At 43.5% G+C, this 144,179-nt stretch overlaps 1 protein-coding gene and 1 long non-coding RNA gene across 2 annotated transcripts; one reads left to right on the top strand and one right to left on the bottom strand.

Annotated features, from left to right (window-relative positions):
• Positions 1-27,954: 27,954 nt before the first annotated feature.
• Positions 27,955-132,454, bottom strand: HS3ST2 (heparan sulfate-glucosamine 3-sulfotransferase 2). Its single transcript, XM_002755991.5, has 2 exons — positions 131,527-132,454; positions 27,955-29,352 (listed from the first exon to the last, which is right to left on the bottom strand). Exons 1-2 carry the CDS (start codon positions 132,003-132,005, stop codon positions 28,734-28,736), a joined length of 1,098 nt encoding a protein of 365 aa, XP_002756037.4. The 5' UTR covers positions 132,006-132,454; the 3' UTR covers positions 27,955-28,733.
• On the top strand, positions 64,878-68,811 carry LOC144578599 (uncharacterized). The gene is made up of 2 exons (XR_013524717.1): positions 64,878-65,003; positions 67,779-68,811. It is a non-coding gene; the product is annotated as an uncharacterized LOC144578599 (long non-coding RNA).
• Positions 132,455-144,179: the final 11,725 nt, after the last annotated feature.

Raw genomic sequence — 144,179 nt, 5'->3', positions numbered from 1 at the left:
GTGAAAGCAACAGACAGAACTTGGAGCTGAAGACACCACACAGATGAATGGAACTCTCAGGAGTAATTGACACCATAGATCCCACACTCCATGTCTTGGCATTGGATAAGATTCCAGATCTTTGGCTGTGCAAATGCACTGATCTGAGGGTTACTCTAAGAAACTGAGGCAGAAGTTTCTGCTAGTGCTATAAGGTTCAGAATGGGAAATATTGCTGTGGTTTTTTTTTTAATAAGGAGATGTGATCATTCTTGCACCCTACACTTTGGAGACAGAGATGACCATCCACTCTATGTTTATTATTGGTGGGCTGAGAACTAAATGAGAGAGGAAGCAATAGATGGGACATAATAATGGAGTTTTCAGTTGACTAAGGGGGTGGTGGCCAGGTCTCTCAGACTTACTTTCCAGGGTGTCCTTGAGGAGTTCTCCAGGAGTTGCTTCCGCTGGGCTCTGTATTCATGGTTAAGGAAGTAATGCATGCCTAATGATGCCATAAGCACGATCACACCTTCTTTTGTGTAGATAATGTCTGATAAAGTGAGGTATGAGCCTGCTGTTGCGATGAACCCTTGGCTGTTAAATGGTTTCTTCTCCACTCTATTGACTTTCCCTATTTATAGCTATTCCAGCAGAGCTTTTCTGTTATATTCCTTTCCTACCAGCTGCTGGGCTCCTCAACTTAGTTCTGAAGGAAAACCCAGTTATCTCCCTAGAACTACGTGTTCCCTGTGGCACTGGCCTCTGCTTGGGTCAAGAGTCAATAGATAAAGTATGGGGTGAGGTCTTGCATTAGTTTCTTTTCTGTTGCTTATAACATGATACCTGAAACTGAGTGATTTATAAAGAAAAGAAATAAATATATTTCTTACAGTTATGGAGGCCGAGAAGTCCAAGATTGAGGGTGCTGCATCTGGTGAAGGCCTTCTTGCTGGTGGGGACTCTGTGGAGTTCCCAGGCAGCACAGGGCATCACATGGAGAGGGGGCTGAGTGTGCTAGCTCAGGTCCTTCTTCCTCTCTTTTTCTTTCTTTCTTTTCTTTTCTTCTCCTTTTTTTAAGACAGGATCTTTTTAAAAATGTCAGTACATTTTTGGGGAATCGGTGATGTTTGATTATGTGAATAAGTTCCTTAGTGATTTGTGAGATTTTGGTGCACCCTTCATCTGAGCCATGTACACGGTATCCAATGTGTTGTTTTTTTAATCCTTTACGCCCCTCCCACCCTTTCTCCCAAGTCTCCAAAGTCCGTTGTATCATTCTTATGCCTTTGTCTACACAAAGACAGAGTCTTGCTCTGTCATCCAGGCTGGAGTGCAGTGGCTCGATCATAGCTCATTGCAGCTTCCAACTCCTGGGCTCAGGCAATCCTCTTGCCTCTAACTCCTGAATAGGCGGGACTATGGGGACACATCACCACACCCCGCTAATTAATAAAATTTTTTTGAACTTCCATCTCTTCCACTTAAAGTCACCATTTCTCTTCTCATGATAATCCATTAATCCATTAACCCATTGATCTATCCAATAACCTCTTTTTTCTGGTTTCTATTTTTTTAATTGCATTTTAGGTTTTGGGGTACATGTGCAGAACATGCAAGATAGTTGCATAGGTACACGCGTGGCAGTGTGATTTGCTGCCTTCCTCCCCTTCACCCTCATCTGGCATTTCTCCCCGTGCTATCCCTCCCCAGCTCCCCCCGCCTGCTGTCCCTCCCTATTCCCCCCAATAGACCCCAGTGTGTAGTGCTCCCCTCCCTGTGTCCATATGTTCTCATTGTTCATCACCCGCCTATGAGTGAGAATATGCAGTATTTCATTTTCTGTTCTTGTGTCAGTTTGCTGAGAATGATGTTCTCCAGATTCATCCAGGTCCCTACAAAGGACATGAATTAATCGTTTTTGATTGCTGCATAATATTCCATGGTGCATATGTGCCACATTTTCCCAGTCCAGTCTATCATTGATGGGCATTTGGGTTGGTTCCAGGTCTTTGCTATTGTAAACAGTGCTACAATGAACATTCTTGTGCATGTGTCCTTATAGTAGAACGATTTATAGTCCTTTGGATATATACCCAGTAATGGGGTTGCTGGGTCAAATGGAATTTCTATTTCTAGGTCCTTGAGGAATCGCCAATCACCTCTTAAAAGCCCCACCCCTCAATACTGCCACATTGGGGATTAAATTTCAACATGAGTTTTGGAGGGGACAAACATTCAAACCATGTAGATCTCTTTTCCTTTCTGGACTTGGCCCAGAAGGTTGTTTGCCAAATGAATTAGTTACAGTCCCTTGACCTGATTAACCTGGTGAGAGGTGAGGGGCATCTACTGAGAGGGGAGAATTACAGAAACTGGGGTGAGAAGAGACCTTTTGTTTTGAAAATAGGACAAAAGGTATTGAAAGAACAACAATAAAAACACTCCAGTGAGTGGTAACACGCTAATATTAACATTAGTATTAATGCTATACTGTAATTAACCTTTACTGAGTTGCTTACTGTGTGCTGAGGACTGTACTAAGAATTTAAATGTAGTATCTATTTAACCTCGCTCCAGCCCCACAAGGTAGGTTTTGAGTAGGCAGTATAGATCAGAGGGGAGTCCACTTAGAGGAGGGGATAATGTACTGTGGCGGGTGAAAGTAAAATGAATTATGTAACCATGTTCGGGAGAAACCATAGAGGTCAATTAAGTCTTACATATAGAAAGACAAAATAAGGAACAAGGGTAGACCGAACCGTGGGATTTTTTTTGTTCTTTGACATCAAGAGTGGATTTTAAATTTGTTTTTCTTATTTTTAAAATTTGTAAAAATTTAGAAGTGTAGTTTCATTACATGGATATTTTGTGAAGTGGTGAAGTGTGGGATTTTAGTGTAACCATCACCCTAATAGTGTACGTCATACCCATTAAGTAATTTATCATCCCTCAACCTCTCCCACATACATTCCCACTCTTGAGTCTCCAGTGTCTATCATCCCTCGGCCCCTCCCACATCCCCACTCTTATGAGTCTTCAGTGTCTATCATCCCTCGTCCCCTCCCACATTCCCACGCTTGAGTCTCCAATGCCTATCATCCCTTGGCCCCTCCCACATTCCCACGCTTGAGTCTTCAGTGCCTATCATCCCTCGGCCCCTCCCACATTCCCATGCTTCTGAATCTCCAATGTCTATCATCCCTCGCCCCCTCCAACCTTACCACTCTTCTGGGTCTCCAATGTCTATCAATCATTCTGTGCTCTGTGTTCATGTGCACAAACTATTTAGCTGAGAACATGCAATATTTGACTTTCTGTTTCTGAGTCCTAGATTTTAACCCAGTAGAACCGTGGTCTCAGTAAAGACAAGACTGAATTCACACAGGCACCATTTCTGGTGGCCCCAGTAACAGGATCCTCACTTTAGGATAATAACATTATAAGGAGAAAATGAAAATGAAATAAACAGAAGTCAAGAAAGAACTGTGTGTGCCTAGTGAATGCCATCTTGGGAGAAGGGAGATGAGAGAGGAGGGCAGGAGGGAAAACATTTGAGTTATTTATAAAAGTTACCTTGAGAGAACTTGGCATGGCATGTGTCTTTGGCATCTCCCACAAACTTTAGGGAAAAAAATGGGTTGAAAATAAATCATGCAATTGCTTATCCCCATCGACTAGTCCTTTCCAACACGGCCATAGCCTCCTGGAGAAATGTGTTCCCAGGAAATGGTGAAAGATCAACTTCCTGGTGATGTGACCCTGTGCTTAGCTTTGAACACTGGGGTCATGGTTGACCTGGGATCTGAGATGCACAGGCTAGAGTCTCAGTCCTTGCCTCTCAGGGCATCACCAGGCAGTGATTTTGACAATTTACTGCTTAAAATTTTCTTCCTGCTCTTACTAACACCAGAGAGTTGGACATGCCCCAAGGGAGTAAAGGGGATAAGAGAGGAGGTCAGCAGTTCTTATGATTGACACTGCTTTATAGATAAGAAAATTGAGGTTAAGAAAGACTGAGTAATACAAGTGGTAAGGCTAGGGTTAGAATGCAAATGTTTCTGTCTCTAGTTCAAGCATATGATTTTTTTTTTTTTTATGAAGTTTTGCTCTTGTTGCCCAGGCTGGAGTGCAATGGTGTGATCTTGGCTCACTGCAACCTCTGCCTCCCAAGTTCAAGCAATTCTCCTGTCTCAGCCTCCCAAGTAGCTGGGATTACAGGTGCCTGCCACCACACTCTGCTAATTTTTGTATTTTTAGTAGAGATGGGATTTCACCACGTTGGCCAGGTTGGTCTTGAACTCCTGACCTCAGGTGATCTGCCTACCTCAGCCTCCTGAAGTGCTGGGATTACAGGTGTGAGCCACTGTGCCTGGTTCAAGCATATCATTCTTTCCAGTGTCTTATTCACCTTCTTAAAACCAAAGAAACTTAAGGAAGAGAAAGAAGAAATAGTAGATTGCTTGCCAAAATTCATCACAATGCTTTCCTTCTCTGAATCCTTTTCCTATGCCATGGGACTCTGAACTTATCTCATCAAGAAGTAGAGTTGGCTGGGTGTGATGGCTCATGCCTATAATCCCAGCACTTTGGGAGGCCAAGGAAGGTGGAACATCTGAGGTAAGGAGTTCAAAACCAGCCTGGCTGACATGATCAAAACTGGTCTCTACTAAAACTACAAAAAATTAAGCATGGTGGCAGGAACCTGTAATCCCAGCAACTTGGGAGTCTGAGGCAGTAAAATCACTTGAACCTGGGAGGCGGAGGTTGCAGTGAGCCAAGATTGTGCCATTGTACTCCAGCCTGGGCAATAAGAGCAAAACTCTGTCTTAAAAAAAAAATAGAGTTTTGCTGGGTACAGTGGGTCACACCTATAATCCCAGCACTTTGGAAGCCTGAGGTGGGGGGATTGCTTGAGGCCAGGAGTTTGAGACCAGTTTGGGAAACACAGCAAGACCCAATCTCTACAAAAATTAAAAAAAAAAATTAGTTGGACATGATGATGTGCACCTGTAGTCTCAGCTACTCAGGAGGCAGAGGCAGGAGGATCCCTTGAGCCCAGGAGTTCAAGGCTACAGTGAGCTAAGATGATGTCACTGCACTCCAGCCTGAGTGATAGAGCAAGGCCATCTCTCTAAAACAAATAAACAATCAAAAAAGAGGCAGAGTTTATGTCCTCACCCCCTTGAACCTGGGCTGTCTATGAAACTTGCTGGCTTGAAGCTGAGCTGGCCTTAAAACTTGCTATGGAGGTGAGGGTGTGCCAGTTCTGAGCCCAGGCCTCAGGGGCTCTTCTGGGCTTCCTTCACTCTGTGTGATCCCTGCTGTGGCCATGTGAACTAGTCCAAGCTAGCCTGCTGGAGGACAGGAAACCCTAGGGGGTAGAGCTGAGGACTCGTGCTGACTGCAGACGCAAGAGATCAGCCAATGGTGGCCCAGGTCAGCAACCCAGGGATTCATGAACAAGAAAAAATGTTGATTGTTGTATACCACTGGAGTTTTGTGATTGCTTGTTACACGGCACTACCATGGTAATAGATGACAAGTACAGAAGGCTGTGGAGACTTCATCTTGGGAAGATGTACAATGGAATATTAGACAGCAGGGTGAAAGAGTAGATTTGGCCACAAGGACTCTGGGAATCCAAAACCCTCTGAGGAGTCTGCACTCGGTGACAGATGGAAAAAAATAGATAATATCTAATACCATCCTCAGAGACATTGCCCTTGGAGAAAGAAAAAGGAAACCAACGTTCTGTGCCAGGTAGTCTAGAGTCATCGCTGTTTTTTCTCTTTCCAGCTTTCCCCATGAATACCATTTCACAGCTGAGGGAGGGAAGGGACAAAATCAAGGTTACATAGCTTAAAAGTTGCAGAGCAGGAATTCTCACTGAGGTCCCGTGGACTCCAAAGACCACCTTCTTAATCAATTCCGTGTTTTCCATGTAGTCATCGAGCAGGCATTTATTATGCCGGACCTGTGCTAGCTTTAGAATTTCCTAGTTGACTATAAGATAGTCTCCATCCTCAGAGAACTGGAAGTCTATGTGAAATAAGGTGTTTTGAGTGCGATGAGATAAGTCACTTACAGATTTCCAGAGTGTGGTTCCTTCTCTGTAGAGAAATGTTGGATCAGAGGGTTCTAGATTCAGGTAATGATCAACAGGCAATGGTTTTCTGTTACTCAATGACTTTGCCTCCTTGTTTTGTTCCACATCTTGAAATGGGCTTGGGATTTAGGGCCTGGTTATGGGCTTAGGCAATACTGAATTCAGAGCTACTGTTCCATTGGGTTCTGGGTCTGAGAGTGCTTCAATATGGGCTATGGAGACAGCTCTATGGTTATACTTGAATTAGACTTTGGTTTGTGTCTGCATTGCACTGGGAAATGTTAGGTCTTTACCTAGCTATGGTTTTGGTTAGGCTTGGGATTAAGTTTTGTGCTCCATTAATCTCTACACTTGGGTTTGAACACCAGAATTTTGGCTGGGCTGGAATCTAAGATGGATGAGGCAGGTGGGCTCAGGGCCACCACCAGATTGCAATGACATGGCTGAAATCAGGTCAAAGAGAGAAATCGCTTTGATTTCTCTCTCCTTCTCTTGCTCAATCAGCTCCTTACATCTCATCTCCTGGGAAGTGTTCCTCAACTTCATTGAATGAAGTCCATACTTTCTCCTTCATCCAGGTGTGAAAATATGGACACAAGATTTCCATGGTTCCTTAATCTATTTGCCACTTCCCAAAAATAACTCTACCACTTCCTTAACCCTTGCTATTAGTGAATCCTGGGTTAATCTTATGCTCTAGAATCTAGAAGAACTCTGAGAGATTCTGACTGCAAAATGCCAAGACTACTGTTTCTGAGGATTCACAATCACTGGATTGAAGGTGACCATAAGGTCACCTTCTGAAGGGGTTGGGGACCATCAGGCCATGTGCTGCGGGGTTCAGTGTGTGCAAAGCAAGCTGAGCAAATCAAGGGAGCTAGGATGCTTTTCTTGGAGACTTTTTTTTTTTTGGAGGTGGAGGAGTTCCTAGCAGAAAAGATGGTAGCTGCCATATTTCTATAGGTTCTAGGCCAGCAGGATGTTGTATACCCAAGCCCACTAAAAAAAACCCATAGGGCCAGAAACAGGTGTACAAAAGTAAATTTCAAGATTCAGAGCCAGGATTGACAGAGAATGGGGCCACAGCTGGAAGCCACAACTAGAGAAGATGTAGGAGCAAGGAGATGGGAAATTTAATAATCACATTAAAAAATTAAACACCAGGCCCCTGTGCTTGTCACTTTCCATCCGCTGAGATTCACAACACTTGACATCCAATTATAATTGTGGGTTCCTATAAAACAGCCCATTAACTGCAACTATAAATTATTATTGCTTATGTGGAGTAGGCTGCTGGCTTAGTAGCTGATACTGAGGATTAAGGAAATTATTAACAAGCAACAGTGTCTCTCTGAGTCCTCTAGCTCTAGGGAAGACATATGGACCCTGGAGGAATGAAGAGGGCCGCCTAGGAGTTTTTGACTACATATTTTGCCACAAATTGCAACTTCCTGCGTAATTGACAAAGGGATGGTTTCTTTCTCTGCCACTCTTCTAATTTTCCATCTATCCACTCCCCATTAGATAGGAACTTTTTCATGGCTATGCTTGAGGACCTGGTATACAAGTATACACATACACACACCTGCACACAGCTACTGATGCTATTAATAGGTGATATTTGCTGAGTGCCTTCTGCATACCTGGCAAAAGCTAGGTGATTTCTCTTTGTTTTCATTTCATCTTCACATCGCCTTATGGGATGGTGATACAGCTAGTCTCATTTTACAGATGAGGAGCTGAGGCACAGAGTGGTTGTGAGTCCTTTGCCTAAGGTCACAGAACTAGTAAAGGATGGAGTCTTGATTTAAACCTAGGCAATTTGACTCTGGTCTGGGCTCTTCACTACTTTCACACACTGCCTGCCAACAGATACCGTTTCACAAACAGCTGCTGACACTTCTGGATAGAACAGACATCCACAAATGTACTCCAAACACTTTCTAAATGCAGTCCTGCAAAGGCTACCTGCTTAGCCATTCATGTACCTATGCATAGACACTCCAATATGCACACATACATATACACACACATGCATCAGGCATGCACACACTATATACATGCACATACATGCACATACCACATACATGGACATGTGTCCACATACTACACACACAAAAATGGTTGCAAATTCCTGGCCCCCCCCCACACCAGCCCCCCAACACACACACACACACACACACACACACACACACACACACACACACACACCTTGCCAACCACTGCTGCTCCTGAAGGATAAATCAACATACACTATCGATCTAAAGAAATTCCTTTTTCTTTTTCTTTTTTCCCTTCCCTCCTTCCCTTCCTTCCTTCCTTCCTTCCTTCCTTCCTTCCTTCCTTCCTTCCTTCCTTCCTTCCTTCCTCCCTCCCTCCCTTCCTCCTCTCTTTCTTTCTTTCTTTTTTCTTGAGATGGAGTCTTGCTCTGTCACCTAGGCTGGAGGGCAGTGGCACAATCTCAGCTCACTGCAACCTCTGCCTCCTAGGCTCAAGTGATTCTCCTGCCTCAGCCTCCCAAGTAGCTGGGACTACAGGCTGTGCCACCACACCTGGCTAATTTTTGCATTTTTAGTAGAAATGGGGTTTCACCATATTGGTTAGGCTGGTCTTGAACACCTGACCTTGTGATACACCTGCCTCAGACTCTGAAAGTGCTGGGATTACAGACATGAGCCACTGTGCCTGGCCCAAAGAAACACTTTCTAAAAATTCTTTAAAGAGTTTATTCCATTCTTTATCAATTCCTGAGTCGGCAACTTTGGCTCTCTCCTTTCCTCCTCTGAAGACAGCGCTGCCTTCTGGGAGGGGAGAAATGCCGAGGAGCCTTGGGCGACTGCTGTCTTGCCATGGATTCTATTGAGGAGTGGGGAGCCCTCAGTCCAGATGGAGTTTTCTGTCAGTTTAACAGTGTCACTTCACGTCTTCCAGGAATTCCCCAGAGCTTCTTGTCTGCTGGTAGTACCGTTCTCTTCTTTCCCAGATTTTCTATGATCATTTCAGTGGCATTTGGGGAAGGAATCGAGGTAAACATGGAGGCTAGATTTATTTTTTAGAAAGCAAAAGTTATCTATTGCCTTTTAAAACTTGGCAGTTTTATTTTTATAGCAAAATAATATGTACCATTATTGACCTCTTTGCCATATAGGACTTGGTATACATTGTCACATTTCATATCCCCTAGCAGTCTGTGAGATAGGGGCTATCATCACCAGCTCTTTTAACAGCTGAAGAAACTGAAGCATAGGGAAGTTTACTTGATCAAACTCACAGCTAAAAAATGGCATAGTCAAAATTTGAACTCAGGATGTCTAACTCCTAAGCTGTCCTTTTCACCTAACCTATCTTTTGGCTGAAAGCAATATTTATTAATCATTCCCTTTTTACAAGTGTAGTCTTCTCAAATCTCAAGAAAATATGGACTAGGAATAATTATAAAAAGCTTTTCATTTTTCTTGGCTTACATCTAAGAAGAACCTTTTAGCCCAATCTCATTTTAAAATCCTGAATCTTCTCTTCCTTTTTTTTTTCATTTCCCCTATCATTTTTCTTTCCTTGGACACCTGTACAGAGAGGGATCTTTCCTGTGATTTTTAAAAAATGGTTCTTTGTTCCATCCTTTTGTCTCACACTAAAGGGAGATGGGAGAGCTTGTTTTTTGTATTTTTCTTTTGCTGGATTGGGATTTTGGTTGCCTCTGATAATGAGTAGGAAGTGAGTTTCTGGGGGAGTCAGCACTGCAGAAGAGAAGTTTCCTGCTAGGCACAGCAGTTTCCTTTCTGAGTTTATTTTGGCAGCAGAAGTTAGTAGGGCACTGCCCTCTCCTCTGAGTGCCCTCATTAAGAGCTCACTGCAGAAATGCCTCTGCTTGGCTTGCCACACTGTCCAGGGGAATTGCCAGGGTGGACAGTGCTATAGTCTAGCGCTAATGCTGCCCATCTCTCATGTCCTGTGTCCTGTCCTGGTCCCATCACCCTGTGCTGCAGGGATCTCTGTGAAAATCCCTCTTCCAGCCCCGACTTTTGGCTGGCTAGCTTCCCTACCTCCCAGTATTGATGAAGGTCTCCCCCTACTCCCCCTTTTTTTCTGTTTCTGTGACCATTACAATTGGACTTTATGAAGGAGAGGAATTAAAAGCAGGAGCCTCAAATATTCTAATGAAAATGCAAATTTAAAGTTTTAACAAGAAAAAGGACTGAAAGGATATATATTCAAAGGTATATCTGGGCAGCAGAATTATAGGTGATTTTTATTCTTTTCTTTACAATTTTTCATATCTCAGTTGGATAGCTGTTACTTTTAATTGATAGTATTTTGTCTCTGATTTTTAAATTTTCAAACATGTAGAAAATAATATAACAGACATCCACAATAACCACTATAAAAGTTTAACACATGTTAACATCACCCTGTTTCTTGCAAACATTTAAAAAGAAATTCTAAGAATATGTATTCCTTTTCTTTTTTTAAGGGAATTTTGCTCTTGTTGCCCAGGCTGGAGTGCAATGTCATGATCTCGGCTCACCGCAACCTCTGCCTCCTGGGTTCAAACGATTTTCCTGCCTCAGCTTCCTGAGTAGCTGGGGTTACAGGCATGCACAACCACACCTGGCTAATTTTGTATATTTTAGTAGAGACAGGATTTCTCCATGTTGGTCAGGCTGGTCTTGAACTCCCGACCTCAGGTGATCCGCCCCCCTCAGCCTCCCAAAGTGTTGGGATTACAGGCAAGAGCCAACACACCCGGTGTATTCTTTTTCTAATCAAAGACTTCAGTACTCAGAGAAAGCTAACTCAGGGACTCTCCAAGTCCTGGAAGTAGTTCATTGCTTGACAATGAAATAGGCAGTTAGCACTGCCAGAGAGGCCTGGTACTTGGCTATCAGGGGAACTAATTCAGGTTTTCGGGCAGTGCTGCTGTTAAACGGACTCAGGGACAGAAGCTGAAGATGAGTATACAGTTTTAATGCCTGGGAAATTTTTCCCCAATTTCAGAGTTTCATGACATCCACTGCAAGCCTTATGGACCTCTTAGAGCCTTGCTACTCAAGGTGAGGTTTCAGACCAGGATACCTAGGCAGCTTTTTAGAAATGCATTGTGTTTCTCACATGAAATTGTGCATAGGAGTCACAGGGGATCTTGTTAAAATGCAGATTCTGATCCAGCAGGTCAGAGAGGGGACCGGTATTCTACATTTGAACAAGCTCCCAGATGATACTGATGATGCTGGTCTGCAGAACACACTTTGGGTAGCAGAGTCTTAGAGGACTTTGTGTTACCCCAAGCTGAAGGCAGCCTCCCTTCCTGCAAATGGCTGGAATTTAGTCTCATTGGTCAGAGCTAATGTTGTACTGGTTTTTACATTTTGGAATACTACCTTGCTCTTGGAGAAATCGTTTGGCCATTAGATCACTTTAGGTTTTGCTTTCAGTTTTGCATGCCCCAATTATTACTAATTATTATAACTAACTCTTTGAATAGAGTCCATCAGGGCAAACTCAAAGTGTAATCTATTCTAGCTAGAAAAAAAGGATAAATTTCTCTAATTTCCCAAATCATTACTCATATTCAGTAGATCTCAACGTGGGATGAATGTCTCATTCTTGCTATGTTTAAGATGGTTAAAACAATTTCTTTTAGCATTCGTTGGGATTTGAGACAACCATAAGGCACAACCCTATTATTTTCTTCATCTAAAATCTGATTCAATTGAGAAAAAGACAAAGCATGAGTCAGATGGGAGATTACAATAACATTCTTATTGTGATAAAGACTCAACTGTGATCTGGTTTTATTAAAGTCAAGGGCCCTACTAATGCCCTCCCCACCTCGTCCCCCAGCTGGAACACTGGGCAGCCCACCTGAAGGTAAGTGTGATTCTTAGGAACAGACTCACTTGCCCGGATCACTGTTTGAGTCTAGTCAGGATGGAGAGGGAAGGAGAAAGAGACAAAGGCCAGTGTTTATGGTTGGGTGCGGTGGCTCAGGCCTGTAATCCCAGCACTTTGGGAGACTAGATGGGCAGATCGCCTGAGGTCAGGAGTTTGAAACCAGCCTGACCAACATGGTGAAACCCCCTCTCCATTAAAAATTGGAGTCCCAACTACTTGGGAGGCTAAGGCAGGAGAATCACTTGAACCTGGGAGGCAGAGGTTGTAGTGAGCCGAGACTGTGCCACTGCACTCCAGCTTGGGCAACGGAGTGAGACCCCATCTCAAAAAACAAAACAAACAACAAAAACGAGGATTTATGATAAATTACCTCCACCCAACCAGGAAATGACCAATGACTGAAACCACCAACCAGGTAAATTCTGTGAAGAGGAGAAGGAGTAAGCAAGAGTGTTAAGAGTGTTTTGTGACAATCCCTTCTCTTGGAAACCAGATGAATGTGAGAAGATATTCCTTTATAGCAATAGTTATGCTTTTGTATTTTATTTTATTCATTTATTTAGAGACAGGGTCTCTGTCATCCACGCTGGAGTGCAGTGGTGTGATTGCAGCTCACTGCAGCATCGACCTCCTGGGCTCAAGCAATCTTTCCACTTGAGCCTCCTGAGTAGCTGAGACCCGAAGTGCATGCCAACACACCCAGCTAACTGTGTGTGTGTGTGTGTGTGTGTGTGTGTGTGTGTTTCATTTGTTTGTTTGTAGAGACAAGGTCTCACTATGTTGTCCAGGCTGGTCTCGAACTCCCGGACTCAAGTGATCCACTGGCCTTGGCCTTTCAAAGTGCTGGGATTACAGGCCTGAGCCACCGCACCTGGCTGCTTTTGTATTTTAATGAATTAGGGTTAGTGAAACTGATCTTTCATTTATAGCAGTCCTGCCTCAGCCTCCGGAGTATCTAGGACTGTAGGTGCATGCCACCAAACCCAGCTAGTCTTGTGGGAGTTGTTTTGTTTTGTTATTTTGTAGAGACAGGGTCTTACTATGTTGCTTAGACTGGTCTCAAACTTCTTGGCTCAAGCAATCCACCCGCATTGGCCTCCCAAAGTGCTGGGATTACAGGGATGAGCCACTGCTTCTGGCTGCTTTTGTATTTTAATGAATTAGGGTCAGTGGAACTGATTTTCCATTTATTATAGGAACATAAGGTTTCCTTTTTAAATCAATTGAAGTAATTAAAAATGGAGATAACTTTAAAAAAATTAAGGTAATAATAGTCCACATAGTAGGTGGATAGGGCAAAATTGTAAAGATAATGCTCAAATGTCCAAAGTTTGTGAAACACTGACCCAGTGACTATTCCCTGACGTCTCAATGCCACATTTCATCTTCATAAACTGAAGATCAGGGTCACTTGTCCTAATGTTTTCCACAAGAGACAGAGGCTTTAGTTTAGTTCTTCAACCATTGATCATGGTTTGATTTGGTTTCACTCAATAGAGTGGTTAGAACAAATAAACTAAGACCCTTGACATATTATTGGCCTTGATTTCACATATATAAATCTTTTATGGGTTGAGTCATAGGATCTTAGTAGTATTGATCCAAGGCTTTTAATTCTCCCTGTCTGTCTCTCTCTCATTTTTAAAAATTCACTGAATCTAAGTAGATAGGATACCAAATTCTACATTTAAAAATGGCATGAAATGAGACTGTGTCCTTCAACAATTTGATGCAGCTTTCAGATGAACTAGAAACATGTCCTACTGCCATAGCAAACAGGGACACCAGCTTCCTTTCATCCATTACATGTCAAGGTTATAGTCACAGTATCCAGGAGGCAACGTGATATAGCCAAACCTGTTGACTAAATGGTGCAAGGCAGAATTAGCTAAATGTGAATGACGCCAGAAAGAAAACATGGATTTGGCAGGAAAATTTTGGCATCCACATGATGACATTAAATTGTTATTCCCCAAAGGTTCATTCACTCTCTTACCTGGGGGCCATTTTGCTGCCAAATTTTCCTGAAAGGTTGACTGCTATACATTTGAACTCAAAACCAAAAGCCCTCTGCAAGCATGCTTAAATAAGATATGACAGCTGCCCCGACTAACAAAAGCCCCTCAGAAAAGACGGAGCCATCCTCTACTTGAGTCCTTATAAAGTCTATATATTAAAAGGCATTCTCTACTTTCTTTTGAACCATGAAGTACTGTTGGTACAGTCTCATGTGAGCTGACTTAATGCTAATTTGGGTTGTCTATATAGGTCACTGGATGGACTTGGTAACAGAGAAGGCAAAGAAACTGAACACAGAATTAGTCCTTATTCTTGGGGATTTGAACTCACAGTACAAGTGTTGGATATAAGCAATGTCCTGGAAGGTCATCTGAACCAGCAAGATGTGAAGTGACTAAAAAAAAGACAACATATATCTGTTCTCTATTCCCAGGTCTAACAAGCTTTGCTGATGGAAAGTTCTTCTTCAAAGACAATTTAAAGTTTAGTGTTGCAGCATGAGTTTTTTTCCTCATAAAGATAAGAAATTAGAGTTAGAAGTTGTTGATTTGAATCCTGGCTGTGTAACCTCAGACAAGTCACTTAAAAAGAAAACTGCTGGAATCATGACCCACCTCTTCCTCACCAACCACCAGATAGGTCAACTGTCCTAACATCTTGGGAATGGGTATACGGGGCTGGGAGAAATTTTCCCTGGTGTCACCGTACATGGATTTGAAAACTGGGGCTTCCCAGACAGCTGTTAGACAATGCAAAACAAGATCCTGATATCAAAGATGAACGAGAATGTAAATAATATCATTTCATATGATTTGAGGGGGAAAGCAGTATTTTAAATTCATATATTAATGTAATTTGAAATACAATCCGTCAGAGTAACTAAAATAAATGAGACATTACAAGCAGATGGCTATCTCATCTAAATTTCTAAAAGTTTTTGTTATGTTGAGACTTATAAAATTGCTACTTTTGTAAGTTAAAACAGCGAAGTATTGGCAATTTCATGTGGTTCAACTTTACCAACTCAAATTGCCAGAATACTTAAAAAAGTATCATTGGGAAAATGGTGGATCACCTCAGTAGGGACAGGCATCTATGCTGCAAGGTGAAAGACGTACCTTGGAAGTTTCTAATCTCAGAAGCTTTAAGGCTAGGACCATGATGGCATTTTGGAGATTCAGCGGAGCCTTTGTGGAATTTTTTAATTAACTGAGAACATTTTGGGAGATAAACTCTTGGCTCTTGACTCTCGGTGATGTGAAAATATTGGATGTAAACAATCTGCTGTAGGATCACCTTAATAACCAGCAAGATGTGAAGCAATTTCACATTTCAGTTATAATTCTATAACTATAAATTATAATGCCTGTTGACTATTTGCCCAATTTCTTTGATAAATCTTCTTTATACAGTGTCATACAATCTTTGTCTTTCATACACTCACCAGTGACATTAGAAATTGTTTGCTTCCAGCTAACGCCAAAATCAAACGGTGGCCGTTCTAGGAAGAATAAGATGATCATTATTTATCTCTCACAATTCTACAGGCTTTCTCCCTTTATCAATCCATACCACCTATAATTTGCAGTTCTTGCACTATATCACCTTGATCCCCCATAGAATTACCCTAATAGGACCATTATTTCATACTCTTACTAATTCATGCTTATCATTAGTTTATATGGAAAATAGCCATAGGAGGATTATCTTAGGATTTCCTAAAAAATAATTATAGAGTATCTATTATGTTGACCAATATCTCTCATATAAAGAGGAAATGAGCCCTCTCTCCTTGGAGCTCACATCATTAGACCATACGATGTTGTAAGAGACACATCACCCATCAGTTTTCCTCTTTGCTTTTACTGTTAGGAAACTCACATCTATGTTTGAGCCCAATCATCACAGAGCTTTTCTCACTGTCGTATTTCTTGATATGATTCTTCCTTCCTCTGGATTCCACACGAAATTGCCAATACTTAGCTGTTTTGACTTAGCAATTTCATACGTCTTAGCATAATAGAAACGTTCAGAACTTTAGATGAGATAGCCATCTGCTTGTAATGTCTCATTTATTTTAGTTACTCTGATGGATTGGATTTAAAATTACTTAACTTTTTGGTGGGAATTTTGTGTTGACCCCTGTAGCAGCTCCACCCGCCAAATGTCAGATTAGTTTTGGAGAGCAGGCTTGGTCCCATTCTCATTCTATACCCCTGTCTGCTCGTTCTTGTTGCTACAAACAGAGAACCAGGATTTGTGTGTAATTTCTTAGTATGAGCTCCACTTCTCAGTTAACAATCTACTACACTTAATGAACACTGAGAAAAAGACAACATGTATCTGTTCTCTATTCCCAGGTCTAACGAATTTGCTGGTGGCAAGTTCTTCTTAAAAGACAATTTAAAATGTACTTTTGTAGCATGGGTCTTTTCCTCATAAAGATAAGAAATTAGAGTTAGAAGTTGTTGATTTGAGCTGGCCATGTAACCTTAGACAAGTCACTTTTTAAAAAACTGGGATTCAATTTCTTCCCTCTGCAGAATGGGAATAAAAGTCGTTGTTATTACAAAGCAATTATTTTATTTCTTTAAGCCAGTATACAAGTCATGTTACAATTTCTCAAAAGCAGGAGGAAAATTGAAGTCCTGTATAAAATACCTTTGTGCTCTAAGTACTTTGCCTCTGTTATCTTCGTTTCTCCATATTACCCAGAATCTCCTTGCTATGCCTCTGCCCAAGGGCTTGAATGGCTACAGCTTTTGGAAAAGGATCCAGGACTCTGTTGGTGGCATGAATTGCCCTTAAAGCCACTGTGAGGGTCCTGGAACTCTACCCTGTGAGGGCCAGGTTCATCTGGGTACAGTAAGCTGCAAAGCCCATGCTGGTCTCAGACACAGCAAAATGCCCAGCACGGAAGGGCAGCTAGGTCAGGGGCTGAGCTGTAGCTACAGTCAAGCTATAAATACATCCTTCCCTCTAGGCCTGGAGAGGAACAGAGTCCCTTCCTAGAAGCCTGAGGGCAGGATAGCAGGCCCATCAACAGATGGCAAGGTGCCAGCCCCGCTGCAAGGCTGAGCATATGTCAATTGACTGGAACTCCACAGACAAGCTGCAGACTGAGGTGTGCTGGGGTGGGCACTATCCATTAAGCATGTGTCAGTCAGCCATGATCCAATTAGTTGTGTGTAGTCAATCATATTCTGGTCAGAGGTGGATCAGCCAGACACATGTCAGTCCCATAGACTCATCTCCAGTTCTTCAAGGCATATGGGAGTAAAATAAACGTCAGTCACATACATGCCCACTGGGTGCATTTCTACCAAACACTCTGTTGCATGAGAAAGGGGCACAAACTGTGTGCCCCCAGCAGCATGCAGGCAAGAAGCTGATGTAAGAATTAAGAAGTTGCTAGAAGCCCTTCCATCCACCCTGGCTCCTCTTACCACCTTTCATTACTGTCTGGTCCCTTTTCCTGCAGTCTGAGTGTGCTATGTACCCAGCAGGTACAGATGCCACATGGTGGGGGCAAAGAAAGTGGAGCTGCATCTTACTCAGAGATTGGGTTCTGGAGTGAACCAGTCAGATGACAAAGGCACATTAGCAAAGTCTCCTTGAGAAATCCCCTCAGTCCAACACTGCCGGTTTTACCTTCTGTCTGTTTGGGCTGCTATACAAGATACCACAGACCTGACAATTTATAAATAATAGAAATGTCTTTCTCACAGTTTTGGAGACTGGGAAGTTCAAGATGAAAGTGTTGACAGATCTAGTGTCTGCTGAAAGCATGGACTTTGTCAAGATGGCACCCCGAACACTGTGTCCTCACAGGGTGGAAGGGATGGAAAGGCAAAAGGGGCCAAACCCACTTCCTCAAGCCCCTTTTGTTGATATTCACTTGGGGTGGCTGGAAAAATATTAAAGATATATTAGGAAGGTTATAGATTAGTCTCAAACCTTTTGCAAGGCCAAAAGGTTTTACTGGGACAGGCCGAAAGTGGAAGGTCCATTAAGAGGGAGAAAGTAGGAATGAGGCCTTCCCAGTTAAGTCTGTTTACCCCACATCCCTTTGTCTCTACTTTGTTTACTCATGTAAACTTCATGCTGGATGGTCCTCTCAGGGAGAGATCAAAGGGGAATTACCCGTTAATAGTGTTTACTCTGGGTCCAGAACCTAAAGTTTTATCATTCGTAAAACCACTCGTTTAACCATGTTATTTATCTAAGTGTGTTAACTTAGAACCTCTTGTAAAATCTTGATGGAATATATGCGTGGATGGACAAAGGATCTTGGTCAGTTGATTGCATTTCACTCTCAGGAAGCAGCCAACAGCCATCCCTAGCCCTCTTGATTCACTGTAATGGTGTGAGAGTGCATTCATTCATCCGTCATTGAGTCAGGGTCTGAAGGCCAGACTTCTGCAGGTCATGGTTTACGTCTCACTTTTTATAAGAGTGCTAATCCCATCCATGAGGGCTCCTCCCTCATGGCCTAAACCTCCCAAAAGTTCCACCTTTTAATACTGTTGTATTAGGAATTCAGTTTCAACATGAATTTTGGAGAGGACAAACATTCAAACCATACTGCTTTCCATCATTGCTACACATTTCTGTTTATTCAATGGGTCACAGGAAGTAGGTGGCTTGCATTTAGGGATCATGGAGCATAAAAAATAAGTAATAACTAACATAAGAATCACAATTAGTAAGGAAAAGCCCACACTGTGAAGGGTATGCCGAGATTGAAGGGACAAAAACTCTATGCCTCCCTTATCCCAGAATTGGAGTTTCTGCTAAGGAGGAAGGAGAGAATGAATATTTGGAAGGAATTTAACAATCTGTGTTACAATGAAACTTCAACTATTTGAAAAGCTGTCTCTTAGCTTACCAGCATTTTCCAACCAATCACTGTGTTCAGTGAAGAAATTACATTTTCTGGTCTCCTTTGCAGCTAGAGGTGGCCAAAAAGATGTACATGTAAGTTACTGGGCCAGGTACTGTGGCTCATGCCTGTAATTCCAGAACTTTGGGAGGCCGAGGTGGGTGGATCACCTGAGGTCAGGAGTTCGAGACTAGCCTGGCCAACATGGTGAAACCCCATCTTTACTAAAAATAATAAAAATTAGCCAGGTGTGGTGGCATTTGCTTGTAATCCCAGCTACTCAGGAGGCTGAGGCAGGAGAATTGCTTGAACCCAGGAGGTGGAGGTTGCAGTGAGCCAAGATTACATCATTGCACTCCAGCCTGGGCAACAAGAGCTAGATTCCATCAAAGAAAGAGAGAGAGAGAGAGAGAGAGAGAGGGAGGAAGGAAGGAAGGAAGGAAGGAAAGAAGGAAGGAAGGAAGGAAGGAAGGAAGGAAAGAGAAAGAACGAAAGAAAGAAAGAGAAAGAAAGAAAGAAAGAAAGAAAGAAAGAAAGAAAGAAAGAAAGAAAGAAAGAAAGAAAGAAAGAAAGAGAGAGGCCGGGTGCGGTGGCTCAAGCCTGTAATCCCAGAACTTTGGGAGGCCGAGGTGGGTGGATCATGAGGTCAACAGATCGAGACCACCCTGGTCAACATGGTGAAACCCTGCCTCTACTAAAAATACAAAAAATCAGCTGGGCATGGTGGCGCATGCCTGTAATCCCAGCTACTCAGGAGGCTGAGGCAGGAGAATTGCCTGAACCCAGGAGGCGGAGGTTGCGGTGAGCCGAGATCGCGCCATTGCACTCCAGCCTGGGTAACAAGAGCAAAACTCCGTCTCAAAAAAAAAAAAAAAAGAAAAGAAAAGAAAGAAAGAAAAGTTACTGGGTAGAATTTAGAATTTCTGGGCAATATCCTCAAAGGGGATGTTGACTTAGTTAGAAGGAGTAGTTTCCTTGGCTTTTTTCTTTTCCTTTTCTTTCTGGCTAGAACATAGATGTGGTGGTTGTTGCCCCAGCAGCCATTTTGGATCATGAGGATGGAAACCATGGAATAAGGATGATGTGGCAGAAAGACAAAAGGAGGTTGAGTCCCTGGTAGCATAATGGAGCTGCTGCACTAATTTTAACTGTCCAACTCCAGCCTTCTTTAAATTGAGAGAAGAAACCCCTGATTTATTTAAGCCACTGTTGTCAATAAAAGCCAGTTAGTAATACAGTTCCTAGAAGACACATTCATATTTTCATCTCACACTAGAAAAATGGAATAAAATGTGTAATAAGTTGTTTGGGGGTTTGGGGCTTGCTTCTCCCCACCCCCTGCCAGTGATAAAAGCAACATATTCTCATAATTTACCAGAAAACTAAAGGCAAATTTCATTGTTAATATGTGAGGCGCCCCATTGGGACAATTGTTTATTGGCCTAAATTGGTTTTTCAGATCTCTGATGCTGAACACTGGTAGGTGAGGTGAGAGGGTGAGGAGATTGCATATGTCTACCTATGAAGGGGACTAAACAGGAAGAAGGCCAGCAGCTCATCTTATCTGGGGAAATGTAGGTCTGTATTTCTGTCCCTCATACAGGTAGGCAGGTGTGAGATCCACCTGAATCTATGGGAAAACTGAGCATATTCCCAGGACTGGGATATGGTGTAAATGGATCCAGGGTCAAATTCTATAACCAGAATGTAGCCACGTGGCCTTAATTATTGGTCTCAATTGCCCCCACCTGAAACAATCATGCCTCCAGAGGCTTTTCAGACTGGCATGTAACACTATTCCAGAAGATGAAGATTCCTCTCATTCTCTCTTTTTTTTAAGACTGACTTTTGCTTTTGTTGCCCAAGCTGGAGTCAGTGGTGCAATCTCAGCTCACTGCAACCTCCACCTCCCTGGCTCAAATGATTCTCCTGCCTCAGCCTCCCAAGTAGCTGGGATTACAGGGTGCATGCCAGCATGCCTGGCTAATTTTTTGTATTTTTAGTAGAAATGAGTTTTACCATGTTAGCCAGGCTGATCTCGAACTCCTGACTTCAGGTGATCCACCTGCCTTGGGCTCCCAAAGTGCTGGGATTACAGGCATGAGCCACCATACCAGGCCAATTCCTCTCATTCTTTAAGACAGGCTTCCATTGTTACCTTCTCCTGTCCCAGTTTTCACCAGGAAAGTCTCCACTCTCTCCTCTGTGCCCTTTACCACATAGGTTTCACTTATTACATAATATAGTAATTATTTGTTTATACAACTCTAACTCTCATTAGGCTGGGGGCTGCATGGTGGGGGGCAGGAAGGAAGACCAATATAACTGTGCATCTCTGATCCTGGCCAGTATACCTAAGTGTTCAAGGCTAAATGAATGAAATCCCATCAAGTACTCATTTTTTAAAAATTCATCTAGAAGATTCTTCATCAAGTTTAAGGAAAAGGTATAACTTCATTGCCCCCTGGGGCAAGTGTTTCCAATGAACAATCTTGTTCAACTTTTATGCAACAAAGTCATGAGTTGTTTCTCAGCTGCCACAAACCCTCAGCTCATGTAACCTAAGCATGCTCGGATGAACCAAGCTTGCAACTTCTGGGGGAACAGAAGTGCTCAGACCAAGGAGTGGGGACTGAATTGAGAAGCAGATATCACACAGCAGGATCTAGAATCCAATCAGATTGGGCTCTGCTGTCACCCCATGGCAGGACCCAGTCAGATCAGGCCTCCTGACATCACCGCATTGCAAGATCCAATCAGATTGCACCTCATTACCCTATACCTATAAAACCTGACCCAGTCCCAGCTCGAGGAGGCACTGCTTTGGAAACTATCCCTGGTGTTCTTCTTACTTGGTGCGAGTAATAAAATTCCCTTTGTTAAATCCCTCTTGGTTCTGGTCATTGGGTTACCAAACTCATCCATCATGTGGGTAACAAGCTGAACTTCATCCAAGAGGTTGAGAGATTTATCATAAGTGGGAGAAGAGTGGGAAGGTGCTCCATGGCCTTCTTCATGAACTCTTGCTGATTCTGTGTTGTTCTCCTCTTTTATATGACCTTAAATTCTTGCATTGCTTCAGTGATTGCACTGTGCTCACTGTCTAATGTGTCTCCTGTGTGACTTGCTCCAGGATAGTGCTCCTACTATCCTGTGTGAGAACTTTAGACATTTTCTTTACATTTTTTAAGCCTTACTTCTCTCATCTCAAAATGAGGAGGGCATCAATATCAGCTATCACTTGTGAGTGTGATTCCAGACACTTCATATAAATTAAATTTCTTGAAACCTCATGAAATCACTATGAGATTGGTATAATTCTTGATACCCCTATTTTATAGATGGGGAAACTGGCACAGGAACCTAAATCAACTTGCCTAAGGTCCCAGAACCTAAAACAACTTGCCTAAGAGAGTGGGAAGCTGGGTCAGAACTTAGGCATCCATGCTCTTAACCACCACACCCAAATATTTTACTTTTTACTACACTTTGAAATAGTACTTGCCTTACAGAGTTATTATAAGATATGGAAGGCACAATCTTTGGCATACAAAAAGCACTGAATAAATGTTAGCTGTCATTATGTTTGTGCTTCCCTTTTGCATACATTCAGTAAATTCTTGTTCAGTAATTTTGAGAGTTAATATGTGTTTATGAGGATGGAATAAAGAGACACATACATAAAGAAGACACAAACCCATGCATAAGTATGCATCCATGGGGAGACATACATGTGTATACCAAAAAAACTGAATGTGAAGTATGAGGCATCACTAAAGATCATGATACCAGCAGGGTTGGAGAAGCACCTGAAAGGCAGAGCTAGAAAAATAGTCTTGGATGTCCAAAGGCAGAAGTATCTCAGTGCTAATTTCTGGAGCATTTAGGTACATGAAATCCCAGTGAATGGGGAGGAATTGAAGACAGGGCTGCCATGCAGGACTGTAGTTTGTGCCTTACAAAAAGATGCCAGCTTGGCCGGGTGTGGTGGCTCACGCCTGTAATCCCAGCACTTTAGGAGGCTGAGGAAGGCAGATCATGAGGTAGGTCAGGAGATCAAGACCATCCTGGCTAACACAGTGAAACCCCATCTCTACTAAAAATACAAAAAATTACCTGGGTATGGTGGCATGCACCTGTAGTCCCAGCTACTCAGGAGGCTGAGACAGGAGAATCACTTGAACCTGGGAGTCAGAGATTGCAGTGAGCCAAGATTGTACCTCTGTACTTCAACCTGGCAACAAAGCGAGACTCTTTCTCAAAAAAGAAAGGATGCCAGCTGGGGGTCGGGGGCCGAGTGGGTGCTGATATCCAATCTGTCCTCCATTCACTGTGCTGTATACTCAAAACGCAGTGTCCACTCCAAAGAGGCACCTTTTCTCATTTATCTGCCAATGATGAGTGCCTTTTTCTAACTCTCACAAAGGCAAATGATGGCAATGAAGAGCCCAAGAGAACTGAGGGATCTCAGGCAGAAGATAGAGCTGAAGAACAGGGTCAAAAAAGCTAACATTCAGGTTAGAGAGCCCCAGAAGTTCATTTACTCAAATAATTATTAAGTACTCATGTATGTCAGGCACTATGCTGGAAAACATGGGCATAGTTCCACCCTCATGTAGCTCCCAGACCTCTAGAGGAAACAAATTCCAAACAAGTAAACTAATATATAATGTCAGATAGTGCTAAGTATTATAATAGACTTACAGGAATTACAAGATTGAGCCGGGCGCAGTGGCTCATGCCTGTAATCCCAGCACTTTGGGAGGCTGAGGAGGGCAGATTGCAAGGTCAGGAGTTCAAGACCAGCCTGACCAACGTGGTGAAACCTCATCTCTACTAAAAATACAAAAATTAACGAGGCATGGTGGCAGGAGCCTGTTATCGCAGCTACTTAGGAGGCTGAGGCAGAAGAATCGCTTGAACCCAGGAGATGGAGGTGGTTGCAGTGAGGCGAGATCGTGCCACTACACTTCGTCTCAGGGAAAAAAAAAGGAATTACAAGGTTGAGAGTGACTGGGAAGATGAAGGGCAAGTTTAGAGTGGATATTTGAGCTGAGAACTGGATGATAAGAAAGAGATGACCATGAAATCTTGAGGATTAGCCCTTTAGGAGGAATAAGCTGGTGTCAGAGTTCAGGGACAGTAAGGACACCCGGAGATTTACCATTCCAAGTGCGACATGGTCGAGAGTAAAAGAGGCAATGTTGATAATTATGCCAGGACAATAGGAATAAACTGGGTCTGTCCTGGGAAAATCAGAGCACCTTACTCTAGGGGGCATAGGGACTGGGTTTATTTGGCCAGAGAATCTGGAGCCCAGCATTTAGACTGAGCCACTTGATCCTAGGTTGTGAAAGTGGCTTAATTCACCCATTAATAGGATGAAGGAAATTGCTATGAGCAATTCTATAGAATCGTTCTGTTAGAGCTGCAGCTGATCTCAGCCAACAGGAGCTGTGGTGGATTCCACTGCCAGGAATAAAGGGAAATGAATGGAGTGCCTACTATGTGGAAGGCAAGTGTTTTCTCACTTACCTTCACCACAAACCCCTTACCATGGGTACAAATTTATGTCCCAATTTGCTGATGATAAAACTGGCCCAAAGTTAAATCATTTCCCTAAGGTCATATAGCTAGGGAATAACAGAGGTGGGATTCAAACTCAGATCTATTGGACCTGAGCAAGATGTGGTTGCTTCTATACCATATTGTCCTTAGACAGAGGCAGGGGAAAGAAAGCAGGGACTGAAACAGGTACAGACACATTCTAATATGTGTGGAGAAGCATACTCACGAATTAACACAAAGCCACAGAGAGAACCAGAAATACCTGGAGGCTTTGCTATGTGGATAAGGTTCTGTGGCAAGACAGCCACATATCCATCAATATCTGTTCTCCCCTTCTTTTATAGAATATCCTAATTTTAGCTAAGTATAGTAACACCCAAATTAGAGATTACATTTCCCAGCTTCCCTCATATCTAAGTGTGACCAAATAACAATGTTCTACCCAAGAGGATGTAAGTCGAAGTGGTACCACTACCTTTGCACAACCATAGGAGGCACCATTCACAGTATGAAGGTGCTGTGAGCAGAAATGATGTTGCAACCTCGAATGGAAGAGGCATGTTCTTCCTGTGCTCCTTTTTGCTTCTAAGAGACTGAATGGACCAACAAACAATAGCAGTAGAACTCTGACCCACAACCTCTTCAGCAGCCAGCTTGGGAAGCCAGACCACAATCCCTGCAGCAACTGGCCCAGAATGAGCAACACCTGGTCAACAACTGCCAGCTTCTCTATTTTTTGTTCCTACTTCTAACTCAGGACCAACTACAGAAAGTCACATATGCCTATGAATCTATGACATAAGATGCCTCGGGTTTTTTGTTTGTTTGTTTGTTTAGATGTCCAGGCTACAGTGCAGTGATGTGATCACAGCTCATTGCAGCCTCGACCTCCCTGGGCTCCAGTAATCATCTCGCCTCAGCTTCCCAGGTAGCTGGAATTACAGGAGCGTGGCACAATGCCAGGCTCATTTTTTTTTTTTTTTTTAGAAACAGGGTTTTGCCATGTTGCCTAGGCTGGTCTCAAACTCCTAGGCTCAAGGGATCTGCCAGCCTCAGCCTTCCAAAGTGCTGGGATATGGGTGTGAGCTGTTGCACCCAGCCAGATGCCCCACTTCTAATGAGCCCACTTGCAGCTTTCCTATGCCCACCACCTCCAGTGAGACACTCCTGACGCCTTCTCTCTTTTCCACTGTGAAGCTTTCCCACTGTTCTACCAGGTTGTGAGTTTCTGCCAAATGTAAGTAAGACTCCTTGCTAGAGCAAGCTCTGAATCAATGACCTCTGCTTGTTCTCTTTTGGATAGTCTTCATTTATTTCTACACCCTTCTCCTGCTGAGTGGAATGCAGATGTAGTAGGATGCAAGGGTCTCCATTCTCTGGTGTCATGGAACTGCCGTCCACTCTGGGCCATTAGTGAGAGAGAAATACACTTCAGTCTTTTAAGACACTGCCATTTCGTGTGTCTGTTTCAGCAACCTAACTAAACACATGCACACACACACACCCTGAGGAGCCTTTTTATTTCAGATTGAACATGGAAACTTAATCTATTTAAAGCGTTCTAATTTGGAACTTGTGCAAGTTTGCCCTGGGGCAGCCTGGGTAAAAGGGTCCATTTGCACTGGATTAAACAATCAGAGTTTGCTGAGCAGATTCATGTACTCCAGGTTTTACTCATTTAAACTAGGATTTTTAAGCATCTCCATTTGCATACAATGATTGAGATGCTAATTACAAGAGACTCATACCTATTCATTAATACTTGAAATTTACTTAGTCTGGGCAATCTGAGAGTGCTTGTCACGTAAAGGAATAAAATTGCATTTATGTGCACAAAATTCAAAATTTTCATCAATTCTGACTGAACTCTTCCCAATCAGAATAAACAAGCAAATTTTCATTGACTCTTTCTTAGGTGATTCCTTTGTGTCTCAATGCACTTCTGTCTCCAATTGGATATGGCTTTGGCTCCTATGCGGCTCAGATCACAGAACACCAAATACCCTTTTGGAAGAGAAACGTGTAAGGGCAATTAATTAATGCCCATATACAATCCACCCTTCTTCTGATCACTGGAGGGTCAGGGCCCCAGTGTCCAAGCAGGAATGGTTTCCACCCTGTCACTTCTCCACATCCACAGGGGAAGCACGGAGAGACAGACCTGCAGAAGTGATTTCTTGGTGCCATGGGTCCAGTCATTTGATTCCCTGTAAGATGCTTGGGTAAGGAAGATGGGCCAAGATGCAGAATTATTGTCTTATGCGTTAGTGTCTTCCACCCTTACAAGTCATATCTGATTTTCAGGGAGCTTCTACTGTGCCTGACAGAACACATAAGGTCCAAATGGTCCCCAGATGTTCAGCAATCCTTCTTTGTTTCCTATGGATACATGGAGCTATCTGGGAAGCATCCCCCAGAAATGCAGCTCCTTGAAACATCCTCATCCACAATTCCAGACCTCTAACATCCATCCACCTTCTCACACATTCAACCATCAGACATCTGCTATGTGCCTACTATGTCTTAGCAAGATACAGTCTTGACTCTCAAGGAGTTCATGGTTTATGGTGGAGGCGACACTTATACAAATAATTATAATCTAGTGTGATAAAGCCGCCATTGAGTCATGTACAAGCTCCCAAGTGAACAGAAGAGTGAGCAGATAGCTTAGCTGGAGAAGGCTTCACAAATATCTAGCAAACGGCACTTGAGGGAAGTCTTACTGGGAGCACAGGTTTCCATTAGCTGGAAACGTGTCAGCGAAAGCATTCCAGGTGAAGGAAATGGCATGGGAATAGGCAAGGAGACTTGAGAGACTCAAGAAAAGGCACATTGTTCTGTGAGGTTGGAGCAGAGGGTAAAGGAGAAACTGTACCTTGGGGTCATCTTGGGCACCATGCTGGAGGATTTGGGCTTCACTGGAGGTTATGAGACACAATGAAGGCAGGGCTGGGAACTCAAATGCCTACAGGAGCCTGGCAAATGACACAAATCAGCAAGGGAGGGTGCCTACATGGGAGTTGTAAAACCGGGGAGTACAGGCCCCATCCAAAGGCAGAAGCCAATTGTTGCCATGCTGCGGGGCAGGCTTAGTGTAGCCAAGTCTCTCTCTAAGAAGCTGGAAATCCATACTTTTTACATATGAATGCTACCAGTTTCTAACTGTTGACAGTTATTTCAAAATATCATGCTGGCCAAGCAAAAAGATATCTGATGCCCCATCAACCCTCGGAGCTTCAGTGTGGCACTTCTGTTCTAAAATTTCTAAGCAGAGAATGAAGACAGACTTATGTTTCAGATAGAGGATGTCTCCGTAGATCTCGCATGATCTTTCTGCCAGCAAGAACCTCTTTCCCCATCTCCACCGCCTTGTCCCTGCTCCATGTAGTCCTTGCCCTCCTTCCTGACGCCCAGACCACCCCCAGCACCAGCTGCCTTCTTGCACTGGGAGAAGCTGAATGAATAAACTGTACTGCAGACCCAGCTTACAGGGAGAAGCCCAGCATTAAGGACACGAGAGAGCCATATTTATTTCACATGGACAAGCATGATTCCATTGCATGCTGAACATGAAAGCTCGCATGAGCGAAGTACCCGTAACAGCAGAATTATGTGCTTTTGTCCACAGGGAGCAGGGAGAATCACAAAGTGGTTTTCAGAGACAGTGTCCTTCAGGCAAAGTTGAGACCACAGGCTCTGAAGTCACTAGTTTATTTTATTTCATCACCAAAGGGTCTGTCTCCCAGGAGTGGCCAGGGGGTTGCTTTCAGCTTTGCAATCTCTCAATGAGTTGCTAAGGTCTGAGGAGGACTGAGGATGGTCTCCCATCCCACTACCTGGGGCATCTTGAAGAAACGAAGCTCAGAGGGAAGATACATGCCATTTGGAATTAACAAGGCCACTCCTGGGTGGACAATGACAGGGATTGGCTGCTGTGTTCAAAGCAACAGAACCATCATCGCTTATAATACCTATCATCATCGGAGCATTCACTCTTAAAGCAATTCCCCAAGGCCTCTTGTGGGCAGAAAGAGAATGATTCTGGAATTTACTGGACATGCCAGGAGCAGATCAACTTTGCTTGAGCAGGCTGAGAGCTAGTGGCAGGGACCTTCTGGTCTCTTGGCTTTAGCTGGGCTGCCCAGTTACAAGATGACGCAACTCAAGGTGGGAAAGGGGGCTACAGCCAAGGTTTGTTGGAGGGAGAAGATCAGAGGGTCTGGGAGCAAATCTCATGGAAGAGATGGGCAGAAGAACACTTGAGAGCCCTTTCCTCTCGTGGGCTTATTCCCACCTGAAGTCCTGCCCAACAGTTTCATAAAATTTGATATTATAAGGTCTATAAAATTCCCGGAGCTGGTCTATCACTTCAGGATCAATCTGTACATGAGTTCTCCCTTTTGATTTGCCCAGACATCGAGGGAGAAGGCTCGATTCTGTTTTTTTCAAGCAAGGGAATCCTTTGGTCTTGTTGAAATAGAAGTGCTTGTCCGTGATGAATCTCTTAATGCCCAGGAAGTCCTGGACTCTCCCCATCTCGCCAGCGGGGTCAGTGATGAGCCGCTCACCACTGACGAAGTGAATCTGAGCTAGCGGGAAGTACTGCAGCCAGCTCTCCAGGTGCAGCACATACATGCCAATGCGGATGGCATTCCAGGACACGTCCACCAGCCCTAGGGTGCGGTTGCGGAAGGAGAGGCCCTCGAAGGTCGGGATGTCCGGCTTTTTGGAGAGGGTCTGGGTGTAATCAGAGATGGCACGGGTCACAGGGTTCCGCACCACCACAATCAGCTTGGTGTCTCGGGACATGTTGAAGATGCGTCGAGGAGCCTCTTGAGTGACAAAGTAGCTGGGTGTCTTCTCGAGCGTGATCTGGCTCTCGAGGGTCCTAGGCATCAGGCTCCTGTGTGGGCAGAAGGAATGCATCATCAAACAGGCTTCCCTGAGGCCAGGCCTTAGGCCCAGCTACATCAGCCCCTCCACCCAGGGACCTGTTGCATCCCCCTCCTCTCCTTTGTTCCATTCAAAGCTCTCACCTGGTGAGGGACCCACTTTGAATCTTGTTGATTTTTCTTTTCTTTTTGAGACAGGGTCTCACTCTATTGCACTCCAGGCTGGAGTGCAGTGGTGCAATCACAGCTCACTGCAGCCCCCTAACTCCTGGTCTCAGGCTATCTTCTCACCTTAGCTTCCTAAGTAGCTGGGACTACAGGTGTGCACCACCATGCCTGGCTAAGTTTTTCCATTTTTTTTTTTAATAGAGAGGGTCTCACGATTGAGTTGCCAGGCTAATCTCGAACACCTGGCCTTGAGCAACCCTCTCACCTCAACCTCTTAAAGTGCTGGGAGTATAGGCTCTTTTTCCTATTTAATCTTTAACCTGTTCGCTTAGGACTGGAAACAATCTAAACATCCATCATTGTGAGCTAAATAAATTATGAAATAGCCAATTAATAGGGGTAGGTAGATCCGTATACCTTAATATGCAATGATTTCCAACATACAGTGTTAAGTGAAAACAGGCAAGATACAGCTTGTATATCTTAGGAAGGATACATAGGAACCAATAAAAGCAGTGGCTTCTAGGGAGCGAACTCGAGGTGAGTGCAGAATTAGAAGATGGGGGATAAGTGAGAATTACGTTTTTATTTTTTTAAGAGACAGGTTCTTACTCTATCACCGATGGTGCAGTGCAGAGTTACAATCATGGCTCACCGAAGCCTTGAACTCCTGGGCTCTATTGACCTCTCAGGTAGTTGGGACTACGGGCTCATGCCATTACTCCTGGCTGATTTTTAACAATTTTTTGTAGAGATGGGATCTCACTATGCTGCCCAGGTTGGTCTTGAACTCCTGGGCTCTAGTGATCCTCCTCCCTCAGCCTCCTGAGCAGCTGGGATTACAGGTCTGAGCCACCAGATCTGGCTTATTATTTGTATTTTTTGTAGAGATAGGGTCTCAATACATTGCCCTGGCTGGTCTCAAACTCCAGGCTTCAAGTGATCCTTCTGCCTTGGTTTCTCAAAGTGCTGGGACCACAGGCACCAGCCACCACACCTGGCTAAAAATTACTTTTAATTGTATAACCTTTTAAACTGCTTGAAAATTTTAATGTGTTTATTACATATTCAAAAATTGCAACGTAAGCCACTGAATATTGTTCGGGCAAAAGATATTTCTCCAAATATATTAAGAAAATCTTTTTTGGGGGAAAATGTCTTGTCTTGCAGGAATAGCAGCTGTTTTAGATATGAGTTCCAACGTCTTCTCCTGCTGAAAAACATTTGAAATACATCCTTTGTGTAGGCTTGAACAAGAACAGAACTCCAGGCTGGTTGGGACCTCAGTCAGAAGCCAGGCAATATAACCTCTCTTTTCCTTATTTTTTGAATTTCCTGGCTCTGCTTGAGACCTGAAGTGATTTGTGAGAAAGAGCTGAAGTCTCTTTCCCAGGTGCATCTTGTTTAGGCCTTGATGGAGGGGAGCAACCCTGGTTCCTAGTCGCTACTTCATAATGAAGGTCATAGTTGACCTTATATGCATTTTTTCTTAATCCTGGCTGCACATTAGAATTACCTGAGAAGTAAGTTCGTTCGTTCGTTCCTTCCTTCCTTCCTTCCTCCCTCCCTTCCTTCCTTTTTCTTTCTTTCTTTTTTTCTTTCTCTCTCTCTTTCTTTTTGGGATTTCCTTCCTACTTTCCTTCCTTCCTTCTTTCTTTCTTTCTTTCCTTCCTTCCTTCTTTCTTTTTTGTGACAGAGTCTCACACTGTCACCCAGGCTGGAGCACAGTGGCGCCATCAGGCTCACTGCAGCCTCAATCTCCCCTGGCTTAGGTGATCTTCCCACCTCAGAATTCCCAGGTAGCTGGGACTATAGGCACTTACCACCACTCCTAGCTAATTATTGTATTTTTGGTAGAGACAGGGTTTCACCATGTTGCCTGGTCTTGAACTCCTGGGCTCAAGAGATCTACCTGCCCTGGCCTCCCAAAGTGCTGGGATTACAGGTGTGAGACACCATGCTCAGCCCACCCTGAACCTTTGAACATGACCTATTTGGCCTATTTGAACCTTTGAACATGACCTATTTGTAGATGTAATTAAGTTAAGGACGTGCAGATGAAATCATCCTGGATTAGGGTGGGCCTTAAGCCCATTGGCCAGTGTCCTTGTAAGAGAAGGGAAGAAGAGTCACACAGGGAATAAGGTGACCTGAAGACAAAGGCAGAGTGTGAAGTAAGATATCTATAAGCCATGAACACCTAGGACTGCCGCCAGAAGACACCTGAAGCTGGGAGAGAGGCACAGAGCACATCCTTCTTAGATCATTCAGGAGGAACCACCCCTGCCAACTATTTAGTCTCAGACTTCTATCCCCTAGAACTGTGAAATAAGCATTTTTTTTTTTTTTTGAGATGAAGTCTCGCTCCTGTCCTCCAGGCTGGAGTGCAATGGCGTGATCTCGGCTCACTGCAACCTGCCACCTCCTGGGTTCAAGCAATTCTTCTGCCTTAGCCTCCTACTCAGGGACTACAAGGCTCCTGTCACCACACCTGGCTAATTTCTGTATTTTTAGTAGAGATGGGGTTCCCCAAGCTGGTCTCAAACTCCTGACCTCAGGCAATCCACCCAAAGTGCTGGGATTACAGGCGTGAGCCACCACACTTGGCTACACTTCTGTTGTTTTAAGCCACCTTGTTTGCAGTCACTTGTTATGACAGCCACAGGAAACTGCAGATTACCGCCTTGTTCCTTTCTACCTTTTCCACAGTCTCAAGCTTGTTCTACCCATGTTCAGATTCATCCGGGATCCTCTTGATTTCACTTTATTTCATACCTTCCCTGGATCCAGTGAACAGTCATTTCAATAGCATCCTCTTTATCCTCATCAATTTTCTCATTCTAATGGTTCTCCTCAGTCTCCAGCTGGAAAGGATAGAAGGCTGCATCCTTCCAGCCTTCTATCCTTTCCAGTTCCGTCTCTGCATTGCCAAATAGTAGTGGAGAAAATTGCTGGCACTTACAAGTAGATGCTTAATATGTTTCTGGAGTCTAGCTTCCATTGAATCCTCAGTACTGCTCAATAATCTTATATTTGTCTTTTCAGGTCCTTTCTATCATTTTTCATGGTAAATGTTTCCAATTCTCACCACACACTCCCAGCCTGAGTCCTGTCATCTACCCTAAACATGCAACTAGTCTCCCACGGCACTAGAAAGGCATAGCTTTCAACCTAACTCCTCAACTCCTTCAAGCTGCCTCTCCTCCATCGTAAAGCTGATCCTTAGGTGCAGCCATCCCGAGCCCCACCTGCTGGTCTGCTACATCATATTGAGACTGTTGCATATATGGTAATTAGGTGTTGGCCTGTCTGACAGAAATAGATGAAATTACGTAAGTGTGACAGCGCATTTAAACTGTGTTAAAGACTTCCCAAACTCTACAGGGGCTATTGAAATAAAGGTCTTCCCCAGCACAAGAAAATTGACTTGACTTGCCATTAAACAGATTCCTTTGCAATATCCTTCAATACACTAAAGAATATCCAAGAAGGAATTGAGGACAGATTTTCTAAGCGTATTTGACTAGAGCTGTGAAGCACCAATTAACATTTCTTTTTGTTACCAGTTTTGAAAATGCTGACCAAATCCAGTGATCTCCAAAGTATCACATTATTCCCCAATCTGTGCACAAAAGTGAAGCTCCACCCAGTTTCTTCCCTCCCCCCTCCTTCTCTCTCTCCCTCCCTCTTTCTCTTTCACTCCCTCCTTTCCCTCCCTCCCTCCCTCCCTCCCTCCCTCCCTCCCTCCCTCCCTCCCTCCCTCCCTCCCTCCCTCCCTTCCTTCCTTCCTTCCTTCCTTCCTTCCTTCCTTCCTCTCTCTCTCTTTCTTTCTTTTGAGTTTTGCTCTTGTTGTCCAGGCTGGAGTGCAATGGCACAATCTCCTCTCACTGCAAGCCTTCCAGGTTCAAATGATTCTCCTGCCTCAGCCTCCCAAGTAGCTGGGATTACAGGCATGCACCTCCACGCCTGGCTAATTTTATGTATTTAGTAGAGACGGGGTTTCACCATGTTGGTCAGGCTGGTCTCGAACTCCTGACCTCAGGTAATCCAACCACCTTGGCCTCCCAAAGTTCTGGGATTACAGGCATAAGCCACCACGGCCCGCCCACCCTTCTAATTTCTAATTGGTGTTATCAGTTGCAAAATCAAATGGTAAATACTGAAGAAGATAAAAGAATCAGACTGCAAACAACATTGCTGCAGTCACGCCACAAGTCAAAGGGCTCCTGGGTACTTTAAATGTTCTCTATCCCACAAAAACACCCTTGCATATTTCCTGCTCTTCCGGTCACTGGAATAGAGCACTGGCGTCTGATGTGATGATAATGTGCAAAGGTGCCATGTATACATTCCCATACCCTGTGCACATTGGAGGAGGGAAAGATTAGACTTTGCCTTGGGTCTCATCTTTCTTCTTTATGTCACTGTTTAAATTTTGCTTACTTGTTTCCAGCTGCTAGCAAACAGCTGAACTTTTCTCTCACCCTGCAACCCTTTTAAGCTTCCGCCTCCTTTGTTTTCTATGTAGCTCTGCAGAAGTTACTGCAAGAATAATCTAGCTCGTTGTTTGGTCTTTCCTCCCATCTGTTATTTTGACTTGCTCAGGAACTATTTTCCCTACATCTGGTAACAGCCCCAGATTTTTCTCTGAGGACTACACTCTTGATTTGGACAAAATCTTGGTGGGCCAAGGGTGGGGGTGCATGTCCAAAGTTAGGCTATTAGGAACCAGTGGTGTTACAAAGACTAAAAATGTGTCATAAAGATTGAAAATAGAGCTCATCCAGATAGAAAACCCTGGAAGAGAATCCTCATTCGTTCTGTTGTCAAATCCCTGCAGCTCTCTAGGTTTTCGCCCTTTCTGAGACCTGGTTCTTTCCCTTTCTTTTGGATTCTGAGTTACTTACTACACATCCTTCCAGTAAGTTTCTACTATTTTAAATTAGTTAGAGTTGGTGTTTGTTGCTTGCAATCCAAGAATTTTATCTTATCTTTTACAGCCTGGCCTCTGGCTACGGTTTGAATATTTTTCCCCTCCAAAACTCATGTTGAAATTTAATCCTCAATGTGCTGGCATTGGGAGATGGGGACTTTAAGAGGTGATTGGGTCATGAAGACTCTGCCTTTATGAATAGATTAATCTACTCATGAATTAATTAATCAAAGCATTAATGAATTAGTGGTTTATCATGGGAGTGGAACTGGTGTCTTTATAAGCAAAGGATGAGAGATCTGAGCTACCGAGGTTAGCACACTCAACTGCCTTGCCATGTAGTGCCCTGTGCTGCCTCTGGACTCTACAGCAAGAAGGCCCTCTCCAGATGGGGCCCCTTGACCTTGGGCTTCTCAGCCTTGATAACTGTAAGAAATAAATTCTTTATAACAGCAAATGGACTGAGACTCTTATTTTCTGTTGAAGCGACACTCAACAATTTGATTGTAGATTCCACAAGGGCAGGGCAGGGTGTATCTCATTTGCAGCTATAGTTCCAGAGTCTGCCACAATCCGTGGCACAAGTAAGGTCTCCATGAATATCGTTGAAGTTTAAATGAAGACAACAACCTATCTAATCCATTTATGCCTTGAAGCCCTCATCCCCTTTGCGAATTCCTAACTCTCCCCAAACCATTCTGGATCTTCTCAATGGCCTACCTTCCACTTCTCTCATTCTGGTTTTGTTTTGTTTTGGTTTGATTTTTCTGAGACAGGATCTCACTCTGTCTCCCAGGCTGGAGTGCAGTGGCACAATCTCAGCTCACTGAAGCCTCGACCTCCCAGTCTCAAGCAATCCTCCCTGCTCAGCTCCCCAAGTAGTTGAGACAACAGGTGCCTGGCTAATTTTTTTGTATTTTTAGTAGAGACAAGGTTTCACCATGTTGCCCAGGCTGGTCTTGAACTCCTGGGCTCAAACAACTCCCCAGCCTCCCAAAGTGCTGGGATTACAGGTGTCAGCCACTGCACCCGGGCCCACTTCTTTTATTCCATGTGATCCTCCTGGATGACCTCATTCCTCCCTCAGCCTTTAACCATTACCTAAGAGATGCTGACACACAAATCTGTAACTGCTGCTCCAACTTAAAGCTTTACTATGCTCTTAACTGGAAGCCTGTCTATGGACTGGATACCTCACTTCAACAGTTGAACATTTTCCTCCCCAAATTTGTTTCTCTCTTTTGCCTGCTTTTGCAAATATCATCATGAAAGCAGGAAAACTTCAGAATCATTCTTAACTCTTCCTCACATCAAACTTGTAAGTCTTTCATTCTTGCAAGTTTTACCTCCCGACCTTCTGAAGTCTCCAGCTTCCTCCCTTAGTCCATGAGCATAGTCACAGGCCCTTGTCAACTCTTCCTCAGACCACGGATTGCTCTCTGCCCGCCATGCTCCTATTCTTTTTTCCCTTTTCAACTCATTCTGCATTTCACGTCCACCAGGGAATCCAATCATGGATTCTAAGCTTCCTATAAATTCAGTTATGCCAGGCATCAGTGATTCTTTTGAATCAGGTCTGTATTCCTTGGCTTGGCATTTGAGACCCTTGTCTACCTGTCTAGAATTAATTTCCTGCCACTTCCCTGGTATCCTGATGCTCATACCATGCTGAACATAAAATCCACTCACCAAACATCAACCTGCCCTTTCACATGTGTTTTGCACTTGCCAAGTGTTTTATTTTTATTTTTCATTTTACTTTAAGTTCTGGGGTACATGTGCAGAACATACAGGTTTGCTACATAGGTATACATATGCCATGGTGGTTGCTGCATCCAGTGTATTTAGAAATACCTAAGTACATTAGGTATTCCTCCTAATGGTTTACCTCCCCTCTACCCCCACCCCCTGCTATCCCTCCCCTAGCCCCCCATCCCCCAACAGGCCCCCGTGTGTGATGTTCCCCTCCCTGTGTCCGTGTGTTCTCATTGTTCAACACCCGCTTATTAGTGAGAACTTGTGTTTGTTTTTCTGTTCTTGTGTCAGTTTGCTGAGGATGATTGTTTCCAGCTTTACCCACGTCCCTGCAAAGGACATGAACTCATCCTTCTTTATGGCCGCATAGTATTCCATGGTGTACATGTGCTATATTTTCTTTAACCAGTCTATCATTGATGGGCATTTGGGTTGTTTCCAAGTCTTTGCTATTGTGAACGGTGCTACAGTAAACATATGTGTGCATGTGTCTTTATAATAGAATGATTTATAAGACTCTTGTTCACCTTGCTTGTCTCTCTTGTCCTGGTGAATGCCTACCCACATTTTCAAGTCCAAACCAAAAGTCACACACACCCTCTGTAAACCCTTCTTTGTAACCTCATGGCACTTTGTGTAACCGCCTATTAGCACCCTCATCCCACTGTGTGGGAATTGTTAGTTATGCATTCATTTATACCAACAGATCCTCAGCAACGTGCACGTTTCTTGTTGACTTTTGCCTCACATAATACCTGGCATACCATAGGTGCTCAATAAATGGATCAGAGATCCAATGTCAGAGATAGGTGCCCATTGAGAAGTGGCCCTTGAGTCTTCAGAAGCTGTGAGTGCTGAGTTATAAAACTCAGCCCTTTTTAGCATTCTGGCCTTGGGAAGCTGGTCCTGGAGGGAACTTTTCCGTTGTGTTTAAGATTTCATTGTGCCCACAGGGGCTCTGGCTCACGACTGAGGGGGTGTCCAAGCTCTGCTTCCACCAAACCTTCCAAATGTAGGAAGGTAGAATGAGATTTAAAGGGAACATCTCATGCCATTTGTTTTGCCACCTGTACACTGTCCCCATCCCTGTGGCTGGTGGGGAAAGCATGGTGAAGTTAGGCTGCATGCCAGGACCACTTGAGGGGGTTTTGGAGCCATGCAAATGTCTGGGTCCCACATCCAATTAATTAAATCAGAAACTCTGGGCAGGTGACCCAGGTACCTGCAATTTTAAGGCTCTGCAGATGATTCCAGGGGGCCACCAGTGCTAAGAACCACTGCGGCAGACTGCACCTTCCTTTAGCCACATGCTCCTTAATACAGTTGCTCATGAGAATTAACTGGGTGCATCTTGAAGAAAAAAATCCCAGGTCCTTCTTCTGTACATTCCAATTTTAGTAGGTTTGGGGTGCAGTTTGTGAACATGCATTTTAAATAAGCTCCCCCCATGATTCTTATGGTCAGAGAAGCTTGAGATATACCACTTAACCAAAGGTATTCTCATAAGTTACATAGGCACACTCATTACTACCTTATATATTTTATGTTTATTTGTATGTTGACTGTCCCTGGACACACCTATCCCATCCCTCAGTAGATTGTAAGTTTTTTTTTTTTTTTTTGAGACGGAGCCTCGTTCTGTAGCCCAGGCTGGAGTGCAATGTCATGATCTCTGCTCACTCCAACCTCCACCTCCCAGACTCAAGCTATTCTCCTGCCTCAGCCTCCCAAGTGGTTGGGATTACAGGGACGCGCCACCACGCACAGCTAATTTTTGTATTTTTAGTAGAGTCAGGTTTTTTTGCCATGTTGGTCAGGCTGTTTTCCAACCCCTGACCTCAGGTGATCCACCCACCTCGGTCTCCCAAAGTGCTGAGATTACAGGCGTGAGCCACTGTGCCTGGCCCGGTAGATTGTAAATTTTGAGAGTGAACATTGTTGTCTATATTATTCACTGCTGTATTCTCTGTACCTAGACAAAGGCTGGCACTTAGTAAGGGTTCAGAAAATACTTGCAGAAGAGAAAAACTAAAATAAAGACAAGGCTTTAATCTGAGAATAATGAGGCAGGATCATATTGTTTGTACTGGCAGAGATGTGTCCCTCTTTCTCATGCCATAAAAGTCTATACACTTTCACCCTAAGGGAAACATCACAGATTTCCTATAGCCCCTTCCAAAAAAAGAAGAAAAAAAAACACCCAGGTACTCTCCTTTCATCCTGAGGCTCTCTGGAAATTATATCTTTGACCCACACAGGGCTACCCAGTGTAACACATGACAGCTCCCTTGGAACCCCCTGTCCACCCAAGGGACTTCCTTGCACGTGTGAGCACGTGGGAACCTGCCTGATGTTGGGCCATCATTGGAAACTTACAGAACTGGCACACGACTGATTATTACTGATAGGATTCTCTGGAAGATTTCATTTTCTGCTAAATTTGTACACTCTTTGTATGTGTTCTGGAAGACCTGGCTGCCTGGAGGCCTGTGGTGATTTATTAGCTCCTAACTGGGCAACCAGGCTCCTTGAAAATCATTGCAGTCTCCGGAGGGATAATTAAGAACGGAAGAGGAGGGAAAAGGCCTTATTGCAAGAAACTGATTTTTAAAACTAAACCTGCTAAACCCCCACACACTGAGCCAGGCATCAGGCCCAGCACCTGTAGCCATTTATCCTCGTCTAGTTGAGCATAGCCATGAGCCCCCTCTCACACTTTGGGACCATTTCTTCCAAGTCCACAGCCCCAAATCCTTACACTTATATGACCTTGGAGCAGGCCACTAAGTCTCAGTTCAAACTCCAATGACCAGTCTCATTGCTCACAAGATAGAGTCTTCACCACAATTTCTGTGGCTCTTCCATGGCCCCTCCTGGGCTCTGGCTAGACTGGATTATTCGAAGCCAGTCTGTACTCCTCCAAAAACTGTATTTTTCATGCTAAGGGGACTTTGACCTGTTCTACCCTTTGCATGAACCTCTCCTTAACCTGCCTCGCAAAACTTCATCTCTCAGCTCATCATCACCTCCACCATGAAGCCTTCCCTGTGTCCTTATTATTTCTCCCTTTCTGGAGGAGTTAGGTGTTTTTTCACTCTTGTGATTCCATGGTACCCACTATAGATATAACCCATTTTCGATATATTTTCTGAGTCTATCGTCCGTCTAAAATTCAATGTCCCTGAAAGCAGGCATCCTGACTGTGGCATCTCTATATTGACAATACCTAGTTATCTGCTGGTATGTAATCATGGATTCATTCATGAGACAACCGTTTATTGAGCACCTACTACATGCTGGGGATACAGAGATAAGTGAGATAAGTCTCTTTCCTCAAAGCATTAACAGCTTTGAGGACCACTGGGACCAGAGAGGGCAGGGTCCCCTTTTCCTAGTGTGAGGGACTGCACCTATAGTAGCTTTCTGCCTCTGGCAGGAGAGGTTAGTCCTGAACCCAGTTCCTCATAGGTCCTCAGGTATTCAGGTGCTGGGCCGCTGGCTGTCCCAGATAACTCCTGTAAAGAGCTGGCATCTGAATCCAATCGGCCGGCTGTTTGATTATTCCCTAGCTGACAAGGCTGTGGTGATCTCCGCACTGTAAGAGGGAAGTTGATAAAGGTGGACAGGCAGAGTCCCTTCATCCCTGGGGCAGAAGCCACAGCGGGTCCAGGCCCTGGCAGTCCCCTCAATGACATGGTGAGAAGAAAGGGTAATGCTGTCCTTCTGCCTCTTCTATTGTGACCCCAGTAAAGCCGATTCCTTTATCCATCTTTTATGTATTGTGGAATTTATTCCTAATCCTGCTGTGTGACAAGTGGAGACTACAAAGGGATCCTTCTTACATGGTATGTCCATATAGAGGACTACTGAGGAAAGAGACTGTACCTCACTTATCTTTGTAGCCCCAGTGTATGGTAGATGCCCAGTAAACATTTGCCTCATGAATAAATACACTACTGCATGCCAGGCACAGGACTAAGCATTGCCAATATAGAGATGTGACAGTCATGATCCCCACTTTCAGCTACTGGCTACTTTAATGGCTGGGCATGAGTGTAGGACTTGGACTCAAAGAGACCTGGCTCTTGTCACTTGCTAACCATAAAATATGGGCACGCAACAGTCATCAGCCATACACGTAGCCGTCGGCTCCCTGGACATAAACAAGGTAATAGCTGACACTTACTGTGCAGTGACTGTGGGCCATGTGCTGTCCTAAATCATCTCACCTGATTTTCACCATAACCGTACAGAGTAGGCACTCATGCTATTCCAGTTTTTATACTGAGGAAACTAGGACACAGAGAGCTAAAGTAAATCAGCAAAGCAACACAGCCAGTTTGCAGAATCTAGATTCAAGTGTGACTCTCGCACAAGAAGAAAACGTGAGAATATAAAAATGAATCTTGGCATGAGGACAGCCTTTCTAGGCATGAGACAAAAATCATGAAGGAAAAGATTGAAAAGTTAGACTCTGTAAAAAAATGTAAGTCCCTGGAATAGAAAAATACCATAAATAAAAGGAAAATGACTAGTTGGAAAAGTATCTGCAGCACCTACCCTGTAAACACAAAGACCTGATTTCATATCTATTTTTTATATCTTTTATATTTTATATATTTTTTCAGACATATTGCAAATCAGTAAGTCAAGGAGAACCAGCCAGTAGAAGAAAGGATCATAGGCATGAGAAAAGAGTTAATAAAGAGCCATGAATAGAAAATAAACATATGAAAAGATACTCAATGTCTCTAAAATTAAGGAAACCTAAACTAAAATCATGATGAGATAGTATTACTCACCTGTGAGGCTGGAAAAAATAGTTTTTAAAATTGTAACAATTATGATGGCAAGAATGTGAAGAACTAACACTCTCCCAATTTTGGTAGGCATATACATTGATGTAGCTTTAGGCAGGTGATTAGCTATTATCTATCAAAATGTAAAATGCACACACCCTTCAACCCAGCAATTCCACTCCTGGAAATTTATTTGCACAGGTACATAAAAACTCATGTGTCAGGTGTTGATTGCAGCAGCTGTGGTGGAGATGGGGCAGCCTCTCCCAAGGTCACCTGCATAGGTTGTTCCTGGAAGGCAGGGTTGTTCTCCAATGGCAACATGTGTGACTGATGACTGTGGCGTGCCCATTTTTTTTGTGGTTAGCAAGTGACAGGACTCAGGTCTCTTTGATTCCAAATCTTATAGGTTGGACTATGGAGTAAGCAGGAAACAAACTTTTTCTAGCGGGTTGTTTGTTATAGCAGCTAGCATTCACTTAGGTACTGCAACATTGTAATAAAGAAAGATCAGAAACAACCGTGTCTATTAGTAGGAGGCTGCTTAAGGAAATCACAGTGAGGCTATATGATAGATTATGATTCGGCTGTGAAGAAATGAGGTGGAGCTACAAATATCGACACAGAAAGAAGTCAGTGTACTAAGTGAAAAAAGCAGATTGCAGAACAGTAAGTTTAATATGTCCCTACTTACATACAAAATATACATACATGTGCTAGTGTATATATGTAGACCTCTTCTAAAAGGATACACAATACATTTAACAGTTATTATCTCTGGAAAGTAACCTTGGGGGATCTGGGCTGGATTGTAGAGTAGAATGGGACTTTATTTTCACCTTTAGCTTTTTGCAATTGGGTTTGTTTTTCTCTTTGTCATGAGCATGTATTTTTGTCATTTAAAAAAACTAGCTAATGAAAAGCTATTTTTGAAAGTCTCCATTGATATTATTTAGGATGAAGAATGCCTCAACTGTGGAGTGAGGGGGAGGAATCATGTCTGGAGTGGCTGAGGTGTGGGCGGGAAGGAAGGATATGGAAGGTGAAAATGTAAAGCTCCTTTCTCAAGAAGCTCGCTTGGAAAGGAGGAACGGTGATCGTGGGTGTTGAAGGAATGTTTTTGCTGCTGCCTGTACAGCTCTGATAAGTTTCCAGGCAACTGGACTTCAATTTCTCTGGCCCCATCTGCAGCTGACCATGGGACACTATCTGGAGGTAACTCCCAGAATATCTCTTCTTCTGTGGTCAGGGCTTAGCTTCTCTCCCTGCCCTCCCTCTTCCTGGGAGTGGACCCCATAAGCCTGTGCCTCTCACGCTTTAATGTGCATTTGAATCAGGTGTGGGGGTCTTGTTGAAATGCAGATTCTGACACAGCAGGTCTAGGGAGAGAATGCTAAGAGTATACATTTCTAGCAGGCTCCACAGTGAGGCTGACTTGCTGCTCCTTGGACCATCCATTGAATTGCAAGGTCTTAAGGCAGCACTGGCAATACCGGTACAAAGGACATAGCCAATGAATATTTATTGCATTAATCAGAATCGGCTAATTGATGTTGGGGGAAAATTGTGGATGACTTGAATTCAGAAAGCCTGGATTTGAGTCCCGGCTTTTCCTTTTCCTGGCCATGTGACTTTCGTGTTAGTTTCTTCACCTGCAACATGTCGATTATGATAATGCTGACTTCACCTGGCTGTTATGAGGTCTAAGCTGCCAGAATCCCGTATAAAGTGTAATGCACCGTGGCCATCCATTAGCAGGTTCCTCTTTCTCTAGTTGATTTCCCTATTTAGTTCAAGTCTTTTTCATTTTCAAAGAGCCAGCCATTTATCCCTTCACCTGCTCCTGTGACAGTCCTGTATATCTCCTTTTCTTCCCAGCTGGAGTTCATGAAATAAAACCCCATGGCTTCACTTCCTCACCTCACATTTATCCACTTCTTTTTCCATCTCCTCCCACCCCTGAAGCAGTTCTCTGAGCACAACCCCAAATGCCAACTCCACCTCGGATTTTCGTCTCGTTTCACTTTTCTGTGGCCTCTGAAGCACTTGCCCACTTCCTGCTTGTGGAAACTTGTTTTTCTTCCTTTGGGAACACATTCTTTCTCTTCCCGGCCCTCTCTCCTGCCCACTGACCACTCTTTTCCATACGCACTTCAGTTATTTCTCCTCAACTTACCACTTCTCATGTCTCTATCATGGCCCTACTGTTTGCCAGTTACCCCAGCAACACCCATGTCTAATCTATAACCAAATTCAACTGGTGATCTCTCACACTTCTTTCCAATGTCTGTCCCAGCCAGCTCAGGACGCACCACAGCTCTCTTTACTCCTGGTCAGAGCTGTGGGGAGCAGCTCAGCGCCTATCTCTAGCTAGGCTCTACTTTGTAGCTTCTAGCCTGAGTCAGCTTGCTCTTGTGAGATGTTCCCCAGTGACATTAGCATCCAGGAAACAAAATGGCATATGGGGACAGTGATGGTACCAAGTGGAGGCCAAAGGGATCTTTATCCCCCTCTAGTCTCAGTCAATCAGAGTTCATGCATGCCATGAGACAGCATGCATGCCAACTACCAGATAAGCTTTCTACCCTTCATCTGATGGGGCCACTCCTACCCCTTACCCCATATAGAAATTTGTGAGCCACCACCTCCAGAGAGAATGACAGATCATCCCTGAGTACCTGCAGGAGACCCTTGAAAAGGGCCAGGAACCTGTACAAGAAGCTTCCAGAGGCAACACTGGGAGACAGGAGCACCTGACTGCCCTCTCTCTATACTTGCACCCCAAGGGGCAGAGCACTGCTGGAGAACACCTGAAATAGCAGGTTGGTTCCACTCCAGATACCTGATTGGCAACACAAAGGGGGCTGATAGGGTTTGGATGTGTCCCCACCCAAATCTCAAATTGTAGCTCTCATGTGTCGTGGGAGGGACCTGGTAGGAGGAATTAAATTGTGAGGGCGGGTCTTTCCCATGCTGTTCTCATGGTAGAGAATAAGCCTCAAAGATCTGAAAGGGAAATTCTCCTGCACATGTGTTCTTTCTCTTGCCTGTTGCCATGTAAGATGTGCCTTTGCTCTTCCTTCACCTTTCTCCACGATTGTGAAGCCTCCTCAGCCATGCTGAATGTGAGTCTATTAAACCTCTTTCCTTTACAAATTACCCAGTCTTGGGTATGTCTTTATTAGCCACATGACAACAGACAAATTCAGGGGCCTTTAGCACACACCACAGTTTGCCATGTGTCTCTGGACAACTGGCTCTCTCACTCTGCGTGACTATTTCAGATCATTTCCATTTTCTGCAAATGACCAAAGCCTGCCCTTTACCACCATTCTCAGTAGGTGACCTTGCATCCCATTCTGCAGAGAACAACATAGAAACCATTAGAATGTAAAGCCCTCAATATCCTGCTACCAAGCATATAACGTTTTCTATCCTGCCCAGCACTAGAATGAGGACGGAGAGGGTCAACCCAGCCATCTCCTGGTGCCAGCTTCCCTGCTTGAAACCTCCTCCGCCTCTTGCCTGAATTGTCCACGGAGTCCCCACTCTCCAACCATCTGCACCCTCACCCTTTCCCACCAGATCTGAATGCTTCCCAGGCATCTGCAAACTCCCCAGCCAACAACTACATGAGTCATTGAGTTTATTTTGTTTGTTAACACCAAGCTTTACAACCTCACACTCCAGAGTCTCCGGGGGTATTAATGGTTTTGCAGGGATGAGTTCCGAAAGCTTACCCCACTTCTTGCAGCATAGCAGCGCCCCCTAGTGGGTAGTGGGAGGTGATCCAACTGCAGTGGTTGGAGCCAACATCTGTCGCCTCCCTGGAAGAAATTAACCAATGATAGGAATGCTTTCCATTCTGACTCCCGAATGTTGTCGTTGTATCAGGATACATTAAGCTCCATGATTGCAAGGGGTGAGCAGGAGTTGACATTCTCACCATGGAGGGAGAAGGGCCATGCACTGGGGAGGTGGCGACATATAATTCATGTTTCCGATGTGCCTAAAGCCACATGTATAGTTGTTGGGTCACTAATACTCCTGCAGGTTCAAGGCCTAAAGTGTACACGTGTGAATTGTTTTCTAGACTTTGGTGTGGAGTGGCCTGCTCTGCACATCAGTTCTGGAAGGCATTTGCAAACCCCAGCAAGATGAACTAGCAGACACTCTCAACCCCCAGTCCTTTCCCTTTATGTCTCTGGGGCTTTGCTGTTCTTTCTGCCGGGATCACTTTACCCTGACTCTTCCTGTGGCTCAATCATTCTCATGCTCAGGTCTCCGTTAGAATGTCACCACTTCCAAATGTCACTCTCTGAAGTGGCTTATTTCCTCATCACTCTAAGAACAATCTGTAATTATCTTGTATATCTGTTTATCTATTGCCTTTCCTCACAGTTAGACTGTGAACCCCATCAGGAAGGCACAGTGTCACTCTTGAAATGGTTTATTTGGCTTATTTCCTCATCACTCACTCTAGGCACAATCCGTAATTATCCTGCATATCTGTTTATTGCCTCTCCCGCCGGTTATTCTGTGAACAGCATCAGGAAGGCACGGTGTCTTCCTTACTGGCTGTGGTATCTTCAGTCCTTGTCACTGTGCCATGCCATCATAGGCAGGCAAAAGAGAATGAATCATACCCACCAAATATTTTGCTTGCAAAAAGAATAAGATGGGAGGGAATCAAAGACTAAATCAAGAAGATGTGAGCTCCTGGAGGAAATGCAGCAGCCTGAGATCTTCAGAAAGAATTTCCCAGAGTGTATTGATTTATCGTCTGTGGTGCACAAGTGATTCATGGATGAAATTCACATTTTTTACAGTTACGTGTTTATTTTAATATATTCTAGAAAATTGGAACTAGGACATCACTTTTACTTAACCAACTCCATCGTTTAGGATGAAGCTTAAATACATAGTGGAGGTAGAAAATGTGAATTGGTCTAAAGACAAATATCCAGTAAATAATAGTCTAAGTGGTCCTTCAGTATGGTAAAAAGTTGATTCTTCAATGACTAAAGTTTGGAAACCTCTGGCTCAAAACAATATTGGTGCAGCCAAAGGGAATCCAAACCAGAATAATGTGGACATATACTCACTCAGCAAATATTTATTAAGCCCCCACTCTTTGCCAGCCATCTTGCTAAGTGCTGAGGTCATGGCTATAAATAAGATAGGTGTAGTGTAGTACTTGCTTCTCTCAGGGGCCTCTGGTTTGGTGGAGGAGATAATGGGCAAAGTAAAAAGAAAATTAATTACAACTTGTGATAAAGGAAAAGAAAGAGAACACGTGTAATGAGGAAATTAAGTGATTGGAAAAACCCTGGAGGGGACATTTGAGCAGAAGGACAAGAGGTGAGCATAGGCTTAGGTGAAAAGACAAGGCTATGCATGGTGGGACATGCCTGTAATCCCTGAACTTTGGGAAGGATAGGTGGGCGGGTTGCTTGAGCTCAGGAGTTTGAGACCAGCCTGGGCAACATGGTGAAACCATTGTCTCTACGAAAAAAATAAATTAGCCAGGCATGGTGGTGTACACCTGTAGTCTCAGCTACTTGGTAGGCCTGAGGTGGGAGGATTGCTGAGCGCAGGAAGTCAAGGCCGCAGTAAGCTAAGATTGTGCCATTGTACTCCAATGCCTGGGCAACAAAGCAAGATCCTGTCTCAATTAAAGGAAAAAAAAGAATGAATGAAAGAAGGAAAGAAGAGAAAATAAAGAAAGAGAAAAGACAATAGGACGACATGAAAACACAGTAAGATCAGAACAAACAAGGTATGGATGAAGTAAGCTAGTACCAAAAAGAATTAAAAGATACATCTACACTGATGGCAGTAAAGACTAGAATGAGTGATGTCGAAAATCAACATCAGAACAAACCAGAGCCTGAGCTTAGGCTTCTAAAATAAAATTCACAAGATTGAGCTGATGAGAGAGAAAGTGGGATGGAAGACAGAGTGCTTATGGGCAACATGTAGTTTGCTGATGTTATTGAATAAGAAACCCAAAACAAAATTGGACAGAGCTATAGGCAAAGATTTCATTAAAGGACCTTCCTAGAGATATAAGATGGCTTTGTGGGTACATTAAAAGGTCATCCAGCCTAGACTGAATGAAATAAAACCCACATCCGTGAATCTAAACATCCATCATCCACCCATCCATCCACCCACCCATCCATCTATCATCTATGCATACATACATAAATGCACCACGTCAAACATTTTAAATTATAGGAAAAATTCCAAAGTTCTATAAGCATTACAGTTACCCCAGGCAGATAAAGCAAACAAAACAGTTTTTCTACAAATTCATGCCAGTCAAAGGCCTTTTAGCAGCATTAAATGCTAGGAAAACACACATTATCATCTAAAGAGTTTTGCAGCAAAAAAATGCATAACTCCTAATAACATTTATTAATGCACTAATGTGCTTGGGAAGGCAAAAGAAAAGAAAAGTGTTTTATGGCATGCAACAGCTTAAAAAGCATTAGCTATTGCTCTTCAGAAAGTCCCTTGAAAATGCGAACAACACCCTGAGTGATGGTGTGGAAGAGCTCAAGAATGGAGAAGTTGTATATAAAAGGACAGCGATGGGGTTAAGCAAACACTAACCCCAAATAAATGACACATTTAGCTTCTAATGTCAAGATTATGCTTTTTAAAAAGATACAGATGGGCATGGTGGTGTGCTTCTGTAGTTCCAGCTACTTGGAAGGCTGAGGTGAGAGGATTGCTTGAGCCCAGGAGTTTCAGTCCAGCCTGGGCAACATAGTAAGACCCTTTTTCTGTTAAAAAAGATAAAAATTAATAAATTGATAAACCAAATCCACATTAACAAAGACCAAAAAGTTGGCAATACACGAAGAAAAGGAGAAGGGACAGAGAAAAACTACACAAGTCTCTTTACTAAGAGATACTGTCTACTCGTTTACTCTATTAGAAAACTGTAAAATGAACTGTTATAAACAGGTTATATACCTTCCAAAATACTGGAAAGTAGAAAAGAAAAGGAAATTGTGTGGCCATAAAACAAAAGTTACAGGGGATAGGAAAGGAAAAATTTTAGAGCAAATTGACAGAAGTGTAGAAGACGGATTGTATTAATATTAAAAATTGTTGGAAATCGACCAAACACCATAATTTCCAAAATGACAACAATAAGAATAATTGTGTTCACAAGATCACCCAAGAACACAGAGGCAGAAACATTTTATATGAAAATGGAGAGGTAAAGACACATCAGGAAAACATAACTCTAAAGAAAGCTAGAGTTAGGATATTAATTCCAGAGAAAGTCAGATCCCAAGAAAAACACATTAAATGAGACAAAGTGAATTATTCAATATTGAAAAAGGCACCTGTAATCTCAGTAGTTTCAGAGGTCGAGGCAGGCAGATCACCTGAGGTCAGGAGTTCGAGACCAGCCTGGCCAACATGGTGAAACCCTGTCTCTACTAAAAATACAAAAATCAGTCAAGCGTGGTGGTGGGTGCCTGTAATCCCAGCTACTTGGGAGTCTGAGGCAGGAGAATAACTTGAACCCAGGAGATGGAGGTTGCAGTGAGCTAAGATTGTGCCACTGCACTCCAGCCTGGGGGACAGAGTGAGACTCTGTTACACACACACAAAAGGAACCAATTCATACTTGGAACTTGTACATAACATGGTGAATCAAACCCAGCCTTTACTTCCACTCCCTCTCCCATTAGTGGTAGATTGATAATAAGTGGAAAAAAAGTACAAATATCAAAGAGAAATGATGAAAGGTTGGTGGCAGACAACAAATACAGACATATTTGTGGATGAAGGGAGGCTGACTTGCTTTTTTTTTAATTTTTATTGATTTATCTATTTGTTTTGAGATAAGGTCTCACTTTGTCTCCCAGGCTGGAGTGTAGTGGCATGATCATGGCTCCTGACAGCCTCCAAGTCCCCCGCTTTTGTTTTTTCAAAGAGATGAGGTCTCATCATGTTGCCCAAGCTGGTCTTGAACTTCTGGCCTCAAGTGATCCACCTACCTTGGGCTCCCAAAGTGGCTGGGATTGCAGGCATGAGTCACAGCACCTGGTCCTGAGGCTGATTTGTGAGAGGCATTGGACTTAGAGGAGAAGGCTGACACTCAAGTGGCTGCAGGAGAGGGGATGTCACTAAGGAGGAGAAAGTGAGTTCTTGACACAGAACCTCCCAAAAGCTCAGCAACTGAAGGTACCAGGGACCCCAGTGGGGAGGAGAGGTACGGGCACGATCAATGTTAGAGGTCTCTAGAAGGAGGAGCCTTCCCCTATCTACAGCCAGGTCGCTGCCCTGCACCTATTAGGGCAGCAGAGGGAAGATTATGCCTTGGAGATATTGAACCAGGGAACCCCCAGGCTCAGTGACACAGGGATCAGAGAACAACGGGTGAGGCACCAAGCCAGAAAGCTGGCAGGCAGTTTAGCTATTCCCACCTGACAAGTGGGACCCTCTCAGGAGAAACTGACCAAAGTGTCAGGTCCAATCTATCAGAGCACAATGTGTTAAAAGAAAAGCATGGCCGGGCGCTGTGGCTCACACCTGTAATCCCAGCACTTCAGGAGGCCACGGTGGGTGGATCACAAGGTCAGGAGCTCGAGACTAGCCTGACCAACATGGTGAAACCCTGTCTCCAGTAAAAAGAAAGTACATAAATTAGCCAGGCACGGTGGAGTGCGTCTGCAATCCCAGCTACTCAGGAGGCTGAGACAAGAGAATTGCTTGAACCTAGGAGGCGGAGGTTGCAGCGAGCCGAGATCAAGCCACTGCACTCCAGCCTGGGTGACAGAGCAAGACTCTGTCTCAAAAAAAAAAGAAAGAAAGAAAAAAAGAAAAAGAAAAGAAAAGCATGGATGGGCATGGTAGCTCATGCCTGGAACCCCAGCACTCTGGGAGACCAAGGTCAGCAGATCATTTGAGCCCAGGAATTCAAGACCAGCTTGGGCAACATAGTAAGACCAAGTCTCTGCAAAAACATAAAAATAATTATTCAGGCATGGTGGCACAAGCCTGTCGTCCCAACTACTTGGGAGGCTGAGGTGGGAGGATCGCTTGAGCCTGGGAAGTTGAGGCTTCAGTGAGCTATGATCGTGTCCTTGCACTCCAGCCTGGGTGACAGTGGGACCCTGTTTCAAAAAAGGGACAAAAGTTCCCCTCCCAGTGTCCATGTGTTCTCATTGTTAACTTCGACTTATGAGTGAGAACATGCAGTGTTTGGTTTTCTGTTCCTGTGTTAGTTTGCTGAGAATGATGGCTTCCAGTTTCAGAACTTGAAGAAAAATAAAAAATAAAAATAATTTTAAAAAAAGGAAAACAGAAAAGCTGCCAAATCCCATTGAGATCAATATCATTGCATCTAATCCAGTTATAATTCAGTGCAGAAATAGGTCAAAAGAAAAAATTATCATCTCAACACATCCTGAAAAAGCACTTAGTAAATTTTACATCTATTATTCATTAAGGGAAAATAATAATAATCTTAAGAAAGCAGGAAGGCTGCATCTTTAATGTGAAATGGAATATCCATCTCAACCCCACAGGCACTAGCATATTGAAGGATGAAATAATACCAATAGCGAATGTTTATTGAGAGCCTTGTGGTAGGCATAGCTGTACGAGTTTCACATGTATTATCTCATTTAAATATCATAGAATATCATCAAGTAGCTATTACTGTTAATTTTATAGCCTTATTATTAACCTTATTATCACTTAAGGGAATTAGGCAGAGAAGTAACCTGCCCAAAGACCCAGGGTACTGAATAGTGAAGCTAAAATACAAATTAAAGTGTTTTGACTCTATTACCTGTGACCATAACCTCCAGGCTATGAGTCTCATTAAAGTTAGGCAAGGCAAAGATGTCCACTAACACAATTAATATTGAATATTGTTCTGTAATGTGTAGACAATTCAATTAAAACTTTAATAATTAGAGAGATGGAAAATTATAATGTTCAAAAGCATCAATTCTTCCTAAATGAATCTATAAATCAAGTGTAATTCCAATCCAGATCCCAAAAGAATTTTAAAAATTGAATTTGACATAATAATTACAAAGTTTCTATTGGATCAGTATATTAATGAAAAGAGCCAATGCATTTTGAAGAGCCATGGGGGATGAAATTGTAACATTCCACATTAATATACATATTGTAAAGCTGTAGTAATTAAACCAGTGTGGTTCTGGTTCAGGAATAGGCAAATGGATTAACAGGAGAGAATACAAAATCAGAAATGAGCTGAGCTATGTGAAAAAAACACATGATAAAGGTGGCATTTCAAATGAGTTGGGAAATTATGAATTATTGGGACTTCGTTGGGGCAATTAGTCAATCAATTAGGGGAAATAGAGTTAGGTTTTCTCATTCGCACCCTACCCCATTATTAATCCAAGATGAATGAAATAATTCAATGTTAAAAAGAAAACAATGGTGCAAATAATTAAAATATCAATAAATATGTATATATTCTTGAGAATTGGGGAGGCTTTATAACCATGATATTATTGGAAGAAAGCAAAGGAAGACTTTAGATGGGCCACATAAAAATTTTAAAGTATTGGAAGACAAAACACTCACCATTGAGAGGAAGAAAACGCAAAAGATAAACTGTGTTCCAAATATAATAGACAAATAGTTTTAGTACAGTTTTTATAAATCAATAAGAAAAACACCCTACCAGAAAACTGAGGAAAGATATAATTCCTGGAAGAAGACATAAAATTGGCAAAATATTGACATTCATTAGATATCAAAGAAATACAAATTAAATCCAAGTAAGATAGCATTTTGACCTATCACTGTGTTAAAAATTATTTAGCAATCCATGGCACATAGATATATGCACTCATAAAATATTTGGATTGCAGATAAGTTTAAATTTCATGGAAGTCACTCTCTGTAATTTATCCTGTCAAAGTATTAAGGTAACTGCAAAAAGATGGATAAGGATGCTTAGCTTAGTATTATTAATTTAAAGTGGTGAAGTAATAGAAGCAACCTTGGTGTATAACAATACTAATATTTATTAAACGATACTACATTTCGTCTGTGAAATGCTATGCTGTGTCTATAAATAACATTTTGGAAAATGTTGGAGATATAGGGAAAATGCCAGTGTAAATTGATATGTTAAAAAAGTCAGAAAATTCTTTGTACATACGATAACTGGTCTATTTGTGTACTCTGATATTAAATGGATTGCAGGTGCACGCCACCATGCCTGGCTAATTTATGTATTTTCTTTTTACTGGAGACATAATTTTGTCATGATATTCTGGTATTCTCTACCTCTCCCAACTATATATAAAATATGCCACCTGCGGCTAGGCATGGTGGCTCATGCCTGTAATCCCAGCACTCTGAGAGGCCGAGGTGGGTGGATCATTTGAGGTCAGGAGTTTAAGACTAGCCTGGCGAACATGGTGAAACCCCATCTCTACTAAAAATACAAAAAAATTAGCCACGCATGGTGGCGGGCACCTGTAATCCCAGCTACTTGTGAGACTGAGGCAGGAGAATTGCTTCAACCCAGGAGGCGGAGGTTGCAGTGAGCCGAGATTGCGTCATTGCACTCCAGCCTGGGTGACAGAGCGAGGCTCTGTCTCGCTAAAACAAACAAACAAACAAACACCACTTTCAGTTCTTGATGACTTTTCCTGAAAGATGTATAGAACAGCCTATTCTTTGTTTGATATTCATACAAAACCCTTCACTGCCTTACTCCCAGTACACTTGTAAATAGAAATAGGAAGCTTCAGGACAGAGGTAGAGTCCATTTCAGCCAAACAACTTATAACAACAACTTCAAAGAGAAAATCAGGTGTAGATGAATAGAATATATTGCATGACGCATAAGAACACAGTGCATTGGGTCTCTGAGAAGGGAACTGAGGGCTAAGGGCTGGAAGGAAACTTGTTTTTTACCGCAAGACATAATTCCTGAAAGAAGATAGAAAGTTTGCAAAGTAGTCATTAGACATCAAAGAAATAAAAATTTAAATCCTTTGTAATTTTAAAATTAATTTCTGATTGTAATTACAAGTTAATTTTTAAATGAATTTTTGTAATGTTAATCCTTTGAAATACAAATTATATCCTCATTGCACCCTTTGACTTCTTGGGTCAAATGCTTTTTTTTTTTCAAATGAAGATCATAGAAGGGAAAAATCTGAATTTCTGTTTTGCTACTTACTTCTGTGCAGTGTCAGGCAAGTCACTTAACCTCAATCTGAGCCTCAGTTTCCCCATTAAAGGGATAAAATAAAACTCACTCTGCAGAACTGTGGAAAGGCTTCGAGATGATGCATGGAAATTTCTCAGTATGTTCTGATGCATAGTAGGCGCTTGTTAGCTGTAGTTATGATTAACCTTGTACCTGCCTGAGGCGGTAGGGAGAACTGAAGCAGAATGTAATTATCCATGTTGGAACCAGGCCAGGATACCTGAGTCTTGCAAAATATGCAGCTGAATGTTCAATCAAGATATGTAAGTACACAGCCTCAGAACATACCCAGTGCTTTCCCCTAGGGTTCAGGAAGTAAAATGCATTTCACCATAGCACATCTGCTCGTTTTTTAAAATTCCACAACTAATTAACCAGAATCCTCATCAGCAAGCTCTATGTGGATTAGCTAAATATGTCAGCAAACTCTGGCCCTTTTCTGTTAAACACAGGTGATTTCTTTTACCTACTAGTGCCTACGGTCAGTTGCTGAATGCCTGGAGAACTGGATGGTTATGGGTAACTTTTACTTAACCCACAGAAAGGCACTTCTCATGCAATAGATCAGTTTGATAGTTACTTAAAATTAGGAAGGCTGAGAGTTTGGTAGTTAAACCTACAGACTCTGGAATCTGCCTGACGTGGTTTCTAATTCTTCTCGCCCACTCCTGAGTAATCACAGGTACACTATTTAACCTCTTTAAGCCTCAGTTCTCTCATCTGTTAAATGGGTCAAATTGTGGTGTTTAACCTCCTGGGACTATGGTAATAATTAAGTGCGGTGTACTTTGTACAGTGCCTGGTGCTTGGTAAGATCTAACAAGTGTTGACAAAACAAAGATGTATGTGCTTTTGCATTAAAAGGAGGTGGCCTATTGCAGAAAAATGTATGTAGTTGGGATCTCTTTAAAGAAACCTATAACAACCAGAAAAAAAGCAGCCACAAAGAACATTCACATTGTCTCCTTTGGTATGCTGTACAAATATCTGGCTTATTAGATATCCCTAAAAGTAAAATATGAGAAAAAGTATCGTCCTATTACAGTCAAAAACATTTCAATGAGAAAAAAAATAAAGCAATGCCCCTTTAAGGAGAAAACCCTTGTAGAAAACCCCAAACTCTGATTATTAATGTTATTATTAAATGGCATCTCTCATGTCACCATTTTTCAATGGACAGTTTGTCATATGCATGTAACTAATTATTAGTTAACTCTAAGTGCTTGAGTGGAAAGAAATCTTCAGATTAGCAAGGAGGTCAAAGGAGAGATATCTGAAGCTTTTTTCTTTTCTGATTGTACAAGATTGTCATGAAGGATACGTGGGTTTTTCCTTATTATGCCAAGGATCTTGAAATAGAGGAAAGTATTCACTGGCTAACTGTCGTATCTGGAAGTCAATCCTAAGAATAGTCACTGCTGAAAATGTAATAATTTAGTCTGTTGTATTTTACTTTATTTTTTAAAAAAATATTTTTGTCAAAGGTCTGTTATTTTCTGGAAATTTATAGGCAATTCCCAAACTCTCTCATCTCATCCCACTTCCTGGTTGTGACAGAAACTTGTTGAATGTGAAAAGGGTGATCCTCACTGGAAACTATTTTAGTATAATGAAAAACACAAATCTAAGTTGTAATCTTGTTTCTGTCACCTAAAAATTGAGGTACACTGAGCAAGTCTGTTAAGCTCCGCAAGTCTCAGTTTCCACACATCTAAAATGGAGAAAACAATTCAGGTTGAATACCCCTTATCTGAAATGCTTGAGACAAGATGTGTTTCAGATTTGGGATTTTCCCAGATTTCGGAATATTTGTATTATACTTACTGATTGAGCATCCCAAATCCAGAAATCCCAAATCTGAAATGCTCCAATGAGCATTTCCTTGAATTGTCATATTGATGCTCAAAATGCTTTGGATTCTGGAGCATTCCAAATTTTGTATTTTCAGATTGGGGATTTTCTTCTTCTTCTTTTTTTTTGAGATGGAGTTTCACTCTTGATACCTAGGCTGGAGTGCAATGGCGCAATCTCGGCTCACCGCAACCTCCGCCTCCTGGGTTCAGGCAATTCTCCTGCTCAGCCTCCTGAGTAGCTGGGACTACAGGCACGTGCCACCCTGCCCAGCTAATTTTTTGTATTTTTAGTAGAGACGGGGGTTTCACCATGTTGACTAGGATGGTCTCGATCTCTGGACCTCATGATCCACCCGCCTGAACCTCCCAAAGTGCTGGGATTACAGGCTTCAGCCACCACGCCTGGCCCCAGATTGGGGATTTTCTTACGTGGCTTTTGTGAGGCTTCAGTGAATGATTTATATGATTAAATAATTGTATATGAAGTGTTGGCACCTGTTATAGGATGCCCTTCACTACTTCCCTTGGTACTTAATTATCATTGCAGATAAGTTTGATTTTGATTGTAAATTTGTCACCAAAGTCCGTGAAGCTTTTCATTGTTCTCTCTGCTTACTCCTTTGTCCATTTTTAGGAAACGTGTGTCTGTGTTTGTGTCTGTCCAAGATTTTGCATGTGAATTTTCAGGTAGACACTTCTGTGTGTGGGTAAAGCGTAAAGAAAGATGGGCCGACCTTGACTGTCACGATGCCATGGCTGTTGCACAGTTTTGTTAACCAATTCATTCAACATCGATGGAAAAGGGAACTTATTTGTGCTATGCACTGTCCCTGGTGCTGATAGCAAATTTTGGCCTTAGTTAAGGAATTCATGTTCTAGCCAAGGAGACAAAGGGCTACAAAACAAAGAGAAATGCTCAGGGTGGAAATGCACCCGAGATGCAGTGAGAGCCTGTGAGGCGGTGGCACCTCAATCTATCCCAGAGAGTGCAAGAGTGTTTTGGTTAAGCCAACATTAATTTGGTTAAATCTATACCCAAACTAACACTCCAAAGAAGTGGCAGCCAACAACAGACCATATAGTTTCCAGAAGGAGCAAATGGTTAGTGGTGTCTAATGCTAAGAAAAGCCAGGGACCTTCCTGAAAAGTAGCCTTTGTATCTGAGAGATTACACAGCCTCAGCAAGACATGGGCATAAGAGCACAGATCAGTTAGCCTTGAATGAATGAAAGAAGACTAGTGACTAGTTTAGGGAGTGTTCAGATTTGGTTCTCCTGACCCTACTCCAGAAGCAGACACGGAGACAAGGATTTAAATACAAGAAATGCGCTGGACACAGTGACTCACGCCTGTAATCCCAGCACTTTGGGAGGCTGAGGCAGGCGGATCACCAAGTCAAGAGATCGAGACCATCCATGTCAACATGGTGAAACCCTGTCTGTACTAAAAACACAAAAATTAGCCAGGTGTGGTGGCACTGTGCCTATAGTCTCAGCTACTCAGGAGGCTGAGGCAGGAGAATCACTTGAACCTGGGAGAAGGAGGTTGCAGTGAGCTGAGATCGCGCCATTGCACTCCAGCCTGGGTAACAAGAGCGAAACTCCGTCTCAAAAAAAAAAAAAATACAAGAAATGTATTTGGAAGTTGATCTTAGAAAACACGAGAGAACAGGACAGAAAGGAAGCCAATAAAGGATATGCTGTTGTCACTGTGGTAAACCGAGGCTCGGTCCCACTGAAAGGAGCTCTGGGAGGCAGTGTGATATCCGACCTAGACTTGTCCCAACTGAAGAACGAGAAAGCTGTTGTATTTATCCTCCACATCTTTGTCTGTTATTCACTGAGGGCTGTCTCCAGGGTTATGGCATCTCCAGAATTTTGGCTTGGTCATGGCTCACTGCAGTCTTGAACTCTTGGAAGCTTAAGCAATCCTCCCATCTGAGCCTCATGAGTAGCTGGGACTATATGCATATACATACCATGCCTGGCTAGTTTTATTTATTTATTTATTTATTCATAGAGATGAGGTCTCGCTATGTTGCCAGGCTGGCCTCAAACTCTTGGCCTCAGGTGATCCTTCCATCTTGGCCTTCATGGGCCAAGCATGCCCCTACTGAGTCACAGCCTTTATCATGTGAGCGTGAAGACTAAGGGGGATCCGAGCCAGGCACTGACAGTGTCTGCTACAGGTGTGTATAGCTGTGTCAATAGTTGGGTGAGTGCTGTAGACTGTGTTGCCCCAAAATTTATATGTTGAAACCTAATCCCCAAGGTGATGCTGTGTGAAGGTCAGGTCTTTGGGAGATGAATAGATCGTGGGGACAGAATCCAGTAATGGGATGAGTGCTTTTATAGAATAGACCTCAGAGAACTCTGTCACCTCTTCTTCCTTGTGAGGACACCAGGATTAACCAGGAAATGGGCTCTCACTGGACACTGAACCTGCCATCACCTTGATCTTGGACTTCCCAGCCTCCAAACTGTGAGAAATAGATTTCTGTTGCTTATAAGCCACCCAAACAGATGAAGACAGTGGGAAATGGAAGGATTTGCAGTAGCAAGGTCATGTGCCAAAGATCAGGGCCAAAGATTTGCAGAGTGGACTGAAAGGTTTGCAATGACCACTGGGGGAACGGAGTGGGAGGTTCCCAGGTGCACATAATAAATGGCTAGAAATTCTAGGGACTCTGATGAATTGTGACTCATAATTTAAAAGTAGAATCAGGCCAGGCATAGTGGCTCATGCCTGAAATCCCAGAGCTTTGGAAGGCAGAGGCGGGACGATCACTTGAGGTCAGGAGTTTGAGACTGGCATAGGCAACATAGCAAAATATCCTCATCTCTATAAAAAGATTTTTTTTTTAAAGACAGAGTTTTGCTCTTGTTGCCCAGGCTGGAGTGCAATGGCGCAATCTTGGCTCACAGCAACCTTCACCTCCTGGGTTCAGGTGATTCTCCTGTCTCAGCCTCTCAAGTAGCTAGGATGACAGGTGCATGCCACCACATCTGGCTAAGTTTTGTTATTTTTAGTAGAGATGGGGTTTCATTATATTGGTCAGGCTGGTCTCAAACTCCTGACCTCAGGTGATCCACCTGCCTCGGCCTCCCAAAGTGCTGGGATTACAGGCATGAGCCACTGCACCTGTCCAATACAGAAATATTTAAAAATTAGCTAGCTGTACACCTGTAGTCCTAGCTACTTGGGAGGCTGAGGTAGGAGGATCGTTTGAGCCCAAGAGCTTGAGGCTGCAGTGAATCGTGATCACACCACTGCTCTTCACCTTGAGTGACAGAGCAACATCCTGTCTTAAAAAACAAAAATTAAAAAGAAGGGGAATCAATGCCACAGTAAAACTTTAAAAATGTAAAGTATCAGCCAGCAAAGGAAAATAGAGTAAATTCTTCCTTTATGGGTTCTTGATTTGGTTTCATTTCTTCAAATCTATGAAACAGAGGTCACTTTCTAGGTGGTAGAAAAATGCTTGCATCAGGCCTGCTACTTAAAGTTGTGCCAAGTTTTTTTCTGGCCAAGGTGTCCAGCCAAGGGATAAATGGAGGTTAAATCAAGTCTTCGCTTAGTTTGCCAACCAGGGGTTTGGGCAAATGTAGGTCTTCAAAAATGGGTCATCCGGGCCCTGTGTCCAATGGCGAGATGTGAACACAGCATTTTACATCACTCCATCTCCAAGTTGTACTTCCCAAAAAAGGTTTTCTGCCCATTAGTATCAGAGAAAGAAACAAAAAGCTATATTTCAATTTGTTTATTGCTCTAAAGCATCTGTTACTTTGCTCTGTTTTGCAGGGAAACTTGGCATCTCATATTCATAAATGAGCTGCTTTGGGTTTAATTGTGCAGCTAACTTGAGCTATAAAGCAGAATCCGTGGCTGCCTGGAGAGGGTTTTGAGGGAAAAGCAAATGAACCTCCAGGGCTACTTTGCTCAGAAGATAATCCATGTGTTAACGGCATCCCCTGTAAGTGATGTACATTTAGCTCTCAGTCTTGGGGTATGAGGGAGGCTGGGCCTCCACACATGAGCCAGAAAAGAAAGGCTTTCTGATGGCCTGACCCTTGGAGACAGGCTGAGAGAGCTGGGCTGGGCCAGATGGTCTGTCCCTATCTCTGACTCCAGGCCTTTTTTCAACCAGTGACCGCAGTGGGTGGAGTGGGTGACTGTCTGCAGAACCTTCTGCTCCATCATCCTCTTGGGGAGGGTCCCCACTTTATCTCCAGCAGAAGAGCATGTTGGGTAAAAATTAAGGACTAGGCCAGGCACAGTGGCTCGCACCTGTAATTCCAGCATTTTGGGAGACCGAGGCCAGTAGATCACCTGAGGCCTGGGGTTCAAGATGAAGCCTCGTCTCTACTAAAAGTACAGAAATTAGCTGGGTATGATGATGCATGCCTGTAATCACAGCTACTCGGGAAGCTGAGGCAGGAGAATTCCTTGAACCTGGGAGGCGGAGATTGCAGTGAGCCAAGATCACACCACTACATTCCAGCCTGGGCGACAGTGAGAACTCATCTAAAAAAAATTGAGGACTAAATGGGATCCACAATGACAGATAGTGAGGTCCTCTAGCAGAGAGTGAGATTTAAGGGCAATAGCCCCAAGGTCAAAGTTCTGCTCTTTCTGGTTTTTCTTCCCCCCTCTCCTTCTCTCCATTCATCTCTAGGGACTATGGCTTGCATTGGCATCTGGAAGATTTTTCTATATTGGAGGCTTACGGAAACAAAGTTAGGGCAAGACTTTTTTTTCTAAGCCACCTCTCACAGATCCTTAAAGAGGGAAGAATGGAGGGCGGTTGGGAGGAAGTGGTAGGCAGTATGTCACATGAAAGTGAAAAATGTTGGCTGGGAGCGGCGACTCACACCTGTAATCCCAACACTTTGAGAGGCCAAGGCTGGTGGATCACCTGAGGTCAGGAGCTCAAGACCAGCCTGGCCAACATGGTGAAACCCCAACTCTACTAAAAATAAAAAAATCAGCTGGGGGCGGTGGCATGTGCCTGTGATCCTAGCTACTTGGGAGGCAGAGACACGAGAATCGCCTGAACTGGGGAGGTGGAGGTTGCAGTGAGCTGAGATCATGCTACTGCACTCCAGTCTGGGCGACAGAGGGAGAAGCTGAGCTATGCTGGACCCAGATTCCACCATGTAAATGTGAATTATGATATCTGATACCTACAGAGTGCTTGTTATGTGTCAGAGACCATTCTTAAGGCCCTGTTTAAAAAACAGAGAGAGAGAGAGAGAGAGAGAGAGAGAGAGAGACAAAAGAGTGAAAATGCAATAGTTCAGGGCTGAAAAGCTACAGGGCAAAAAGGATTGCTGATCAAGGTAGATGCCTAGATGGGATCAGAGCCTGCCTAACTTTGCACAAGGGATAAAACTGACAGTAGATACATCTATCTATCTATCTATCTATCTATCTATCTATCTATCTATCTATCATCTATCTATCTATCTATCATCTATCTATCATCTATCTATCTATCTATCTATCTATCTATCTATCTATCTATCTATCTAATCTATCTATTTCTCTATTTTACAAACAGGAAATCTGAAATTAGAGAAGTTACCCAAGGCCATCCAGTTCAAAGGTGGCAAAGCAAAGGTTTGAATCCCAGAGGTACAGGATCAGTCCCTGGGCTCAGGGAGAAGAAGACTTAGAATGTGAAGCTCCTTTTATTATGGATCGAATCCTGTGATGAGAAGCTAGAGAGTCCCGCCAACAACACCCGCATCCTCTTCGTAAACTATTGTGAATGAAGCTTCTGCTTTTCCTTCTACCTCACAGGAGCTCCAATTTGGAGTCAGAAGAACCTGGGTTTAAAAGTCAGCCCAACCTCTAACTGGTGTGTTCTTACACAAGTTATTTAGCCTCTCTATTCCCTGGGTTTTCAGCTACAAAACAGAGACAGTAGTAGTAAAACTTCATAGGGCTGTTGCAAGGATTCAATGAGATGATAAAATGAGATGCATGAGATCATGTAAAGCCCTAAGAATGGTCCCTGGCTCATCACAAGCACTCTGTAGGTATCAGATGTCATAATTCACATTTACATGGTGGAATCTGGGTCAAGCATAGCTCAATTTCTTTCTAGACCCTGGGTCTATCAATTTTCCTCTGTCTCTGTGACTTGCCCATCACAGAGAAATGCTAAAGCCTTTATCCTCATTGAGTAGGACCCAATTGTTCTGATATCTAGAGGTGAGTCTGGAAACTACATTTATAATTTTTGTTTAAGAGTCCCCAAAGAGGGTGAGAGTGGTCTAGATCTCCTCTGTGGATGGCTGGGTGGGTACCTCAACTTTTCCTTCAGGCAGATCCCAAAGTCAAGTTTAAGAGGTAGCTATGGAATGCCTAATTTTGGCCTTGAGTTCCAGAGGCAGTCTTCAATCTAGCTTGATCAGGAATACAAGTAGAAATTATATTTTAATTTCCACCTGCACCTATTTTTTAAACTTGTATAGAACCAGAAAGTGAAGAGAGGCATGAATTGTTAACCTCAAATCTCAACTGAAGGGAAGTGTAAGGTTTAGCCATCATCTAATATTTTACCTACAAACCAAAACACAAAAAAACAGAAACCGTTTACTTGGTTATTCTGGCCACTACAGAGACTTTCTAAAAGCTCACTTTGGTTTTGGATTGTGCTAATTGTGGATTCTGGGACTTCCTACCCACCCTATGTAGCACAGACCCAATTTCTCCTCCACATAGCAGCTTTCAAATACTTCTATCTTAGATAACTCTTTTGTCCCAGCAAAATAGCTCCTATTCATTCAGCTCTTTCTCACTGGGCCTGTTTTTTTAGTTTCCTTGCCCTTCTAGCCTCTCCAGTTTTTTTCTGGCTCTCTCTAAAAGGGTATGAACCCTTAGACTGAGTTGCAGGGCTGATGTTATGGACAATAGTTGTCTGATACAGCTGGGCTGGTGGGACACTTCCTGAGCTTCTTTACAATGATTTTGTTTCATCTTGCGGTTCTCAGAGGAGGAAAGAATGGCCCATGTGCTTGGGAATTGGCATCTGTTGGCACTTTATAATCATCTTCAAGCACTGTGATCTGAATTTCCCCAAATGGAGGATATAGATAGCAGGAATGTTGTTACAATCTGAGAATCCTTTTTTTTTTTAAGATGGAATCTCACTTTGTCACCAGGCTGGAGTGCAGTGGCGCGATCTTGGCTCACTGCAACCTTCACCTCTCAGGTTCAGCAATTCTAGCTCAGCCTCTTGAGTAGCTGGGATTATAGGCGCATGCCACCATGACTGGCTAATTTTTGTATTTTTAGTAGAGACGGGGTTTCACCATGTTGGCCAGGCTGGTCTCAAACTCCTGACCTCAAGTGATCCACCTGCCTTAGCCTCCCAAACTGCTGGGATTACAGGCATGAACCACTGTGCCTGGCAGTCTGGGAATCTTAACATCGCTAAGTTCACTCCCTCACTGATCTCCAAGATTCTTTTGGAAACCCTATGTATATCATTTTTTATTTTTTGAGATGAGGTCTTGCTGTGTTGTTCAGGCTGGAGTACAGGAGTAAAATCACAGTTCACTGCAGCCTCAACATCCCAGGCTCAATTGGCCCTCCCACCTCAGTCTCCCTAGTAGCTGGGACCACAGGTGTGCACCACCATGCCTGGCTAAGTTTTAAAAATTTTTTGTAGAGACAAGGTCTCACCATGTTGTCCAGGCTGCTCTCAAATTCCTGAGCTCAATGGATTCTCCCACCTCAGCCTCCCCATGTGCTGGGATTACAACTGTGAGCCACCACACCTGGCTTTGTATATCATTTTTTAAATGTGAAATAAGAAATAAAGATTTCATGCAAAATTTCTCAGTTACAAAATGTTGGCAAATGATTTTAAACAACATCAACAGCTACAAAAAACAAACAAACAAATATGATAAGGGCCAAATAAACTGCATCTCCTGATTCTTCAGGCTACTATCTGCCAGTCTGCAGCCTGCATACTTCAGTCACTGGCCAGTTCTTCTTTCTTTTGCTGATGTTTACAAAAGACTTGTTCGATTCTAGGCACCTGAGAAGAAGCTGGGAGAAGAAAAGTGAGCAAAGGATCCCCAGTTCTTGTCCTTGTGAATCTTGCCCAGAATTAAATAACCTATGAACCTTTGTTATGAGTTATGAGTCTCTTAAATGCTGTGAAGAGTCTTCTCCAGCTTCTCAAGGCTCCCGGAAACCCTCCTGTCCTCATCTTGCTGAGAAGTTAGGATTCCATCGTGAGAATCATCTGCCCCATGTTGACACCTTTGTTCCCACTCCTCTCAGCTTCCTGTAAGCTCTACTTTCTCTCAACTGGTTTCCTTTGGCTCTTTCCATTCCAGTTTGGCTGGGTGTGGATTTTGGAACCCTCTTTAGAGCATGGAGCCCTCTGGACACTGAGAGGAGATGGGGAAATAGAAAAAAAAGGTAGAGACAGAGCAGGAACCTAGACCTAGGAGAGCCCTCAGAGCGTGCAGTCACCACATGGACTCAGCCCTATCTCCTCCTGACAGTGCCAGTGTCTGTCCACCCAGCAGTATGCAGAGTGTCTTCTCAATGCTCAGCAGTGGAGAAGGAAGGGAACCAGCATTTCTTTTCTTTTCTTTTTTTTTGACAGAGTTTTGCTCTGTCACCAGGCTAGAGTGCAGTGGCACAACCTCAGCTCACTGCAACCTCCATGTCCCAGATTCAAGCGATTCTCCTGCCTCAGACTCCTGAGTACCTGAAACTACAGGCATACGCCACCACGCCCAGCTAATTTTTGTACTTTTAGTAAAGACGGGGTTTCACCACGTTGGCCAGGATGGTCTTGATTTCTCGACCTTATGATCTACCCACCTCAACCTCCCAAAGTGCTGGGATTATAGGCATGAGCCACCATGGCTGGCTGGGAACCAGCATTTCATGGATTACCTGCTGAAGTCAAGAAGTGGTCAGAAGCATTCATAGGTATTCATTTTAACTCTCTCAGCAGCCCTACAGGACACGTGTTGTGATTATTTCTAATTTTCAGATGAGGGAAGTGACTTTAGATGAGAGATGTGCTATCCCAGAATCATAGAGCTAGTAATTGGCAGAGCTAGGATTTGAACTGAGATCTGTCCTTTGGTTGCAAGTGATGGAAACTCAGTTCAAACTCACTCAAACAACAATGGAATGTATTGCCACAGATAGGGTGAAAATCCAACGATGTATCCAGTCTCAAGCCCATCCAGATCTAAGGCATCCAGTAGTGTCCCTGGGGCTCTCTGTCTCCATCACTCGACTCTGCTCTTCTCTGTATGTTGGTTTCATTTTGCAGATTGCTCCCTCCAGGTGACTGGCAAAGGTGTCTGTTGGCACTTGGGTTACATAATCCTCACAGCTTGATCCCAGAGGAAAGGATACTTATTTCTACCAGAGTCCATAGATTGTAACTTAGGGAGGTTTGGATTGACCCATTTTGAGTCACATGCCATTCCTGAACAAATCTCAATGGCCAAGGGGCACAGAGTACCCTGAGTGGCTAGCCCAGGTCATGAACCCATCTTTGTGGGAGGAGGGCAGCATTATACACTTGGCCTGGGCCACATGGCACAAAAGGCTCCCTAAAGAAAAATCAAAGTGGTACCAGTCAAATAGGGGATTGGATACTAGACAGGTAAAACATAAAATATAGACAACAGATGTATATATCTAGGTGACAGAGTGTATACATCTGTTGTCTATACTTTCTGTTACTGAAGGTTTTATTCCCCAGTTTTTAATTTTAAATTAACTTTATTTTATTTTTAGAAACAAGGTCTCACTCTGTCACCCAGGCTGCATTACAGTGGCATGATCATGGCTCACTGCAGCATCGACCTTCCAGGTTGAAGCCATCCTCCCACGTCAGCCTCCTATGTAGCTGGGACTACAGGTATGTCACCACACCTAGCTAATTTGTAAAATTTTTTTAGAGATAGGGTCTTGCTATGTTGTCCTTCTTGCTCATCTTAAACTCCTGGACTCAAGTGATCCTTCCCACCTTGGCCTCCCAAAGCGTTGGGATTACAGGAATGAGCCCCCCACCCCCGGCCACCGGCCAGCTCCCACACTTATTGAAAAGAAGACAAATCAAGATAGTAGAGTGAGCAGCTATGGACCTTTCCTCGTGTGGTTTGGTTACTCTCCAGTACCTAGGTTAGCAGGATGTTCTTCAATAGTCCCAGAGGCCGAGCTCTGTGCTTCACGGAGCTTTGTGCATTTTCAGAGGCTCCTTGTTCTTTCTCACCATGATTTGCCCAGTCTATGGTTGGAAATCACAGTGTCCCTCCCAAGCCAGCGGCCCCCAAGTCCAGTCTGGGGTTCATGGTCATGAAAAATCCCCATGCTTTGATGGCAGAAGGCAGAAGTGACTGCCTTATCCTCTCTGGGAGCCCAGGGAACAATTTCAGACACAAACAAATTGAAGGAAGAATTCAGCAGTGGAGTTGGTACCTCCAGATTAATTTACACTCCAGCGGCCCCCAGAGAGGCTGACAGACTGATGGATGGCAATGCCTGCTGGGTGTGCAGCTGCATTAATGCTGCCGGGAACGCATCTCATTAGCTCAGAGCTCCTTTCCTTCCCTTGCCACACCTCAGACACAACTAATCTCATGTAAAGTGAGGCCACCTCACTCGGGTCACATGCACTCAGTGTCTGATTCCTGAGGTGGATTTCCAACTGGGATGCCCCCAAGCAGAATGTGCCCAACACCCCCAACCCATCCACTATCTGCCTTTATCTTTCCAAGGGCATGTGCAGAACACCTGGCAAGAACACAGTCCTCAGAAGAGCTCAGTGACCTTCCCCTGGAGAGCCCAGTAACAGTTCTGGAGGTGGGAGGACTCGTGACATCAGCAGTCCTTCCCACGGGGTGTTAGCAATAAGAAGGCTCCAGAGGCCATCTACAAGGCGCCGAAACACCTGGTGGATTCTGTTGGAATCCAAAGAAATAATCAGTGGGACTGGCTATATGCTCAGAAAACAGAGCCTGAGTTTGGGGCTGTGTAGACAGAGATGCTGGGTTGTAGACAGAGATGTGTAGACAGAGATGACAGTACTGTTGCTGAGTTTGACACAGCACTGTTGCTGGGTTTGCAGCCAGAGCCCAGGCAGTCTGCACAGATGACCCTGGCACTGACTTATGAAGGTGGGTGCTCAGCCCATGAAAAGAGAGCACGAAGCGGACAGCTAACCTTTTCACTTTTCTCCCCCTAAGATGGTTGCAGGAATATGTAGATAGGGCTTTGGACAAATGCCCGGAGACCCTCTGCGCTGTTCCCCTAACTTCTCTGACTTTGTCTCCAGTCATCTCCCCCTCTCTTACTCCATTCCAGCCTCACTGCAATTGAACATACCGGCATCCACCTACCCCAGGGCCTTGGCACCTGCTCTCCACCTGTCCACCCTGCATGGAAGTGCTTCCCTCACATATCCACCTGGCTCCTCCCTCACCTACTTCACGTCTTCACTCAAATGTTGCTCTTTCGGGGGGACTTCCCTGACCACCTGTCTAAAATTGCAACACCCTTCCCTTAGTACCCCTTACCCTCAACTCTGTTTGCTTTTCTCTGCATCACTTACCACCTTCTAAAATGCTCTATAGTGTATTTATTTCTTTTGTTTGGACCATGTTAGGCCCCTGCTTCATGTCCTTCGGTGGTTTCCCCCGCTTCCAGGGAGGATGCTTTTGGGTGGTCAGTGAGCCCAGCATCAACTAACCCTGCATGGCAGACCCAGATGGTTAATCCCTTCCAACTCCTCCCTTAGTTGAGGACGGTCTCAGTTTAGTGTTAGTGTGTCTCCAACATGTACTAATATCCCTTTTTAACAAAGACAAGGCAGATCTCAGGCTTCGAGCCTTCAGCAGGCAACAGCGTCTAATCAGAATTGAGTAACATCATTTGGGTTTTGTTGCACTTATTTCTTTGACAAAAAGACCCCTGTTTTCTATTTACTGCAGTGTTAAAAAGTTGGCCTTCTAAAAAGTTTTAAGTAAAAAAACTCAGGTAGGTGATATGAAGAAATCACTAAGGGGCTGCATAAATGACAGAAGTTTAAGACATTATAATGTACCCGATAAATTCTAAATATATTTGAGTGGTGCACTTGGACCTTTCCACATCTGGAAAGGTCCCTTTGCATAGCCTGGACTCTGAAAATACAGGAATATTTAAGGCTTCTCCCAGCACTTAACACACTTTTACACATCGCAGCCCAGAGCATGCTTCCTAGCATTGCCTTGTGGGTAGGCTGCTGCTTGACCTTCAGATATCAGCATTAGCCTCACTTCCTCCAAGAAGCCCTCATTATCCCCCTCTATGCAAGAAAGAATTCATCCTTTGCTTCTCTTTGCCTCCTGGTTACCTTGTAATACCCATCTTGTTGCACTCATTACATGGCACTGTCTTACTTGGCAGGACAAACAACACCTTGAGAGCAGACACTGCCTTCTTCCTCTTCATTACTGCCATGCCTAGCACAGTGCCTGGTTCATATCAGGTGCTAATGAATGCTGAGTGAAACACCATATGACACATTTTGTGGGATAATTTGGGTGCCTAGTACTTTGGAGTTAGGGGTAGATCTGGGATGAAATCCAAGTTGATACCAACCTGCACCCTTTTCAGTATAAGTCATGGTCTGACAACTCTCTTGGATTTTCAGATCCTCTCCTCTGTCCAGGTGAAAATCTGATGGACCAATAAAAGAAAGATGTGTGTCCTCCACTCTGCAGCAAGTATCCGGGCCAACCTAGTGTGTCAGAAGGAATCTCCATTTCCCTGTCCACTTATAACCAGTCTGCTCGTGTTGAGTCAACTGGTTGGCAAATTTAGGAGAAGTCACCAAGCATGCCATGGTCAGCAATCCTTTCTGTCAAGCCTGCTGGGACTATCCAGCTTCAAACAAAGGTATTTCTTCTCCTCTATGCCATCCATGCAGAGAGAGGGCTCTTTGGAGAATGCCTGCAGTCACCCAATTATTCTGGTGACCAGGTGGGTGAGTCTAACCAGCAGGCTCTTTTGACTTCAGAACTAAAGTCTTATCGCCCAGCCACCTTCACCAGTGATATAGCTACATTTATTTTTTATTTCAATAAGCTTTTGGGGAATAGGTGGTGTTTGCTTGCATGGATAAGTACTTTAGTGATGATTTCTGAGATTTTGGTGCACCATCACCCAAGCAGTGTATGCTGTATCCAATGTGTAGTTTTTATCCCTCATCCCCCTTCCATCCTTCCCCGCAAGTCCCTGAAGTCCATTGTAGCATTCTTCTGCCTTTGTGTCCTCATAGCTTAGCTCCCACTTATAAGTGAGAACATATGAAGTTTGGCTTTCCATTCCGGAGTTACTTCATTTAGAATAATGGCCTTCAACTCCATTTAGATTGCAGCAGCTGCCATTATTTTGTTCCTTTTTATGGCTGAGTAGTATTCCATGGCGCATATATATTCGATATACACACACCACATTTTCTTTATCCACTCACTGATTGATGGGCATTTGGGCTGGATCCTTATTTTTTTCGATTGCAAATTGTGCTGCTATAAACATGCATGTGCATGTGTCTTTTTCATATGATGACTTCTTTTCCTCCGGGTAGATACCCAGGAGTGGGATTGCTGGATCCAATGGTAGATCTACTCTTAGTTCTTTAAGGAATCTGCACACTGTTTTCCACAGTGGTTGTGCTAGTTTTCCATAGCAGTGGTGCTGCCATCAGCGGTGTAAAAGCGTTCCTTTTTCACCACATCCACGCCAACATCTATTATTTTTTAATTTTTAAAAAATTATGGCCATTCTTGCAGGAGTAATGTGGTATTGCATTGTGGTTTTGAGTGGTATTTCCCTGATAATTAGTGATGAGGAGCATTTTTCATATATTTCTTGGCCATTTGTATTTTTTTTTTTTTTTGAGAATTGTCTATGCATGTCCTTAGCCCACTTTTTGTTGAGATTATGTGTTTTATTCTTGCTGATTTGTTTGAGTTCCTTGTAGATTCTGGTTACTAGTCCTTTGTCGGATGCATAGTTTGTTATAGCTGACATTTTGATGACCATTTGTCTGACTCTTGACTCAATGGGTTTTTAACTTGGGAGGGGAAGAAAGGAATGCAATATTATCTATAGACATGTGTCATTCCATGACGGAGATATGTTCTGAGAAACGTGACATTAGGCAACTTTGCTGTGTGAACGTCATAGAATGTACTTACACAACCCCCAGACTATATGGTATCATCTATTGTCCCCGGGCTGCAAACCTATCAGCATGTTGCTGTCCTGAATACTGTAGGCAGCTGGAACACATTGGGAAGCATTCGTGTATCCTAAGTACAGGAAAAGAACAGTGAAAGTATGGTACAAAAGGTTAACAATGGTATTCCTACATAGGGCACTTACTATGAATGGAGCTTGCAGGACTGGAGGTTGCCCTGGGAGAGCCAGCAAATGGCGAGTGAATGTGAAGGCCTAGGACATTCCTGTACCTGTGACTATAGGCTTTATAAATGCTGTACACTTAGGCCACGCCAAATTTATAAAAAGTACTTTTCTTTCCTCAATAACAAGTGCATATGGGAACCTGGGCTCAGGATAACGTTTTTACTTTATAAACTTAAAAACTTTTTTTAACATTTTGACCTTTTTGTCATAATACTTAGCTCAATATTTTTGTACAGCTATACAAAAATACTTTCTGCATATCTTTATAACCATTATTCTGTTCTTAATTTTTAAAAGTTTATTGTTTACTTTTTGAACATTTTTGTTAAAAATTAAGACACAAACACCCACATTAACATAGGCCTGCACAGGGCCAGGATCATCAATATCACTGAAATGTCTTAACAATGCATTTCACAGCGCATGTCCCCATCATTAAGCAATACATGGCTGTGTGTTCTGTCAATGCTAGCTGCTATTAGGATTGTCCCTATTAGGAATGTCCCATGAGGGCATGCTCCTGCAGCCTTGGCCCCCATGCCCTTCCCTGTATGTGATTTGGGATTGACCCTCAGGCTCCAAACACTCAGCTGCAGAAGAGTCCTGACCACTGTATCGACTCAGCCCTGGGGGAGCCACACAGGGTGATGCAACCCTTTAAGGTTAATGGTCTAGGAATTGTAGGATCCAGGAATCTGAGGAGAACCGGGAGATTTGTCATTGGGTCAATGGTTCGGCTTCCTGGGGCTTGGAGGCGTAGCAGCTCCCAGAACTGTCTTGACTGTAACAGATTCTAGCCGCAGCAGGTGCCTCTGCCAGCTCTCAGCAATGACACTCACAGTGAATAATGCCTCATTCCAGACAGCATATGGCCCTGGCAGAGTTTGGCACCCAGGAGACACAGACTCACAGCCATATGGGCCCACTGCCCATGGTCAAGCCAGGCCACCCAGGGAAGCATGGGTTGGGAGACTCAGACAGGGATCGCTGTGAAACCAGGCTCGAGGACAGCTGCGTCTCAGCTTTGCTGGAAGCCTGGTTAGTGCAGTTGCCAGTGATTAAATTCCACACAAATCTGAGAACTTGCAGATGGGACGTGGAGGCAGAAAACTCTCCTTCTGAACTTATCTCCTGGAAAATAAACCTGGAATAATCATCTTTAGGGTCGATATGAAAAGCAAGAGATAGATTATTAAATAGTCTTTTACTTAGGTTTATCTCTAGGGCTGCCATTTGAAATCCAGTGCTCAGCTGACAACTAGAAGTTGAAGGAACAGTTTTCTAGCTTAGCTTATGATCCTGAAGGGGTCTACTGTTTGCAAAAATGGCTACATGAAGTCCCCTTCCTGTATTAACCCCCTCTGGTAGTGCCCTCCCAGATTCACTCAAAACATGGCTCCAGACTTGCTTTGGCCAACAGGACAGTCACAAACATGGCACATGCAGACACTTGAAAAGTTCTTGTGCACTGAAGCTTGCCCTCCTACTGTTCCTGGAACCCCATGATCTCCACTGAGTAATCCCAGGTAAGCCTGCTGGAGAATGGGAGACCACTCAGAGAGGGGCCTCTATCATCTCAAGCACTCTGGATTAAGCCACCATCCATCAGCGACCCACAGTTGACTCATTAGTTGATCCCAGATGCATGAGTGAACCCAGTCAAGCTCAGCTAACCTAGGCTCAGACTAGAACTGCCCAGGTGAACTCAAGCCAAACTGCCGTCCGGTAAAGTTGCTGGGCTCCATAAGTGGCTGTTGTGTTAAGCCACTAAGTTTTGGGGTTGTTTGTTACACAACAAAAGCAAACTGAAACACATGGGTTTTGTTCCATCAGAGGTTTCAGGGATAGACTAGGCCTAATCCTGGCAGACTAGGATATCTGCCCAGAACATCCCTCAAGGGCCACTTGTAAAGTTCGACCGTATATTCAAAAATTCCTGCACCAAAACCAAAAAACCATCTCCCATTGAGCTCTCTCTCTCTTCAAATCTAGTTTATCTGTTACCCAACAGGTTTAGAGGTTGAGAAAATGGTTCAAGAAACTTGTCATTAAAGTGAGATAAGATTTAGGGAACATTTAAATGTCTGCTGTGTTCCAGCCTTCGAGCATGGTGTTTAAAGAATTCTTGGTTTCCTTTGCCTCTGCCACTCCCATTTAACAACCTATGAAATCGATTCTGCTTCCACACATACTGAAGGTGAGGCTCAAAGCAGTGATGCTGGTTTTGCCTTGGAGTGATGGAGCCACGCTTTGAACTCCACTCTGCTGGCTCCCAAGGTAGATTGTTTTCTTGACACTTGAGGATTCCTCTGCCAGCAGACACTTTTTGACCACTTCTTGCATGCCAGATACTTTTCTGGATGCTTTAAATGAATAATTTAATCCTCAACTGTAGCCCAATACAATTGGCTGTTAGTAACTATTGTTATCATCACTTTACAGATAAGGAAACTGAGGCATTGAAAGGTTAAGAAACTTGTCTATCGTCACATGTCTGGTGAGGGGTTGAGCCAGGATTTGACACTGGGCTTTATGGCTCCAGAGTCCTCACTTTCAGCCAGAGATCTCAATTCTAGGGTTGAAAGTCTGAAAGTCATTATATAAATAGCCTTTTTTTTTTTTTTTTTTTTTTGATGGAGTATTGTTCTGTCGCCCAGGCTGGAGGGCAGTGGCACAATCTCAGCTCACTCCAACCTCCGCCTCCTGGGTTCAAGTGATTCTCCTGCCTCAGCCTCCTGAGTAACTGGGATTACAGGCATGAGCCACCACACCTCACTAATTTTGTATTTTTAGTAGAGACAGGGTTTCACTACATTGATCAGGCTAGCCTTGAACTCCTGACCTCGTGATCCACCCTCCTCGGCCTCCCAAAGTGCTGAGATTACAGTCACGAGCCATTGCACCAGGCCTATAAATAGCTTTTATACAACGTGACTCTTATAAACCAACGTGAGGGCTCTAGGTAGGGAAGCAGATTGCCACATAAGTCCATGTTCTGGCTTCTCTAGGATAATGTTAGGGAGAATGTTGTATTCTGGGGTCCACACTGCTCCCTCTCCATCCTCAGTGAGGCAGTTCACCACCCTGCAGTAGATGTCAGAGTTGCTGTTTGAGGTACTTACATGGGTCAGGCAGGTAATAGATGAGTGCAGTGGGGGCTGGTGGGAAACCCTAGAGGGTGTACCCCATCTAAAGAGGAAACCATTTCTTTCCAGCTGATCATTAACAAGCAAGAATATAGGTCCAGTGTTGCCCAATCTCTCCATTTTTCAAGAGAAGCCAGAACTATACTCTTTTGGTATGTTTTGATTTTTAAATCGGCAACCAATAGAAGATTTTTTTCCTCAAAATACCTTGTGAGCCCAACAAACTTCTCTGGATCAAATATTACCCAAGAGCATTTGCTATATTTGGTATAGGAGATAAAGCTCTGGGTAAATGACAATAAAAATCAGAATGCATTGAAGGGGGGAACTTATCTCCTGGAAAACAAGTCTGGAATAATCATCCTTAAGGTCGATATGAGAAGTGAAAGGTAGATTATTAAATACTCTTTTACTTGGGTTTATCTCGAGGGCTGCCATTTGAAATCCTAATGCTCAGTTGACAAATCACAAGATTGTCCCACTTCTGTGTAGAGAGCAGATTTATAAGCCAAGTTCTGAAATTTTCATCTCAAAGTGTCTGCTGTACTATTGGCTCGTTGGGTATCTAAAGTATACAGATCTCATTTCCATCAACAATAAACAGACTGTCTGGAGAAGCACTGGCACCATCTGTAATCGTTACGCTGGTACCAAAAGCAATGTGTACATGCCTGGTCACTTCCCTGCAGGGCTATTCAGGCCTGTTTGCACCTCCCACGTGAGCCCACCCTGGCCCTAGAAATGAATCCTTTCCCTGCCAACACTGGCGTCCTGAGTCACACAGGTTTCTAGCCCACAAGGTGTTATCACTAGCAGCTGCCTTCAACGTAGGAGTCTTTCTGGCTTCCCTGAGACTTTGCCTGTCAAATCGCAGACCCCTGTGGATAGAAGGGCATTGGGCCAGGTTGATTCATTCATCAAATATTTATTGAGCATCTACTATGTGCTAGGTACTGTTCCTGAGCCTAGAGATAGACTGGACAGAAACAAAATCTCTGAGCTATGGAGATTGTGGTGTTGTGGGGATACAGACAGTAAGATGCAAAACAAAGTACAGATGATCGTCAACTTAAAATGAGGTTACAGCCTGCTAAAGCCACAGTTAAAAATATCTTAGGTTAAAAACCCGTTTAATGCACCTAATCTACTGTATATAGTAGCTTAGCCTAGCCGACCTTCAACATGCTCAGAACACTTACATTACCTTATGGTTGGGCAAAATCATCTAACACTATGTCCCCTCCCTTTTTTTTTTTTTAGAAGTCTTGCTCTGTTGACAGGCTAGAGTGCAGTGGCACCATCTCTGCTCACTGCAATCTCTGCTTCCTGGGTTCAAGCGATTCTCCTACCTCAGCCTCCCGAGTAGCTGGGATTACAGGTGCACAACACCACACCCAGCTAATTTTTGTATTTTTAGTAGAGATGGGGTTTCACCATGTTGGCCAGGATGGTCTCAATCTCCTGACCTCATGACCCTGACCTCGTGATCTGCCCGCCTTCACCTCACAAAGTGCTGGGATTACAGGCATGAGCCACCATGCCTGGCTCACAAAACCCATTTTATAAGAAAGTGTTGAGTAGCTCACGTAACTTATTGAATACTGTACTGAAAGTGAAAAAGAGGGTGCTTGCATGACTAGTTGAAGCATGGTTTCTACTGAACGCTTATTGCTTTTGCACCATCGTAAAGTCAAAAAATCGTAAGTTGAACTGTTATAAGTTAGGGATCATCTGTATCTAACAGTTAAACCACATTAGGTGGTTATACGTCCTAAGCAGCAAGAATAAAACAAGGAGTGATGGAGGGCTGGGGAGGTTAACATTGTGCAAGGGGTGGCTGGGGAAAACTTCCCTCCGAAGAGGAGTTTGAATAAAGACTTAGAAGGAGTGAAGGAGCTGGACACGAGGCTCTCGGAGGAGCAAACATGCTGGGCAGGAGAAACACGAGTGCATAGTCCCCGGGGTGGGAATGCAGCTGTTGTGTCCAGGGGACAGGGAGGAAGCCTGTGTTGCTGAAACAGAACGGGCAAAACAGAGAGTAGCAGGGGAGGAGATCAGAGAGACAAATAGGAACAGGCATTGGATGTAGGACCTTGGAGACTGTGAAAGGACTTTGACATTTAGTCTGAATGAGATGAGAAGCAGAAGAGTGACATGATTAGACTTACACTTTAGCAGACCTGTGGGCTGCTCTGCTGGGGACAGAGAAGAGAGGAAGGGCAGAGCACTAATCAGTTAGGAGCTGCACACAGTCATGATGAAAGAGATGATGTTGGCTTGGGTGAGAGTGGGTAAGCAGTTGTTGTATCTGGATACATTTTAATCCTGGAATTACTCCTGCCCCTACAGGTTATTAGGCATTCCTGGGTGGGCTTCAGGGGGTCCAGAACACCATGGAATGCTGCTTTGTATATAACATATGCATGAGCAGGTCAGAGTAGGGCAGTATGTAGTCAGGAGCCAGGAGTCTGTAGTCAAGTGGCCCAAGTTCAACTTCCACATCGGCCACTTTCCATAACCCTAGAGGTAGGTATAAACCCAGCTGTAAGCCTCAGTTTTCTCACCTGTAGGCTTAGAGATATTCATAATTATACCTACCTTATAAGTTCAATGTGAGAATTTAAGACTATGTTTGCATAACACTTCATAGTAAGTGCTCAATCTACATGAGCTATTTCCATCTAATTTTCTCAAGGAGTCTGTGACCCAAATTAAGATTGAGGCTCTGAGGCTTTGCCTTCAACCTGGGCTAGACCACAGGTCCTGAAAGAGGGCTCCTTTTGCTTCCCTGATCTGCATTAACAGAAGGTTGAAGATTTTAGGTTTCTGATATGGTTTGGCTTTGTCCCCACCCAAATCTCATCCTGAATTGTAACTCCCATAATTCCCATGTGTCCTGGAAAGAACCTGGTGGGAGGTGATTGAATTATGGGGTAGGTCTTTTCTGTGCTGTTCTCATTTTACTGAATGAGTCTCACAGATCTGATGGTGTTAAAAGGGGGAGTTTCTCGCGCAAGCTCTGTTTTTGCCTGCTGCCATTCATGTAAGACATGACTTGCTCGGTCTCACCTTCCATCATGATTGTGAAGCATCCCCAGCCATGTGGAACATTAAACCTCTTTCTTTTGTAAATTGCCCAGTCTCGAGTATGTCTTTATTAGCAGCATTAAAACAGACTAACACAGTTTTCTTTTCTTTTTTTTTATTGCATTTTAGGTTTGGGGGTACATGTGCAGAACATGCAAGACATTTGCATAGGTACACACATGGCAGTGTGTTTTGCTGCCTTCCTTCCCTTCACCCACATTTGGCATTTCTCCCCAGGCTATCCCTTCCCAGCTCCCTCCCCGCTGTCCCTCCCCTATTCCCCCCAATAGACCCCAGTGTTTAGTACTCCCCTCCCTGTGTCCATGTGTTCTCATTCCTCATCACCCGCCTATGAGTGAGAATATGCGGTATTTCATTTTCTGTTCTTGTGTCAGTTTGCTGAGAATGATGTTCTCCAGATTCATCCATGTCCCTACAAATGCCACGAACTCATCATTTTTGATTGCTGCATAATATTCCATGGTGTATATGTGCCACATTTTCCCAATCCAGTCTATCATCGATGGGCATTTGGGTTGGTTCCAGGTCTTTGATATTTTAAACAGTGCTGCAATGAACATTCGTGTGCATGTGTCCTTATAGTAGAACGATTTATAGTCCTTTGGCTATATACCCAGCAATGGGATTGCTGGGTCAAATGGAATTTCTATTTCTAAGGCCTTGAGGAATCACCACACTGTCTTCCACAATGGTTGAACTAATTTACACCTGGAAGAAATGGATAAATTCCTGGACACCTGTGTCCTCCCAAGCCTAAACCAGGAGGAAGCCGAAACTATGAATAGACCAATAACAAGGTCTGAAGTCGAGGCAGCAATTAAGAGCCTACCACACAAAAAAAGCCCAGGTCCAGATGGGTTCACAGCCGAATTCTACAAGACACACAAAGAGGAGCTGGTACCATTCCTTCTGAAACTATTCCAAATAATCCAAAAGAGGGAATCCTTCCCAAATCATTTTATGAGACCAACATCATCCTGTTACCAAAACCCGGCAGAGACCCAACAAGAAAATAAAACTTCAGGCCAATATCCATGATGAACATAGATGCAAAAATCTTCAATAAAATACTGGCAAGCCGATTGCAACAGCACATCAAAAAACTTATCCATCATGATCAAGTAGGATTCATCCCGGGGATGCAAGGCTGGTTCAACATATGCAAGTCTATAAACGTCATTCACCACATAAACAGAACCAAAAACAAAAACCACATGATTATCTCAATTGACGCAGAGAAGGCATTTGACAAAATTCAACAGCCCTTTATGCTAAAAACCCTCAATAATCTCGGTATCGATGGAACGTATCTCAAAGTAATAAAAGCTATTTACGACAAACCAACAGACTAACACAGTTTTTAACAGAGGCTTGCTTTATAATCTCAAATTGGGGAACTGAGTCTTGGGCCAGCTAAGTAATTGGCAGTTAACTTGCCCAAGATTACAAAGCCAGAAAGTGTCAAAGCTGGATTTGAACCCACAGCCATCTGATGCTAAAGGCCTGCCTTTAACCATGACGTCATGCTGCCTCCCATAGCTGTTGGAAGACCTTTTGCTCAATGATTTGTCCAGCAGGCCAGATGAGGGAGGTCTCTGTCAGGAAGAGAGTCAGGATCAGCTCTGTCTCTGAGGGCTAGTGTTAGAAGAGCACCCCTTTTCACTAGGCGTCCGGGCTGTTCCACCAACAACATAAATCTCATTTGTGGTTCTTCCTATTTAATACCTGTTAGGAAAAATGCTAATTTCATTGTAGGTCCCACTGCTGTTCAGAGGATCACAAACAGGCCCATCATAAATCAGCAAGGGACAGCATTTACACGTGATTCCCCCATAGACTCTACCAGTGGAGCCTCCTAAAACTGCTGCTTCATTAATGGACCATCTTCATACTAGTTAATGTCTAATTACTGACACTAATGGTCCCATGTATTTTAAAAATGAAATTATAGGTTTTATTCAATTAGGAAAAGCACTAGATAAACTGCTGAATAAATCTGGCAAGAGACACAAAGGACCGGTAGTTAAACAGGCACCTCCAGCTCAGGGACCTCAGAAAGCTGCAGCAGCAAAATTAACGCCAAAAGGAAACAAATCAATGCCCAGAATTGTAAGATAGAGCACGGTCGTGGATGAATTTATCTTTAAATTAACAACAGTCCTGGGTAGGGCCCAGGCTCAGAAATGGATCTGAAACTTAACTGCTGTTGGCTTTAAAATACTTCCTGACTTTGCATTCTCTGACTGATATACATGGAAATAACACATTGAATAAGTAAAGGAAAAAATGAAGATCTTGTATAATCAATCCCACCATGGAGGGATAAACACTATTAACAGTGTGTTGTATATCCTTCCAGACTTTTTTTTTTTTTTTTTTGAGATGGAGTCTTGCTCTGTCACCCAGGCTGGAGTGCAGTGACATGATGTTGGCTCACTGTGATCTCTGCCTCCGGGGTTCAAGCAATCCTCCTACCTCAGCCTCCCAAGTAGCTGGGACTACAGGTGCACACTAGCACGCCCAGCTAGTTTTTGCATTTTTAGTAGAGACAGGGTTTCACCATGTTGGCCAGGATGATCTTGATCTCCTGACCTCATGATCTGCCCACCTGAGCCTCCCAAAGTGCTAGGATTACAGGCATGAGCCACCGCGGCTGGCCAATCCTTCCAGACTTTTAATGGTCTTATTTGTGTGTCTGTGTGATTTTTGTGCATATATAGTATTTAAAAAAATAAATAGAATCATATGAAATAAGTGCATCATTCTGTAACTTTTTAAAACTTGATAATATACAATGGATAATATTCTGTATTAGTTGTTTATATCCATTTACTAAATCTTTTCCAAGAGCTTATTGTATTCCATACCAATCTCCCATATCAGATTCTTGTTTGCATTTTTTAATAGTCAAACAAAACTATATTAAACATTCTGAGATTAAATATACATATACTCTTTATTTCCTTGAAATTGTTGTCTAAAAACACACCCTGGATGTGACTGAGTCTAAAGTTTTGGCAAAATATCCTTTCAGAACAGTTGTACCAATTGACACTCATAATAGCATTGACAGTGGATCCTTTTCATGTTTCTCAACTGCAAAAATTGCTATCATTATTTTGCTCCATTTTTTTCATGCCTACTGAGTCAAGCATTTTTTCTTTCATTTGCTGATTGTCCGCTTGAATTTCTGCTTTTGCACGTTGCTTGTTCATGCTTATTGCCCAAGTTGTTAGATTGCTTATCTCTTTCTTATTTATATGTCATAAATCTTTACAAGTTGAGTATATCTACATCTCAACTTTATATGTTGCATATCCCATTACCCATTTTGCTGGCTGCTTTGCCTTTGTGATTTTCTAATGTAAAAATATTTTGTTGTTCAATTTCTTCATCTTGTTCTTTATGTTTTCTGTCTTTGGTGCCATGCTTAGAACATTTTCATCATTCCATAACTTAAAAAGCAGTTTTGTTTTTAATGTGTAAGTCTGTAATAATTTTGGGACTTATTTTGGTATATATGAGGGAAGAATTATTTTCCAAATGGCAAGCCAGTTGTCTCAACACTATTTGTAAAATAAGTCTTTCCCACTGATTCAAATGCCACCTTGGCATACAGTAAACTCTATTTTTAAAATGGAGCTTCTCTTCTATTCCACTGATCTTTCTACAGCAGTACTATACTTTTAATTACTATACACTTACATTTTAAAATGATAATCTTACTCTCCATGTTCAGATTTTCTCCAAGTGGTCTCACCAATCTCTAGATGAACGTTAGATGTCAAAGAGTTCTTTTAATAGGCGTTTCCATTTAACTGAATAAAATGAATAGATTCATTCGAGGAGAATTAACATCCAGGTATATGCTAGGCCCGCTTCTTACTCACATCTTTTCTTTATATTATCTAGCAAAGTTTCATAGTTTTATTCATACAAACTTTTGCTTCTTTTTTTGAAACAAGGTCTCACTCTGTCACCCAGGCTGGAGTACAGTGGCGCAATCTTGGCTCACCACCCCTCGACCTCCACAATCACCACAGTGATACTCCCACCTCAGCCTCCCAAGTAGCTGGGACCACAGGTGCATGCCACAATGTCTGGCTAATTTTTCTTTGTTTTGTAGAGATGGGAATCTTCCCATGTTGCCCAGGCTGGTCTCAAACTCCTGGGCTCAAGTGATCCACCTGCTTTGGCTTCTCAGTGTACTGGGATTATAGGCAGGAGCTACTGTGCCCAGCCTTCATACAAATTCTTTGTGCATGTTTATTCAAATATTTAACATTTTTGTTTCTGTTGCAAGTAACCTTTCCTCCACCCCGGCACACACGCATGTGTGTGCACATACACACACGCACACCATATTGTCAAATTGGTTAGTGTGCATGTGTGTGTGTGTGTGTGTGTGTGTGTGAATTCTCCCATCTGCCAAAATTGTTTCTTAGTTCCAGCAGGTCGTCAGTTGGTTTTCTTTGGTTTTACAGACAATGCCATCATCTGCTAATCACAAAACAGTATGACTTCTCTTCAAGATTTGAGTCGACTTTTTTTCTCTTTCCTTGTCTTGTCACGTTGGCTGTACCTTCCAGAACAATACTAAATAATTGTGGTCATGTTGTTCTAGGCTTTAAATGCTGCCTTAAACATAACATAAGGAGCCAGTCAGGTAATTGTTCTTGATTACATTAAAGACCATCCTCTAGTTCTAATTTAGGATTTTGCTTTCAGAAATGATCATTGACTTCCATCAATGCCTAATTTAAAATCATCCATTTGATAGTGCATTTTCCCCTTTTTTGACCCACTATAGCGTTTTAATTATATTACTTGGCATCCCAATAACAAGACATTCTTGGCATCCTTAGAAGGAATCCGACTTGGCTACTACACATTTCCACCCACCCCCCCACCGCCCTGTCCCCCTAAATTCTCTAGATGCATATTTATCTTTGCTAATTTACTTGAATCCTATTTGCTCCTATATTATTCACATTTTATGCATCTGTATTCAGAGTTTCCAGTTACTGACCAGTAAAATAAACAAGGAAGTGCATTTTTTAATATTTCTGAAACAGCATAAATAGCCTAGTTCCTTGAAGATTTGATTGAACTCATATATAAAATCTTTGGATCTAACAGAAGGTTTTTGTTTTTTTCTTTTTTTGAGACTGAGTCTTGCTCTTTTGCCCAGGCTGGAGTGCAGTGGTGTGATCTCGGCTCACTGTAACCTCCGCCTCCCAGGTTCAAGCGATTCTCCTGCCCAGCCTCCTGAGTAGCTGGGATTACAGGTGCATGCCACCAGGCCTGGCTAATTTTTTGTGTATTTTTAGTAGAAATCGGGTTTCACTATGTTGGTCAGGCTGGTCTGGAACTCCTGACCTTGTGATCCACCCACTTTGACCTCCCAAAGTGCTGGGATGACAGGTGTAAGCAACCCAGCCCGGCCCAGCAGCACTTTTTTTTTATATCATTTACAGACACTCTAGTATTTGTTGGGATATTCAATTTTTCTTGAGTCAATATTTTTTTCCAGAAAACTGCCTTCTTAAATGAGGTTTTACCTTTTAATAAATGCAACTTAATTTTTCAAAAAAATCTGCATTTTGTCTTTCTAATATTGTGGACATGAGGGATTTTTTTTTTCTTTTCCTCTTTTTTTTTTTTTTTGAGACAGGGTCTCACTCTGTCACCCAGGCTGGAGTGCAGTGGCACGATCATGGCTCACTGAAGCCTCAACTTCCTGGGATCAAGTGATCCTCTCACCTCAGCCTCCTGAGTAGCTGGGACTATAGGTGTGTACCACCATGCCTGGCTAATTTTTTAAAAATGTTTTTATAGAGACAGGGTCTCCCTCTGTTGCCCAGGCTGGTCTCAAACTCCTGGGCTCAAGTGATCCTCCTGCCTCGGCCTCCCAAAGTGCTGAGATTATAGGCATGATCCTTGATTTATCTAGCCAAAGCCTCTCTATTTTGTCTTTTTAAAACAGCAGCACTTGGGTTTATTTGTTAATTACAGTGTCTTGAGGGCCCTCCTCCTAGGAGAGTGATAAACATGTGATTTGTATGCAGTCAGTCACTAGGATAGATATACTCTGGGCTCTCTGCTCATTCTCCATCTCCCTTTCTGTGAGCAGTCCCTTCAGCCCAGGAGGGACCCCTGCAGCCACATTTGGACTAAACCCAGCCCTCCTGATCTGGACCAGACCAGCTACACACACTTGGCTCAAGCTACATCAAGCCATCTCTCCTGGGAACTTGGAATTGAGAATTAGAGATGCTAGTTAATGTCTGCCATGTATTCAAACCAATAATTATCATCTTGATTCCCAGATATAGTTCTTCATGAAGTCCTGACATATTTCCTGTGTTCGGTTCCTTGAAATATCCTTGTAACTTGATAATCAACCCTCTTTCTGCCTTATCTAATTGAGTATGTCTCTGCTGTTTGCAACCAGAGGATCTTAGAGGGTCAGGCATCCATCATATCACCACCTCCAGAAGTAAAACAAATTTTATGCTGAGCATGTGGATGCAGCCTCGACTGAAATGACAGGGTGGATTGGGTGACTGCTGTTCAAACCACAGATAAAATGATCTCAGTCCAAATGATCCAATAGTCCAGGGTGGGTGAGTTTTACATGCTGCAAGAGCCAGGTAAAAATGTTTAAGTTTATATGTTATTTTGAGACTTCAGTTTCCACTCTACTCACTAAGAAAATGTTTGTCCTACGCATCTGAGGTTTTCTGGTCAGTTGAACTTGAGGCTAGGGGCTTTCAGATAGAGTGGAGAACCCTGCCAAACTCAACATGGGAAGGAATCGTGGAGCACTGAGTGTTGGGAGCCACAGAGGATGAAGTGAGAGGGTGGCAAGTAATTGCCATTGAGCTTCCTGTGTGGTCTGGAGAGCTATGGATTATGCTAAGAGAGCCAGAGTGGCTCTCATCGATGGGACTTCTAGGCAGTCCCTTGCATGTGAGCCTTGTGAGCAAAGGCAGCTTGCTGGGTCAAAGGCACTGTCATAGGAGCTGATGATTTTAGGGGCAGCCGGAAGATGGGTCCCAGGACATAAAGGTAGACACTGGGGATTATTACAGGGCAGGGTCGGGGGCAAGGGTTGAAAAACTAACTCTTGGGTATTATGCTCACTCTCTGAGTGACAGAATCATTTGTATCCCAAACCTCAGTGCCACACAATATACCCATATAACAAGCCTGTACCTGCACCTCTTGAATCTTAAAATAAAAGTCAAAATTATTTTCTAAAAAAAGAGAGAGGAAAAAAAGGTCCGTCAGAGGAGTCCTGGCTGGGGTGGTCAGAGATTTTTGAGGGCATACTGGAGGAAGAAGGGCATTGAGTCAGAGGACTTGCACATGTGTAGAATGACAGCAGTGAGTGAGGTGGCCATTTTATGTGCACATTCTTAAGACCAAGACCAACGTGATGGCCCCAAGGCGGGAACAAATTGGCAATGACATCTACTAATGTGCTATCCCAAAGGGCATGATTCTGGAGTTATATCATTCTCAAACATTTATCATGAGTTCTGTTCACTTGGAGGCACTGATGGGGCTACTAGAAATTCCAGAAGCTCCTACAGAAGCTTATTGCAATTTCTAATGCCTCATTGGCAGCCCAGAACAACTGGGAAGACTGTCTGCAGTCAGCTGAAGAATGGTCCCCAGCAGGTCCTAACCCCTGGAACCTGGAAATGAGACCTCATTAAGAAAAGCAGTTTTTGCAGATGTGGTTAAGTGAAGGACCTCAAGTTGGGGAGAGTTTCCTTGGCATTCACTGTATTCCATGCTATGCTGGATATTGAAGACATAAGCAACAAACCAGACAGACCTGGATCCTGCCACGAGGGCTGCTCCCTGCATCCCCACAGGAGATGTTCCAAGTCTTTATCCTCCACCCGCTGCTTCTCTCTTGGCTGTCAAACTTGCTCGGCTTCTCTGGAAAGAAGAAAGCCATCAGCTATGCCTTGCCTACTGTTTCACCCTGGGAATGTGGTAGTCATGTCTCAGACTGGCAACCTGGCTGAGTCCCATGTGAGAAGACTAGTTTGCCACCTAGGTTCCTGAGAATGAACTCTGATCCACAGGACGGCAGTAGAAGCCACAGAAACTACAGATCAAATGATCTTAGTCCAAATGATCCAACAGTCCAAGGTGGGTGAGCGTACGTGCTGCAGGAGCCAGGCAGATAACAGACTATATTGAACAGCTGGGATTTCAAGTATAACAGGCGCTGGCTAGTTTGCCCTTAAAACACGGTGGGAGGCCAATCAAACCACTTCAACAGATCCACAGGCTCCATCTAGCCCACGGTGTACCAGTTTGCAACCTTTGCTTCTGATTTCCTTACCAAAAGGAAAAAAAAATGCTAAGGAGAAGCCTGCCTCATGAATGAGACACACACACACACACACACACACACACACACAGAGTTGTCTTTAGATCCTAAAACAGGAATGCCTAATTGGTCCGTTGGTGCATTCTTCATTTATTCATTCCACAAATGCTTACGGAGCACCTGTTAAGTGCCAGGTGCTGTACTCAGCATTAAGGCTACAGCTGTAAATCAACCAGAGAAAAGCCCCTACCCATAGAGCTCACATTACCACAGTTTGGGCAGACAAACAGTGAACATTTAACAAGTGGTTTTACTTTTCACTGTGAAAAACATAAACAGGACGGGGCAGCTATTTTAGACAGGAAAGGTTTCTCCAATGGGATATACTGGGCTCAGGTTTGAATGATGAGAGGAGGCTGAGATTGGGGAACAGGGCTCTTTAGGAGACCAGTGCAAAGGTCCTAAGGCAGGACAGTGGCTCAGCAGGTTCAAAAACCAGAGAGGGCACCGTGGCTGGAGTGTGGTGAGCGAGGGGGAAGGAGGAGGTCCACAGAGGATTGCAGCAGCCATATCGCACGAGATGCTGGAGGCCACAATAAGAGATGTGCATTTTATTAAGTTCCCTTGACTCATGACTTCTAGAAGGAGGCGCTCTTCCCAGCTCTGGATTAAAAATTGTATTTCTTTTAGTTACTGTGCACTAAAAGTCTCTGACTGTCAGTATCTCCATGCATCATTTAGTACTCAGATGATAGCTCAGATGCCTGTGGAAGAGGAGAGGGCCAACACTGGTCCTGGGGTCCGTGGCTCCTCCAGCTCTGGTCACTTCACCTAACCATTGTCATTCCAGGGCATGGTCCCAGTCCTCCAGGTCTCTCAGAAACAAGAAATTTCTCTCCAGCAAGTACAGGTGCTGTCTGTGCCATTAGCCAACTGGGTTCAACTCCAGATCAGACGCAGCCAGGGCAGCTGCCCCCAGGCCACAAGCAGAGATGAAAGGAGAGAGATAGGCCTACAAGTGCAGAGTCCCTGATGGACCCCCCAGAGTGGGCTGTGGTTCTGGAGGCCAGAAAAGAAAGTTATATATCAAAACGAGGATATACAACTATGATATATAAAATATAATTATAGGCTGAGTGTGGTGGCTCATGTCTGTGATTCTAGTGCATTGGGAGGCCAAGGCAGGAAGATTGCCTGAGCTCAGGAGTTCAAGACCAGTCTGGGCAACATGGTGAGACCCTGTATCTACAAAAAATTTTTAAAAATTATTTAGGTGTGGTGAGTGCTTGCCTGTAGTCCTAGCTACTCAGTGGACTGAGGCAGGAGGATCGCTTGAGCCCAGGAGTTCAAGGCTGCACTGAGCTGCAATCACAGCACTGCACTCCAGCCTGGGCCACAAGCCAAGACCCTGTCTCACTATATATAATTATGTTAACTATAGGTTTTACTGTATTAAATATGCTATATATTCTACCATGTATTATTAGATTTTAAATATATAAAGGGTATTAATTTATTAAATATGTATGATATTTTGTATTTCATACTTTTATACACTCATAACTGTGATACATAAAGGCAATTTATATATCTAAGACTAGGGTTTTCATTGGTTCCTTCCACAAATATTTATCGGGAGCCTACAATTGCCCAAAATGGTGTAAGTGTTGAGGATTGTGGCAGTGAACAAAATAGATGGCGATTCCTGCTGCGAGGGGGGAGACAGACCCCTTCCCCAAAAGCAAGTGATATAGTAAAAAGTGATCATTGCTCCAAAAACTAACTAACTAAATAAAGCACAGAAATCAGATGGGGAGTTCTGATGCACATGTCGGGTGATATGGTTTCGCTGTGTCCCCACCCAGATCTCAAATTGTAGCTCCCATAACTCCCATGTGTCATGGGAGGGCCACAGTGGGAGGTAATTTAATCATGAGGGGGAGTCTCTCCCATGTTGTTCTTGTGTTAGTGAATAAGTCTCACAAGATCCAATGGTTTTAGAAAGGGGATTTTCCCTACACAAGCTCTTTCTTGCCTGAAGCCATGTAAGTAGTCCTTTTAGTCTTCCTTCATCTTCCATCATGATTGTGAGGCCTCCCCAGTCATATGGAACTGTGAGTCCATTAAACCTCTATCCTTTATAAATTACCAGTCTGGGGTAGGTCTTTATTAGCAGCAAGAGAACAGACTGATACTCAAGGAGAGGGCAATTGTCATTTTAAATAGAGTTGTTATGGAGAGTGTGGCCTTCCCGGGGAAGAGAATTCCAGTAAGAGGGGTGAGTACAAAGGCTCTGAGGCAGAGTGAACTTGACATATTTGAGGAAGAGCAATGTGGCTGGACTTCAGATTGAGGGGGATGTCATGGAGCTGGGGTGCACAGGCTCAGACCCCTCCCATTCTGCATCCACTCCACTGCCAATCACCCACTACCTGCCCCAGTCAGAAACCCCCTCGGACCAGATCCAGAGCAGATCGGAGTAACTCTTGTGCCTTGGAAACAGGCACTTGTTGCCTGCACCCTCACTTAATACTGCTCAGTTACTGCTGGAGATTAATGTTTATAGGTTTCATTCAGCTAGAAATCAGAGGTTATAGATTGCTGGAATTTTCCATCAAGCCAAGCAGTGGGAATTTTGAAACCAGAGGTAGAGAACTCCTCTGAGATGGACTAAGAAAGCAACTTGTCAAGAAAGAACCCCTTTGGCCCAATAAGGACGACTTTGAGATAGGAGGGTGGGCATGGTGGAATCTTAACACAGGACCCATAAAGATGTAAGGAATCTAACAGCTATGACACTGAAAATGAGAATAAGTAGTAAATCATTGATTCAATTACATTTTCAGCAAATAATAACAGAACATGGACTAAATTCAGTTATCTAGCTTTCTGCAAATGTGTGGGGCCCCAATATCTTTCCTAAAGTATCCCTTTTGTGTTAAAAATTATTAGAGGCAGTTTGCATTGTTTGCAAATAAGAAAAATAACTTGGCCGGGTGCAGTGGCTCACACCTGCAATCCCAGCACTTTGGGAGGCCGAGACGGGGAGATCACAAAGTCAGGGGTTTGAGACCAGCCTGGCCAATATAGTGAAACCCCATCTCTACTAAAAATACAAAAATTAACCAGGCATGGTGGCACATGCCTGTAGTACGAGCTACTCAGGAGGCTGAGGCAGAGAACTGCTTGAACCCGGGAGGTGGAGGTTGCAGTGAGCCAAGATCATGCCATTGCACTTCAGCCTGGCTGACAAAGGGAGACTCTGTCTTAAAAAAGAAAAAAAAAATGCAAAATAATTTGCCAGGTGTGGTGGCACATGCCTGTAATCTCAGCTACTTGGCAGGCTAAGGCAGGAAAATTGCTTGAACCTGGGAGGTGGAGGTTGAGGCAGAGGTTGCAGTGAGCTGAGGTTATACCACCACACTCCAGCCTGGGCGACAGAGTGAGACTCTGTCTCAAAAATTAAAAAAATTAAAAATTTAAAAAAGCTTGTACCTTGAGTAATGCAAAATACTTCATACTAGTCACTAAGGTAAAGGCTTTGTTCTTCTCACAGCATGGGTAACATTTGGCTGGAGAACTGGTTAGAGAAATAGAATCAGAAAAATAAGGACAAAGTTCGTTTGGAGACAGGATCTTGCCCTGTCACCCATGCTGGAGTACAGTGGCACGATCATAGTTCACTGCAGCCTCTAACTCCTGGGCTCAAGCGATCCTCCCATCTCAGCTTCCCAAGTAGCTGGAACTACAGCTGAACACCACCACGCGTACCTAATTTCTTAATTTTTTTTTTATAGAGGCCAGGGTCTCGCTATGTTGTCCAGGCTAGTCTTGAACTCCTGGCTTCAAATGATCCTCCCACCTCAGCCTCCCAAAGTGCAGGGATTATAGGTGTAAGCCACTGCACCTGGCCCAAAGTGGTTTATCATATTTCTGATCAGTGAGATTTTGGGCTTTCTTTATTATACTGATACAGTACTTTGCAAACCATCCCTTGAATTCATGCATATTATCTCAGAGAAGCATAGTGAAGGCACCATTTTCCTCACTTTACAATACAGAAACAGACTCAGAGAGGTCAAGAGACTTGTCTGAGGTCATGCAGTGCAAAGCTGGGACTTGAACACAGGCTGTCTAGCTGCAAGTTTATCTTTTTCTATTCTCATATCCTTATAAAATTGACTACCTCCCCAGAATAGCTCACTTCCTTTCAAACAAAAAGGATTCCAAAATAAGCCCTCTTAGAGTTGTATTCGTAATAATATAGTGATCTAATTATCCTATACTTCATCATTTGGGAACATAAAACATCTTGATTGTCTTAGCAGCTGAATTTTCTGGTTAAAAAGCCCAATTCACATCACAAACAAAACATACATGCATATACATCTTTCTTGATAGTCCAAGAGCTCTTTTTAAAAAAATTAAAAAAAATTTTTTGTGAGCACTAGGTGTATATATTTATGGGTTATATGAGATATTTTGATACAGAAATGCATATATAATAATCATATCAAGGTAAATGGGGTGTCTATCCCCTCAAACATTTATCCCTTGTGTTACAAACAGTCCAATTTTACTATTTTTTTTTTTTTTTTGAGACAGAGTTTCGCGCTTGTTACCCAGGCTGGAGTGCAATGGCGCGATCTCGGCTCACTGCAACCTCCGCCTCCTGGGTTCAGGCAATTCTCCTGCCTCAGCCTCCTGAGTAGCTAGGATTACAGGCACGTGCCACCATGCCCAGCTAATTTTTTTTTTTTTTTTTTTTTTTAGTAGGGATGGGGTTTCACCATGTTGACCAGGATGGTCTTGATCTCTTGACCTTGTGATCCACCCGCCTCGGCCTCCCAAAGTGCTGGGATTACAGGCGTGAGCCACTGTGCCCAGCAATTTTACTATTTTTAAATGTACAATTAAATTATCTTTGACTATAGTCACCTTGTTGTTCTAGCAAACACTAGGTCTAATTCATTCTTTCTAACTACCGAGAGCTTTTAAAGAGGGCAAAAGTGTGAGTTATTCTTTTTTTTTTTTTAGACGGAGTCTTGCTCTGTCGCCAGGCTGGAGTGCAGTGGCACAACCTTGGCTCACTGCAACCTCCGCCTCCCGTGTTCAAGCGATTTCCCCTGCCTGAGCCACCCAAGTAGCTGGAACTACAGGCTAACCACCACACCTGGCTAATTTTTTTTGTTTTTTATATTTTAGTAGAGATGGCCACGGTGGTCTCACACCTCGGCATCCCAAAGTGCTGGGATCGGCACCCAGTCCTGTGTGTTATTCTTTTACCTTTGATGTGTACCACAGTGCCTGGCACATTGTAGACATAGCAAAGGTTTGCAAAATGAATCAGAGAACAACCACTGCAAATGCTATCCTACTTAAGAATCTCTCACATCTCTCCTTCAGCTCCCCTCCGATGTACTGAGTGGCTTATTAATTATGGATGGAAATGGAAGCTCTGAAACAGAAACCGATGTGGGTATAATCACACCCTGTGTTTGCACGATCATAAGTAGATTATTAAAAATGGATAAGGCAGCCATAATTGGGCTCCAGCCTACCAGAAATCTTAGAGGAAGCAGATGGAGCATTTGGGCATTTTCTATGCTTTAATCTAAACCAGCAGGAAAAAAAAAATTGATTAGAAGATTGTCTTTCGCATTCCATTATTGATGTCTGGGCTATCATTAGCAAACGGGTCACCATAAGAGCTTTCCCCAGTGCAGAATCAGACGCATGGAGATTTTATTTAGAGCGAGTTAAACTTTGTTCCATTTGTCAGGCTGTTTGTGTAGTTTAGGCATTTGACCAAACTTGTAAGTGAATTTTTCCCCAAACACATTTCCCTTTCATTTTGAAATGAGGCTGGAAAGGAAATGATATTAACGCATTTTCCACTGTTTATGCTTTAAAATCATCTCAAATCCTCATCAAGAGACTACAGTGAAAATCACAAAGAGGTGCTTTTTTAAAAGAAAATCATCAAAAGGCTTCTAGCTTGAAAAAAGAAGACAGTGGCTGGGTAACATACGTGTGGAAAGATGCAAGAAGCATCGTGTGAAACAATTTGAATTCATACTGACTTGTGTTTAAAATTATAACTGTGGAAATTAATAACATTACTTTCATCATTATATTCAGCAGCAGGAAATCATATGCAAAGTCATGAGATTGAGACCTAACTGATTTTTTTAAATGAGGTGTCATTTAGCCTCTTTGAACCTCACTTGGCTCATTTATGAAATCATCGTGATGGTAACACGTATCTGTGGGGTTGCTGGAAAGATGAAACGGCATGGTACGTACAAAACACCTAGGACGGTGCTTTGTATATATTGTATGTACACTGTATTAAGGATTGCCATTGAGATTATGTAGCATCTGTTGAAAATGTTTTTATTCTTGCGATTGAATGACACCCACAGGCATCAGATCTGAGAGTGGAAAAGCCTTCAGAAATGACTCAGCTCTGCACTCCCATCAAAGGGGCCAGAGAAGTGATGTGACATGCCCAAGGCAGAGAAAAGTGAGTACTAAAATCCAGGTGATTCCTGGCCTGGATTCCTGATTGCAAAGGACAGCTCCCCAGGGTGCTCTGAGGTCACAACCAACTGGACACATCAGCTACCGAATGGAAGCAGACACGGGCCTCTCCTGCTCCTCCAGAGTCTAATCCAGCTACCCCAGGAGGGACTTTGCATCACTCTTTCCCATCAGAAATGCTCAAAACCCCAAAGATAAAGGAGGGGAGAGTTGGGTTTCTTAGTGGAGGTTATGTGTTTTGGGGATAAGCATGGAAGCAAGAGAGAAGAACAATCCTACATTAGCAATAGGATTTCTATTTCTGGGAAAGACAGAAGACTGAGACTTGCAGACTTAAAGATGCAAAAATGATCTGAAGAAACTGCATCAGGACTGGCAGCTCAGGCAAAGGAACTGCAGGTTGTGGAAAGGAGTATTGAGCGAAGATATCTCAACAAGACTGTCACTTGTCACCAGTCTACATGGCACCGTTGTATGATTAGCACAAGATGTCCCTTCCTCAAAACCCTACTTCCATCTGCTGGAAAACTGTACAAGTTACGCAAATCTGTAGTGTCTATGATGTGACGAGGGGCCCCTTAGATGCGCATGGCTGTGCGGTGCGCACCCTGCCCAGTCTCACATGGCCTCCCTGCTGAGTCAATTCACAATTTACCATACTTAGGAACCAGAGAGCTTTTGCAGAATTAAGGGAGAAGTCTTCTCTAATGTATGTCTGCCTACCAACCATTCATCCTTCTTATAGTAATGATACCTCAACATTGCTTTTTAGAGTTTGGGTGTGGCAGATCCGAATCCCTGCTTAAGAAGTGAGCATATGACCCATGCCTAAACCAGGCAGAATATCATACTCACTAGATGTGGTGAGTGGTTCAAAGATGAGCAGGTCACCCAGTCAGAGCCAATGAGTCACAACCAGACTTTTTCTGGGAATGCTGGGAGAAAAGAAAATTCTGTTGCATTTGGAATTGTGAGGATATAAGGGTTGAAACATCATGTCAACATAAGGGGTCTGCGAATGAAGTAAGCATATGAAGTAGAGAGTAGAGAAGAATAGAGAAGAGAAGAACAAAGAGAGAGAAAGAGAGAGAACTGACACATTGTTTCTGATACCCCAGAAGCCAGATGGCTTGGAGGTGGGAGAGGATCAGAGATTGAAAAGGAATGCTTTCTGAGTTCAAGAGCAGGGTAGCAGGAGAGCCTTCCAGATGTTTAGAGAGCAGCAGGGGCATGGCAGTTGCAGCTGGACAGGGGAAATTTCCCAAGGCAGCAGGCTTCTTGCAGGCATGGTAGGAAGCAGCCAGACAGACGGGGCTTGGATGCTGAAGGTATCTGAAGTCTGCCATGGTGACCTTGTCAAATGTGGAGAACCTTGGGATTGTCTGTGGCCTCACCTTCCTTCTGTGTCCCCAAGGATGCTCAACCCCTGAACTTGCAAAACCCCCCAGCTCAAGGCCCAAATCGGGGGAAGTTACTAGAAGAATCCATTGCCCTCTGCTTGAGAGGCCATGCCAGACCCAAAGAGAACTCTCATCAATTAAAAGCAATACACAAGGGGGAAGATGTGAGGCCTATGAAAAAGGCCTACGTCATAAAACGGGCAGAGGAAAAATGTGGTTTGGAAAACGATTTACTGCAGGAAATAGAGTAAATTCCAATAGCATCTGCTTTCTCCTTTTTATAAATTTCTTTTTCAAAGGCAGACTCCATGACACAAAAACATAGATGAGTTGAGAATAAAAAGAGATTCAAGTGATTGTAATTTAAAGCCAGAAAGAAATTAAACCATTTGAAAATGCATTTGAGGCTGGGTCTGGTGGCTCACGCCTATAATACGAGCACTTTGGGAAGCCAAGGTGGGAGGATTTCTTGAGCCAATGGTTTGATGCCAGCTTAAGCAACCAAGCGAGTCCCTGTCCCTACAGGTGTGTATTTTAAAACATCAGCTGGGCATGGTGGCACACACCTATAGCCTCAGCTCTTTGAGAAGCTGAGGTGGGAGGACCTGCTTGAGCCCAAGAGTTTGAGGTTGATGTGAGCTATGAGCATTCCCCTGCACCCCAGCTTGAATGACAGAGTGAGACCCTGTCTCAAAAAAAAGAAAAGCATTTGAACTTAAATCAGTAACAGATAAATTAACAATGCAGAAAAGCAACTCAGTGATAATAAGAAGCTTGAGAAAGTTCTTCAGGATTCAGAGGAAAAGGATAGAGGGGAGTGGTGATAATGAAGACAACGTGATGTAACACACAGAAAATGTGTATCTGGGAATAAGATACCAAAACAAGTACCACAGGCGTAACATTCCATATGAGGGAAAAGTTCCTGAATTAAAGAAAAACCTGAAACTGTGTTTCAAAAGAGTACAAATCGCATCAGAAAATATCTCATAAAAAAGAGACTAAAACCTAGATGTCCATCCTGGCAAAGTTCTAACTTCAAGGACAATAACTCTATAAATACTCAGGGGAAAAGCGTACTTACAAAGGAAAAACCAGCCTGGCCTCAGACTCTACCTCTGTAGCAGTAGACAGCAAAGACGATGTTGAGTTTTAGGGCTCTGGAAGTCTGCCACACCAGGAATCTACACACATAACCAAGTTGCTGTTCCCCTCTGCACAGCAATGGGAAGATATTCTCAGGTATTTTAGGGCTCAGGAAGTTCAGTATCTACATTCTACCCGACTGAAATCATGTTCCAGCCAATCATCAGCTCATTAAAAATACAATAGTGAGACCATGTGAGTCCATGCTTAGAAACTGAAAATATGAAGTAGACGCTCTTCTAGGAAAAGATAAATCACCAGAATTGACTCGAGAAAAGACAACCTGTTGAGGCCAATAAGTGTGCCAGGTTTCCTGCTTGACCAGACAACCAGCCTCAGAGGATGGCTTGTCTCAGTGGATTTTTATTTGTTTTGGCTTCGGGCGCTGGGGAGATGCCTTCCTTGGAAATTTTGTGATCATGGCAGCCTTCCAGTCTTGGAGGAGGCCCAGCCATTCCTGCTGCAGGGGCCTCTGCCTATCCCTCTGCTGGTTTTTGCTGTAGGGACCTCTGCCTGTCTCACAGCTCTCTCTCTCCTCTTCTCAAGATGGGAAGAGGGAAGCTGACTTCCATGGCACCTTCAGACCCATCTCATCTTGAAGTCTCTACCATAGGGGTGAAGCTATCCTAGCACCTGAAAACCAAGGCCTATTATCCTCCTATTCACGCTGCTCATTGCCATGGGAGTGAGGGAAGGAAGGACGGAAGATGTAGATGCCTATGTTCAAGTCCCCATCTTCCCCCGGAGTCCTTGGTTATCTCTTTTACCTATTCAAGGATTCCTGAAATAGTAGTGGAAGGAATTGTTACAAAATCCTTCCTCTTTTCTGTGGAAGAATCCTTTAACTGTTACACTCAACAACATGGATGAATTTCAAAACTTGAGATTAACTGAAAAAACTCTGACACATGTGTGCATATCTTGTAAGACAATACTGTATGATTCTGCCTGTAAGAAGTTTGAAAACAGGCAAAATTAACCTTTGGTGATACAAGACAGAATCAGGCAGATTTGTAGGGGTAGTGACTGTCTGGAAATGGGCACGGGGAATTTTCTGAGGTGACGGTATATCCCAGACTTTGATCTGGGTGCTGGTTACACAAGGGTGTGCAGATGTAAAAATGTATCAAGCTGTACCCTTCCAATTGGTGCATGTTGCTATATGCAAAGTTAAACCTCAATTCTTAAAAACTCTTCCAAGTGGGTGAGAAAGGTAAGCTGATATAAAATGGGATAGCATGATCAGTAGAGAAAAAGAGTGTTTCTATAATTTCTTTCATGTAGATTAGTCAGAACCTGATTCTTTTCTCAGTTTGGAAACCAAAACTACTTAAAAATATCCTAAGGGATATGGGGATTTTATGAGGGACCAAAAGACACACTTTTTATCTTTTCTGGAAAAGTATAGAATGAATTTGGTTCCTTGGGGAATGCGAGTCACCATCAAGAGCATGTGGTCCTTAGGGCTGGAGAGTTGAGCCTGGAATGATGAGAGAAATGGTTGAGATTTTCTGCAGGAGAAACCTGCATTAATAACCAGCTGGAGAAAATTCTTCAGACAAATTGAATGTGACAGAGAGGGGAAGGGGCAGGCCTTGTGAGGCAGAGAGTCATGAAGGGCTTCAAAAGGCAAACAAGAGGATGACACGAAGCTTGAGGGAGGTATCTTTGGGGTCCAAGGTGGTGACTTCCTCTCCCAGGGTGTCCAAGAACTAGTGCACATCTGAGCTCATCTGTAGGACTGTCCTGTGCCAGAAGGAAGGACTGGGGACCAGAGCCAGCGGGGAGTTTGCACAGTTTCACTAGAAGGAACCATTTACTGAGCTTGCCTCATAAAACATGGTTCTCACGTTTGCCATTATATCTGCTATTTACTACCGCAGTCATGCTGCATTTCAAATCTCCCACAAAACTCAGAGGTTTTACACAGATATCACTTATTTTTGCTCCTGTGTCTACACTAGGAGCTCATTTAGACCAGGGTTTCTGAACCTCAGCACTATTGCTATTTGGGGCCAGATAATTCTTTATGATGGGGACCGTCTTGCTCATTGTATTGTTTAGAAGTAATCTCTACCCACTGATGCTCATAACACCCTTCTCCTAGTTGTGGCCACCAAAACTGTCTCTAGACATTGCTGAATGTTTCCTGATAGGCAAAATCACTTTCAGCTGGGAAGCACTGGTCTAGGCTGAGCTTGAGCTGGGCTCACCTGGGCTTGGGTCTAAGCTTCAGGTTGGGTCCAAGCCCGCTCCACGTGTCTCTCATCTTTTTGGAACCAGGTGTTCTCATAGGTGACTGCAGAAGGACACGTTCAACCCCACAAGCACATTTCATGTCACATCAGTGAACATTCCTAGATCACATCATGCCACACAGTCAAGCCCAACTCTGATGGAGTGAGGAAGCATGCCTTGCCCCAGTGGAGGGGAGATGGGAGTGAATATGGAATAATAATCCAAACTATCACAGCCATCAACACCACAGTTGGCTTGAAATCATATTAGTCTAAGGAGTTCTTCACCTTTTATCTTAAATTATGCTAGAGGAGACCCAGGAAATATGATAAACAACTAGGGGATGGGAAACTCCCAGGAATCCGGAGAGTATGGATCATATCTGAGATTCCCTCCTTCAGGAGGACAGATTTTCATCTTTATTCTTAAACCCACGTTTTATGGCTATACCACTCCATTGAGCAGACAGCAATGGAGCAGGGACTGCAGTGGAGAAAACACAAACAGCATCAACTTAGAATCAGAAGACTAAGTTCTAGTTCTTGTTTTGCCACTTACTAGCTCTTTGATTTTGAGCAAGTCCCTTGACTCATAAAATGAGACAAAATCAGTTTCTACCCAACAGAGCTGATGTGAGCATTAAATTACATTATACACATAAAATGCAGGTGATTTTATACATGTGATGTAATATGCACCTCATCAGTTCCTCCCCTCCCTGTATACACAGGATGCTTTTCACATAAGAGATGGGGTCTCATTCCCCTTCCCTTGAATTGAGACTGGCCTCAGTGACTTGCTTAACTAATAAAGCAAAAAATAATGCTCTGGGACTTCGGAGACCAAGTTATAAGATGTCCTGCAGCTTCCACCTGGACCTCTGGGAACACTTGTCCTTGAGATACTCCTTCCCAGAATCCAGCTGCCATGTGCAGGAAGCCCAGGCTCGACAGAGAGGTCATGAGTAGTTATTCTGGTTGACAACTCACACTGAACTACAGGTGATAGCCAGCAGCAGCTGCCAGCCATGCGGGTGAGCCATCCTGGGCATTCAGCCCAGTGGAACCCTCAGATGGTTACAAACCAGCTGATATTTGACTGTAGCTGTATGAGAGATTCTGGGTTTTTGTTGTTGTTGTTTGGTTTGTTTGTTTGTTTGTTTGTTTCTGAGATGGAGTCTCGTTCTGTTGCCTAGGCTGGAGGACAGTGGCATGATCTCAGCTCACTGTAACCTCTGTGCCTTCTGTGTTCAAATGATTCTCCTGCCTTATCTCCCTGAGTAGCTGGGATTACAAGTGAGCACCATCACACCTGGCTAAGTTTTGTATTTTTAATAGAGATGGGATTTCACCATGTTGGTCAGGCTGGTCTTGAACTCCTGATCTCAAGTGATCCACCCACCTCGGCCTCTGAAAGTGCTGGGATTACAAGCTTGAGCCACTGCGCCCGGCCTATATGAGAGAGTCTGAATAAGAACAGCTTAGCCCAGTCATCACATGGAACCATGAGAAACAATAAATTATGGTTCAAGAAACTGATTTCCAGGGTTGTTTGTTGCTTGGCAATAGATAACTGGAACAAGCATGCCATCGTGAGATATTATTTTTTAGGGCGATATCCCACATATACACCTACAGAGAGAATTACACCCACAGAGAGGATTACACCCATTTAAGCCCCAACATAGTCACTAGAGTGAACAGTTATGACCGCTACCACTGTCTTCCTTCTGATCATGCTACATGCCAGCTTTGCACTGGAGGGAACCACCCTTTCCCTCCATGTGTTTGGGAAAGGAGCTCCCATTAAGGGTTACCTGCTTTATTAATAGTAAATACACATAGAGAATGCCCAGTTAAATTTAAATGTCAGATAGACAACGAATTTTTGTTTCTTTGTTTTGAGACGGAGTCTTGCTCTGTTGACCAGGCTGGAGTGCAGTGGCACAATCTTGGCTTACTGCAACCTCCACCTCCCGAGTTCAAGAAAGTCTCCTCCTTCAGCCTCCTGAGTAGCTGGGATTACAGGTGCGTGTCACCAAGCCCGGCTAATTTTTTTGTATTTTTAGTAGAGATGGGGTTTCACCATGTTGATCAGGCTGGTCTCAAACTCCTGACCTTGTGATCTGCCCGCCTCGTCCTCCCAAAGTGCTGGGATTACAGGCATGAGCCACCATGCCCGGCTGAATATTTTTAGTATAAGTATGTCCCATTCAATATTTTGGACCTACTTATACTAAAAAAAAATTTGTTTATCTGAAATTCAAATTTAGCTGGGAATCCTATACTTTACTGTATGGGAGCAACCCGCCTCCCATACTCAGCCCCAGGAGCCGGGAGGACCTCACACTTAGCTAGTATTCCCCTAGTTACAGTTTTCCCTGCAGGATGGCTATATTACCCCATCCAGGGCAATGGGAAAGGGAATCCCAGGACTAGTGTGAGAACTATTCAAAATCATCCTGTCCCTTTGGCTGAATTAGTTGCTGTGAGGTTGTCCAGCAGAAGCCAAGAATAGAGATTAGCCAGAGGAAGCAGATCTGAAAGATGGAGCATAATGGTATTGTTTGTGTCCTGAATCAAGCCTTGCCTGAAGCTGCCTCCAGGCAGACATGTTGGGAGCCAGTGCACAATTCACTGCATTCCTTTTCCTTTTCCTTTTCTATGATGACCTTGGAAGCCTATGCTGAGATGAAGCATCTATCAACAGGGCACCTGAGGGGCCACAGTGAGCACATTGATATGTGTAGGACATGTAGCATGAGCAAGAAACACATGTTGGCTGTGCTAAGTCATTGATATGCTGTGGGTGTTACTGCAGCACAACTTAGCCTATTTGGTCCAACTGAATAGATTTAGAATAAGAAATAGACCAAAAAATAAATAAATAAAAGATGGTATTTCCATTTATAGAAGATGAGCTGTAACATTTCTGTATTGCAGACATTTTAGTAAGAGGTTTGTTTGCCCTTAATTTATACTGTTAATCTCTGGATGGGCTGGCTTGTTTTAAAGAGAGGATTGGGTTACTTTAAAGAGGAAAGTGCATACATCTGTGAGCTCCTGTTGGCTGGAAATGGTGAGACAGCACGAGTGTGTACCTTCAGAGGGTCAGGGAACCATAACTGTAAGGGAGTGGGCCTGCATTCGTGAAACCTGCTATTGAGGGCACATCACATGCTTCAAGTCTCTCTGGGTGTTTATGCCACATGGAAGATCATTCCCGTTTCTTAGATGAGAAAAGCAAGGCATAGAGATGTGAAAACACCCACCCAAAGCACACTGAGTCAGTTTCATTGTCCAAACCTGCTGGAGTTTTAAATGTTCTAAATGTGAAAGCTTTTAAAGACTCTCACGTTGAATGTAGGATTTTATAAAAGCAGCTGGATAATTGTAAGGCGGGTATAACCTGCTGCTAAGATGAATGCAATCAATCTAAAGGCCTCAGAAAATCACCACCATGCATGGTATGGCGTCAGGTTCCTTCCCTTGGCAGCCGGCATAGGGATAATCATAGAGCCTCATGTTAAGGTATGGTCTCGCTAACAGACAGCAGAAAACAAAAGAGAGAGAAAAATCAACTGGAATATGTAGAGCACTTCTCCAAGAGACCAGAGTGAGAAGTCACAGGATGCTCAAGACTGAACACAGAGAAAGAGCCAGGGAGTGCAGTGGTGGAAGCGTATGTAAAAGTAGAGAATTCTTTTCTAAAGGTATTCAAAGGAGCATATTTCACAACTGCACTCAGAAGCAATCCTGAGGCTTTTTAAAAAATGCTGTATGGAAGTTCTTTTTCAGCTTGAGCTAAAGCCAGCATCTTCTGCTGCAGTCTCTCATGAACATCAGTTAATGTCTGTTCAGAAAATCTTGACAGAACACCTATAATGTGTTGGGAATTACAGGAAATAAAATCAAGGAGAGGAAGCTAGCATTTTCTGAGTGCCTACTGTAGGCCCTGTATCGGCAAAAGTCCAAATTTCATTTAGTCCTCGTGACAGCCATCAGAGGTCTTCTTGCCCTTGTTTTCCAACTGAGGAAACTGAGGCTCAGAAGATGAAGTGACCTGCCTAAGGTGAAGCAGGCAATAAGTGGTAGAGGCTCATCTGACCCCCAAATCCAGGCTCTTTCAGCTACACTTCGCTGCAGCCATGTAACATAAACATACAAAACATAACACCAGCAATGAAGGGGCTTACCAGCCAGTTATAGGAAAAGGACACATTAAAATAAGAATTACAGATTCCAGAAAACACATGAGGCTGAACTGATCAGGTAAGAATTTGAGAAGAAAATGAGACTATTAATTGAACAAATCTTTCTTTCCCTCCCTTCCTTCCTTCCATATTCTTTCCTTTCCCTTCCGTCTCTTCCTTCCCTCCCTCCCTTCCTCCCTCCTTTTCTTTCTTTCCTTCTTTCTTTCTTTCTCTCTCTCCCTCTCTCCCTCCCATACTTCCTTTCCTCCCTCCTTCCTTCCCTCCCTCCTTCCTCCCCTCCCTTCCATCCTCCCATCCTACCTCCCTCCCTCCGTCCCTCCCTCCCTTCTTCCTTCCTTTTTCTTTCTCCTCCTCCTCCTCCTCCTTCTTCTGCTTTCTCTTCCTCTCCCTCTTGCTTTTTTTTTTTAATCATCAGGTGTTTAGAGTTAATTGTACTCCTGACTCTGGCTTAATGGCTTATCATGTATGCCCTTTGCCCAGCTCCTTTTAAAAATATATTTATTAGTTCATGTTTTCAGTTGTATCCTCATTCTTCACCTCCGTTTCCATCTCCTATAGGCAATCCATGAGGAAACATATATCCAATGTATATCTTTTAGCTTCAGTATAATCTTACAAAATGTATATTGTTTTGCAGTCTACACTGAGTTTTTAAAAATTAGCATTTAGCTTTAAGAAATTTGCAGAGAGGTTTTGAAAATTTTACAGAAATGATATTTATCTAAATACCTCACTTCCTTTCTTGCATTTTTCACTAGGGCACTATGCTTTTAAGATCTATCTATCTGTGTAAAGAAAGTGTGGTACATATGCACGATGGAATTCTATGCAGCCGCAAAAATGACATCATGTCCTTTGTGGGAACATGGATGGAGCTGAAGGCCATCATCCTTAGCAAACTAATGCGGGAAGAAAAACCCAAATACCGCATGGTCTCACTTAAAAGTGGGAACTAAATGATGAGAACAAGTGGACTCAAAGATGGGGAATGGCCGACGCTGAGGCCTACTTGAGGATGGAGGATGGAGGGTGGAGGGTGGAGGGTGGAGGGTGGGAGGAGGGTAAGGATCAGAAAGAAATAACTATTGGATACTAGGCTTGGTACCTGAGTGATGAAATCATCTGTACAGATGATTTTGTACATTCTCGCCCCCCCCCACCACCGTGGCATGAGTTCTGCACATGTACCCCTGACCTAAAATAAAATTCAAAAAAAAAAATCTGTCCGTGTTTTGTGTTTATCACATTTACTGATTCTCAGCACTGTAGAGGAACGCCATGCTGTGTATCCCCACGTTCGTGCCCTGACTCTGCCAGAGATGGACATCCAGACTGTCTCCAGCTCCCCACCATCATAACTACCCTGCGGTTACTTTCCTGGTACATTTTTTTATTAGGGCTTATGAGGCTGTCTTTGCGTTCCATGCCCAGGAGTGGATCTCTGGGGTTTGATATGTTTACTTGACAGCAGCATCGGATTGCTCTTTGAATCGCCCTCATCCACCTTCCCATCAGCAGCACATAGCAGTTCCTTGAACCTCTCATGACCCCAACACGTGGCATTTTTCTAATTTTTGCCAGTCTAATTGGTGTTAAATGACAACTCAAATGGTGGTAATTTTAATATATCTGATTACAAATGAGTTCACATAAACATCCAGATTTTTAAGCATCTCACTGTGTGCTTGACATCATGAGTGATGTGAAACACACATATGACTTGGTCCAGACTCTCACTAAGCTGACATGAGGGCACAAAGTAACCTGGAATATAACAAGGGAAGTATATTATTATATATATATAATAATAATAATATATATTATATTATTTTTTCATACATACTTATATATACAAGTAAATATATATACTTATATATACACAGACATAATATATTTTGTTTTTGAAATTGAGTCTCACTCTTGTCGCCCAGGCTAGAGTGCATTGGCATTGTCTCGGGTCACTGCTACCTCCGCCTCCAGGTTCAAGTTCTGCCTCAGCCTCCTGAGTAGCTGGGACTACAGGTGCCCGCCACCACACCTGGCTAATTTTTGTATTTTTAGTAGAGACGGGTTTCACCATGTTGGCTAGGCTAGTCTCAAACTCCTTACCTCAGGTGATCCACCTGACTTGGCCTCCCAAAATGCTGGCTTTACAGGCATGAGCCACCGTGCCCAGCCTCATAGCCAACAATAATATATTAACAAGGGTTGACTGGGCCTCTTGGCCTAATGCAGCAACCAGTCTGAAGTGTCGTGGATTTCTCGTGTATAGAACCCTCATGGACTGCCTACAGGAGAGGGGAATGGAAGAGAAGAATGGGGATAAAACTGAAGTGTCAGCTCCTGTCTTCCCATCTTGTAATGACATCAGGCAATAAGGGCCTTTTGTCAATGAGAAGAAAACTCAATCTGAAAAGACTGGAACGTCATCAGAAGTTGCATTTGCTTTAACACAAAACCCCTATGTTCGGCATCCTACCAAGTTGCTTCTTGCGTTGCTAAACAAATGTCGCCATGATGAAAGAGACCTCATGAGGCCTGACAGCAAAGTAGCCTGACCTAACATGGATTTCTGTATCAATAGAAACGATAAATAAAATATCACAAATAAATAGATGAGTTCATACAAAGAAAACAAAATTCCTGAATGCCAGAGGTGATGAGTGCATTGGCAGCTGGAATGATGCTACAGTAGCCTACAGAGATAGGCCTTAGTGGATGAAGTTGTATTGCCCCCTGTATTAATCTGTTCTCCCATTGCTATAAACTACCTGAGATTGGGTAATTTATAAGGAAAAGAGGTTTAGGCCAGGTGCAGTGGGTCATGCCTATAATCCCATGACTTTGGGATGCCAAGGCAGGTAGATAATCTGAGGTCAGGAATTTGAGACCAGCCTGGCCAATATGGTGAAATGCTGTCTCTATTGAAAATACGAAAAATTAGCTGGGTGTGATGGCGTGTGCCTGTAATCCCAACTACTCAGGAGGCTGAGGCAGGAGAATTGCTCGAACCCAGGAGGCGGAGGTTGCAGTAAGTGGAGACCATGCCACTGCTTTCTAGCCTGGACGACAGAGTGAGACGCATCTCAAAAAACATAAATAAATAAAAGAGGTCTAACTGTCTCACAGTTCTGCAGGCTGTACAATAAGCATGGCTGGGGAGGCCTCAGGAAGCTTTGTAATCATGGTGGAAGGTGAAGGTGAAGCAAGCGTGGCTTACATGGGAGCAGGAGGAAGAGGGGGGAGTGTCACACACTTTTAAACAATCAGATCTCATGAGAACTCACTCACCATCACAAGAACAGCAATGGGGAAGGCCACCCCCATGATCCAATCACCTCCCACCAGGCCCCTTCTCCAACACTGAGGATTACAATTCAACATGAGATTTGGGTAGGAACACAGATCCAAACTGTATCACCCCCGGAAGGACTGAAGGTGCCACCCCGAGTTTATATGAGGAGGTTAGCTGGAACTGAGACTGCGTAGAGTTGCGAATCTTGTAAAGGTTGCCATTTTGGGGAACAGTGTCCTCAAGGAAGGAAGACTGGGGGAACTCTTCCCACTAGCCCGTGGGAACTGTAAGGAGCTTTGTCTTTACTCAGGGCTCTGGAAGGGAAAACTAAGTCTTGAGAAATGGTAACTTTGAGCTTGTGTCTAGTGTAATGCAGGAATCCCACAGTGAGAAATTAGCTGAAAAGTTTGTCACGATGCAGCAGAAGCAAAATGAAAAGGCACTCAATGGCTTCCACACCTGGGACACATGGCGCTCACATAACAAAAAAAAAAAAACTCAGCTAAAATGAGCTCAAAATTCAAAAATGATGAAACATGCCAGGAAATGATTCATCATAATGGAAAGTAAGAAGACGTGTAGTGTTATGATGTGTGTGTGTGTGTGTGTGTGTGTGATCTTATTCCATGATTATGATTTTTATAGTGTGAGAGTAGAAGAAAAACAAGGTTTGAGTAAGTTTTTCCTTACACAACATGTCAAAAAGAAAAGGGCATCTTCCCAAAACTTGAGATAATAGAGCAAGTTAAAGGAAACTGTAACGTAAGTACATTTACCGTAATGAAAGACATTAAAGAGAACAGAAATGCTAATGAAAGAAAAACACACTTTGTGGCATGAGGAGACAGGCAAATCCCAGTTTGGGCAAAAGCTCTAGTCTTTCCAAATTGAACCTTTTTCTTGTTAAAAATACATGCTCTAAACAAATGAAAAATCACAGAGGAAATTTTCTATAGCTCCACACAGACAGATTAAAGGAAAGAAAACTGGGGAGAAGGTTGAGAGACGGGAGGAATGCATCCAAAGGAGCAACGCGTGTCCGGCAGGAGGCTCCGGGAGGAGGAAGTAGGAGAATGGGAAAGAACATAAGCAAAAAGATGATGCCTGAGAATTTTCTGGGATGGATAAATGGCATGAATCCTCAGAAGGTGGAAGCAAAATGTATTCTGATAAATAAAAAAGTAGGAGGGTGGTTACCAGAAGCTGGGGGTGGGTGGAGAGATGTTGGTCAAAGGATACAAAATTTCTATTAGATAGGAGGAATATGTTTGAGATCTACTATACAAGGCGACTAGTTAATAACAATTTATTGTACTCTTGAAAAATGAGGCCGGGTGCGGTGGCTCAAGCCTGTAATCCCAGCACTTTGGGAGGCCGAGGCGGGTGGATCACAAGGTCAAGAGATCGAGACCATCCTGGTCAACATGGTGAAACCCCGTCTCTACTCAAAATACAAAAAATCAGCTGGGCATGGTGGCGCGTGCCTGTAATCCCGGCTACTTAGGAGGCTGAGGCAGGAGAATTGCCTGAACCCAGGAGGCGGAGGTTGCGGTGAGCCGAGATCGCGCCATTGCACTCCAGCCTGGGTAACAAGAGCGAAACTCTGTCTCAAAAAAAAAAAAGAAAAAAAAGAAAAGAAAACTGATAAATAAATCCATGTTTAGACATGTTGTAATGAAATTGTAGTACTCCAGTCAGGCACAGTGGCCCACACCTGTAACCCCAGCACTTTGGGAAGCTGAGGTGAGCAGACCACCTGAGGTCAGGAGTTTGAGATCAGCTTGGCCAACAATAGCAAAAATCTGTTTCTGCTAAAAATGTAAAAATTAGCTGTGTGTGGTGGTGCGCACCTGTAGTCCCAGGTACTCAGGAGGCTGAGGCAGGAGAATCACTTGGACCCAGGAGGTGGAGGTTGCGATGAGCCAGTGATCACACAACTGCACTCCAGCCTGGGTGACAGAGCAAGATTCTGTCAAAAAAAGATTACAAAGCACCAAAGATACAGTGAAAAGCAACCAGTGAGAAAAGACAGATCATCTAGATTCAGAGAAGTTTTCTCAACAATAGAAAAGCTCAGAAGATGCTGGAATTATGTCTTCCAGGGTCTATAAGATAATAATCGCCACTCTAGAATTCCATACTGAGCTAAACGATTAATTGAAGGTGAAGGGCCTGCCGGGCTCGGTGGCTCATGCCCATAATCCCAGCACTTTGGGAGGCCAAGGCAGGTGGATCACGAGGTCAGGAGTTCAAGACCAGCCTGGCCAAGATGGTAAAACCCCATCTCTACCAAAAATACAAAAATTAGCAGGGCATGCTGGCGCATGCCTGTAATCTCAGCTACTCAGGAGGCTGAGGCAGGGAATTGCTTGAACTCCGGAGGCTGAGGTTGTGGTGAGCCAAGATCATGCCACTGCATTCCAGCCTGGGCAACAGAGCAAGACTCTGTCCAAAAAAAAAAAAGAAAGAAAGAAAAAGTAAGTGATGAGCCAGGTGCAGGGGCTCACGCCCATAATTCCAGCACTTTGGGAGGCTGAGGCAGGCAGATCAGGAGGTCAGGAGATCAAGACCATCATGGACAACATGGTGAAACCCTGTCTCCACTAAAAATACAAAAAAATTAGCCAGGTGTGGTGGCATGCACCTGTAATCCCGGCTACTTGGGAGGCTAAGGCATGAGAATCACTTGAACCAGGGAGTTGGAGCGAGCTGAGATTGTGCTACTGCACTCCAGCCTGGCAATAGAGTGAGACTCTGTCTCAAAAAAGGAAAAAAAAATAAATAAAAGAAAAGAAAAAGAAGAAAGTGAAGGCAAAGCAGAGACATTTTCATTAAAAAATATCGACAGAATTCACCAGTGGAAAAATGCTGCTACAGGCAAATGAACTCATAAGAAGTAAGTGAAAGCAGCAATGGTAAGCGGGAGAATTAGGAAAACTTCTGGATAAATCTACTTACATGTTTACTGTTTTTAAAAAAAATGAAGCAATAATGATGAGATCGTTTTGGTTGATACAAACACGGTGTAATTAAAATACTAGACAATTGCATGGTAGGTGAGGGCGGTGATAGGAATTAGTGTGCTAAGGTTCTTGTATTATTTGGGGAGAAAGTAAAATATTGATGAATTCTGAACTGTTAAGTCAAGTAAACATAACCATTAAAGAACACAGGTAGGACAGATGATTTCCAAAGTAGTTGAAGGAGAGAAGTCAGTGAGGCTGTCAAGCTGGCTTGTGGCTAGGAGCAAAGGAAGAAATGCAGGTAGTGCTAAAAGAAACTCAGGGAATGCCTCCATAGAATGTCGTTACCCACTCCGGATCCGCTGGCATTTCTCCTAATAGTATGAGGACAGTCATGGGGAAAATGATACTTCCCCCATTCTTTCTAGCATGTAGCTGATAAACTGCTGTTACCTCCTAGTGCAGCCAGAAGCTTGTCCTCACCTCTTACATGTACCCTGACACCATCAAAGAATTCTTATTTTGTCAACCTGAGCAACATGGCGAAACCCCATCTCTACTGAAAATACAAAAAATTAGCCAGGCATGGTGGCCCACGCCTGTAATCTCAACTACTGGGGAGGCTGAAGCATGAGAATTGCTTGAACCTGGGAGGCGGAGGTTACAGTGAGCTGAGATCATGCCATGTCACTCCAGCCTGAGCAACAGAACGAGACTCTGTCTCAAGAAAAAAAATTCCAATTTTGTAAGCTCCTGTTAGTAAATTGCAAAGACGGGTGACATCTCTGCAATAAGGAAGTTTCTTTATCCAGCAAAAAATATGCAGACTGGGCTAGAAATGACCTCCCTGACACAAGCACAAACAAAATGATGTGACACGAATTCATCTAAAGAAGTACTGGAGAAATCTTGTGCCCTTTGACCCATGGCCACCCTTATCAGGCAAAGGTACCCATGGAACCCTCTGGCTGCGTTTGCTTCTACTTACTTTTGTAAGTCAGGTGGCAGTCACCATCAAAACCCAAAGTCAGAATTGATTTGATGTCAGAGATGGCATGTGGCTTTGCACCACAATTTCAGCTCCTTGTGCAAGCTAAACGTCAGCCACATTATCACTGAAATTTCCTTCTGAGTAAGATTAAAGGCTGCTTTGGGTCTTATTTTGCACAACTTTGAGATTATATTTTTTCCCAGAATATGACCATGTATTTTTATATCAAGAAGCGGAGGTGAAAAGGAATAGATAGCTCTTTGTAAAGATCACACTCACATTGCATAGTTATGAAGGTAACCGTCTTCCACTGAAATAGGATGCAGTCTCTGCAAAATGTTGCATGTATGTATTTACAAATTTGGGGGAAAGAGATGGCAATGTAATTTTCATCGTATTCATGGAGAAATTGGTGAACAAAATGAGGGTAAGAAGCATCCAAGACATTAATTCTAACTAGCAAGAGTAGCAGGTGGGTGGCTGATATCAGAATCCTTAGGTAAAAGGGGAAAAAACTGAATGTTGTCTCAAAAAAAAAAAAAAGCATACAATATCCTGACTTGAATTGAAGAAAAAGACTGAAGTTAGTGCTACCCAGAAAAGAAAATTTCACATAACTGTCAGAGTTACCTATGCAGCAGCTTTTGAGCCAAGAAGAAAACAATGTTGTGAAATGCTGCTGTAAGGTATGATTTAATTTATCAAGTATGATTGACAGACCATTCAAAATTACAACTATTCTGAAGCTCCAGGCAGGAAGGAGCATTGTTCTACTCCTTTGCTACTTGTACTTTTGTTCTTGTCAGGAGCTCCTTCCAGGTTTTCTGAGCGCTTTTCAGTCTTTCGTGCATTTGCAGCTAAAAGTCTGATATGCTTTCAGTGGGTACCTGTGAGCCTTGCTGAGTCCTGCCCCGTCTGTCTGGTGCAAACCCTCATTCATTCATTCAACAAATATTTATCAATCTTTTTATGTGCCAGGCACTTTTCTAGGTACAGAAGATGGAGGCATAAGCAGGGCTGTGCTTCATTTTGCCGTAATGCACAGGTGCTTAAGGATGTTCAGCACAGCGAAGGAACATATTTACAGTGTTGCCAGAGGCAATGCAGGGGTGCACCATGTTAATCACAGCTCAGTGCCATTCACAGATTGGGGAAGCAGTGTTGGCTTGTGCTATGCAGGCTGGGTTCTGCAGGGAAGTGTAGGGTTGAGTGTTTGCTGCTGGGCAGTGAAGGGCAGCAATTGGCTGGACTGGTGAAAAAGGAAGGTAATGAGATGCAAGGCAGGCCGTCCCAGGAAGAAGCAGCATCCCTTGAACTCTCTCCCAAGCTTCAAGAGGTCGTAAGACACAAGCAGACACCGTATGGCCCACCCAGCTACCTAGTACAAGGAAGAAGTGACTTCATCAGCTGCCTTCACACCCCATTGTCCTTTAAACAGATTGCTCCTCACTCCATCACGTTCTTGCCCTTCTCCATGCCCCCTGCCCTTTCATAAATGCAGCTCCAGGAGCTTCCGCGGCTGAGTTTCAGCAGCTGTGGACACCTAATCGATAGCTTTTCATAACGATTTTCTCCCCAGCCAGGACTCTGGTCCAAACTATTCAGCTACCACACACCTGGATTGAACTAAATAGGAATGTCAAAGCAGCCAAAGAGGTCATTTGACGTCTATGATGTTTAAGGACTCATTCTGTGGCTGCAGTAGGAGAGAGGCCTCCACCAACTGCCAAAAAAGCCTCTTTGATCCAGTGCGGCAGGCATGCTTGCATCTGAAAGGTGCAACTCCAGGCATGCTCAACAGGTCAGCTTCGAATGTCTTCCAGAAGAATCCAAAAGGGAGCCTTCAAAATCCCGGGCCATGGAGTAGTGCATCTTAAGCCCCCTTTTGAGCTTAAGAGATAGCTCTTTTGTTCAGCTCTAGAAACTCTTTGTGCAAAAATCCCTCTGAGTACTCCACAGAGGGATTTTTGCACAAAGAGATTCTAGAGCTGGACAAAGAATCTTTTAAGTCTATTTTCTCAAAATTCAGTCATCCACATGCAACTCCCACAATTCTTGCCATATTCTTGCACTATTGTTTACTTTATATTTTTCTTTGAATTCCACTTTTTTTTTAACTTACATAAAACTATTTTTTAGCTAAAATTTTGTTAGGCACACAAATGGAAAACCAGTACCTCTTGCCACAAAGAGTAGATAAATGTAAGAGCACATGCAAAGAATGGAAAAGATTAAGTTCTTTTTTTGGAAAACATTAAATTCTGACTAGTGTGTTATAGATCACCTCACATCATCATAAGAATGAGTATGGTAAAATAAGATAGACCACATGTCTATACTATAGAGAGACCACATGTACATAACTTTATTGTAGTATAGACCACATGTCTATACTATAGAGAGACCACATGTACATAACGTTATTATAGTATAGTTATAATTGTTCTATTTTATTATTAGTTGTTAATCTCTTAACAATACTGTGCCTCATTATGCATTAACTCTTACTTTCCCTAATTTGGACCTTAAACTTTTTCATAAATATGTATATATGGGGGAAACAACGTTATATGTAGGATTTGGTATTATCGGCAGCTTCAGAAATCCACTGGGGATCTGGGAACATAGTCCCTGGATAAGGATATTGACTACTACAATATCAAGGCGAAAAACTCCTACATAGTACTTGCTGTGGGCTCAGTCTTCCTCTGAGCACTCTGCACAGTTAATTCCTCATTTTTCATATCATCCCAACATGATTATTACCCCTACTTCACACATGGGAGAATGAGATGTAGAGCAGGTAAACAAGTTGCCCAAGAGGACACAGGTTACTAAGCAGAGTAGCAGGGAGCTGAATTCAGGACAGTCTGACTCTAGAGACCCTGTTTTCGGCTAAATAATAGAAAAGAAAATGTATAGGCATCCAGAAAGGAAAAACAAAGCAAAACAGTTTGCCAACAAAGGGGGAAAGAAAACGACCTAGCTGACATCAATCTCCTTTGCCACACACACACACACACACACACACACACACACACACACAACCCAAGACAACAGATCCATGATTTCAGAGGTGTTTTTAAATAGATTTTGTCCTGGCTGGGCATGGCAGCTCACACCTGTAATCCCAGCACTCTAGGAGGCTAAGGTGGGCAGATCACTTGAGGCCAGGAGGTTGAGACCAGCCTGGCTAACATGTTGAAACCCTGACTCTACTAAAAAATAAATAAATGCAAAAAAATTAGCCAGGTGTAGTGATGCACACCTGTGATCCCAGCTACTTGGGAGGCTGAGGCAGGAGAATTACTTGAAACTGGGAAACAGAGGTCGCAGTGAGCCATTCTAAAAATTTCAATTCGGCTGAATTACTGCTCATGTGTGAGAAAAGCAGAAATTCTTAAACTTGTACACCAGTTAGGTTAAAGCACTAACAGGAAAAAAAAAACTAGTTACTCATAAAAGTCCATCAACTGATTGAGGAATAAATAAAAACATGCAACTAAAGAAAGGTATAAATTAATGGAAACATGAAGGAGAGGACCAGAGCCAGTAAACAGAGACATAATTGTTGATACGGTCATAAGGCTTAAGTGCAATATCCAAAGTAACATCCTTCTGCTTCCTCTGGCCATGTAAGACATGCCTGCTTCCTCTTCACCTTCTGCCATGGTTGTAAGTTTCCTGAGGCCTCCCAGAAGCAGAAGCCGCTATGCTTCCTGTACAGCCTGCAGAACTATGAGTCAATTAAATCTCTTTTCTTTATACATTTCCCAGTCTCAGGTACTTCTTTATGGATATTGCAAGAACAGACTAATACAGATGGCATGTCTCTATTAGCTTGAAAATTGTTTTTAAAATCATGCTAAGAAACTATCTCTAACATGTAACCAGAGTTTTATGAGGATTAAATGTTAGATTTTATCTAATCCTTTTTTCAGTATCATAAAGATGCTTGAGCCCTTCACAGATTGTGGTTATCTCCTCTTTCTCATTCCTAATTTTGTCCATTTTGTTATCTCTTATTCTTGATTAGATTCCATAGATGTTTGTCTATTTTATTGGTTTCTTTTCAAAGATTAAGTCTTGTGTTTGTTTTTTTAAGAATCAATGATAGATATTTGTCTATTTTATTGATTTCTTTTCAAAGAATAAGTCTTGCATTTGTTTTTTTAAGAATCAATGCTTCTGTTTACCTCCATTCATTAATTTCTATTTTCATCTTTCCAGATTACTTCCTTGTTTCCTTATCTTCAACGGTCCACTCACTTCTGTAGTTGAATCCTTAGCCAATTCATTTTCTTCATTTAATAAAGAAGCTAAGTTGCTGCCAAGTGTAGCTTTGGCTACATCTGACTTGTTTTAGTAAGTATTGTACACGTTATCATTACTCTCTATATGTTATACAACTGCGGTTTTAAAATTTATCTTTTACCTGAGTAACTGACAGCTGCAATTTTAATTCCCAAGGCTATCCTTTTTGTGATTTGTAAGACTGCTCAATATATACAGGGTTATTTAGTAATATGGAGGAACACAGAAGTGGAGAGAGAGCACAAAGAATTGAAAATCTGTTGCTTCTGTGGTGCAGGAATCAGAATGCAGGGTAGTCAAACACTGGGCTGCTGTTTCGTGATAAGCCTTATAATATTATTTACCCGTTTAAACTACGTAGACATGTTATTATTATTTGGATAAGCATTAAAATCACAAAAACAAAGTGTGGTAAAAATACTTGGCAGCCATAACATGGATAGAATTGAGGCAGAGGGAGTTTTGGAGTTTTTCTCTAAGTTACTCTTTGGTAAGTCTTAGTGTGGTCAGATAAATGAGTACTGTTAAAAATGCAAAAATGGGCCAAGCATGGTGGCTCACACCTGTCATCCCAGCAGTTTGGGAGGCCAAGGCAAGCAGATCATGAGGTAAGGAGTTAGAGACCAGCCTGACCAACATGGTGAAACCCTGTCTCTATTAAAAATACAAAAATTAGCTGGGCGTGGTGGTACATGCCTGTAATCCCAGCTACTCAGGAGGCTGAGGCAGGAGACTTGCCCACGAGGCAGAGGTTGCAGTGAGCCAAGATTGCATCACTGCACTCCAGCCTGGGTGACAGAGTGAGACTCTGTCAGAAGAAGGAGAAGGAGAAGGACAAGGACAAGGAGAAAGACAAACAAAAAGTACAGAAATAACCTCTCTGCCTCCCACCTCAGAAGGAAGAAAGAGGGGTCTAAAGAAGGCTCCGCTAGTCCAATATTGAAAAGTCAGGAGAAAAAGAAAAAAAGAAATAAAAAATGAACAGAATGAATATTTGAAAAGTCCAAATATGTTGATAAACACAATACATAAAAAATTCAGACTTTCTTACTGAAAGATGGAGATGATCACACTGGATGAAAATATAAAATCTAGCCAAATTCAGCTCACTAGAAATATCTGAAGTAATAAAACACTGAAAGATGAAGTCAACCCAGAATAAGCATCATTAATCATTAAACATCCTCTTTTAAAAATGGAAAGAAATATCTCCAACAGGGAAAAAAATAAGCAAAAATTTCAAAAAATGAATGTGAATGGGCAATAAGCATTTTTAAATAACTCCCCCAACATTCAAATGAAAAGGAGATAGTCTTCATGCATTAGATTGACAAAGAGCAAGTAGGTTGCTACCAGTCAATGTTGACAAGAATGTGGAAAAGAAAGCCCTTTCAGACTCTCCTAGGGAAGTATAAATGCTTCAGTCGTATTGCCATAAGGGTGAGGAAAACTTGATAATCTGTATCAAAAATTGATACTTTTTTAAACATGGTTACCCACAAACCCAAAAATTCCTCTACAATAAATTCATCCTGAGGAAAATCACTGGGTATGATACTTGCTGCTATCCTTTCATTTTTAAACAACAAAAAGTGAAGGGCAATCTAAATGTCTATCAGAAGGTGATTTGATTAACGGTTGTGTAAATAATAGTATTTCTACCCAACCAGGTGCAATTTAAAATGATTCCGTACATCCATACTTATTGGCATGGAGAGATATCTGCATCACATTGTTAAATAAAATTGCAAGTTATAAAATGGAATATAAAGCATGTGATATCTACTATATATACTGATATAAATAGCAGTGTAAAATGGTATATTAAGTATACACATGATTTGTCTAAAATGGTAAAAAGCAAAATCCTAACAATGATTACAGCTGTGAGTACACTTACAACTTTGGGTAATTTTTAAATTCTTTGATCAGTTTCCTAATTTTTCCACAATGCACCATTTCCACTTTAATTTTTCAAAGAAGATATTCATATAGCACAAAAAATGTAAAAGATATACAAAAAGTCTCTCTCCTATCCCTGGTTTCCCATGCACCCAATTTCACACCCAGGAAACTCTCATTAGTTTTCTGCATAAGCTTTCAAAATATATTTATGCATAAATAAGATGAGTTAAATATACATTATCTATTCCCTCCTTTATCCAAAAGATAATATGTTTTTTACTTTGCTTTTTTTTTAATGAACAATGTATCTTGAGAACTTTCCATAGGAGTATATATTTTTCTTTCATCTGCTATGCTGAATTCTGCCATGTGAATGTCTATTTTTTTGTTTGCTTATTTAAATAATTATTTGTAAATTAATTATTCTTATCACAAAAGATAAAAGAATAGGTTGGAGACAATGATGACAGTAGCAGATCCCACACATCTCAATATGTAGTGTGATTGTCATTATTTTGGAAATAGACACATATAAATAACTAAAGCTAGCCCTACAAGAGTCCACATAGACTAACAACCATGGAAAAATGGAAGGAAATAACAAATGTCTTTCTCTCATGGGCTGGCCCAGAGGAAGAGCCTTTGGAGTAGTAGACTTCCAGGCAGGTCTGGTGTGCCTTCTCTCTGCCCCACCTTAATTTATGAAGTGACACCATCCTCTGCCCCTCCTCCCTGCTTTGTTAATCTATTTCTGGTCACACCCTACCTTTGACCTTCTTCTTCAGCTCTATGTGCTCCTGGGTCATTGCTGCTGCTTCCGTGAATTTAATTATCATCCACAGGCTAGCAAGACAGGCATTCTTGCCTCCATCCAGGTGGCTTCAGCACAATCACCCAAGTGTGTGCGCTGACAACCGCACAGGTATTGCCTTAGTCACCTAAGGAAAGAAACTCACTCAACCTCGGCCAAGTGAAAGAATGGGGTTATGGAAGAATGCAGGGGTGCCTTCTGGATATAAAGTGCAAGCAACCCAGCCAGGCTTTAATGGCTACTCTCTCTGTTAGATCCATAGTCTCTGTGTCCAATTCCGGATCAACACCATTGATGGTCCTTTAGCAGAGGCTGAGGAGTGAGGTCTTATAGCACCTGAGCCCCTGGGAAGCATGGGTTCTCTCTACACAGTACTGAGAAGAGGGAACTGTGGGCATCAACAGTCCAGGGTAGATGTTTTCCCCTAGCTCTGGGGGTACTCTGGTTGGGGACAGTGCATCAGAGAGCTTTTCATCCTTGCTAAGTTGGCTCGGGACGTAGGGTGGGTGGAGTGAGCAACAGGGATGCTTCCATCTCAGTCCTTAGGCTGTCTGGTGGGCAGGAGGTCATCGGTGCTGTCAGTGGATTGTGAATTATCTTGTTTGGGGAAAACCCCAGTGGCTCATGCCTGTAATCCCAGCACTTTGAGAGGCTGAAGCGGGAGGAGTGCTTGATCCCAAGAGTTTGAAACCCCTTCCACTGTGGCTCATGGCTCATCTTTCCTCATCTCATATCCCTTTCAACTCTCCCCGGGACTTCAGGTGGATCTTTCTATCCACCAGCATTCACTCCTATTATGAGATGCATTTCCCATAGCTGCCTTCTAGCTCTCATGCCTTTCAGTAGAAGCCTGGCTGGATGTCTATTCTGGCCACCCTGGCCTCAGACCACAGTGGAATCTTCCCAGCCTTTACTTCAGACCCCAGCATCATTCAGCAATGTGGATGTAGGATGGGAAGACTTGAATGCCACCCACATCCTTGATTCTAACTCGTAATAAGGATGAAAGTTTAGGGAAGTTTGTGAACCCCCAAAATGTGAGGGCTGGGTCTCTTTGATCATTGGGTGCCACACTCTGCTGAGGGGTGCTGTTGGATGCCCACCAGTTGCTGAGTTCTATAATCAGAGATGTTTCTTGAACCAAGTTTTATTTTCTAATTTTATCTTCAGATCAGGGACGGTGGCTCAAGCCTGTAATCCCAGCACTTTGAAAGGCTGAAGTGGGAGGATTGCTTGATCCCAGGAGTTTGAAACCAGCTTGGGCAACACAGAAAGACCCTATCTCCACTAAAAATTTAAAAAACAAAAAAAATTAGCTGGGCATGGTGGCACATGCCTGTGGTCCCAGCTGCTCAGGAAGCTGAGGTGGGAGGATTACTTGAGCCTGGGAGCCCAAGGCTACTGTGAGCTGAGATCGCACCACTGCACTCCAGCCGAGCAATAGAATGAGATCCTGTCTCAAAAAATAAAAATAAAATAAAAAATTTTATCTTTGAAATTATCATACAGTAAAAAAGTCTTTTTGTTGGTATTCACTCTATGAATTTTAACATATGTATAGATACATGTGACCACCACCACAATCAGGTACAGAGTTCCCTTTGGGTGTCCCTACAAAACACCCAGAAAACTCGCTTTTCTGCCTCTTGTGGTATACCTCCCGCTGCCCTAAGCCCTTGGAACCACTGATTTGTTCTCTGTCACTTTCATTGTGTCTGAGTGTGTCATAGAAATGGAAACATACAGTGCATAACCTTTCTTTCATTCGGCATAATGCCTTTGAGATTCATCCAAGTCACAGGGTTTTTAAGGAACAATAAACAAAGGCTTTCCATAGGTGATTTAAATTGCAATTAAAAAAAATAACTATTAGAGAGCAGATCTTAGAACTTATCGAACCTACAGTCCAGATACAAATTATGTAAAACCGATCCATGGAACAAGACCTAAAAATACTGCGTAGCTGAATCTTTTCCTCCAGTTCTTCACGTCTGCACTTGCTTTCCCATGATGCCCCATCCATTTGCAATTGAAATTGGAATCACAGCTTTTTAAACCACCCAGACTTTGTAATGTCAGCCAGACCCTCCCAGGCTATTGATAGACCATGACAACCAAACACGATAAAATAATACAGTGGAATCAAAGCAGGGAGGATCTTAGTAGGTAGGTCAGCATGTCTCAAGATATGGGATATGTACCACTAGTGGCTAAAAGCAAATTTAGGTGGCACATGATATGGCTTTAAATGTTATCTAATCACATAATTAGAAGATAATTGTCTTTCCTTTTCCATTCTATTCAAGTCTTCCTCTTCCATCCTGGAGAATGTCTTCGTTGGGTACGAGAATGTCACTAACGCCTTTCTGATAGTTTTTGATCTCTCTCTGGAACAGTGAAATAGGATGCCTCAGGTAGAACGAGGCATAGGCAACTGTACTGGGCTGGAATTGAACTGCCTTTTTCGGTTTTCACTGCATTCATTTTATGACTACATTCTATTTCTGGTAATAGATGAGGAGGCTCATTTAGGATAGTGATATAAAGTTTCAATTTTAAGTAAATGCATTTGAGTAAAAGTTATCAGTGGACCTCAATTGATGTAAAGTAAATGGAACTATTGGTAGGTATGTCCAAAAAACAAATCATGAAGATGGCACACAAATGGCTAAAGGACGGGAGGCAATGTGTTAGACTTTGTAAAGGATGTTGATGACCCCATGATTGGGGAGGTTTGTAAACAGATTGCCCCAGAGGCAAGGCAAGGTTTGGATGGTCTCCCAGCTCTTCCACCAAGGGTTCAGGCAACCAGGCTCTCAATGCTGAACTTAGAACCAATCCCAACAAACCTTCATTTGCATCAAAGTTTTGCCTGGCTTTAAAGAGAATTGTGTCATCTCTGAGGCCACATTGGCAGGTATTCATTCTCTAGGCCTCTCGGCCCAACCATTCCAGTGTTTCTCTGTCATTCTGCAGGTGCAAAGTACTGATCAAGGGTGAACAGATAATCTTTACAGGTGATCTTTAGGGTGCACTGCTCATCCCTTAGCCTCCTCCTCTTAGCAAAACCACGTGCTCCAGGTTAGACTTCATCCAAACCACTAGAATCAGAGAGACACTCACCTGTGCAAGCAAGCTCATCTCTAAAACAAGAACCTGTGAGCACCTCCACCTGATTCAGGTGGCTGATGTCAAGAGAAGTGTATAGATGGAGGGGAGGCTCTAAGCTGTTCCAAGTATGTTATTGGGAGCTGGAGGTAGTGACCAAGTTGCAGAGAGCTTCTATCCCACAGAGAGGCAGTGACAGCGTCACAAACTCAACATCCTACAGGGAGTCCATGGGCATGTACATGAATGACAATAAAGAGGGGTGGAGATTTCTGGCTCTCTGTCTGGGGCCCAGTTCTATAACCAAGTGGCTTTCTCCGACCATGGGTCATCTTGGCTTGAGATTCTTCTCCTCCTCTTTGACCCAATTGGTAAGACCCAGCTTCCCTCATATTGACTAAGGTCCACGTGATGACAGTGAGTGCCTCTTGCCTTCCAAGCACAGCCATCGGCTTAGTGATGATTACACCTTCTTCAAACACTATCAGGGAAGCAGGACCCAAGATAGAAATAATAAAGCCAAACACTTTCTTATCACATTGAATCACTACAACAACCTATAAGGAAGGAATACATCATATTCTCAACTTATATAAGAGAAACTGAAGCTTGGAAAGATGAAGCAACTTACCCACAGCCATAGCAGAAGCAGGATTAGAAGCTACTAGTACCTACTTCTGAGACCCACCTTCCCAGAGTCATAAAAGGCAAGATTGTAGGTCACATCCAGTCCACAGACATGTTCTATTTGACCCACAAGTGTTCTATAATAGTTGTGGATCAGTAAGATCAGTAAGATGTGATTACAAGTTGAGAGTTCACTTTCTCTAAAATGCCATATTCAAGCTTTTTATTTAAAAAAAGTATAAGATCATATAAGATCATAGCTGGGAGATCTGGCCATGCAGAAATGTCAAAAATATTGTTTAGGACTGACTATTATCTTCTAAATGGGACAATCAATACTCTATCTAAATGGGACCAAATACCCCATTTAAATGAGGCTTGTATAAATGTGACAAGTCCCCACCTATTCTTTATAACCCACAGCCAACTTCATTCATTCATTCATGTGCCCAAAGAGTCCCTAAGGATGTTGAGTTTGTGATGTCTTCACTGCTTCCAACTGCTTCTCCATGGGATAGGAGCTCTCTGCAGCTTGGCCACTATCCCCAGCTCACGAAGATATACTCAGAACAGCTCAGAGCTTCCCCATCCATCTACACACCTCCCTTGGCACCAGCCAGCTGGGTAGAAGGAGGTGCTCAGAGGTTCACGTTTTAGAGACTACCTTGCTTGCACAGTTGTAATTTGAATGATGCCCAGATTTGAGACCCTGTAAGTGGCTGTGACATAAGTATTCCCCAGAGTCACTTCTGGTCATTTTCTCTTCTTCATCCTAGGCAGGAAAGAACAATGGAATTAAGTCAAGTTCTTTCCCTCTTCATGAGATAAGTGACAAAGATTTGGCCAAGTTACCCAAGAATTTCTTGTTAATGGAGATGTTTGTGTTAGAGAAAATACAGGAAAGGGAGCCTAAAGTAGGGACTGCACCACCACAGAGCTTTGCAATGACTTAACTCATTTTTCACAGAATTAATAATTCAGATCCCACGGTGTTTCAGCTAGAAGTGGCCATAAACTGCAGAGAGTTTAACCAACCACTTCTGAAAATGGGGATTGATCCTAGGAAATGCTACCTCCACTTTAAGCCATCTCGCCTGAGCAAAATGAAAGCTGTTAGATGATTTCATATCTTCATTAAAACCATCAAAGCAGAAACACACCACGAAGAGGCTGCCAAGGCAGAGAACATTTCCCCATGCTTCAGCAGCTTTGGGAAAGTTGGAGAGATTCAGATTCTGACTGTCTTGCAGGAAGGTGTTAGAGTGTTCAATTCTGCCTGAGGGAAGCCACGCACACAAGCCCCCTACATCTGGCAGTGTCATCACCCCAGACACCTCCCCGTGCATGCTGATGAGGCGGGAACAGGAATGAGAAGCAGGGTGGCTCCCATTGAGTGACATGTGCCTTTACTGGGTTGGAGCAGGGCTAATTTAACCTTTACCAGATCTCAAGAGGTTACCTAAGAACTCTATATTTATAAAAAGGGCCTCAAAGATCTCTAGAAATGGGGAATCTGCCATCTTCCACCCATTTGGGAGTGAAGACTCCAAGCTACAGTAGAACATAATGTTCTTTGGTTAGTTCAGGGACATCCATAGATACACAGGACCAGTCAAGCCAGGGGCTGTATTGGGAAGTATATTTGGTTCGCACTCCAGCCTGTCACTTGTAAGGAAGAGCCTGAAAGATAGCAAGTCCTTAATAGGAACCTGGGCTGGGCACAGTGGCTCACGCCTGTAATCCCAGCACTGAGGGAAGCCAAGGCAGGAGGATTGCTTGAATCCAGGAATTGGAGAGCAGACTGGGCAACATGGTGACACCCTGTCCCTAAAAAAATACAAAAAGTAGCCAGGCATGATACCTCATGCCTGTAGTTTCATACTAGGGAGGCTGAAGTGGGAAGATCACTTGAGCCTGGGAGGTCAAGGCTGCAGTGAGCCATGATTGTGCCCCTGCACTCCAGCAACAAGACCTTGTCAGAAAGAAAGAGAGAAAGAGAAAGAAAGAAAGCCTATTATCATCATCCTCAGCAGCAACACTGCTACCATCATCATCACCGACAGCGTCTTCCTTGAGTCCTCTCTCACACACCTTGCCCCATGCAATCCATCAGCAAATCCTCCCACACTCCCTTCAAAGTGCACCCAGCATCTGTCTCCTCTCCCATCTCTCTCTGCCAGTACCGCTGCAACCACTTCTGCAACAGCCCCCTAACCAGTTTTCCTGCTTCTCTCCTTATTCCCTTACATAGCAACTCAAGAAAGCCTTGTAGAGTGTAAGTCAGATCATATAATGCCTTAACACTATCCAATAGTCCTGCATTTGCTCAGAGTAGAAGGCAAAATTCTTGCAATGGCTTACGAAGGCCCATCTCTTGTGCACTTCTTGTGCTCTCCACCCTGGACACACTGGTCCCTGGGTTTTCCTCAATCATGCCAGCCACCCTCTGTCCTCAGGGCCTTTGCATGTGTGTTCCCTCTGCTAGAACGTTCTTCTCTCAGACACAGCATGCTTTGCCTTCTCACCTCCTTCAGATTGTTGCTCAAATATCACCTTCTCCACTAGGCCTTTCCTAACCACCCTGTTTAACATTGCAACACCTTCCCCAGACCAAGTACTCTCTCTCCCGCTTCTCTGTATTTTCTCCATAGCACTTATCACCATCTGGCATAGATATGTTTGACTTATTTATTGACTATCTCCTTCCCACCCTGTAGAAAGTAAGCAGCATGAAGGCAGACATTGCAACCTGTTTTTTTCACTGCTCTCTCCCCAGTGACTATGTGACTGGCACATAGTAGGTGCTCAATAAACACCTATTGACATAATTACCAAGTCACCAGCATCTGTATTCTGCATTCTTTCAGAACCAGCTGTAGCAAGTTTCATAAAGGGGTGGACCAGTTTGTAGCCCTGGAGCAGACTCCTCAATTCCTACTCATCCCTCATAGATAGGCGTATCCACTCAAACGTGTTTACTGAGCACCCACTGTGTGTCAGGCACCGTTCTGAGCTTCAGGGATACAACCATGCACAAGACAGACAAGGTTCCTGCTCTCTTGTGGAGTTTTCAGGCTAGTGGGGGAACAGCAAGGAAAACAGAAAATGATGGCAGTAATTTCAGAAGGCAGTGAGAAGTAAGAAGTAAACAAAGCAAGATGGTGAGGAAAGAGAGAGTGAAGAGGAGGTGACCCAGCCTAAACTAGGAGGCTGAGAAATGTCTCTTTAAGGAGGTGACATTGGAGCTGGGACCCGCATGATGAGAAGTAGCCAGACATGAGATATTCTTGGGGAAGAATAATCCCCGTGGAGGAACAGCAGATGCAAACACCCCAAAACTTAGGTATTGGCTCTCCTGAAAGCCTCTTTGACCCACTCTGGGTGGGGGCTCCTCGTCTATGACCCCGCAAATGCTAGGAGCCCTCTCTCTCTCTCTCTCTCAGTGAGTCTGACTACTGAATTTCTCTGCACATTCATGTATTTAAAGGAGAGATTAGTTCTCTTTATCATCTTCATTTCTCCAGGGCTTAGCATATTGCCTGGCACATAGCAGGTGCCCAATAAATTCATGCAGAACTAAAGTGATCTGAAACTACTTTTTTTTTTAAATGAGACAGAGTTTTGCTCTTTTTTGCCCAGGCTGGAGTGCAATGGTGCAATCTTGGCTCACTGCAACCTCCACCTCCCAGATTCAAGGGATTCTCCTCCCTCAACCGGCTGAGTAGCTGCGATTACAGGCGCCCACCCACCATGCCTGGCTAATTTTTGTACTTTTAATAGAGACGGAGTTTTACCATGTTGGCCAGGCTGTTCTTGAACTCCTGACCTCAGGTGATCCACCCACCTTGGCCTCCCAAAGTGCTGGGATTACAGGTGTGAGCCACTGCTCCCAGAAACAACTTTATTTTGTGATTCGACTATAAATAGAGGTAAAAATCATGAAGTGAATGTATTTAGAAACAGCATCCCTACAGGGTCCCCCTCATTAGCCACCCGACCAACAACATTTCTATCCAAGAAAATCCTCTCTGGCCATTGAGGTCCAAATAACTTACCACCTTCTCCAGGAAGCTTTCCAAAATTCCCCTGAATGAATCTTCCCTCCTTTCCGTGCTACTTACTGTAGCTCTCCTTGTATCTTTAATATGGTACCTAGCCTCATCTGACTTGTGTGCAAACTTCCCATGAACATCTAATATCCTCACCAAACAGTGAAGAGTCCAGAGGCTCTGTGTTCTATTCATCTCTGTGTCCTCACCATGGAGCTCAATAAAGGTATGATGAAGAAATCAATGACCAATAATGACAGCTAACAGGTTTTTAATACCTCCCGTGTGCCACAGATGTTCGGAGCACTTTTATGTGTCATTGTTCATTGAATCCTCACAGCAACCCTAGGCGGCAGTCAATATGATTAGTCCCAGTGTGCCGATGGAGAAACTGAGATGGAGAAGCCACTGGTTGGCCCACACCCCTTGCATGCGGTGGAGCTGAGATTCCTACACATTCCTTCCGACCCCAGAGTCCGAGTTTTTCATAGCTGTGCTGAAACTGCCTTCCATAGTAGTTTCTGCATCTTTATCTCCATTTTGAGTTAATGCTTGGAATCAGGGCTTCTCTCTCTCTCTCTCTCTCTCTCTCTCTCTCTCTCTCTCTCTCTCTCTCTCTCTCCCTCTCTCTCTCTCTCCAATCAGATCTGTCTTTGTATTGCTTCCAAAAATGCCCTTGTTCCACCAAGGGGCCTTGCTTCAATGCCCACTCTTCTCTCCATCAGCCCCAGGGTTGATCTGGGGTTTCTTCACCCAGCAGCAAGCACTGAGGCTAGGAGGCAACCTGAGCTGGCAGAAATCCACCTCCCTTTAGTTGGCCATCTGCCCAATCAAACGCAAGCTTGGGAAGCCCTGTCACCATAAGCACCCTCTACATTGCCTCTGTTAACAATATAAGGGAAATTCCAGGGACCATTTTCTCTGCAGTGGGTCTCCTTTTACATAGTTAAAGGCACAAAGAAGTTGCATTGTCTTTCACTCTTGATTCAGTGAAATTAAATTGCCTGAGAAAGCAAAACTGACATCCTGCTCTGCCCTGTGTGTAAGCTTCATGTCATGTTTTTAAGCCTCATGTCATGTTTTCCAGAATGGAAGAAAAGATATTTTGCATCCTGAGATTTTACAAAAGGGACATTCTGTCTTACATGAGCCTCAAAATTAAAATAAAGAAGAGCCTGTGCCTGTCCCATGAATTGCTGATTCCCTCGTGAAGACAGCTTTCTCTCTGACTTCGGTAACACTGCCACCTCCATACACCTCACAAGCTACGTCGATGCAATAATTGTGGAGAATGCTGCTGACTTTCCACGAGCGAGAATAATGAAGAAACTCACTGTAACCCTGTGAGTTTACATTGTCTTTTAAATGCCCACTGCACCCTTTATTCAGAGAACCTGGCTGTTGGGAAGGCTACACTCACTTGTAAATATTGCAGGTCAAACTCTCCTCTCTTAGTGCTCATGTTTGTTCTGAGTTTTCTTTTGGTTCATCTCTCCCAGTCACTAACACATTAAAGGAACCTGAAAAGCTAGAAACAGTCTAGCCAGGCTGGAGTGCAGTGGTGTGATCATAGCTCATTGCAGCCTCAAACTCCTGGGCTCAAGTGATCCTCCCACGTCAGCCTCCCAAGTAGCTGGAACTACAAGTGCATGCCACCATGCCTGGCTAATTTTTTTTTTCTTTTTTAGCGATGCAACCTCCCTGTGTTGCCGAGGCTGGTCTGAAACTCCCAGGCTGAAGCAATTCCCTAGCCTTGCCCTCCAAAAGTGCTGGGACTACACCCGTGAGCCACCACACCCAGCCTGTCACTGGATTTACTTAAGCTGAGTTTTCAGCAAACTCCAGCAATATTTCCCATATTGTGTGCCTCATCTTAGGTGCTACATAGACCTATTAAATATCACCAAATCACAGAGATACATGTATTATCTCTCCCTCTTCACTTTCATTCCTTCTGATTACATCAAGAAGAAATGTCTCGCATTGATATTGATATTTATTTAACTGCTCTTAGTAGTGTCCCCTAGTATCCTCTTTTAAGCAAAGATGGAAAACACTGCAGGCTTGGAACATTCCAGCCACACTAGAGAGAAAAAATTCAATAACACTGTTTTGTTTTCAATCTAACTTATTTTTGTGATCACTTTCTAATTATGGCAAGTGTTGCTGGTTTCCATTTAGGGTGGCTTTAAAATAAAGTTGCTTTTAAACAATATTTATTTTAACTATACTTGCACAGTATGTGTTAGATTTGCAAATCCATAGCATATCTTTAGAAGACACTTAAAAACAGGTATCTATGGTTGCTTCTGGGAAGAGGAACTTCTTGGCTGAAAGACGAGGTAGAAATTAAGGGATTAATTTTTTCTGAATACCCTTTGTCACTTTTGAATTGCACTATATAAATATCTGGGGTTTTTTTCTTTTCTTTTCTGAGATGGAGTCTTGTTCTGTTGCTCAGGCTAGAGTGCAGTGGCACAATCTCAGCTCACTGGTTCAATCTCCGCCTCCCAGGTTCAAGAAATTCTACTGCCTCAGCCTCCCAAGTAGCTGGGACTACAAGCACACAGCCTGGTTAATTTTTGTATTTTTAGCTGAGATGGGGTTTCACCATGTTGGCCAGGCTGATCACAAACTCCTGACCTCAGGTGATCTGCCCACCTCAGCCTCCCAAAGTGCTGGGATTACAGGCATGAGCCACAACACCCAGCTGAATATCTTGCCTATTCTAAAATATACACACTGAAGGGAAAAACTTGTTCTTTGTGAAAATTTTTAATTTTTAAATGGGTTAGCTTAAGCAAAAAAATCAAGAAGATCAGACAGGATGGCTCATACCTGTAATCCCAGCACTTTGGTAGGTCAAGGCAAGAGGTGTGCTTGAGTTCAGGAGCTTGAAAGCAGCCTGGACAGCAAAACAAGACCCCATCTCTACCAAGTATTTAAAAAATTAACCAGATGTGTTGGTGCACACCTAGAGTCCTAGCTACTTGGGAGGCTGAGGTGGGAGAATCACTTGAGCCTAGGAGGTTGAGGCTGCAGTGAGCCTTGATTGTGCCACTGTATCCCAGCCTAGGTGACAGAATGAGTATCAAAAAAAAAATTAAGGAAATAATAGTGGAGGTCATGCCAGGCTTTGGCAAATGTCATGAAGGTAGCATAAGAATGTCTGAAATCTGAAAAAAATTCTCCCTCCCAAATAACTTAGCCACCATTTGGAAGGCACCTCGAGAGGTCCTTGAGCCTCCACCTAGAGCAGACACACCTGACTTTCTCACATGGGGAGTGTTCATGATGGTTGGTGGCCATGGGCACTGAGGTAGAATCATTGTCAGCTCCTCTGATTTGAAAAGCTTAGGAAGATACACCTAGTGGATCCATGCCCAGGAAATCCATGTGATGCTTGGGCTCCAGATCACCCGACCCAAATCTCTGTCCCATGTGCCCTGGAAAAACATGCTTAATAATAATGCCCCTGTCCTCTGTCCTCACCCTGTCCCCTTATCCCACTGAGAAAGCTGCTGGGAGCACAGCATTGAACCAACAGCCCAGCAATGTAGCTTGACAGACAGTAATTACCTCAGAAGCACAAAGTCATTTCCCCTCCTGGGTGGCTTTTCCCCACCTCATCAAGCTGTGTGTGAACTTCACAGTGCTTCAGCCCAGCCCTGGAGCCCATTAGGAGAACAAAGTGGCAGCCGAGCCAGCCTATGGCAGCCTGGCACCGAGCCTGGCCAATGGAAAGCATTTGACAAATGAATGGATTAACCTGCATCAGAGTTAGCTCCAGTGGAGAAAGTGAGTCCCACAGGTTTAGGTTGCTTGCATGGCCTGTCAGCCCCTATAAGGCTGATTCATCACCCCTCAAAGCCCTGCCCCCATCACCTGCCCTGATGGACAGGTAGAGATGACCTTCCCCCAAGTCCTCCAGCAGATCCAATCAATAGGGAGCTGTGCGCTCCCATCTCCCTCCCCACTCACCCTGTCACTCAATCATTTAGGAATGATTCACAGAGGTCTAACCAAAGGGAAGGAAGTTATTCTGCAGCTCTGCACACCAGATACACAGAACATTACCAAAGCATGCAAGTAATAGCACCTGTTGGACATTGACTCTGCTTCAAATCTATTAGGACCCTTTGGATGTGTCTCCAGATGTGTGCGAGGTACAGCAAGTGCCTCTGTATAGCAGGCCATGAAGGGCATGCCCACCATCGTATCTTATCTACCTGTAAAGCTCCACACCTTTCCTAATTTCAGGATAGTTGCTTTCAGGGAGATGGCATGAGTAACATTCAAAAACGTAAAATGGATTCAGCTCCTGGACCAATCAGAAGAGAGCCCTGCTGGCTACAGAGATGAAGCAGGGTCTAGTTGCTGGCTCTTTGGAAGGTTCAGAGGGTCCAGGTTAGGCTGGGGAAGCCAGGTCTCCCAGGGAGAGGTCATTTCAGGAATCAGTATAGAAACATCCTATCTCTTCAATCTAAGACACCATCAATCATAAGATACTTGTGAATTTCAGAGATGTTAAACATGCTTCTTAGAATCTCTAAGTCCTATTTTCACATGTACAAATCCAAAACAGCCTTAACAAGGCATGTATGTGGCTGGAAAGTGCTGGGGCTGTTGGCATCTTCTCCACATAAATGCTCCCTTGCCAAGTGATATGGTTTGACTGTGTCCCCACCCAAATCTCATCTTGAGTTGTAGCTCCCATAATTCCCACACTTTGTGAGAGGGACCAGGTGGGAGATAATTGAATCATTGTGGTTTCCCCTATACTGTTCTCATGGTGCTGAATAAGTCTCACAAAATATCTTGGTTTTTTTAAAGGGGTTTCCTCTTTTGCTTGGCTCTCATTTCTCTCTTGTCTGCTGCCATGTAAGACATGCCTTTTACCTTCTGCCATGATTATAAGGCCTCTTCAGCCACATGGAACTGTGAGTCTACTAAACGTCTTTTTCTTTATAAATTACCCAGCCTTGGGTATGTCTTTATCAGCAGTGTGAAAATGAATTAATAGACCAAGTCTTTGGGGTAAGCCCATTCTTCATGGCAAACTCTTGCCAGTCCTTCTCAGCTCCAAGGGGAAGGGAAACTAGCTCTTCAAAAAACTTTCTTGAGCAATGACAGTTCTCCTTTCCCATTCTGAATGTTCCTCCATGCCTGACAAGAACTGTACATTTGCTGGCACTAACTATTATATCTCCAGCATGCTGCAAGGCTGATAGAGGGCTGCAAGACAAATGGGGCGGGGGGGTTATGGACTCAATGGTTTCATTTAATCAGTGTGTGATGTCTGCCTGGACCAAGGCAGGGAATTTCTGTATAAAGGCCTAAGTCTGCATAGATGCTGCAATTGTGCACGCAGGTGTACATGTGGGGGTGCACATGCACATTCCTCTGTGTGCACACCCAATGAGCACACATGTCTGTTTCATGTGTTGATCAAACTGTCTGCATTAAGTACTTCATGCAGGAGGCCCCTTACCTTCTGCCTTTGATTTTATTTTTTTCTAAGGTTTGCATTTCCAGAGTTGGGCTTTGCAATTAGAATATAATTTCTTGATGAAAATGTTCTGGATATTCTGTGCTTTTTATTCTCTTTCTTACTTAGACTGTTGCCTCTGGGGCAAATACTCTGTCGCCTTCTTTGCTTGCAGCATCCCAAGAATATCATTGATGCTGAACAGATAAAGAAGCAGAGTTGTGAAGTCTGAAATTTATAGAACAGGCTCATCTATCAAAATTTGGACACCAGAACACGGAGTCAATTATCACATATTAACTTGCTCTTGTTGGCATTTCAATGCATTTAGAAAAGATTCACTTCTTCCACACACACGTTCACCTGCCATACCGAAACACTAGTAAAAGAGAGAACACTTCAGACCTAACAGCTTTCCCTGTGGCTCTGAAAACTACTACACACAGCAAAGCTTACATCTCTTTATAATACATGACCCTGAAGAGTCTGCTTCACATCCAAACTTTCTTAGAATGGAGGACATCCTAAATATGATCTTAGATTTGGGAAAGCACTTTTACATAGATTGCCTTAATTGATTTTTATAAGATTGCAAAGCAGTTCAGGCATCATTCCCATTTCACAGGTGAGCAAGCTGACATACAGATATGTGAACTGACTTTTTGTTAACATGAAAGGAGGGAAGGAAAGAAGGCAAGAAGGAAGGAAGAAAGAGAGAAAGGAAGGGAGGAGGAGGGAGGAAGGGAGGGAGGGAGGGAAGGAGGGTAAAGTATGGAACCATCTTTATAGCAATTGATTAATTCCTCAGCCCCATTTAGTAACAGCAGCAGGATCAGAAACTAATATTTTTAATACTAATGGAACTAATAGTGATAACAGGAGGGTGGCAGTAATTAGTAGCAGTAACAGTAGTAACATTACTGCCTTATCTTTACATATCATAGAATTTTCCAGGGCAATTTCACGTACAGTTTTGCATTTATTCTTCACAACAAGCTTCTAGGATAGTTACTATAGGTCCCATTATATGATGAGGAAGCTGAGACTTGGGAGAATCATCTTTCTTCAAGTCATACAGCACCTAGGTGACCACCTCTGGTCTTCTGACAGGAGGGTCCTGTCCTGGTTCCCTCATCAGTCTGGTGTAGGCAGCTAGGAGATCTCACCCTGCAGCTCTTATCTCGGGGAGGAAATGTCGGCAGGGGTAACCCAGGCCAGATACGTAGGTGAGGTAAGCGTCAGAGATGACATCGCAGAAAGACAGCAAACTGGAAAGAACCCACTGTGGAAGGCTGAGCTCTCCAGTGGTGGCCTGAACTGAACGGTTCCCAAGAAGAGGATCAGGCTGAGGACAAGAAGGTGCAGACTCTGTCTCCTGGTCTCTCCAGATGATGGCGTGTCTCTGGCTGTATCACTCAGCCTTCAGCTTTATCTCCATTCACCCACAGAAAGAAGCCCCTCTTTTGGGTTAAGGGTAAAACTTTGGTTTTTCTGCTATCTGGATTTCAGCCTCTTGACTAGGAAGTTATCACCAAGGGCTCTGATGTGGGCAGATCATGCTGAGATCCACACTGCCTGCAACTCTGAATCTCCCCATTGGGAAAGCACAGTCCACTCCAATGGGCGTGAGGGTTCTTTGGCCATGTCTTCCCAGTGGACACTGGCTTTATGATGGCAAGCTGTGAACTGACAAGGCAGTGGACGGAGAGGGGAACATCCTATCACCCACTGCACATGGCTCATGGAATTCAGGAAGAAAGTGGGAATATGGGTTTTAAAGGATTCCAGAAATCCCCATGATTTCTGCAATTAATGCATATGACTTGGCCATAATAAAGAGAAATATACAGAAATGTTCTTTGCATACAGAAAGATGTTCTGGAGATTACCGAAACAGCATCCAAGTGGGGTAGTATAACCTTGCACAGAAATGGCAATCCACAAGCTAAACACTTGACTCCAGGGTTGTGGATTTGTAACTGAAAGAAGCACAAACCACACCGCCTTTCCTGATACTGGAGGCTCCCAGCCGTCCTGGTCAAACAATTGTGACCAGGGAGAGGGCAATTATGACCAGACCTCTAGGAAAATATTTTAGAAATATAAAATGGGGAAAGGTGGTAGAGGGGGAGAGGAGAGAGAAGCGGAGCTGTCAGCATGCTTGATGTTAAATAAAACCTACCAAGACTCAGCTGAGAATTTTAGCAGAATCCAAATGTGCTAAAAAAAAAAAAAAAAAAAAAAAGAGGCATGGCTCCCATCTCTAAGGTTCACAGTTAAGCTGGCTTAGAATCACACATGCCAAGGTTAAAAATAAAAAGCAGCCATCCCTGAATGACATGGGCTCCGGGATGGAAGCCTGAGTTATGTTGTTTAGTGGTGGAAGGAAGAAAGGGGAGGAAAAAGAGTCTGGGTTGAGGGTATAGGTATTTATTGGAGTCCACACTATCTAAAAGCTAGATGCTCAGAATTTTGCTGTTTTGCACTTAAAAGGCACTTCACATTGGCAAAAGGTTTCATAATGATCTTCAGATTTTCCATCGAGGAAATGCTGGCCTGCATTCGAATGCGGTCATGGCTGACCCACTCAGGGCTCTGCTGGTCAATGTGTTTGCCTCCCCCATCCCAAGGTCTGGTTCAGAGAGTGTCCACATGCACCTAGACAGGATGCCCATGAGTCACAGCTTGGAAAGCACAGTGAGTTATCAGCATTGGCACAAAGCCAGATCTGCCACTCTGTGCCACCCTACCCTATTAACCAGCATAATGGTGCTGTGGCCACCCACAGGCTCGCTAGTCCCTGCTTGGCTGCAATGGGGATAGACTATGTGTCTGTCTGCTATGGGCGGTACATGACCCACTCCTTGTCCCCACAACTAAAACCATTGTGGGCCAGGAGTAACCTGCAAAAGTGCTAAATTAGGCCTGTGGTCCTCCCATTTTTTGTAAACCCAGGGCCCTCTATTATAAGTGCAGGGGGTCCTCTTTCTAATGAAGTTGTCCCTTGTCCAATATGCATATGACCTCTACTGCCTAAAGCCGTAGATAAAAATAGCAGATTTAGCCTCAGCTACTCTGTCAGCTACCATGTTACCCCCTCCCCTATGCAGATGTTTCTGGAAAGTCTTCAAAGGGTCAGATGAACGGTGAGAATTCTGTGACCTATGTGTTAACAGGGAACCCAGACATTACATCACCCACATGTGGGCCAGTTCTACACCTCAGCACCATACAGAGCTGGAGAGGCAGACGGGCATTGAGGAGTGGACCCTGCCACCTTACAGAAGCTTTGGTCTGTGCCTTGACACCCCCAGTGGGGATAATTATCCTCCTTGGCATGAATGGGAAGCACAGACAGTCTGTGCATAACTGGCTGCCCCTAGGACCCTGGCCAGACTTCACCCACAGTGCCCATCTTCAAACTCCACATCTTGGCTACTGGTTTAGAAGCATCACGTAACATGAAGTGTCTCTTTTATGCCTTTGAGGCACTTTCGAAAAGCCTTGGAAGGTATACAGGACAAAGACTGTTTTCTGCCCATTGGGATGGATGAGAAAAGAGAGGCTGAGAGAGTTTAAGACACTTGCTCAAGCTTAAGTGACAAAGCCAAGACTCGAATCCAGGGCTCTTTCCACTACTTCAAGACCACTTACCCAGGGCCAGAGCTACTGGGGTGGGGGGCGGGGAAGAAGAGTCTCAGCCTGGTTACAGCAGCAAATACCTGGGTTTGAGATTGAGACTCCTTAAGGCACCTTTCTTACCAGAGACCTCTGGGGATGTGCTCTCATTTGGCCTGAACTATGGGGACCTTTCCCAAACAGACCCTTGCTGCAAGAAGCAGTTCTGAACTGACTTCCTTTTCTCAGGGTTCTTCAGGTGTTGGGGACCAGCAAAGACCTAAAGAGGGTCAGGATGGGGCGGCGTTCAGGAAGCACACATCTTTGCCAGTCCCTTCCTTGGGCACCCCAAGGGCTAGTCGCAGAGGGAGCCTGCCCTCCAACTGGCACTTAGGTTTGACTGGAGATCTCCTTTCTTTTCCAGCGACTCCAGTGACAATAGGGAACGCCCTTTGTAGTTCCAGAAACTTCCCGTCTAGATAATCACTGGGAAGTTCTGGGTAAATCCTGCTAGAGTTTCCCATAGCCCCACGTGTCAGCCTGAACACATACAGCGAGTTGGGTTAAAAGACAGAGGAAACACAAGAAACAGACCGCTCTCCCGATGGAAGCGATCAGAGACCCGGCGTACGGAGTGGAGCTCCCGATCCTTACCTGTACCAGTCCAGCCCGCGGCCGTAGTTCCTGTCGAAGAAGTGGGGCTCCGTGCCCAAGGCCCGCACGTCCGGGTGCACGCGGATAAATTCCAGCACGGCCCGGGTGCCCCCCTTCTTCACGCCCACAATGAGGGCTTGGGGCAGCCGCTTGGTACCTAGCTTGGGTGAGCCGGAGTGGTTGGAACCGGAGAGACGAGGTGCTGGCACGGTGGGAGGGCTGGGAGCGCTGGGCTCGCTGGGCGTCGGCCGGGAGGGATCACAGGGGCGGGACTTCTGGAGAAGTTTTTCGCCGCCCGCGCTGGGGCCGCGGAGGCAGCGAGGCGCGCCCAGAACGCGGCTCCGACCCAGGTCGTCGCAGCAGCACAGGAAGCTGTAACACAGGTAAGTGCAGGAGAGCGAGAGCGTGAAGGCGAAGAGCAGCCTGCGCGCCCTCCGCGGCTGAGGTGGCCCCGCGCGGCCCAGGACCCTATAGGCCATGGCTCCATGGACCCGCGCCGGGGGTCATGGTTTCCGAAGGGGCACCGGCGGCGGAGCTGCTGTAGCCCTGCGGTCTCCTAGAGGGCTCGCGTGGCTTTGCCGGGGCCGCGCGGGTCGGACGTTGGGGGCACCGTCTTCTCCAGGCGCTGCTGGCCGGGGCGCGCACGGTGCCCAGGGATCCCGGGGGCAGCGGCTCCTCGGGGAACAGGCGGTTGCATTTCCAGCATCTCGTGGTCCTAGGCGATGGGGCTCCGGGCAGGCGGGCGGCTCGGGGGCTCCCTGGCCCTTATGTGCGCCGGGTTCGGAGCGCGCCCAGCGCCCGAAGCCCCATTCCTCATCCTCGGACCGCCGCGCACGAAACGCTCGGCGGCAGCGCTGCTGTGCGGGCTGGCGAGTGGACCGGACGGTGGCGCTGGCGCGGGCCGTGATCTGGCTCCTCGGGAAATGCCGAGCGGAGTGCGCTGCCGGCTCTATTTAAGGAGTCGCCTGACGTCAGCCGCGCGGGTCCCCCGAGCCCGCGCCGCGCCCGGGGACCTGGCCCGCCCCCTGCGCCCCCACTCTCTTACCCCTCCCAGAAACACAGCACGCGGGCCCTCCCCACGCAGGCCACTCCCTACGGAGCCCCAGGCCAGGTTGGGGCGGTGAAGAGAAGGTATCAAGGCATGGTACTCCTCCGGGAGGCTGGACACCCCCACCACGCGGGCCTCTCGACACCCAGGGGCAGGAACCCAGGTCGAGATCGCGCCAACATCCAGACCAGACAGACCCAGACGCAGACGCAGGCACCCTGCCCTGGTGCGCGGTCCCACCACCCTGACCCGTACACGCACGCACAGGCACAGAAGCACAGGCGCCCTAGCCCAGACACACCCCCACATCCACGCGGGGGCAGGGAGGAGAAGTCCCCTAACCTGGACCCAGATACACCGACAGGGACACTCCCCCCCCCCCCCCCGCCCTCGACATCTCGCCAAATGCACACACACACAGCCCGGAATTGCTCACCGAGCGCACGCACGCCCGCCCGCCCGGGACTGGGACACGCGCTGTAGACGGCATGGGTGGAGGAGCCGAGCGTGAGTGAGATTCCGTGACTATTCACCGAGCTTCTTAGCCCCCCCGCACGCTGACTCACACCCCGGCGGCTCGCTCTGTCTCACACCTATGAGGTACACTCGCACCCCAGCCCATTGTCACCCCCCTATTCCCGGGCCTGGCCGGAGAGCGAGCCCCGGAGTGGCAGACTCCGCGCCAGGAAGGTTCCTTTCTTAGCTGCCGCCGCCTAGCGGTAGACTGCTCCCCGGGGAGCTGTCCAGGGTACTAGAGGGTCACTGAGGGCTGAATCCTGAGGGCTTTCCTGCATCACGCAGAGACACTAGGAGGAGGAAACAGAATACAAAGAGAACATATCCAGGAGCAATTCCACATCGAATGATTGATTCCTAAGTGAATGCCCACAGGACAGTTCTCGGTGACCATGCCCAGAACAGGATTGAGTAACCATCTCCGGTACTTCCCAAAGGGACCACACTGGTACTTTGGATCAGAACCCTGCATCAGAACAGGCCTAAATAGCCATGGCCAAGAGCACAGCTGAGAGCTGAGTTGTCCTTCAACAACAATGACAATCCCAAGTCATCATGTTGGGGTGTTCACAAAGTGAGTCTCCCACCCACCCTGCCATAGAATGTCTAGATGATCACCATCACCCCCACCCCAATCAGGTTATAACTGACTTCCTTTCTCAGGACATAAACTGATCATTAGGTTCTGTAACCTTAGCCCAAACCAGAAAATATTTTGTCTCCAAACCAGTCCCATCCCTAGAAACCTTAAACCAATTCTACTGCAGATAATAATAACAGCTACCAACTTTGTATCAAGCATCTGGCATGCGTTAACTGATTAAATATTCACCACAACCTATGAAGTTGTTACCATTATCCCCACATCACTTTGCTTTCTTCATTCTAACAGTAGCTAGCATTTATTGAGTGTTTGTTTTGTGCCAGTTATGCGCTAATCACTTGACATGCACTACCTCATTTATCTTTGGAGATAGGCATTATTGTAATTCCTAATTTACAGGCAGTGAAAAGAAGGTTTAACAAACATATACACAGTAACTGGCAGAGCAGGGATTAAACCCAGGCAGTCTGGCTCCAAGATTCAAGCTCTTAGTTACAGCACTTTGCAGGTTCCTAATTTCCTTCGGCCATTACTCATTTAATTCCATCCTAGGCTCCTCTCCCAGATGTGAGCTAATTTGTGTCCATGTCTCTTCTAAAATTTCGCACCTGGGACTGCATAAGGAATTTCAGATATGGATTGAAAAGTTCAACAGGACTCTCACCTCTCTTTTGTAAGTTCTGTTTCTAGTCATGCCACCTAAGACTCCGTTATCTTTTCTTGTAGCTATATCATACTGCTGACATCTCAAACTTGCAGCCAAGTAACATCTCTAAATGTTTCTTACAAGTGCTGCTGATTAAGGCACAGCCACCCCATACTGTGCCTTTACAGTGGGCCTTTTTTGGACCCAATATGTAGGTCCTTATAGATTTGACTTGATTACATTTCATCTTGTCTCATCAGTTCACTACTCCAGTTTTTTTTCAAATGTCTATTTGAAGTCAAATCATGAGGTAGCTTTCATTTATTCAAAAAGAAAAAGTAGCTTTACCCTTTATTCCAGGTGTACTTTGGGCAAATGGACCCCTTTTGAGCCTCACTTCCTCAGCTGTAAAATGGAAAGCTATGATTCATCTTAAAAGCCTCTCAAAGTTTAGATGTTGCGTAATTCTATGATTACATTATCCAAATCTTAATACCTCATTCTAATTGTTAATAAAAATGTCAAAACAAATGTGCTGAAAGAACTTCTTCTTCTTCCTCCTCCTCCTCTCCTCCTCCTCTCCTTCTCCTTCTTCTTCTTCCTCCTCCTCCTCCTCTCCTCCTCCTCTTCTCCTTCTCCTTCTTCTTCTTCCTCCTCCTCCTCTTCTTTTCCTTCTTCTCCTTCTCCTTCTTCTTCTTCTCCTCCTCCTCCTCCTTCTTATTCTTCTTCTTCTTCCTCTTCTTCTTCTTTTTCTTCTTGGTAGGTGGAAGTGTCCCAGTCTGTTGACTACAGTGGAATGCGGTAGTGCAATCATAGCTCATGCTGCAGCCTCCACCTCCTGGGCTCAAGGGATCCTCATGCCTGAGCCTCCTGAGTAGCTAGGACTACAGGCATGTGGCATCACACTTAGCTAATTTTTTAATTTTTTGTAGAGATGAAGTCTCACTTTGTTGTCCAGGCTGGTCTTGAACTCATGAGCTCAAGTGATCCTCCTGCCTCAGCCTCCCAAAGTGCTAGAATTACAGACATGAGCCACCATGCCTGGCCTGAAATGAGCTCTTATATATACTTTGAACAATGATTCATATAATAAACCTGCTATTTCAGTATTCCATTGTTAAGATTAAAAGGTAAAATGTGGAGTAAGCTGCTATGATGAGTACCTTTTTCCTTGGAAAATAAAACATGAATATAATTATTTCTCATAATTCTGTGCTTTGCTCAATTTTTAAGTAATTTTTAATCTTTGAATTCATAAGCTGTGATATCCCCGGGTACTCACACATATCAGAGCCAGGAAGATTTTTCTCTTCACATTTCCAATCAAAGTAATGATTGACTTGGATAGAAATTTTTAGGAAGTGAGACAGTGGACATACCTGCTCATCTCCCATATCTTTATCTGTTTACAGTAGCACACATGATTCTGCTTTGGGGGTCTCAGATAGGATTGTGTTGGGTTGCATAGTTTGTTAACACTCACTTAAGCAAGGTATATGTTTATTTTTGTATCCATGAAAATCCAGATGAAGGTGATTCAGGGCTTGTATGGAAGCTCCAAAGTGTTTGGGACCCAGGTTCCCTCTATCTTGTTACTCTACCATGAGTTTCCTCCATTCTAAAGACACCACGTTGTCTGCAGTGACTTATTCATCTACAGCCATCATGTTCACATTCTGGTCACAGTAAATATGTAAAGACATGCCATATTTCTTTAAGGACATTTCTTGGAAGTTGCTTTATTATTTCCACTCATATTCAATTTGACAGCATTTCATCATCTGGCTTTCTAGCTTCAAGAGATGCTCCAAAATGTAGTCTTGATTCTGGATGGTTGTATGCCTGGACTAACACTTTGAGATTTGGTTATCAAGAAAGAACTAAAGAACAGTTATGGAGGACAACTAGTAATCTTTACCATCCTTGTACAAACAGTTTTCCCTCTTTTTCTTATGTGGTTTTTATGGGTTGAACCTATGTTCAAAGACAGGCATATGACTAAGCCTGACATCATCACTTTCTAAATATATATATATATATATATATATATATATATATATATATATATATATATATTTTGAGATGGAGTTTTGCCCTTGTTACCCAGGCTGGAGTGCAATGGTGCAATCTCAATTCACTGCAACCTCCGCCTCCTAGGTTCAAGCAATTCTCCTGCCTCAGCCTCCTGAGTAGCTGAGACTACAGGCGCACGCCACCATGCCCAGCTAATTTTTTGTATTTTTAGTAGAGACGGGGTTTTACCATGTTGACCAGGATGCTCTCGATCTCTTGACCTCGTGATCCACCCTCCTCGGCCTCCCAAAGTGCTGGGATTATAGGCGTGAGCCACCGCACCCTGCCTCTAATTATATTTCAAGGACTAAAAATAACTCAAATCTTTCTAGTGAGAATAAACCACACAACTTTTGTTGAAACTATTGGAAAAGAGAAAATCTTCTTTTTCTGAGATGGTGAATTAATCTAAAATAAGCCTGAAGCTTCCAATGGTCATCTCTGCCATCAAGAGGAGAATGAAGTCAATGAAGAAGAGAGCAGAACTGAAGGAGGGAGAATCAGATTCCTGAAAATATCCTTTGGACCTCTGAATCTAGCCATGCTGAATGCATGGTCCCTGGACTTTTTGCTCCAGTGGTTAGCTATCTTTCTGTTAGCACTTACAATTGAAAGAGTCCTGACTAATACAACAAACAAGCAAAAAGAGTTGCTCCCCTAATTGCAAAGAATAGGTACCATTTAAATAAAAAGTGATGGAGGTGGGATCGGGGCTTATTTTGAAGGATATGCATACACCAGGACTGCAACCCTTCCAAATTTGAGATAGTCATAGGATCCAGTTACCTTTTTCAACTTCTATACTTTTCTTGTATTTTTTTTTTTTTAGACAGTCTTGCTCTGTTGCCAGGCGCCAGGCTGGAGTGCAGTGGCGCAATCTCGGCTCACTGCAACCTCCACCTCTTGTATCTTATTTATTTTGTTTCTCATTCTTAACTGCCATTACTCTTAATTTATGAATCAGTAAGGGTTACTAGAAGAAAAAAAAGGGATTTGGGATATCTTACACAGGAAAGGAACTTTGGGGTAGCTCACAGAATTAAGAAGAAGGCTGGAGAACTGGGCTCAAATAGAATATCAACCACAGAGTGCATTACACTCCATTTCTTTTCTTTTTCTGAGTTCATTTCTCTTTTGCATCAGTATTCTCTTGAATCTTCCTTCCCACTCTAATGCCCTGCATTCAAGACCTTGAATTTAAAATTATAAAACAGGGAATTTTTCTTTCCCTTCAGTCTTTGGGCCTAATGAAGCCTTGTTACTCGGTTTTATTTCAGTGTGTAAGCTTCAAATCTGTTCCCTAAAGCAGAGTTTCGCAAAATGTGAGAAAATGTCCTAAAGAGGGTGACTTCCAAAAGAGGGCAAAGGACAGAGAAGTGGAGTCACATGGCCTGCAAGTCCTCAGGTGCAAAGCTCACATCTGAATCAGAGGATGTGTATGTATCTGCTACATTTAGGAAAGAGGTTGAGAGCGAAAATGAGAGAAGATTTCAGTTGTGCTTCATTCTTCAGTTAAAATCAGAGGGTAAAAGCTCAAGGGGCTTCCAGATACTGCCTGTGGAAAAGATCCAAATGTAGAAGACTGGAGACCAAACCCTTTGTTATTCTCCATGTGGGTGACTTGTGTTTTTGCCAATAATAATAATAGGCGCTATTTATTGGGCATTTACTCTGCACCAAGAACCGGGATAAGCATTTACATGCATTACCTAATTTAATACTCCCAATAAACCAATAAAATAAGCATTATTATTATTATGATCCCTATTTTAGAAATAAGGAAAGTCTCAAGCAAGTTGAATTTTCCATGTTCCCACAGATGTTACAGGCTGAGGGAGGGGGAAGTTAGTGCAGAAAAAAGTATTAATGGAGAGATCCAGGATCAGGTTTCCTCATCTCATAATCATCCTGTGGGTCAGCACTGTTTAGTACCTCCATCTCCCATCCTGCCTTATTTAAAGCATACATCTCATCTCACCCAATCTTACCATCTTGGCTTCTTCATGCAACTGTGAACTCCTGGGGGGCAGGAACAAAATGACAAGTTCTATCTCAGCCTGGCACTTGGAATTCGGGCTACATGTTCATGTTGAGACTCCTCCCTTGGGTTCTTTATCCCCTTCTCCTTCTTTGATTGACCACTAACTGTTACTCACATTGGTGCTTCTAAGGAAGAACTAACATTTCATTTCCAAATATGTCCAGTGTGGGTTATTTGTAATGGCAAAGATGATACTAAGCCTGTTCACTTGCACAATAATACAGACGGGCTGACCTAGGAATTCGCCCTCTCCCCTAATTGTCCTTTTATCTGGAAGCAGATTAAAATGACACTACTGAGCTAGGGGTGACCACAGTTGTCAATTTTCTAAAATACAGACCTTAATGGTATAGGATGGAATGAATGGAAGAATATTTAGCTATAGAGAACAATATAGTGAGATATCTTTATTGTTTTGTACTGATTTTTTGGTTTCTCTTTAACATTTTTGTTATATAAGTAATATATCCTCAGTGTAGAAACAATGAAAATACTGAGAAGAAAAAAGAAAAAAAGGTCCTCTAAATATAACACCTAGAAATAACTGTTGTTAATATTTGATTTACATCCTTCCAATTATAAATGTATTTGGATGTTTGTTTGCTTATGGCTCAGCTCATATCTACTGTTTTGTGAAGTTTTGTTTTTTTAACTTTGTAGTAGTGTGACTCTATTCTGCCGTTAAATACAGACTTAATGTAATAATGAGCCTAGTACTTTTAGAAAGAGAAAATCACTTTCTCCTGAAAACGCTAGATGTAAAGACGGTGTGAGGCTGCAGCTACCACGAATGGAGAAAACCTAACCTGCATATGAAGTAACCTGCATATGAAGTAAGCAGAGTGACAGTAAATGGCTGAGTCTTCCCCCCCCCCCACCCCCGAGACGGAGTTTCGCTCTTGTTACCCAGGCTGGAGTGCAATGGCGCGATCTCGGCTCACCGCAACCTCTGCCCCCTGGGTTCAGGCAATTCTTCTGCCTCAGCCTCCTGAGTAGCTGGGATTACAGGCACGCGCCACCATGCCCAGCCAATTTTTTGTATTTTTAGTAGAGACGGGGTTTCACCATGTTGACCAGGATTGTCTGATGTCTTGACCTTGTGATCCACTCGCCTCGGCCTCCCAAAGTGCTGGGATTACAGGCGTGAGCCACTGAGCTTGGCCAAAGGCTGAATCTTTTTTTTTTTTTAATTGCATTTTAGGTTTGGGGGTACATGTGCACAACATGCAAGACAGTTGCATAGGTACACACATGGCAGTGTGTTTTGCTTCCTTTCTCCCCTTCACCCACATTTGGCATTTCTCCCCAGGCTATCCCTCCCCACCTCCCCCTCCCCCTGGCCCTCCCCTTTTCCCCCCAATAGACCCCAGTGTTTAGTACTCCCCTCCCTGTGTCCATGTGTTCTCATTTTTCATCACCCGCCTATGCGGTGTTTCATTTTCTGTTCTTCTGTCAGTTTGCTGAGAATGATGTTCTCCAGATTCATCCATGTCCCTACAAACGATACAAACTCATCATTTCTGATTGCTGCGTAATATTCCATAGTGAGGCTGAATCTTAATAATAATGTGTGAATCCCTGGATCCAGCTTTGCCTAAAGCTCTCTCTTTAAGAGGCAGCAAAGCATAGTGGTTAGGAGTGCAGTCTCTGGCAGACTGCCTGGGTTCAAATCTTGGCTCTGCTACTAGGATTTAACAAGGTAATAAATGTAATACACTTAGAACACAGTCTGGCTAACAATAGGCCCTCAATAAACATTAGCCATTATCATGCTGAAAACGTTTCAGTTAACACCCATCAGTAAATTCTTTTTTTGGCTTTAGCCATTTTGATTGATATAGATAGGTACTTTTCAACTAGATACACATCTTTCAACCAACTTGAAAATTTTACTGACAACAAAATAAGATCATTTTCTGTTCTCAGTAATCACTTTAGATCCCTCTTGCTTTGAATCCAGTGTATCTCCTTGGTATTTTAAATGTTTCTAGGGAAGATACCAAATATCCTCTCTGGACATAGCTCATGGCAGGTGTTCAATAAGTGCTTACTGGGTAAGTAGACAGACAATACCTTCAAATACCCCTTTGCCTGAAGGACAATTTTAGCCATGAGGACATGGTACAACTTACCTTAAAGGACCAAATTCTCTGTTTATTGATCATCTCCTTCATGTCCTCTCTTCCCTCTTTATTCAGTCAAGACGCCATCGATAAACACGATAATCACTTTTTCACTTAGAACCATCAGCCCTCTTAACCCTTTCTCACTGTGCTGTATTTCTTGGGTTGAGATCAACTTTCTTTCCACTCAATGTCTGCACCCGCACAACCGAACACAGCGAATGTACAAGCATGACGACTAGTCTCACTTAAAATTCATCATTTCTATTCTCAAGAGGGCCCTTAACATTTCCTGGCAATCATACTACATTTCCTAGTCCATTCATTCTCAGGCTCTATATAGCTACTTAGTAACCTCCCTCCTCTTTGCAAACCTCTAACTCTTTCTCCACTATCCCCATCAGCCGGTGGTCTTGCCTTTACTTTACTGGTAAAATAGAAGCAATCAGAAGAGATTTTACAGTCACCTCTACTCACCTCCCTGCATCTGTGTCCATATACTTGATTTTCTCTCTTGTTAGTATGATTTTTTTATGGTCTGTTTATTTTTAATTTTTATGAGTACACAGTAGGTGTATATATTAATGGAGTGTATGAGATGTTTTGATACAGATATTCAATACATAATAATCACATCATGGAGAACGGGGTATCCATCCCCTCAAGCATTTATCTTCTGTATTACAAACAATTCAGTTGCACTCTTTTAGTTATTTTTAAATGTACAATTAAGTTATTATTGAATATAGTCAAACACTGTTGGGCTATCAAATAGTAAGTCTTATTGATTCTTTCTAGCTACTTTTTTGTACCCACTAACCTCCGAACCTCCCCCACACACATACCCCACTAGACTTCCCAGCCTCTGGTAACCATCCTTCTACTATCTATGTCCATGCGTTCAATTGCTTTGCTTTTTAGATCCCACAAATCAGTGAGAACATGAGATGTTCATTTTTCTGTGGCTGGAGGTCACTTAACATAATCATCCCCAATTCCATCCATGTTGCTGCAAATGCCTATTAATATGCTTTTATGGTCTTTGTTTTTAGATAAGACCAACCCCTCCACTTGTACATGTACCCAGTCTACTCTTGTCTTCCCTCGGACATGATCTCAGAAATTCTGCACTTTCCCTCCTTTGTGGTCAACTTTCCCTCTCCACTGGGTCCCTCTCATCAGCATGCAAGCATGTTGTTATTTGTGATATCTTAAAAAGCAAATAAACTACCTTATCTTGACTTCACCTCTGCCTTTCTAGTGCTCTATTAGTATGCTTCCCTTTACAGCTCAACTCCTCAGCAGAGTGATCTTCAGTGCTCCCAATTGCCCCCATTCCGATCAACTTTTGCTTCTACCGCTCCCCTCTCCTCTACAACTGTTCTTCTCAAGGTCACCAATGAATTCCATGTTGTTGAACTCAGGTCAATTTTTAATCCTCATTGAACCTACCTAAAAGCAGTGTTTGATACAGGTGACACTTTCTTCTCGAAATGCTTTGTTCACCAGGATTTCAAGATGCCACATTCTTCTAGTGTTTCCAGCACTTCTCTCCTTCTTCTTCGAAGCCTCCTTTGATGATTTCTTTTTGCCTCCCTGACCCCTAACTTGGAGTATCCTAGGGATTAGTACTGAGACGAATCATCTCTTTGCTACTTGCATTCATTCTTTTAGTGATATTACGAGTCTCATTGCTTGATATACCACTTACATGCTACCGAGTCTCAAATGCGTATCTTCTTTCCCCTAAACTGTCTACTCATCTACATCTCCACCTGGATGCCTAATAGACATCTCACATAAACATGTCCCAAATTGAACTCTTACTAGTTCCCTAAAGCCTACTTTTTTCATAGTCTTAGTCATGTAAATAAATGGTAACCATGGTCTTCATTTGCTCAGGCCAAGAAAAGTCTAGAATCAGTCCTGATTCTTTTCTTTCTCATACTCAACACCTGACGTGTGAGCAAATCTTGTTGATTCTCGCCCCAAAGTCTGTACAGTAGTCCCTCTCCATCTGCAATTTTGCTCTCAGCATTTTCAGTTACCCACAGTCAACCATAGTTCAAAAATATTAAGTGAAAAATTCCAGAAATAAACAATTTGTAAGTTTTAAATTGCACAGCATTCAGAATAGCATGATGAAATCTCCCCCCATCCTGCTCTGTCCTGCCTGGGACATGATTCATGCCTTTGTTCAGCATAGCTACACTGTAGCTGCTACCCCACCTGTTCATCATTAGCAGCCTTCTTGGTTATCAGACCGACTATTGCAGCACCACAGTGTTTGCATTCAAGTAACCTTTATTTTACCAAATAATGATCCCAAAGCACAGGAATAGTAATGACTGTTCTATTTTTAGTTATTGTTTGTGGTTTTTAGATAAGTTAATCTCTTACTGTATCTAATTTATAAAGTTTATCATAGGTATGTATATAGGAAAAAACACCGTGTATACAGAGTTCGGTACTATCCACAGTTTCAGGCATCCACTGGGGATCTTAAAGCATATCCCTCCTGGATAAAGGGGGGCTATTGTTGAATTTGACTGACTCACAGTCCCATTGCTAACAGCCTGGTCCAAGTCACCATCCTTTCTCAACTAGATTCCTGTGTTAGCTACTATCAGTCATTTCTTTCCTCTGGGTTCTATTCCCACTCTTTCATATTTCCCTTTGAATTGCAAGATGCTGGAAGTCTGAAAACTACATTTCCCAGAATCTTTGGCCAATTGTTTTTCCAGTTAGGTTCACCCACAGGAGGTCCTGGCAGAATACTGGAAAACAAATGGAAGGAAGAAACTACGTTTTGCTTCTAGAGATGTCTCATATAGCATTAGCAGCAACAGCAGGGGTGGCAATGTACAAATTTATTATTTCCTTCTCATGTGGCTTGGTGGTTGAAGCGGGCATTCCTATAGCCTCCGCAGCACAGAATTCATAGGTCCTGGCTCCCACAGGTATAATGGGCCCTCTACCTCTCAGACAATTTTGGGTGCCCCAGAATCCTGCAACGTTTGTGGAAATGTGACCTTCTGGCTTCCTGCAAGGTGGATGTGGCCATGGTTCCTAAGGCAGCAGATGCTCCAGCTATCACTGTGATGTAGCAGTCATGGGCTCTGTTAACATCACTTTCCCTTTGATCCTACAATCAAGGCATGGTTTTTGCAGTTATTAATTTTTAGGTAACTTTGTTCTCCCCTTTTTGCTCCTCCCCTTTAACTCCTCAGTGTTAATGGGTATTTAACTTTCTATCCTTTAGGATTAGATTTGGTTGCATATAATGGAAAACCCCAGGACGTTTGGGACACATTCCTTCTAATAAATCTTTTCTGTGAAATATCTAGAGCTGTTCTGTTTTCCTGAGCAGATGCTGACTGATAGTCCTCTAACAGATCTTCCTAAAATTTAGTCTCAAAAAGAGTAAACCTTCTATTTAAAGCCCTCTATGGCCTCTAATATCGCTCAAATAGAAGATCTATCTCTGGGGCTAAAGACTTGTCAACATGGTAAGAAATATTGGGGGACAATAAACCAAAATAATACGGTCAACTGCACAGATCATTCACCTCCTCCTTGACCCTACACTATTCTTAAGCAAC

The sequence above is a fragment of the Callithrix jacchus genome, chromosome 12 (assembly GCF_049354715.1).
Source record: "Callithrix jacchus isolate 240 chromosome 12, calJac240_pri, whole genome shotgun sequence".
Classification (NCBI taxonomy): domain Eukaryota; kingdom Metazoa; phylum Chordata; class Mammalia; order Primates; family Cebidae; genus Callithrix; species Callithrix jacchus.
Note: the sequence above shows the minus strand (reverse complement) of the source record. Positions and strands in the feature narration are given on the sequence as shown.

Excerpts from the sequence above, each read along its gene's own strand:
- HS3ST2 (XM_002755991.5), bottom strand. The coding sequence starts at position 132,005 with ATGGCCTATAGGGTCCTGGGCCGCGCGGGGCCACCTCAGCCGCGGAGG. Across the intron at positions 29,353-131,526 it reads CGCGGGCTGGACTGGTACAG|GAGCCTGATGCCTAGGACCC; the intron begins GTAAGGATCGGG and ends CTGCCCACACAG.